Below are 144,179 nucleotides of genomic sequence, written 5' to 3' on the forward strand. Positions count from 1 at the left end.
CAAGCCCTTTAGCAAGTCAAATTCTTTAGGTTACAGCACAAAATCCTACAAATGATGGCGCTCTAAGATCCTAAAGCTGTGCAAAATGCGTAATTAAACTTACCCTCACAGGGATTGCAAGTAATTAATTAAAACGTAAAAAAAATGTGGGGGGGGGGGTGTGTCTGAAACTACAAATGAGTCAGGTTCAATWAAAAATACATGATTTAAAAGCTTCTGTTAGGGGTGTATAGCTGTGACCATCCATGTCTAGACCCCTACACACTAGTTACTGCATGTGACTTCAAGCTGCTATTTGTAACTTTTCAAAAGTGTGCAACTGCAGCTCACAAATAAGGGTGTTCCCACCTCGAGCATCCCATTGGTTCTTTCATGAATGCCCCCCCCCCCAGCACCCCAATGGTTCCTGCATGAATGCCCGACAGGCGGGGGCGAAGGACACTGACCGGAGTGTGCTAGCTAGCTTGTTAGTTAGCAAGCAAATAGTGTTGCTCCCGCCTCCCGTGTACCAGCACACAGTGTCGTTCGCACCCGCCTGCCAAACACCTGCCCTCGCCACCTGGAAAACAGTGCCAGAAACACAGGGGGCGAAGGACACGGTCTACGGCTAGCTAGCCGCAGTGAAACTGACAGCGTTTGAACTACTTTGCATATATACCTAGCCCAGTGGTCATATGAGGTGTCCCTGGGGTCATATGAGGTGTCCCTAACCAAGTGGTCAGAGGGCGACACAGACACAGGGGTGTTTGAGGCAGACAGGGAGGATGCCTTTGTTGATCTGGTGAAACTCCACCAGCTGCAGTARGTCAATGAAGAGGGTGAGGCCATCGTCCATGGTGTAGTACTTCCTACCGTCCTCCTCACACTGCACAGAGAAACAAAGGTTTCACAATCAAATAATAATCTATATGCTCATCTGTCAGGATCAAACAATTAGCGCAAAAACATATGAGTTAGATAACTAGCATACCTGTCTGTACAATTTTTTTTCTCTCAACTATCATATTTATTATTTTTATTCAACTAGGCAAATTCTTATTTACAAATGGTCAGCCTACCAAAAGGCCTCCTGCGGGGACGGGGACTGGGATTAAAAATACAGGACAAAAACACACATCACGACAAGAGACACCACATAAAGAGAGAACTAAAACAACATAGCAGAGCAGCAACACAAAATGACAACATGGTAGCAACACAACATGGCAGCAGCACAGCATAGTAGCAGCACAAAACAGGGTACAAACATTATTGGGCACAGACAACAGCACAAAGGGCAAGAAGGTAGAGACAATACATCATGCAAAGCAGCCACAACTGTCAGTAAGAGTGTCCATGTTCGAGTCTGAATGAAGAGATGGAGATAAAACTGTGCCGTTTTAAAATGTTTTTTGCAGCTCGTTCCAGTCGCTAGCGGCAGCGAACTGAAAAGAGGAGCGACAAAAGATGTGCACGCTTTGGGGACCTTTAACAGAATGTGACAGGCAGAATGGGTGTTGTAGGTGGAGGATAAGGGCTGCAGTAGGTATCTCAGATAGGGGGGAGTGAGGCCTAAGAGGGTTTTATAAATAGGCATCAACCTGTGGGTCTTGAGACGGGTATACAGAGATGACCAGTTTACAGAGGAGTCTAGAGACTATTATAAGACTATCATCTGCATACAAAATGGAGGAGAGTGCTTCCTACCTGAGCTATGTTGTTGATGTAAATTGAGCATAACATGGGGCTCAGGATCCAGCCTTGGGGTACTCCCGTGGTGACAGGCAGCGGCTGAGACAGCAGATGTTCTGACTTTATACACTGCACTCTTTGAGAGAGGTAGTTAGCAAACCGGGCCAAAGATCGCTTCGAGACACCAATACTCCTTAGCCGGCCCACAAGAATGGAAGGGTCTACCGTATCAAAAGCTTTGGCCAAGTCAATAAAAATAGCAGCACAAAATTGCTTAGAATCAAGTGCAATGGTGACATCATTTAGAACCTTTAAGGTCGCAGTGACACAGCCATAACCTGAGCAGAAACCAGATTGCATACCAGATTGCATACAATAGACATCAAGAAAGCCAGTCAGTTGATTATTGACATGTTTTTCCAACACTTTTGATAAAACAGGGCAAAATAGAAATTGGCCTATAACAGGATCAGCGTGATCTCCCCCTTTAAAAAAAGGATGCACCATGGCTGCCTTCCAAGCAATGGGAACCTCCCTAGAGGAGAAACAGGTTAAAAACAAGGTCAGAGATAGGCTTGTCGATGATAGGGGCAGTACCCTTAAAGAAGATAAGGTCTAAACCATCGGACCCAAATGTTTTTTGGGGGTCAAGTTTAAGGAGCGCCTTTAGCACCTCGAACTCAGTGACTGCCTGCAGGGGGAAACTTGGTAGCAGGGCAGGTGGAAAAAGAGGGAGACGCATCAGGGCTAGTCACATTAGATGAGGTGGGAGATGAGGAAATGTTGGACGGGCAACGAGGCATGGCTGAGTCAAATAGGAATCCTGACTTAATGAAGTGGTGATTAAAGAGCTCAGCCATGTGTTCCTCGTCAGTAACAACCACATCATCAACATTAAGGGATGTGAAAAAATAACCATTTGATGCAATTACAACATTATGCAACAGAATAAAGTGTTCTTATAACTCTTTTGTGTCTGTGTGAAAGTGGGCCTCTGGGAGATTTAACACTGACAGGAGATGTACGATGTCTTTGGGTGATACAGCATTCCAGAGCATGAGTTAATGTTTCTGTACTTGGGTACTGGGGTGAGATGGCTCCAGTATGGAGTTGGGGGGCCAGACCCTGGTGTCTACACAATGAGGACCTTTTTTTAAAGCAGATACAGTCTGCTGTGAATTATAAGTATATTTCATACAAATCTTAACCATGTGACCCATTCCATACATCTGTTGTAAAATAGACTGAAGGAGGATGGACTTTGGTATAAAAATTCTGTGGCTCAAACCAGGTCGTTGAGTTCTCAGTGATCACCTCCAGCAGTGGTTACCGACCAGCTCCGTTACTGCAGTAATTAAATAATAAAGTTTGATTTTTAGATTTCTTCAAAACAGTCTCTCCTTTTGATCACAATAATTCCACCAGAGGGAAATGGGCAGCTGTGAGGAGGAGGGTTCATTCTCCAGGTCTTTAACCGTTTTCCAGAACTTCTTGGGGTTAGACACAGAGAGAGAGAGAACTGCTCCTTAAAGTAACTAACGTTGGCCTTCCGGATAGTCTGAGTGCTATTATTTCTCATTTGCCTAAACGAGAGCCATTCAGCCCGAGTATGCGTTTGCCGAGCCTTTCGCTAAATTACATTCTTGAGGTGGAGTAACTCTGCCACATCACGGTCAAACCTGGGGCGGAACCCGTTTTTAATTCAAATTTTCTTGGTATGTTTGTTAACAATACCACTAAAAATATTTTTTAAAAGAAGGTTCAAGCATCTTCGACAGAGGGGATCAAGCTGATTCTATACCAATTTACAGAGGCCAGGTCATGAAGGAAGGTTTGCTCATTCAAGTTTTTTAGCAAGCATCTATGACAAATCAGAACATGTCGTTTCACTGAGCAGCCATTATGAACACAAGCTGTAAAACAGTGATGACTAAGGTCATAACAGAAAACACCAGACTGATACCTATCAGGATAACACCAAGGAGAGTAGCTTTACTGGGTGTTTGGAGTCATACCTTGTAGGATTGGTAATCATCTGAGAAAGATCTAGTGAGTCCCATTGCTTAAGGACTTGGTCAGGTGGTCTAAGCATGTCCCAGCTGAGGTCACCTAGCAGGACAAATTCAACTTGGTGTAAGGGGCCAGGAGAGAGCTTAGGGCAGGGAGGGTACAGGCCGGTGCTGATGGAGGACGATAACACCGAAGCAAAGAGGTATTTGAAAGTTTAATGCTTAAAACCAAATTTACTCTAACTTTTGATACTTAAGTATATTGCAGCAATTCCATTTACTTTTGATTTAAAACCAAATACTTTTAGACAATACTTTTAGACTACTTAAGTAGTATTTTACTGGGTGACTTTCGCTTAAGTAAATTTCTATTAAGGGATCTTTATTTCTACTCAAGTATGACAATTGGGTACTTTTTCCACAACTGGTTATAATAGGATAGGAGGCCAAGAGTCTGTGTAACCAATAGAGAGTCAGAGTCCAGAGTGTGGGAACAAACAGTCTGTCCCACGATCGGGTAAACACGTAAGTTCATAGTCAACAAAGCACGCAGGAGTTATAAGGCAAATAGCATACAGCACAAGAAAAACAATTACGACGTGGGGCTAGCATGTGTGCTAGAGGTGAGCGAAACCTCAGGAGAGGGGAGGGGGGGGGGTAGACAGGCCAGTGCAGACAGTGAACAGATCACCAGGTGGAATCCAAGCAGCAGTGGAGCAGGCAACGGGAGTAGGTGTCACACCCACTTGGGATACGTTTGTTTTTCATATCTACCTAGTATAATTATGACTAGACTGTCCTTATAGCCTTTCTATCTCATAATGAAAGGGCAAGGTTCACATGAATGGGGGAGAGGAAAGTCCACTCACAGGGATGACGAGGTAGTGTTTGGTCTTCAGCTTGTAACACAACGAGAGGACAAAACACTGGGCATGCTGCTGGCTCTCACGAATCAGGAACATCCTACACACACAGACACACACACAATGTGGTAGATGTCACCCAAGGTGAGCATGTTGTTTACAAACTAAGCTACATGCAAATGAGCTACATTCAAAGGAGCTACACGCAAAGATGTTCCCACAACAAGCACACACATACATACCCATCCACCAATCCTTGTTCCTCGATCAGCCTCTGGGCCTGCTTTCGCGACACACCACCGTGGAACCAGAGCTGGGTCCGGTGTATGGCTGTGTAATGCACACACACACACACTCATTTACCATTTAGATCAATGTAATGAACAAATATATTTTGTTTGGGAAAAACTGAATGTGAAACAATTTGACACAGTATTTGTTTGACTGGACTCACAAGAGGGCTGAGATCCCGGGGTAAGGTTGGGTAGGCTGCACCTCAAGGCTTCTCTCCTCTGAGAGACAAGAGAGGTCATAGTCACTAGTAACTCCAGACTGCTAACACACCTCCAATAACAACTTTGTTCTGTCTGGCTTGTTGTTATTCCTCCTGTTACCCTCTTAGCCCAATCCCTATTTTTCTTCTCCTCGTCACCTCACCTCTCTTTTTTCCATCTTGGAACATTGGAGAATGACTTAAAATTAGATATTTGTATTCTGATTGAGGATTTTAAATCCCGGATTGGAGGGCTGCTGACCACAGACTCCACATGTTTTTAAACATGTTACTTTATGCTCTCTTATGCACTTTGCACTGTTTTAACTTGCATTCATTGTTAAGTTTTATGTGGTGTTGATTTTCATGTGGAACTATATGTATGCTGCACTCTTGGCCAGGGCTCACTTGAAAAAGAGATGTAAATCTAAATGTGACTTATCTGGTTAATTAAATAAAAGGATAAAATTAATTTATACAACTAAAAATACGATAACACATCACCTATCTGCATCCTTGCCCAGTCGCATTCTCCACCCCACCATCCTATCCAGTTATCCTCACCCTCCATGCCTGTCCCTCCTCCCTCTCCGCGCTCTGGGCCTCCCAGGCATTCTGGATGACCCGGCCCCCCGCCTTCCCTGAAAAGTCCATGGCGACCAGGCTGGCCTCCGAGTCACACCGCTGAGACACAACCTCCTGTAGACGAGGTGCTGACTGGGACAGCTGGTAGTTACAATGCAGCTGCCTCCCATACTGCCTCGGCAGACACAGGAGGAAAAAGTAAAGGGTAAGCACGTGTATCTATCACATTTTTATTATTTATCCACCATCTTATCCAGTATGGGTATGCCACATTTTGTATGTTTTTATTTGTGTTTGTTTTGGCATGAATCTGCTTCCATAATAAAGTTCAGGTCATGATGTAATGATATCCGAGTATTGGTTTCTCCTCACCTTGAATAGTCGAAATGCAGAGGTCCAGCAGGTGCGCGTTTGTTCGTTCTCCGCACACAGCAACTTCAAGTCCTGCGCACGAATACGGTCTTTGCTGGGCTACACACAAAGAAACGTGGAAGCATCCCATTTCAGAACAACTTCGAAACATTGCTCTCTTGAATGAAGCCCTGGACGGTTGTAGTGGTTACCTTGACGCAGAAGGTGAAGTCCACAGGGGCACCGTAGAGCTTGCGGCTGTTGGTGATACTGTAGACGTTCAGGTCTTCCAGGTCAGCCACGTACTGGAGGTGACGGGGCTCCTAGGACACACAGACAGACAATCAGACCGTCACACCGACCAAGCTTTCCGTCGATGGGGCGTATCGAAACAATATACTACAAATATCTTCATACYTGTACAGTAACTATGGAAAGCGTAAAACTAAATTAAATGGCCGTTAAATTGTGGAGGTTAATAAAAATGGTGGATCCCATACACTTACCACAAAGGCCTCGTGTGCTAAGTTTGACGTATTGTACATTACTCTCCGTTACCCTTTTTTGGTGTCGTCATTAGCACAGTATACATGATCCCAAGTTTAGCTCCAAGACATCACCAATTTGAAAAAAAATAATTTAAAAAAATGTAGATTGTGATTATTTTTTTAACCATGTCACACACCGTAGTTTAGAAACTGTGCATAGTGCTAAAACAATGAAGTCATTTCTGAAATCCACCATCTTTATGTGCCTTTGCCATTTCTTGTAAATTACTTTCAGTTCTGGATGTTCTATTTCTGTCAAAATCTGGTGCTCCATGGCTGACCTTTGATGAGCCTTTGGTGGAGCAGTAGAGGCCTGAACGTCGGAGGAAGAAGTAGACCTTCTTCCAGGCTTTGCGGCTGGGCTCTCTGACGTGGAGGAAGCCCTGGATCTCAGGACATGTCCCCGACTGCAGCAGATTCTGGATAGAGGCAAGGAAACAACATCTGGGTCAAAAATACAGTGGCTAAACCGAAGAAAAGCATAGAAAAATCAACAAGGTTCAAAATGTAATCACTTCAACTACTGATCTAAAAACCATTCCAAAAGACTGTTTCTGTACGTCCTCTGACATGATTGAAATGTCATTCTCAATATCTGCCAATTCAATTTGTTTCCTGATACACTTTCCTGGCAACCTGATATAGGGCTTCACATCTAGTTTCTTCTCAGCAAGAGTGAAACCTAACATACACAACAAAGGAGAAGCTATACCAGAGCAGTAGGCCTTGCTCCATTTCCCTCCAACAGGCTGCTTACCTGGATGAGTTCCGCTGAGGTCATTCCCTTGGTGACATCAGCACTGTCTGAGATCATGTGCTTGGGGAAGAACAGCTGTAACAGGAAGCTACAGTTGTAAACCAAAGGGCTATTTCGATAACATACGGTCTCTCTAGAGCCTGTATGGAGGGTTATGAGCAATGGCTTGAGACTTGATAGCAGTGTTTCAAGGGGGTTAAGGCAAGACGTCACGCAAATCAAAGCAAATGTTTAAAACCTGACAAAAAAGGTTTATTCTGCCCACTGTCTGTTAAGACACGCACACCTGTGCGAATCAACCTGCCTACCATGCTTATAAGTAAGAAATATCTATATATTTTTTAATACTGTGTGTGCGCGTGCGTGGGTGTATGACGTCAGCCGTGTTAATGAACAGGATGAGCAACGTGAATGTGATAAGAACAAAATGTTAACACTGATTCTACCAGGACATCCAGATGACGGGGATTATTAACATACTAACCCGTTGCTCACACGTCTGACTAAAATCTGGCATAACACAAGATCCTATCAGAATCCTTGTACAGAATACATGTTAGAGCATCTTGCATGTTATACTATTAAATCACCATTTCCTTCCAGCCATCTAAGCTGATCTCTGTGTGACCATGCATTCAGAAGAGCCTTTGGCATTTGGCTTTGAAATAGCTTCTCTTCCTAGACAAAATGGTGGAGGATGCAGAAGAGCTCAGCAGGCCTACCACAGGTGTCCTGAAGAACTCATATTTGGCGTAGTTCTTGCGGAACAGAAGCTTGGTGTCGCTCTCGGAGGGCCAGGCAGCCTGCACCTCCACCACCACCTCGTGGTCCTCCAGAACTCGTTGTGGTGGGGGGGGGGGGAGAGAAATACTTCACACAGTGTAGGACAGGGGGTGACCAACCCTCCTGGAGAGCTACTTGGTATGCAGGCTCTCTCAAGTCAGAGTGAGTCTGAAACCAAACCAACTCTGAGCCTGTCCTAATATGGACACCGTTCTCCAGTTGTCTCATCTCGTCTAAACTTTTTGATGTAGACTCGCCTTTAGATAACCCACAAACATTCCAAAAACAATTGCAAATAATTGGAATGCCAATGGCATTTGCTGGGCAATGTTTGGACAGTGTGCAGTCCAGTCTTACCCAGGCCCAAGGCTGAATGCAGCTCGATCAGAGCCCAGTTCTCCTGGTCGCTACAATGGGCTGTCTGCACCAACAAATGGCACACGTCCCTGGCTGTGGCCCTGGGTATCACCCACAGGGACCGACTGTGACTGTCCTCACCGAACACCTTGATCAGCTAGACCAGAGAAGCAGACAGAGACACTACATTGAGAAAGAGTACATTGCGTAATATTCAACAAACACAAAAAAAAAAAAATCCAAAACCAAGGCAAAAATTACATAATGAAAAGAAATTAAAAGGATGAAAAAGAGATCATAGATGAACTATAGGAATGGACAGCAATAGGCCAATTCTGGAACTGTCACATTATAAAGCTTAACCAGGGTGAGAGACTGTGTTTCTGATGGCAAGAATCAGTCAACAGCTTTTATAGTGACAGCCAAAAATAATCCTTTATTTAACTCCCTTGACACTTCACCCTCCCCTTGAACTTGTCTTGTTCGATCTCTCCTGCTCCCGCTCTCTTATTTACAAGAACTCACACCTCCTCTGTCCCTCCTCCTATCTTGTTCCAGAACCGGTCTGATGGGATTGGCACACGGCCCAGCCCGAGCCCCCAAGGCCTGAGAGGAGAGCCAGGTACAGGTTAAATTGAGGACTTGTGACACCCCCGACGCAACCTCTAGCTCAGTCTCTCTCCTCAGCCAACTCCAAAACCAGTACAACTGGATTTAAACTTCACTTGTTATTTAGCGAAAGCAGACTCGTTCCCGCAAGAGACGACAACAGGCCAGACAATTAACAAATGCTTGGAGTCTCGTCGGCAGTGTTAAGTAACGCATTAGAGTACTCAGATTACTTTTTGGTGGTAACGAGTAACCTAAAGCAGTAATTTTTTTATTTAAGTAATCAGTTACTTTTACAATGTTTCCTTTCTTCTTTGTTGGCGCAATAAAAAAAAAAATGGAATCCCTCTACCTAGGCTATGTTCATCACACTCTTCCTGTTTCTGCACAAACGTTGAGGTGGGTTGCTGGCATGGTAGCCGGCAGATAGCTAGCGAGATGACAATAGCCGTCTCTGCAGTATTCAGATTACTTTAAATTGGAAAAGGACAGATGTGACCCCTCGAATCTTGACTGAAGCTACTTGCAGGATTCACACGCAAACACAGGATCATCGGGTTCAGGAGACTGCCCCATTTATTGCCTAGTAATAAAGCAAACAATGTAGCTAGATAATCAAGTTAGGCTCAGTTGATAAGAATTGAAATTTCTCCTGCTCCGTCTTCGCCATAAACAGAAAGGAAGGGGAACAACAATTACACAGTTCACAGCCCAGTTCATATCGGTGGGTAAAACAGAGTGGTAGCCAGTTGTTCTTGTATTTGAACTCTCATTCTACTTTGCCCAGTTGGTTTTATACAGTATATGTATTTACTGACGTATAAATAATTCAACAAAATAATTAATTAAAAGTATTGTAAAGGAAATATTGGGTCTGTCATTATTAGTCGAGTTGGTATAGTCCAGAGCTATAGATCAGGCTGTGGATGGTTTAGGCCAGGGGGGCAACTTTGGTTTTAGAAGTGGGGGGGGGCATAATTATTATATATAATTTTTTTCTGTCAGATAAACACTCCAAACAGCCTACCCGAGCACTCGAAGGCGGCCGCATGGTCCTAAAGCACACTGTTGCCTCGTTAGTATTATCATTGGAATGTGATACAATGGGGGACAAAAATGCAATTTCAGAATGTGGGGGGGGACATGTCCCCGTCCCCAGTGAAAGTTGCGCCCCTGGTTTAGGCTACGCAAGCCATTCCAAGGTAGTGTGCACCTTTTACTGGGGATAGGAATAAATGACTAAAAGCGTAAGGCATCTTCAGAGGGTTTTCTGTTTTTGGTAAGGCAAAAGTAATGTAACAAGTTACTTTTCATAGTCAGTAACATTGTAGCAGAAGTTATTTTTTTAAATGATGTTCTCCAACACTGCTCGTGGGGGATGTTTGCACATTCTTTCCGAGCAAGGTATCAATATCCGCTGAATTTATCCTTTCAGCAAAATAGCTTAGTTAAATGTTGAACATTTTTGCTCTGATGTTTGCAATAGCCATGGGGCCAAACAAAACCAATTTGTACCTAGTAGCTAGGTACATACAGTACATTAAACACAAGTATTTTAAACAAACATACTAATAAATCTATGTTAATCCAGACAATGATGGATGGCGTCACAACATGATGGAATGTGTCTGTGCAACTATACCACAAGTAAAGATACCGTGGCAGTAATTGGAGGAAAAAGGTGTGTTTTTGTTTGTCTTTATGTGTGTGTGTGTGTATTAGAATGTGCTTGTGGCACGCTTGTATGTGGTGAGTGTCATGCCCAGGAGCATCTATGGCTTTTGTGACAGTCTGTTGCCAAGCGTTAAATACGCACAAGCATACCCAGGGGCCTCAGCCAATCAAATTAACCCCTGCGAACAACTCAGTCAATAACATGAATCCATACTATCCCCTCTGGGGGGCCCCTCTGCCAGACCAGTCAAATTAACTTATACTGTATTCCAAAGAGCCAATGTTATCAATGTGACAGTTCTACCTACCCATTGCCAATCAAATTAATTCAGAACAATATCCCTGAAGATCGCATAGCCAATTACATTATAATAATAATAATAATAATAATAATAATAATAATAATAATAATGTAGGCTTGGCTGAATTGAGCCCTTGATCTTACATGGGTGTCACTTCTTGGCGGTGAGAGAGAGCCAATCAGGACTGGGGATTGAGAGGGGCTGCACAGCTCCGGAAAGGGATTGGGTATAGAAGGAACAGAGGACAGTCCCACGCTATTCATTCTGGAAAAATGTGGGGGAAAAAATACAAAACTTTTTAAATGGAATAAGTGAATCGCAAATACAATACAACTGGATACAACAATGTATAAAAAGGAAAATAACATTCACACAATATAACCAATACATTTCAATTAAAAAGGGCCGGTCTATTTTCAGGAGTCTTTTGTAACCTTCATGAACAACAGGACGTGACATATGACTCAATATCCGAACATGACTCATTGACTTCTGTGCCGGTAGCAAGTATAAGACATGTCAAATGCTACTGAGTCATTCACTGTCAACCAATGGAGTCATGGCCATTGTGTAAGTCAAGTCAGGTAGGCCTACCTGCTCTTGTGGATGACGAGGGGCTGGGAGCGGCGAACGGGAGGGGGAGGAGGGTTGGCCACCAGAGGAGCCAAGGTGACTGTGGAGCTACCCAGCAGCTCACCCTCCCCACCATAGTCCTCTTGTCTGTCAGAGCCCTCGAAGACCTCCGCCCATTGCCCTTGGACCTCCATTAAAAATGACCTGGCTCAGTAAGTGAGTGAGAAATTATCTTAGTTATCACATGCAGTATTTAAGAGTTAAGACAGAGTTTTGTGACCAATTTTTTTTTACATTTACAGCCAATGTGCCATGTGCCTAAAATAAACAAGGAAACCAGTATTTCCATAGTGCGTGACAGATTTCACAACATGTATTAATGTCTAACACCTTCTTGCTCGGTTTCAGTGTTATGACAACGTATTAGTCACAGAAGCAACAGTTGAGAATAAAAACGTCACACCTGCTCCCAACTCCATGGCATCCTCAACCACAACGCCGGCCCAACAAGACATCAAAGCCCTCTCCCTTGTTCAAATTGACAAGCTATATCCTTTGCTTAGTGTTGCTATGCAGAACATAGCACTTGTAATGATCAGAAGAATGCTGGCAGACAACAATTTTGAAAGAAACAAATTGCCTGAATCAGGCAGGCAGACTAGACTGGGTGAGGTGCAGTAATTGTTTCAGTGGATGGCAGAGTTATGAGGCTCCCGCTGAGTGTACAAAGGGCCATTGTATGGACAAGATGTACAATGCGTATCAGGTGAAGCCTGCTGCTTCTCTTGATTTGAGCGCCAATTATCAAATCAAATGTTATTGGTCACATACACGTTTAGGCGATGTTATTGCGGGTGTAGTGAAATGCTTGTGTTTCTAACTCCAACAGTGCAGTAATATCTAACAATTTCACAACAATACACACAAATCTAAGCAAAGGAATTAAGAATATATAAATATATGGACGAGCAATGTCAGAGCGGCATAGACTAAGATACAGTAGAATAGAATACCGTATATACAAATGAGATGAGTAATGCAAAATATGTAAACATTATTAAAGTGACTAGTGTTCYATTTATTAACGTGGCCAGTGATTTCAAGTCTATGTTTATAGGCAGCCTCTAATAAGCTAGTGATGGCTGTTTAACAGTCTGATGGCCTTGAGATAAGTTGTTTTTCAGTCTCTCGGTCCCAGCTTTGATGCATCTGTACTAACCTCGCCTGCTGGATGATAGCCGGGTAAACAGGCCGTGGCTCGGGTGGTTTTTGTCCTTAATGATCTTTATGGCCTTCCTGTGACATCGGGTACCATAGGTGTACTGGAGGGCAGGTAGTTTGCCCCCGGTGATGGGTTGGGCATACCGCACCACCCTCTGGAGAGCCCTGCGGTTGCGGGTGGTGCAGTTGCCGTTCCAGGCAGTGATACAGCCCAACAGGATGCTCTCAATTGTGCATCTGTAAAAGTTAGTGAGGGTTTTAGGTGACAAGCCAAATTTCTTCAGCCTCCTGGGGTTGAAGAGCCATTGTTACACCTTCTTCACCACATTGTCTGTGTGGGTGGACCATTTCAGTTTGTCAGTGATGTGTACACAGAGGAACTTGAAGCTTTCCACCGCCTCTCCACTACGGTCCCGTTGATGTGCATAGGGCGGTGATCCCTCTGCTGTTTCCTGAAGTCCACGATCATCTCCTTTGTTTTGTTGACGTTGAGTGAGAGGTTATTTTCCTGGCACCACACTCCCAGAGCCCTCACCTCCTGTAGGCTGTCTCGTCATCGTTGGTAATCAAGCCTACTACTGTTGTGTCGTCGGCAAACTTGATAATTGAGTTGGAGGCGTGAGTGGCCACGCAGTCATGGGTGAACAGGGAGTACAGGAGGGGGTTGAGCASGCACCCTTGTGGGGCCCCAGTGTTGAGGATCAGCGAAGTGGAGGTGCTGTTTCCTACCTTCACCACCTGGGGACAGGCCATCAGGAAGTACAGGACCCAGTTGCACAKGGCGTGCTTCAGACCCAGGGCCTCGAGCTTAATGATGAGACTGGAGGGTACTATGGGGTTGAATGCTTAACTATAGTCAATGAACAGTACTCTAACATTGGTATTCCTCTTGTCCAGATGGGATAGGGCAGTGTGCAGTGCGATGGTGTGTTTGAGTGTGTGTGTGTGTGTATGTTCTTAAATACATCAGCAAATAGTATTACATAATTAGGTCACAAGACTTAATAAAAATAATCCTTCAAAAAACATACTGTTACTCCTGATACTGACTCAAGGGTGGACAAATATTTGGAAACTGATTAGTTGGCCATCAATCAACAAAGAGATAAGCAAACAGTGATGAGGTCACCCACGCAAGAGAGCAATAGAGTGAGCTGCCACTTCACCCGTGCACCCTGCCAGAAAGGTTCAGTACATAGAGTCCAGACAGACAGAAACTCCAGACAATTGTCTGTGGCACTGGCATGTCCTGACTCTGTGTCAACAATACATACTGATAGTCAGACACCTGTTCTCATCCTGTCTAAAAAAAAAAGAAAGAGAAAGAAAGGAGAAATTGTTCTAGGCAAAATTGGTAGGCAGGTAGGCTAGCCCAGCAATTCCTTTTGAGATAGCGAATTCATCAGAGACAGCGTCAAAATCAGAACACAACTATGACTTTAGAGTGCGATAAAAATAGCATACAAGTTGTTTTACTATGACTGCTGCAGCGCATGGCTGGACTAATCACGTCTCGGGCCCAGGGTAATTCCACACATTTTGCCATGGGACAGAGAGAACTTTTTGCAGTTTAAATCTTAAATGACAGTTTAAAACTTATTGTTTTAGGGAATACAAGTATTGAGTTGAATACTGGATCATTGATGGAGTAATGTGGATCCCTGTGAGCCGCCCAGGCCCTGTCGTGCATCGAAGGGTAGCCTATTGTACTATTACGTTACATTTTATTGTACCCTCTAAATTTGTTTGACAGCCTACTCAATCACTTTTTATAGCTACTGTTTACAGGCCTCCTGGGCCATGGCAGTGGTGTAAAGTACTTAAGTAGTACTTTAAAGTATTTTTACTGAAGTCGGTTTTTGGGGTATCTGTACTTTACTATTTATATTTTTGCCAACTTTTACTTCATTACATTCCTAAAGAAAATAATGTACTTTTTACTCCATACATTTTCCCTGACAAAAGTACATTTGGACAGGAAAATGGTCCAATTCACACACTTATCAAGAGAACATCCCTGGTCAGCCCTACAACGTCTGATCTGGCAGACTCACTAAATACAAATAATTCATTTGTAAATTATGTCTGAGTTTTGGAGTGTGCCATTTGGCTATTCAGCAATAAAAATAATACAATTTAAAAAAACAGGAGAATTGTGCCATCTGGTTTGCGTAATAAGGAATTTGAAATGGTTTATACTTTTGCATTTGATACTTAAGTACATTTTCACAAATCCATTTACTTTTGATACTTAAGTATATTTAAAACCAAATACTTTTAGACTTTTACTCAAGTAGTATTTTACTGGGTGACTTTCACTTGAGTCATTTTCAATTAAGGTATCTTCACTTTAACTCAAGTATGACAATTGAGTACTTTTTCCACCACTACCCCTTGGCCAAATTCATTTAATATCCCACTGGGAACACCACGTCATTTCAACATGGAAATGTGGGTAATATTTGGTTGACGTGGAAATCTCATTGATCAACCTTTATTCACTCACTCAAAAAGTGTCAGAAGTTTGCTGAATTCCCAATGTAATATCACTATGCTTACAACCATCCACACTGAACAAAAATATAAACACACAACATATAAAAGTGTTGGTCCCATGTTTCATGAGCCGAATTAAAAACTCCCAGAAATGTTCCACACACACAAAAAGCTTATTTCTCTCAAATTTTGTGCACAAATTTGTTTACATCCCTGTTACTGAGCATTTCTCCTTTGCCAAGATAACCCAACCAACTGACAGGTGTGGCATATGAAGAATCTGATTAAACAGCATGGTCATTACACAGGTGCACCTTGTGCTGGGGACAATAAAATGCCACTAAAATGTGCAGTTTTGTCACACAACGCCACAGATGTCTAAAGTTGAGGGAGCATGCAATGACATACAATGACATGACATGCTGACTGCTGGAATGCACAACAGAGTTGTTTCCAGATAATTGAATGTTAAGTTCTCTACCATAAGGTGCCTCCAATGTTGTTTTAGAGAATTTGGCAGTAGTCCAACCGGCCTCAAAAACGCAGACCACGCATAAGCACGCCAGCCCAGGATTTCCACATCAGGCTCCTTCACCTGCGGGATTGTCTGAGGGGTAGTGGGGGGTGCTGAGGAGTTGTTCTGTCTGTAATACAGCCCTTTTGTGGAAATAGCTAATTCTGATTGTTTGGGCCTGGCCAGTTGGTCAGCCTATGCCCTCCCAGGGCTGCAGTCGTGTTAAATCCATAGATTAGGACCTAATGAATKTATTTCAATTGACTGACTTCCTTATATGAACCGTAACTCAGTAAAATCTTAGAAATTGTTGCGTTTATATGTTTGTTAAGTTTAAAAGTACAACCAAATTCTAATGGAAAAACAATGTCAGATTTTTGGTTTAGTTGTCATCACTGCGTGTTCAACCATTTAAAAGGAGAATGTTAGATGTTTTGTACATATGCAATAACTTCATGCGTTATCACTGTGCCTCATCTAATAGCACAAAACAAATGTCCTGGATTGCAGTTGAGTTCACTTCTAAAATTACACGTGATCAATGCTGTTCGAGATTCTGGCAGATTTTTATGGTAATTGTTCAGACCTGTGACTTCTGCATGCTATCTTGAACATTCCCGCTTTTTACGATTACATAAGACATGTATAATTGCATTAGGCTAACCTCGAAATGTAGACACCGATGTGTTACTCATTTTAAGGTTGACTAGATACTGCTACATTCGTTTGCAAGATAACTTTAGGCTAAGGCTATTTACTGTATGGCAAAAGTCATTTAAATTGTGTTTGGTTGACAACGCAACTAAATATCAACATTTAAAGCATATGTAGAATAGTTTATGCTCAACCTCAAATGAAGCTSTACTGGGATACATTTTCCTATCGTACTTGGAATTTCATTGCACGGTGGAGAAAAACAGGTAGTTGCCTTTCATTTTGAGAACACTACTGTCAAACTATATCTAATTTGCACCTCAGCCGTCAACAACAGGACTATGTGTTACCAGTGCAACTTTAGATCACGCATCGCTCGCACATTCTGTATATTCTAATATGAAGCGCTTCCTCGCTATATCTGGTCCAGATACTGCGCCATTTCAATCCAAGAAATTTACCTTATAATTGGGTTTGGCGAGATGTCAGCTGCCGGGCATATTGAACAACCACTACGAGAGAATTTCAGCTACCTCTTCCTTCGGACGTAGTAATGTTTTCAGCTTCTCCTCAACCGTAACTATACTTGTGCCCTTACCACACACACTTGGGAGGAGCGTGCCGTGCAAGGTGGTAGGTAAACTACACACACCCCTTTCTTCTAAGGTAAAGTAGGCTAAATGTCCTTCCTCACCTATTGGGAACAGTTCCAGAAAGTAGGACATATTGTTCAAATAATGACCGATTCACAGATAGGATTAGTCACATTGAATATTTTTTATCAAGGTGTGTAATGTAACCTTGTGTGTAACCCTTCACAATTATTTCAAATCAAATTTGATTGGTCACATACACGTGATTAGCAGATGTTATTGCGGTGTAGCGAAAGGCTTGTGCTTCTAACTCCAGCAGTGCAGTAATATCTAACAAGTAATATCTAACAAATTACACAACATATACCCAATACACACACATCTATGTAGGAATGAATTAAGACTATATACATATGGATGAGCGATGTCAAAGCAGAACGGACTAAGATACAGTAGAATAGTATAGAATGCAGTATATACATATGAGATGAGTAATGCCAGATATGTAAACATTAAGTGACTAAGATACCGTAGAATAGTATAGAAAACAGTATATACATATGAGATGAGTAATGCAAGATATGTAAACATTATTAAGTGAATAAGATACCGTAGAATAGTATAGAATACCGTATATAGATATGAGATGAGTAATGCAAGATATGTAAACATTATTAAGTGACTAAGATACCGTAGAATAGTATAGAATACCGTATATACATATGAGATGAGTAATGCCAGATATGTAAACATTATTAAAGTGACTAGTGTTCCATTCCTTAAAGTGGSCAGTGATATCTAGTCTATGCCTATAGGCAGCAGCCTCTAATGTGCTAGTGATAGTTGTTTAACAGTCTGATGGCCTTGAGATAGAAGCTGTTTTTCAGTCTCTCGGTCCCAGCTTTGATGCACCTGTACTGACCTCGCCTTCTGGATGACATCTGGGTGAACAGGCAATGCCTCGGGTGATGTCCTTGAAGATCTTTTTGGCCTTCCTGTYATATCGGGTGCTGTAGGTGTCCTGGAGAGCGGGTAGTTTGCCCCCGATAATGCCTTGCGGTTGCGGGCATTGCAGTTGCCGTACCAGGCGGTGATACAGCCCGACAGGATTCTTTCAATTGTGCATCTGTAAAAGTTTGTGAGGGTTTTAGGTGACAAGCCAAATTTCTTTAGCCTCCTGAGGTTGAAGAGGCTCTGTTGCGCCTTCTTCACCACACTGTCTGTGTGGGTGGTCCATTTCGGTTTGTCAGTGATGTGTACGCCAAGGAACTTGAATCTTTCCACCTTCTGTACTGCGGTCCCGTTTATGTAGATAGGGGGGTGATCCCTCTGCTGTTTTCTGAAGTCCACAATCATCTCCTTTGTTTTGTTGACGTTGAGTGAGAGGTTGTTTTCAGGCACCACAGTCCCAGAGCCCTCACTTCCTTCCTGTAGGCTGTGTCGTCATCGTTGGTAATCAAGCCTACTACTGTTGTGTCGTCGGAAAACTTGATGATTGATTTGGAGGCGTGCGTGGCCATGCCGTCATGGGTGAACAGGGAGAACAGGAGGCGGCTGAGCACGCACCCATGTGGGGCCCCAGTGTTGAGGATCAACGGAGTGGAGGTGATGTTTCCTACCTTCATCATCTGGTGGCGGCCCGTCAGGAAGTCCAGGACCCAGTTTCACAGGGCAGGGTTCAGACCCAGGGCCTTGAGCTTAATGATGAGCTTGGAGGGTACTATRRTGTTGAATGCTGAACTGTAGTCAATAAACAGCCTTCTTACATAGGTATTCCTCTTGTCCAGATGGGATAGGACAGTGTGCAGAGTGATGGCAATTGCATTGTCTGTGGATCTATTGGGGCTGTAAGCAAATTGAAGTGGGTCTAAGGTGGCAGGTAAGGTAGAGGTGATATGATCCTTGACTAGTCTGGCAGCAGGCAGCACACTGTTAGCCACCCTGCCAGCTTAGTGGAGTCTGCCACTAGCATAGTCAGTGTAGTCAGCTCAGCTATCCCCATTGGGACCGTGTCTGTGCCTCGATCTAGGTTGGGCAAATCTAAACATGTTCGCCTTAGCAATCTCACTGGAATAAAGATCTCCTCCATTCCTGTCATTATTGAAAGAGACTGTGATATCTCACATCTCAAAATAGGGCTACTTAATGTTAGATCCCTCACTTCCAAGGCAATTATAGTCAATGATCTAATCACTGATCATAATCTTGACATACGATGTGATTGGCCTGACTGAAACATAATGACTTAAGCCTGATGAATTTACTGTGTTAAATGAGGCCTCTCCTCCTGGTTACACTAGTGACCAATTCCCCTGTGCGTCCCGCAAAGGCGGAGGTGTTGCTAACATTTACGATAGCAAATTTAAATTTACACCCAAAAAATGACTGCGTTTTCATCTTTTGAGCTTCTAGTCATGAAATCTATGCAGCCTACTCAATCACTTTTTAGAGCTACTGTTTACAGGCCTCCTGGGCCATATACAGTGTTCTTCACTGAGTTTCCTGAATTCCTATCGGACCTTGTAGTCATGGCAGATAATATTCAAATTTTTGGTGACATTAATATTCACATGGAAAAGTCCACAGACCCACTCCAAAAGGCTTTTGGAGCCATCATCGACTCAGTGGGTTTTGTCCAACACGTCTCCGGACCTACTCACTGCCACAGTCATACTCTGGACCTAGTTTTGTCCTGTGGAATAAATATTGTGGATCTTAATGTTTTTCCTCATAATCCTGGACTATAGGACCACCATTTTATTATGTTTGCAATCGCAACAAATAATCTGCTCAGACCCCAACCAAGGATCATCAAAAGCCGTGCTATAAATTCTCGTACAACCCAAAGATTCCTAGATGCCTTCCAGACTCCCTCCACCTACCCAAGGATGTCAGAGTACAAAAATCGGTTAACCACCAACATGAGGAACTAAATGTAACCTTGCAGAATACCCTAGATGCTGTAGCACCCATAAAAACAAAAAACATTTGCCATAAGAAACTAGATCGCTGGTATAAAGATAATACCAGAGGCCTGAAGCAAGCTTACAGAAAATTGGAACGGAAATGGCGCTATACCAAACTGGAAGTCTTCCGACTAGCTTGGAAAGACACTACTGTGCAGTATCGAAGAGACTTCACTGCTGCTCGATCATCCTATTTTTCAAATTTAATTGAAGAGAAAAAGAACAATCCCATATTTATGTTTGATAATGTCGCAAAGCTAACTAAAAAGCAGCATTCCCCAAGAGAGGATGGCTTTCACTTCAGCAGTGATAAATTCATGACGAAAATATCATGATCATTAGAAAGCAAATKACGGACTCCTCTTTAAATCTGCGTATTTCTCCAAAGCTCAGTTGTCCTGAGTCTGCACAACACTGCCAGGACCTAGGATCAAGAGAGACACTCAAGTTTTTTAATACTATATCTCTTTACACATTGATGAAAATGCCTCTAAACCTTCAAGCTGCATACTGGACCCTATTCCAACTAAACTACTGAAAGAGCTGCTTCCTGTGCTTGGCCCTCCTATGTTGAATATAATAAACGGCTCCCTATCCACCGGATGTGTACCAAACTCCCTAAAAGTGGCAGCAATAAAGCCTCTCTTGAAAAAGCCAAACCTTGACCCAGAAAATATTTTAAAAACTATTGGCCTATATCGAATCTCCCATTCCTTTCAAAAGATTTTGGAAAAAGCTGTTGCACAGTCTTCCTTAAGACAAACAATGTATAAGAAAAGCTTCAGTCTGGTTTTAGATCCCATCATAGCACTGAGACTGCACTTGTGAAGGTAGTAAATTACATTTTAATGGCGTCAGACCGAGGCACTGCATCTGTCCTCCTGCTCCTAGACCTTAGTGCTGCTTTTGATACCATCGATCACCACATTCTTTTGGAGTTATTGGAAACCCAAATTGGTATACATGGACAAGTTCTGGCCTAGTTTAGATCTTATCTGTCGGAAAGATATCCGTTTGTCTCTGTGGATGGTTTGTCTTCTGACAAATCAACTGTAAATTTCGGTGTTCCTCAAGGTTCCGTTTTAGGACTACTATTGTTTTCACTATATATTTGACCTCTTGGTGATGTCATTTGGAAACATAATGTTAACTTTCACTTTTATGCGGACGATACACAGCTGTACATTTCAAATCAAATGTATTTATATAGCCCTTCKTACATCAGCTGATATMTCAAAGTGCTGTACAGAAACCCAGCCTAAAACCCCAAACAGCAAGCAATGCAGGTGTAGAARCACGGTGGCTAGGAAAAACTCCCTAGAAAGGCCAAAACCTAGGAAGAAACCTAGAGAGGAACCAGGCTATGAGGGGTGGCCAGTCCTCTTCTGGCTGTGCCGGGTGGAGATTATAACAGAACATGGCCAAGATGTTCAAAAGTTCATAAATGACCAGCATGGTCAAATAATAATAATCACAGTAGTTATCGAGGGTGCAGCAAGTCAGCACCTCAGGAGTAAATGTCAGTTGGCTTTTCATATGAAACATGATGAAGCCCCAAAATTGCCCTCCCTTGGAAGCCTGTGTTTCAGACATAAGGAAGTGGATGGCGGTAAATGTTTTACTTTTAAACTCGGACAAAACAGAGATGCTAGTTCTAGGTCCCAAGAAACAAAGAGATCTTCTGTTGGATCTGACAATGAATCTTGATGGTTGTGCAGTCATCTCAAATAAAACTGTGAAGGCCTCCCGGGTGGCGCAGTGGTCTAAGGCACTGCATCGCAGTGCTAGCTGTGCCACCAGAGACTCTGGGTTCGAGCCCAGGCTCTGTCGCAGCCGGCCGCAACCAGGAGGTCCATGGGGCGACGCACAATTGGCCTAGCGTCGTTCGGGTTAGGGAGGGTTTGGCTGGCAGGGATATCCTTGTCTCATCGCGCACTAACGACTCCTGTGGCGGGCCGGGCGCACTGCATGCTGACCAGGTCGCTAGGTGTACGGTGTTTCCTCCGACACATTGGTGTGGCTGGCTTCCAGGTTGGATGCGCGCTGTGTTAAAAAGCAGTGCGGCTTGGTTGGGTTGTGTTTCGGAGGACGCATACCTCTCTCGTACGGGAGTTGTAGCGATGAGACAAGACAGTAACTACTAACAAAGCGGGGTAAAAATATATATATTTTAATTWAAAAAATWAAACTGTGAAGGACCTCAGCGTTACTCTGGACCCCGATCTCTCTTTTGACAAGCATATCAAGAATATTTCAAGGACAGCTTTTTTCCATCTACGTAACATTGCAAAAATCAGAAACTCTCTGTCCAAAAATTATGCAGAAAAATGAATCCATGCTTTTGTCACTTCTGGATTAGACTACTGCAATGCTCTACTTTCCGGCTACCCATATAAAGCACTAAATAAACTTCAGTTAGTGCTAAATACGGCTGCTAGAATCCTGACTAGTACCAAAAAATGTGATCATATTACTCCAGTGCTAGCCTCTCGACACTGGCTTCCTGTTAAGGCTAGGGCTGATTTCAAGGTTTTACTGAAATGGTCTGCCTATCCATGTGAGAGACGCAGACTCGGTCTCGACCATTAAGTCTTTATTGAAGACTCATCTCTTCAGTAGGTCCTATGATTGAGTGTAGTCTGGCCCAGGGGTGTGAAGGTGAACGGAAAGGCACTGGAGCGACGAACTGCCTTTCCTGTCTCTGCCTGGCTGGCTCCCTTCTCTCCAATGGGATTCTCTGCCTCTAACCCTATTACGGGGGCTGAGTCTCTGGCTTACTGGTGCTCTTCCATGCCATCCCTAGGAGGKGTGCGTTACTTGAGTGGGTTGAGTCACTGACGTGATTTTCGGCCTTGTCTACCCTGATTTTCGGCCTTGTCTACCCTGTCTACCCTGAGACAAGGCCGTGAAGATCGGCCTTGTCTACCTGCGGCTATGGAACCCTGACCTGTTCACTGGACGTGCTACCTTGTCCCGGACCTGCTGTTTTGGACTCCCTCTCTACCGCACCGCACCTGTCTCTAACTCTGAATGATCGGCTGTGAAAAGCCAACTGACATTTACTCCTGAGGTGCTGACCTGTTGCACCCTCTACAACCACTGTGATTATTATTATCTGACCCTGCTGGTCATCTATGAACGTTTGAACATCTTGGTCATGTTCTGTTATAATCTCCGCCCGTCACAGCCATAAGAGGACTGGCCACCCCTCAGAGCCTGGTTCCTCTCTAGGTTTCTTCCTAGGCTCTGGTCTTTCTATGGAGTTTTTCCTAGCCACCGTGCTTCTACATCTGCATTGCTTGCTGTTTGGGGTTTTAGGCTGGGTTTCTGTACAGCACTTTGTGACATCGGCTGATGTAAAAAGGGCTTTATAAATACATTTGATTGATTGATTGCCTCAAAGCACTTCATGATGACAGAGGTGAGTGCTACGGGGCGATAGTCATTAAGTTCAGTTACCTTTGCCTTCTTGGGTACAGGAACAATGATGGCCATCTTGAAGCATGTGCGGACAGCAGACTGGGATAGGGAGAGATTGAATATGCCCGTAAACACACCAGCAGGCTGGTCTGCGCATGCTTTGAGGACGTGGCTAGGGATACCTTCTGGGCCGCCAGCCTTGCGAGAGTTAACACCTTTAAATATTTTACTCACGTCGGCCACGGAGAAGGAGAGCCCACAGTCCTTGGTAGCGGGTCGTGTCGGTGGCACTGTGTTATCCTCAAAGCGTGCGAAAAATGTGTTTAGCCTGTYCAGAAGCAAGACGTTGGTCTTGGCGACGTGGCTGGTTTTCCTTTTGTAGTCCGTGATTGTCTATAGTCCCTGCCACAAATGTCTCGTGTCTGAGCCATTGAAATGCGACTCCACTTTATCTCTATACTGATGTTTAGCTTGTTTCATTGCCTCGCGGAGTGAATAACTACACTGTTTATATTCTGCCATATTACCAGTCACCTTGCCATGGTTTAATGCGGTGGTTCGCACTTTCAGTTTGCGCGAATGCCGCCATCTATCCACGGTTTCTGGTTAGGGTAGGTTTTAATAGTCACAGTGGGTACTACATCTCCTATACACTTTCTTATAAACTCAGTCACCGTATCTGTGTATGCGTCTAGATAATTTTTTCGCAAGCTACCCARAACATATCCCAGTCCACGTTATCAAAACAATCCTGAAACGTGGATTCCGATTGGTCAGACCTGCATTAAATAGTACGAAGCATGGGCACTTCCTGTTTGAGTTTCTGCCTATAGGACAGGAGGAGCAAGATGGAGTCGTGGTCAGATTTGCTGAAAGGAGGGCGGGGGAGGGCCTTGTAAGCATTCCGGAAGTATAAATAGCATTGGTCGAGAGTCTTAGCAGCACGAGTAGTACAGTCGATATGTTGATATAACTTCGGCAGCTTAAATCCTCAGATTTGCTTTGTTAAAATCCCCAGCTACAATAAATGCAGCCTCAGGATATGTTGTTTTCAGTTTGCATAAAGTCCAGTGAAGTTCTTTGAGGGCAGTCAAGGTTTTGGCTTGAAGTGGGATGTAAACGGCCGTGGCGATGACGGAGGAGAATTCTCTTGGGAGATAATATAGTCGGTATTTAATTGTGAGATATTCTAGGTCGGGTGAACAAAATGACTTGAGTTCCTGAATGTTCCTAGAATTTCACAATGAGTCGTTAATCATGAAACACACCCCAGTAGCAGCCTACTTGTAAAGCCGTGAAATGTTTCATATCAAATCAAATTGTATTTGTCACATGCGCCGAATACAACAGGTGTAGACCTTACAGTGTAATGCTTACTTACAAGCCCTTAACCAACAATACAGTTTTAAGAAAAATAAGTGTTAAGAAAAAAAGATACGGAAAAAATGTAAATAACAAATAATTAAAGACAGCAGTAAAATAACAGTAGCGAGGCAATATACAGGGGGTACCAGTACAGAGTCAATGTGCGGGGGCACAGGTTAGTCGAGGTAATGTAGGTAATATGTACATGTAGGTAGAGTTAAAGTGACTATGCATAGATAATCACCAGAAAGTAGCAGAGCTTAAAATATGGTGGAGGGGAGGACAATGCAAATAGTCTGGGTAGCCATTTGATTAGCTGCTCAGGCGTCAATTTGTAGGGCCTTCCTCTGACACAGCCTGGTATAGAGGTCCTGGACGGCATGAAGCTTGGCCCCGCACTAGCCTCTGTAGTGCCTTGTGGCTGGAGGACGAGCAGTTGCCATACCAGGCAGTGATGCAACCCGTCAGGATATTCTCGAAGGTGCAGCTGTATAACTTTTTGAGGATCTGAGGACCCATGCCAAATATCTTCAGTCTCCAGAGAGGGAATAGGCTTTGTTGTGTCCTCTTCACGACTGTCTTGGTGTGTTTGGACCATGATAGTTTGTTGGTGATTTGGACTTGAAGCTCTCAACATGCTCCACTACAGCCCCGTTGATGAGAATGGGGGTGTGCTCGGTCCTCCTTTTCCTGTAGTCTACAATCATCTCCTTTGTGTTGATCACATTGAGGGAGAGGTTGTTATCCTGGCACCACACGGTCAGGTTTCTGACCTCCTCCCTATAGGCTGTCTCATCGTTGTCGGTGATCAGGCCCACCACCGTTGTGTCGTCGGCAAACTTAATGATGGTGTTGGAGTCGTGCCTGGCCATGCAGTCATGTGTGAACAGGGAGTACAGGAGGGGACTGAGCACGCACCCCTGAGGGGCCCCCGTGTTGAGGATCAGTGTGGCAGATGTGTTGTTACCTACCCTTACCACCTGGGGGCGGCCCATCAGGAAGTCCAGGATCCAGTTGCAGAGGGAGGTGTTTAGTCCCAGGGTCCTTAGCTTAGTGATGAGCTTTGAGGGCACTATGGTGTTGAACGCTGAGCTGTAATCAATGAATAGCATTCTCACGTAGGAGTTCCTTTTGACCAGGTGGGAAAGGGCAGTGTGGAGTGCAGTAGAGATTGCATCATCTGTGGATCTTTTGGGGCGTTATTTAAATTGGAGTGGGTCTAGGGTTTCTGGGATAATGTTGTTGATGTGAGCCATGACCAGCTTTTCAAAGCATTTCATAGCTACAGACGTGAGTCGGTACGGGTCGGTAGTCATTTAGGCAGGTTACCTTAGTGTTCTTGGGCACAGGGACTATAGTAGTATTACAGACTCAGTCAGGGACAGGTTGAAAATGTCAGTGAAGACACTTGCAAGTTGGTCAGCGCATGCTCGGAGTACACGTCCTGGTAATCCGTCTGGCCCTGCGACCTTGTGAAAGTTGACCTGTTTAAAGGTCTTACACACATCGGCTATGGAGAGTCTGATCACAAGGTCATCCGGGGCAGCTGATTCAGTGTTGCTTGCCTCGAAGCGAGCATAGAAGTAATTTAGCTCATCTGGTAGGCTCGTGTCTCTGGGCAGCCCTCGGCTGTGCTTACCTTTGTAGTCTGTAATAGTTTGCAAGCCCTGTCACTTCCGGCGAGTGTCAGAGCCGGTGTAGTACGATTCAATCTTAGTCCTGTATTGACACTTTGCCTGTTTGATGGTTCGTCTGAGGGCATAACGGGATTACTTATAAGCATCCGGAACAAGGTCCAGCCCCTTAAAGCGTCTGCTCTACCCTTTAGCACAGTGCGGATGTTGCTCGTAATCCATGGCTTCTGGTTGGGGTATGTACGTACGGTCCCTGTGGGGACGACGTCATCGATGCACTTATTGATGAAGCCAGTGACTGATGTKGTGTACTTCAATGCCATTGGAAGAATCCCAGAACATATTCCAGTCTGTGCAAGCAAAACAGTCCTGTAGCTTAGCATCTGCGTCATCTGACCACTTAAAGAATATATATATTTATTTTAAAGGATTTTCTTTTGCAATTTAGTACAAAACAAAAGCACAAAAAAACAAAAAAAGAACACAGCTGCCAGACATATGAAATGAAGTAGAGCAACAATGACAGTTACAACAACAGTAAGTGTTCCTAGTCAGTTTTCGCAGTCAGTCTCCGTCCAGATGGTCCAGAAACAGACCCCAAACCTTGAGAAATCTGCTGGAGGAGTTGGTCCTAAAAAACGAATATTTTCCAAGTTAATGGTGTTAATAATTTCTGCTAGCCATCTACTGAACAAAGGGGGTGGGTGACTTCCATTCTGTGAGGCAATTTTTTTTTGCAGCCACCATTCCAAATATCAGAGCCTGTTGTTCCTCATAGGTCTATCTTAGAACAGACTCTGAGCAGCCAAAGAGAGCGAATTCTGCATCAGGATCAATGGCCCTCTTATATACAGTTGAAGTCGGAAGTTTACATACACCTTAGCCAAATACATTTAAACTCAGTTTTTCACAATTCCTGACATTTAATCCAAGTAAAAATTCCCTGTCTTAGGTCAGTTTGGATCACCACTTTATTTAAGAATGTGAAATGTCAGAATAATAGTAGAGAAAATGATGTATTACTATTACTATTTGGTAGCATTGCCTTTAAATTGTTTCACTTGTGTCAAACGTTTTGGGAAGCCTGACAATAAGTTGGGTGAATTTTGTCCCATTCCTCCTGACAGAGCTGGTGTAACTGAGTCAGGTTTGTAGGCCTCCTTGCTCTCACACGCTTTTTCAGTTCTGCCCACAAATTTTCTATGGGATTGAGGTTAGGGCTTTGTGATGGCCACTCCAATATCTTGACTTTGTTGTCCTTAAGCCATTTTTACACAACTTTGGAAGTATGCTTGGGGTCATTGTCCATTTGGAAGGCCCATTCGCGACCAAGCTTTAACTTCCTGACTGATGTCTTGTGATGTTGCATCAATATATCCACATAATTTTCCTACCTCATGATGCCATCTATTTTGTGAAGTGCATCTGACCCTCCTGCAGCAAAGCACCCCCACAACATGATGCTGCCACCCCCGTGCTTCACGATTGGGATGGTGTTCTTCGGCTTGCAAGCCTCCCCCTTTTCCTCCAAACATAACGATGGTCATTATGGCCAAACAGTTCTATTTATATTTCATCCGACCAGAGGGACATTTCTCCAAAAGTACAATCTTTGTCCCCATGTGCAGTTTGCCAAACCGTAGTCTGGCTTTTGGAGCAGTGGCTTCTCCCTTGCTGAGCGGCCTTTCAGGTTATGTCGATATAGGACTCGTTTTACTGTGGATATAGATACTTTTGTACCTGTTTCCTCCAGATCTTCACAAGGTCCTTTGTTGTTGTTCTGGATTTTGCACTTTTCGCACCAAAGTACATCCATCTCTAGGAGACAGAATGTGTCCCTTCCTGAGCGGTATGACAGCTGCGTGGTCTCATGGTGTTTATACTTGCGTACTATTGTTTGTACAGATGAACGTGGTACCTTCAGCGTTTGGAAATTGCTCCCAAGGATGAACCAGTCTTATGGAGGTCTACAATTTATGGAGGTCTTGGCTGATTTCTTTTGATATTCCCATGATGTCAAGCAAAGAGGCACTGAGTTTGAAGGTAGGCCTTGAAATACATCCAACAGGCACACCTCCAATTGACTCAAATGATGTCAATTAGCCTATCAGAAGCTTCTAAAGCCATGACAATTTTCTGGAATTTTCCAAGCTGTTTAAAGGCACAGTTAACTTAGTGTATGTAAACTTCTGACCCACTGGAATTGTGATACAGTGTATTATAAGCGAAATAATCTGTCTGTAAACAATTGTTGGAAAAATTACTTGTGTCATGCACAAAGTAGATGTCCTAACCGACTTGCCAAAACTGTAGTTTGTTAACAAGAAATTTGTGGAGTGGTTGAAAAACAAGTTTTAATGACTCCAACCTAAGTGTATGTAAACTTCCGATTTCAACTGTATTATTGGTCCCATCTGTGACATACACTTATGTCAAAAGCTTTAAAACGGGCAGCGAAGATGGTCAAAGTATTCCAACTGACAGAATAAAACAACATTTCACTTCAACTACAATAACAACCTCAGTAACGATTAGATATTTTTCTTCTTGCTATGACTGTGATATGGGGTTGTTTATCCATCTTATTTGGATGCACTGACTAAGTCGCTCTAGATAAGAGCATTTGCTGAGTGACCAACATGTAAATGAAATAATAAACACTTGAGCTCCGCCCCTGAACACGTACAAATTCGGTCGGTTTCGGATCAGATCCAAATCTGAACTAATCATAGACGTCTAGGCTGTTTCACTAGTTGAACATCACATTATAAACTGGGTGGTTCGAGGCCTGAATGCTGATTGGTATGACAAAACATGTATTTTTGCTTAAATTACGTTGGTAACCAGTTTATAATAGCAATAAGGCACCTCTGGGGTTTGTGATATATGGCCAATATACCACAACTAAGGGCTGTGTCCAGGCACTCCGCGTTGCGTCGTGCAAAAGAACAGCCCTTAGCCGTGGTATATTGGCCATATACCACTCTGACTCGGGCCTTATTGTTTATTATAGGGCTGCAGTTTAGTACAGTAGAACACAGAGAACAGTACAGTAGAGCTTTATTCAGTAAAGTACAGTAGTTTAAGTCAGTAAAGTAGGGTACAATAGTTTCATTGTACTTTACTGTATTGTACTATACTCTTTACTGTACAGTATTGTACTGTCCAAACTTGTGAAACATAGATGTCTATGATTGGTTCAGATTTGGTCCGGTCCAGACCAAATTATAGACGTCTATGTATGGGCCAAAACTGTCTGTGGATGTTGAAATAAAGGCCGGTCCAAATCTGAACCAAACATAGACGTCTATGATTGGTTTGGATTTGATCCGGACCAAAAATCAACGTCCTTGTATGTTGAAATCAAGGCCAGTCCGGACTGCACCAAAAAAAGTTACGTTGCAGTTGGTAAATGCTTTGTGGGATCTATCAATTTTTTCTTTAAAAGCTAAATTCTACTCTTCCCAGAGTCACACAAATCATCTCATTGTCAACACAAGATGTTCGGATCAAATCATATMATTTAATGTGTTCAGGAAAACCCCACAGAAACAGTTGCAGGGGAAAACTTACAGATTTACAATCATTCTTAACAGAAGTGCCAGCATAACCTCCAGTCACACAATTTAAGAGGGCGGTTATCCCCCCGGCCCATGCCCTCTGTAGTCCTTCTTACAGCTCTTGGAATGGAGGTACTCGTACCAATACCTGTTGGTCTTAGTAACTCAAGTATGAAGCACAAAGTTGCTAAATGTAGCCAATGCTAGCACTCAGACCCTTGAGCTAGGCTTATTTTCTTCATTAGCCTAGCCCTAGTATATTTGGTGCTTTTCCTTCATCACAGCCACAAAATTAGCAAGAAGCTGGGTACAGCCAACCTCTGAGACAAGAATAATTCTCTCTTGAACATTTCCAGGTAGAACACAAAATGTAGAGCGTTTACACCCTTGAGGGTACACTACGTTTAATATACAAGATTTGCCATACTGCTCAATTGCATTTGGTTGAGCAGTTGAACAAACAGAAATGCTGGAACTAGAGACAACAGACATGGAACATTTCAAGGAATAAAGTTTGAAGCTTCTGAATGTCAACAGTCGACCAGCCCAATGCAGCCTATGAAAACAACCATGTATTGAAATGCTCCGTTGAATAAATAGGTGACAAATTGAAAATGCAGGAACAACTTTGCTTGAAATTCAGTCAATACATTGTGTCAAAATGTGTCAAGTTTTCACAATTCAAAAATGACCAAAAGGAAGTCATGTAACATTTACCGTTTTTAAATTCAAAGCGAATTTTAACCTTGGAGGGAGAATATTTCCCGAAGGTTGTTGGTTTGTGCTTCATGGTCTCTCCCTCTCTTGCAGGGGAAAAAGGTAGTGTTCGCTAGAGAACCATTGCTAAGAGATGTTGGTAATATAATAATAAAAAAAGAAAAGCATGGTTTTCAAATGACGCAAAGAACGACCAAGAGTGGAAGGAGATGGTTTTGATTAGTTTCAACCTGATACAGGTCACAATGTGGTTTTATCATAGGTGGGGCTAGGTAAGGTTTCAAAACAAACACGTTAACATGGCCTATTATTCAGTCTTAACACTGGCGGGACAAATAAAGTTAAATATCTACCAAGGAGAGAGAGGAGAACCGTTTGCACTCTTGCTCTTTCTTTGCCTTGTAAAAACCATGCTTGGCATGGGGAAGAGGGGAGAGGGGATCGTGCAAGACAGAGTTGGCCTGGGTGGGATGTGGTGGGGTGGCGCTTGAGGAGCCAGACCACCATTTCCACCGGAGGTGTGTTAAAGGCACGCCAGGGTTACTCCCAATCCCAGCTAACAGACACAGAGACGCCTTCACACCCTCGACTGCAAACACACAGTACATACACACACACACACACAAGCAGCACAGGCTAGAGCCCCAGGAGTAAGGGTTGATACAGAAAAAGAGATGGAGGATGAGGTTTTTGGAGAAAGACTGTGGAGAGAGGAGTTCCGAGGGGCCAGGGGCTTGGAACCGGTGCTGCCATCTTGTCAGACAGAAAGAAGGGGGAAAAAATGGTGGAATGGATCATTTCTGGTTCTTGAGCTGGTTGGAGAGCCAGTCGAGGCCCTCGTAGAGGCCGTCCCCACTAGTAGCACAGGTGGCTTGGATGTACCAGCTGCGTTGGCGGAGAGCGTGGAGCCCCAGCTTGTCTGTGATCTCCGCAGCATTCATTGCATTGGGAAGGTCCTGAGAAAGGGGGTTCAAATGATTTATCCTCTTCCACACTGTGCAATTATAATATCTTACTCAAGCTCAGTGATAGCGCAAGGGGTTGGCAATGCAAATAATGTTACGTGTGCATGATCAATGAGTACGGTCCACTCACATAATGTTTAGCAGGAGCAAAGAGCACTACAAGGAGGTAAGGCAGTCAGAATTCAGATATGAACACCCTCCTTTTCACAAAGTAAACAAGCTCACCTGTTTGTTTGCAAAAACGAGCAGCACGGCATCTCTCAGCTCGTCCTCTGCAAGCATTCTCTGCAACTCCTCCCTCGCCTCGTTCACTCGCTCCCTGTCGTTGCTGTCCACCACAAAGATAAGCCCTGCAAAGAGGTACACAGTTAGATATTGAGAATGTGACACTGCTTCTCCGACTAGCAAGCCTTGCTCTCGTAATGATGGAGCTATCTATGGACCACCGTTGCCAGCGCTCTTCAAAGCGCCATTGGATCTTACCTTGAGTGTTCTGGAAGTAGTGGCGCCATAACGGCCTGATTTTGTCTTGACCGCCAACGTCCCACACTGTGAAGCTGATGTTCTTGTATTCTACCGTTTCAACATTAAAACCTGGACAGAGGACACAATGTTATAGAGGCATTAGTGAGGCACATATTCCATACGCAGCCTAATCTGGCAGTGAAATTCCTTTTGGTGATAGGCAAATGCGTTCAAGGAAAATTGTCCTTACCAATTGTAGGAATGGTGGTGACAATCTCTCCTAGTTTGAGTTTGTACAGGATGGTTGTTTTTCCGGCAGCATCGAGTCCAACCATGAGAATCCTCATCTCCTTCTTGCCAAATARGCCCTTGAACAGGCTTCCAAACATATTCCCCATGGTAACTTATGTGAGGAGAAAGAGGAATGCAAGGTGAAAGGAGGTCATCAGTAATGGTACATGTTTACATTTCTAACGGAATGGTATGAGCTATGTAAATTCAAGGGGGCAGATAAGTCTGCAGAAATGAACTCCCAACCACCAACGTATTCCCCAAACCCAACAGCCTATGTTATGTAGCCTACAGGTTTAGTTAGCTGTATGACTGCGCATGCATTCAGTTCATTTAGCACGTCAGAGCTAATGCTGCGTTCACTGACTAGTCGGAACTAGGAGACGTAGACATTTCCGACTTGGAAACTCATTGCCGAAAGATGAGTTTCCCCACCAGAATCAACCAATAGGAAGCTCAACGTAAATAAGGTTCAGAGCACTCGGCGGTCCCGTTCTGTGAGCTTGTGTGGCCTACCACTTCGCGGCTGAGCAGTTGTTGCTCCTAGAGGTTTCCACTTCACAACAACAGCACTTACAGTTGACCGTGGCAGCTCTATAAGGGCAGACATTTGACAAACTGACTTGTTGGAAAGGTGGTATCCTATGATGGTGCCACGTTGAAAGTCACTGAGCTCTTCAGTAAGGTCATTCTACTGCCAATGTTTGTCTATGGAGATTGCATTGCGGTGTGCTCGATTTTATACATCCGTCAGCCACAGGTGTGGCTGAAATAGCCAAATCTATTAATTTTAAGGGGTGTCCACATACAGTACCAGTCAAAAGTTTGGACACACCTACTYATTAAAAGGGTTTTCCTTTATTTTACTATTTTCTACATTGTAGAATAAGAGTGAAGACATACAATAAAATATAACACATATGGAATCATGTAGTAACCAAAACAGTGTTAAACAAATCAAAATATATTATATATTTGAGATTCTTCAAAGTAGCCACCCTTTGCCTTGGTGACAGCTTTGCACATTCTTGGCATTCTCTTAACCAGCTTCATGAGGAAATGCTTTTCCAACAGTCTTGAAGGAGTTCCCACATATCCTGAGGACTTGTTGGCTGCGTTTCCTTCACTTTGCGGTCCGACTCAATCCAAACCATCTCAATTGGGTTGAGGTCGGGTGATTGTGGAGGCCAGGTCATCTGATGCAGCACGCCATCGCTCTCCTTCTTGTTCAAATAGCCCTTACACAGCCTGGAGGTGTGTTTTGGGTCATTGTCCTGTTCAAAAACAAATGATAGTCCCACTGAGCGCAAACCAGATGGGATGGCGTATCGCTGCAGAATACTGTGGTAGCCATGCTGGTTAAGTGTGCCTTGAATTCTAAATAAATCACTGCCAGTGTCACCAGCAAAGCACCCCCACACCTCTTCCTCCATGCTTCACGGTGGGAACCACACATGCGGAGATCATCCGTTTACCTACTCACAAAGACACGGCGGTTGGAACCAAAAATCTCAAATTTGGACAGATTTCCACCGGTCTAATGTCCATTGCTCGCATTTCTTGGCCCAAGTAAGTCTCTTCTTCTTATTGGTGTCATTTAGTAGTGGTTTCTTTGCAGCAATTCGACCATGAAGGCCTGATTCGCGCAGTCTCCTCTGAACAGTTCATGTTGAGATGAGGCTGTTACTTGAAGTCTGTGAAGAATTTATTTGGGCTGCAATTYCTGAGGTGCAGTTAACTCTAATGAACTTATCATCTCCAGCAGAGTTAACTCTGGGTCTTCCTTTCCTGTGGCGGTCCTCATTAGAGCCAGTTTCATCATAGTGCTTGATGGTTTTTGCGACTGCACTTGAATAAACTTTCAAAGTTCTAGAAATGTTCCAGATTGACTTTCATGTCTTAAAGTAATGATGGACTGTCATTTCTCTTTGCTTATTTGAGATGCTCTTGCCATAATATAGACTTGGTCTTTTACCAAATAGGGCTATCTTCTGTATGTCACCCCTACCTTGTCACAACACAACTGATTGGCTGAAATACATTAAGGAAAGAAATTCCACAAATTAACTTTTAACAAGGCACACCTTTTAATTGAAATGTATTCCAGGTGACTACCTCTATTATCTTTATTTAACTAGGCAAGTCAGTTAAGAACAAATTCTTATTTACAATGACAGCCTACCCTGGCCAAACCCGGACGACGCTGGTACAATTGTGCACCGCCCTATGGGACTCCCAATCACGGCTGGATGTGACACAGCCTGGATTCGAACCAGGGACTGTAGTGAAACAGTGCCTTAGACTGCTGCACCACTCGGGAGCCCAATGAAGCTGGTTGAGAGAATGCCAAGAGTGTGCAAAGCTGTCATCAAGGCAAAGGGTGGCTACTTTGAAGAATATAAAATATGTTTTGATTTGTTTAACACTTTGTTGGTTACTACATGATTCCACGTGTTTTATTTTAGGCTGGGTTTCTGTGCAGCACTTTGTGATATCAGCTGATGTAAGATGGGCTTTATAAAATACATTTTTGATTGATTTCATCGTTTTGATGTCTTCACTATTATTCTACAATGTAGAAAATMGTACAAATAAAGAAAAACCCTGGAATGACTACGTGTCCAAACTTTTGACTGGTATTGTACTTATGTATATATTTCAACAACAAAAAATTGGGGTTCGGGGGTAAAAAAAAAAACTCCAGGCCACTCCTGAACTTCTAAAACTAGACGAATTATGTAGAAATTATAATGAACCTATACATTTTCAAATAAATGCACTTTATCAGCCCCGCAAATTGCTTTTGACTAACAAATCAGTCCAGAATTWAAAAAAWAWAATAATAATTTTWAAAAAAACAATGTGAATTTTTTAAAACCAATGTGGCCCACAAAATTATTGCACACCCACGTTAAGTGCACATGGCATAAACTACTGCCTTGTTTAACACAATTCGGAACCTACGAGTTAAAATTTGCGTACGCTTTTTTTCGTGGAGCTTCCTATTGGTTGATTCTGATACTTTCCAAATGGAAAACTCGGACCTCTGTCTACAACGACTTTCCAAGTCGAAAATGTCCCGAGTTTCCTTCATCGCTGCATACAACCTGCAGTACAATTGATGTCACCTGACACGCCACTGCAAGCTGCTTTGTGCCTATCAGGGGTATGAGCTCAATAGCTGGAGTTCTGGGACAATAATCATCACCATAATGTAGTCATTATTWTGCCAAGTTTGTGATTGCTCCTCCGTCCTAGCTTCAATACTCTATGCAATTATGAATGCACCTACGTTAGCCATGCTATCCAAACAGAGCACGATTAGTACTGGCCGAGGAAGGCCTCCCGCTTAGTTAAGCCTGAATGCTTCCCATCAGATCTTGAAAGCAACATACAACTGTGATTAAAATATAAACATTTACTTCGCAACAGTCGTACCCGGTAGACAGTGAACTGTACGGCCGACAATATTATTATTCTAGCTAGCTAAAGCTAAACGAAGAAGCTTAGCTAGTTAGCCAGCATGGGCGGATGCTAGTTAACAGACAACCATAACACAACAAACTGAGGATCTCAGGTATTTCATACGTGTCGTTTTACACACATTTGGTACTAATCGTATGCCAAAACTATGGTCAGCAAATGGCCTGAAGGACGAGGCAATGTTAGTTAACTTAGCAATAGCATATGTAGCTAGCTAATGACGCGTCAGATGTAGAGGAAATGATGACGTCATTTGAGCAAGCGGAAACGGGACATTTTTGTCCGATTTTAGTTCACTCGAACATATACATTATTGTATGTTAACATAACGTCATGTACGCTGTTATGTAGGTATGATATATTCACCTTAGAACACGGCTTCTCGATCTTTCGTCTCTTTCAGTCACTCCAAAATGGCGTTTTGCGCAACTCATGAGACACCGGTGTGTGGGCAATTCCTACTATTAATCTTATCCAATCATATCACCCATTGTATTTAAAGACCCTCCTGTTATACCATGTTATCCAATCACGGGGCCGAAAGGATTTGTAGACAAGGAAGTGAAACTAGCTACACATTTTAGCCAACTACTTTTGATTCTCATTGTCAATGTAAGGTGTGCAGTGGCAGATAATAGATTCGGATCAATGCAGTAAGTAGTAGAATCTTCTGTCATTCAACTCATTGTCCACTGACTCTCCAGTGAGGTGATATATCAGGGTGTCTTCTTTCCCAAATCCACAGAGCTTGTTATAAACACAAACTTTTCTGAAGTATTCCAACTCAAAATAACAGATGTTAGTGGACTCGTGATGAATTATTCTCAACATGATGGATTGTCTTCAAAACTTGAATGGTATGCACCATGCCTACATCACACAGGTAAAAGGCAGAATTGTTGAGGGACACAGACATTTATTGTTATGAGTAGCTATAGACTTATTATAGGCAAAACATTGTCAGAGAAAAAAGTCTATGGATCTGTAACCAATGTGATCTTACTTCATTACACTTTTGCATTGTGTTTTTAAAGAAAGGAGGTAGATATGTATAGGGATAAGGTGACTAGGCATCAGTATATGATAAACAGAGTAGTAGCAGCGTATATGATTGTGTGTGTGTGTGTGTGTGTGGTGTGTGTGTGTGTGTGTGTGTGTATAGAGTCAGTATAAATGTATGTGCATATTATGTGTGTGTGAGCAAATTATGGAGTGAGTGTTTTTATGTGTGTTGGAGTGTCAGTGTATGTCAGTGTGTAAGATCCTGTGAGTGTGCATCGAGACAGTCCAAAAGTGTAGTTCGCTATTTAGCAGTCTTATGGCATGGGGATAGAAGCTGTTCAGGAGCCTGTTGGTGTCAGACTTGATGGAGCGGTACCGCTTGCCATGCGGAAGTAGAGAGAACAGTCTATGGCTTTGGTGGTTGGAGTCTTTAATGATTTTCCGGGCCTTCATTTCCCACCGTCTTATATAGAGGTCCTGGATAGCAGGAAGCTCGRTCCCAGTGATGTACAGTCGTGGCCAAAAGTTTTGAGAATGACACAAATATTAATTTCCACAAAGTTTGCAGCTTCAGTGTCTTTAGATATTTTTGTCAGAAGTTACTATGGAATTCTGAAGTATAATTACAAGCATTTCATAAGTGTCAAAGGCTTTTATTGACAATTATATGAAGTTGTTGCAAAGAGTCAATATTTGCAGTGTTGACCCTTCTTTTTCAAGACCTCTGCAATCCGCTCTGGCATGCTGTCAATTAACTTCTGGGCCACATCCTGACTGATGGCAGCTCATTCTTGCATAATCAATGCTTGGAGTTTGTCAGAATTTGTGTGTTTTTGTTTGTCCACCAGCCTCTTGAGGATTGACCACAAGTTCTCAATGGGATTAAGGTCTGGGGAGTTTCCTGGCCATGGACCCAAAATATCGATGTTTTGTTCCCCGAGCCACTTAGTTATCACTTTTGCCTTATGGCAAGGTGCTCCATCATGCTTGGCAAGGTGCTCCATCATGCTGGAAAAGGCATTGTTCGTCACCAAACTGTTCCAGGATGGTTGGAAGAAGTTGCTCTTGGAGGATATGTTGGTACCATTCTTCATTCATGGCTGTGTTCTTAGGCAAAATTGTGAGTGAGCCCACTCCCTTGGCTGAGAAGCAACCCCACACATTAATGGTCTCAGGATGCTTTACTGTTGGCATGACACAGGACTGATGCTAGCGCTCACCTTGTCTTCTCCGGGAAAGCTTTTTTCCGGATGCCCCAAACAATCAGAAAGGGGATTCATCAGAGGAAATAACTTTACCCCAGTCCTCAGCAGTCCAATCCCTGTACCTTTTGCAGAATATCAGTCTGTCCCTGATGTTTTTCCTGGAGAGAAGTGGCTTCTTTGCTGGCCTTCTTGACACCAGGCCATCCTCCAAAAGTCTTTGCCTCACTGTGCATGCAGATGCACTCACACCTGCCTGCTGCCATTCCTGAGCAAGCTCTGTACTGGTGGTGCCCCGATCCCGCAGCTGAATCAACTTTAGGAGACGGTYCTGGCGCTTGGGTGCCCTGAAGCCTTCTTCACAACAATTGAAACGCTCTCCTTGAAGTTCTTGATGATCCTATAAATGGTTGATTTAGGTGCAATCTTACCGGCAGCAATATCCTTGCCTGTGAAGCCCTTTTTGTGCAAAGCAATGATGACGGCACGTGTGTTTGCAGGTAACCATGGATGACAGAGGAAGAACAATAATTCCAAGCACCACCCTCCTTTTGAAGCTTCCAGTCTGTTATTCGAACTCAATCAGCATGACCGAGTGATCTCCAGCCTTGTCCTCGTCAACACTCACACCTGTGTTAACGAGAGAATCACTGACATGATGTCAGCTGGTCCTTTTGTGGCAGGGCTGAAATGCAGTGGAAATATTTTTTGAGGATTCAGTTCTTTTGCATGGCAAAGAGTGACTTTGCAATGAATTGCAATTCATCTGATCACTCTTCATAACATTCTGGAGTATATGCAAATTGCCATCATACAAACTGAGGCAGCAGACTTTGTGAAAATTAATATTTGTGTCATTCTCAAAACTTTTGGCCACGACTGTACTGGGCTGTCTGCTAAACCTTTTCAACCTCCTGATGGGGACTGTCGCGCCTTCAAAACTGTGCACAATTATATGGACAATTTTTTATAGAAGTTCTTACTGATTTGGAGACAGAGGAACTTGAAGCTCTCGACCCACTCAACTGTTGTCCACGATCAGCTCCTTGGTCTTACTGACGTTGAGGGAGAGGTTGTTGTTCCGGCTCCACACTGCCAGGTATCTGACCTCCTCCCAGTATGTTGATGGCTGTAGATTCATGATTTATCACTCGCATGTCAATATCAGATTGGGTATTTTGTAATCAAACATAACAATTACAAAAAGAGTACAAAATACAATAAATGTAATTACCTGATGATACACACAAGGAAGCAAATTAGATGTGCAGGACAACAGTATATTAAAGGCTGTAGATTCATGATTTGTCTGTTAGCATGGAAATAACTGTGAATTAGCAGGGAGCTAATGCGACCATTACAATTAAGCATGCTAGCTAACTCACTCTTACAGCAATAACATACAAAAGCATATCCTAGGAAGCCCCCAATATCTAACAGGTACCACACATATATATATACATACATACATACATACAGTACCAGTCAAAAGTTTGGACACCTATTCATTCAAGGGTTTTCATTTATTTTTGCTATTTTYCACATTGTAGAATAGTAGTAAAGACATCAAAAGTATGAAATAACACATGTAATCATGTAGAAACCCCACAAAAAATGTTAAACAAATCAAAATATATTTTATATTTGAGATTCTTCAAATAGCCACCCTTTGCCTTGATGACAGCTTTGCACACTCTTGGCATTCTCTCAACCAGATTCATGAGGTAGTCACCTGGAATGCATTTCAATTAACAGGTGTGCCTTGTTAAAAGTACATTTGTGAAATGTATTTTCTTCTTAATGCGTTTGAGCCAATCAGTTGTGTTGTGACAAGGTAGGGAGGGTATACAGAAGATAGCCCTATTTGGTAAAAGACCAAGTCCATATTATGGCAAGAACAGTTCAAATAAGCAAAGAGAAACGACAGTCCATCATTACTTGAAGACATGAAGGTCAGTCGACACGGAAAATTTCAAGAATTTTGAAAGTTTCTTCAAGTGCAGTCACAAAAACCATCAAGCGCTATGATGAAACTGGCTCTCATGAGGACTGCCACAGGAAAGGAAGACCCAGAGTTACCTCTGCTGCAGATGATAAGTTTATTAGAGTTACCAGCCTCAGAAATTGCAGCCCAAATAAATGCTTCACAGAGTTTAAGTAACAGACACATCTCAACATCAACTGTTCAGAGGAGACTGTGTGAAATAGGCCTTCATGGTCGAATTGCTGCAAAGAAACCACTACTAAAGGACACCAATAAGAAGAGACTTGCTTGGGCCAAGAAACACGAGCAATGGACATTAGACCAGTTGACATTTGTCCTTTGGTCTGGAGTCCAAATTGGAGATTTTTGGTTCCAACCGCCATGTCTTTGTTTGACGTGATGTGGGTGAACGGATGATCTCCGCATGTGTATTTCCCACCGTAAAGCATGGAGGAGGATGTGTTATGGTGTGGGGGTGCTTTGCTGGTGACACTGTCTGTGATTTATTTAGAATTCAAGGCACACTTAACCAGCATGGCTACCACAGTATTCTGCAGTGATACGCCATCCCATCTGGTATGCACATWGTGGGACTATCATTTGTTTTTCAACAGGACAATGACCCAACACACCTACAGGCTGTTTAAGGGCTATTTTACCAAGAATGAGAGCGATGGAGTGCTGCATCAGATGACCTGGCCTCCAGAATTCCCCGACCTCAACCCAATTGAGATGGTTTGGTATGAGTCGGACCGCAGAGTGAAGGAAAAGCTGCCAACAAGTGCTCAGCATGTGTGGGAACTCCTTCAAGACTGTTGGAGAAGCATTCCAGGTGAAGCTGGTCGAGAGAATGCCAAGAATGTGCAAAGCTGTCATCAAGAGTGGCTACTTTGAAGAATCTCAAATATAAAATATATTTTGATTTGTTTAACGCTTTGTTGGTTACTACATGATGTCATATGTGTTATTTCATAGTTTTGACCCGTGAAAGAAAATTCAGTAACACTTTACTTGACACCCAGTATCATAACACGTTATGACACGGTCATAGCATGTCATAACAGCTGACATAACTTGTCATAACCGTTTATAATATGGTCATAACACATATTTAGACCTGTTGTGACATATATTGTGTTATTTTATGGCTGGTTATGACACCTACATAAGAGTGTCAAAACCTACCACACACGGCAAAACATTCCATTACACCACAGCCTACATGTCAACAGTATGTTTATGCTATATACAGTTGAAGTCGGAAGTTTACATACACTTAGGTTGGAGTCATTAAAACTCATTTTTCAACCACACGTTTCATAGGYTTATGGGTTTCCAAATGTGTCTTAGTTCGTCTGTTTTGGGAAACAATAGACCTTATCCCAAAGTATAACTTGTAAAGTTCTCCATTTTCATATTTGTTCACTATTATGTGTGGTTCCAGTGCAAAGTTGTAGGAATTTCAGAAAGTAATCCTGATTCTTGTACATGCACCACTGTAAAGTTCCCATTCCGTGTAAAGTTAGGCATTCAGCTAAAACCCTCAACCTTCAAATCTAGAATCTTACTGTGTGAGAACCTTGACATCTAAGCCCTCTGTACACCTAAGGTAAAATAATGGCCCATCTACAATGTCTACTTCCTGTTATCTTCATTGTCGGCCAATACCAACACATCCTCCCTAGCCCTAATAGAAATTAAACCTTTAACTAGGGCTATACCTGTCATTAAATTTTGTCAGCCAGTGATTGTCAAGCAAATAACTGCCGGTCTCACAGTAATTGACAATTTAATTAACAAACACACCATTGCTTCGTTTTGTATCACATTCCAATGATAAAACTGGGGGGGGGGACATGTCCCCCCCGTCCCCAGTGAAAGTTGCGGCCCTGCTAATAACCATCAGCGGCATCAGAGTTTGGAGATGGCTGTTGCCAGTTTGTCTTGTCAAGCCTTCCAGCGTGTTTTTCCGTACTCCTGTTTAACTAGTCCTCCCAGTTCCAATCTGTTCTGCCTTCCCTGACCTCGAGCCTGCCTGCCGTCCTGTACCCATCTGACTCTGACCTGGTTTACAAACGTCTGCCTGTCCTCGACCTGCCTCTTGCCTGCCCCTATTAATAAATATCAGAGACTCGAACCATCTGCCTCCTGTGTCTGCATTTGGGTCTCGTCCTGTGTCGTTATAGGTTTTAATGACAATAAAACAAATAGGTAGTAATCCAACCTACCAGAAAGGCAAAACAGCTGCTCCTTTTCTGTGAGAAGTTCTCTTATTTTATTTTTGTATTTCTTTTTTTTWGTGGGTAATATTGCAGTTAGATTGTAGCTTCCATCAATGTAGTTGACTGTATCATTTCCAATCCACCATATTTCTTTGGGTAAAATTCTGTGAGAAGTTCTCTTTGTATTAGTAGAGACCGAGTACTTCGTCCAGTTGGACTTAGCTACTTGTGTCTGTTCTGTGAATGTGTGTGGGTTTCTGTGTATGTTTGTGTGTGCTGTGTTCCAAGTGTAACCAACCAGCTTTCTGCTGACAGGCCATATGTGAGAGTTATGAGATCTTCCACCCTCGGCCCTGAACCCCAGAAACACACTACTGTTACTGTACTCCTCTAGGCTCGGTACTGTCTTGAGTCTAGCAGTTTTACTGTTATAATATTATTTTCTTCAATGTGTCTTTTGACTAAGCAGGTAGTCTGTTTTAATTTGGGGTTAAATACACATAAACAAACGCATACATACACCTCCCTATATTAAACTGCCCTCCCGATCTCTGTCCTCATTTCATTCTGTTGTACAATCACCTTCAAAGGTATGTTGTATTTAGTCCACTAAGACATTTAAGCGGAGTAAGTGAAGATGGTCAAAGTTATGGTAGAGTGAAGTTAAACTTTTCATACAAATCGGGTAGTTGGCACTGGTTCATTAAAGCTTCCCATCCCATCCAACACCCATGTGCAGCCCTGCCCCAAATTCTGATCCTCAGAATTCCCATGGGAATTAGCAACATGCCAGAGGGGGTGTCATGAAAAAGCACAGACCACCCATGAGACATTTTCTCTGGCAACATCTAAAGGGAAACAAACCAATGAAGAGGCGCTCAGGACGAGCACACATAAACAGGTCAGAGTTCCATCCGTGTACTGTTCGAGTGCCCTGGGATCTGTCTATGTACTTGGGAAATGTCCGTTGTCAGAAGTCCATCTCCGTGGCAGTCAAATTGAATTATGTTTCTAGCCATTCAGGATAAGGTTGTACAGTTGTACTTCTCTCATTAAGGTGCAAAATGTATCAATCATATTCTTCACTTTAAAAATCATGAACTGAAATGACTGGAAACCTTACAGACTGTGGCTCTTTACAATGGTGCCATGTGGCAGAATACAACAGAGGGTTGTAAAAGCCAAAGGGCCCATGGGCCAGAGAATTACAGTGCTGACGTGCCTCATTGGAGTTAAAACCCCAAGAGTCGATGTCCGCGCCCTGTGGAAATGTAATTAGCATAATGCAAAAAGAGCAACTGCCTTTCAAAAGCAACGAATCCCTTTGAAAACGGCCTATGTGGGATCGATATGAGTCAGAAACAGTTATTCTAGTGTCAAAATGTACTACAAAGTGTAAAAAGGATGATTTTGGTCATAAAGTCAGTCTCGTCTGAAACGAAGTTTGGAACATCCGAGCGTCACAAAGGGTTGCGTTTTGATTTGAGGATGTACAGTGCCTTTGGAAAGTTTTCAGACCCCTTTACTTTTACCACATTGTTACATTACAGCTTTATTCTAAAACTGATKAAGTACTTAAAAATCCTTAGCAATCTACACACAATACCCCATAATCACAAAGTGAAAACAGGTTTTTAGGCATTTTTGCAAATGTTAAAAAAAATAAAAATAATTAAGTATTCAGACACTTTGATATGAGACTCTAAATTGAGCTCAGGTGCATCCTTAAGATGTTTCTACAACTTCATTGGAGTCCACCTGTGGTAAATTCAATTGATTGGACATGATTTGGAAAGGCACACACCTGTCTATATAAAGGTGAAGGAATTTGTTTCCTATATGTTCATTAACCAATTTAATTATACAAAGCATACACTCTGTCCGTTTCTAAGAATTTGTAAGATCCTTACTTACATAAAATAGACAGACCCGTGTCCAAATTAATAAATAGTGTTTATTCTCGAGAGTACTCTGACGTGCAAAAAACGTTCTTTTTATCCCTTCTTTTACTAACGCACATACCTACACACTAATCTGGATCATCTCCTGAAGCCTTTTACCAGTTTTATTACCACTTAGCTGACAGTTCCCCCGCCCCCCCCCCCCCCCCGGGCAAAGCTTCAGCTTCCAACAGGACAACGACCCTAAGCACACAGCCAAGACAATGCAGGAGAGGCTTCGGGACAAGTCTCTGAATATCCTTGAGTGGCCCAGCCATAGCCCAGACTTGAGCCCGATTGAACATCTCTGGCGAGACCTGAAATTAGCAGTGCAGCAACGCTCCCCATCAAACCTGACAGAGCTTGAGATGATCTGCAGAGAAGAATGGGAGAAACTCCCCAAATACATGTGTGCCAAGCTTGTAACGTCATACCCAAGAAGACTCGAGGCTGTAATTGCTGCCAGAGGTGCCACAACAAAGTACTGAGTATAGGGTGTGAATACTTATGTAAATAATTTATTAAAATAAATACATCAAAAATATCAAAACTGTTTTTGCTTTGTCATTATGGGGTATTGTCTGTATATTGATGAGGGAAATAAACATTTTACTCCATTTTAGAATAATAACCTAACAAAATGTGGAAAAAGTCACATTTTGTTAGGGGATATGAAGGCACTGTACATATCCCCACTAACATGGGGTGAACAGCTGCGGTGATTGCTCTCTATCCAATAGCATAGACTGAGACAGACCTGCCCAGCAGCCTGTTAACATAAGACAACACGTTGCACATTTTTCACTTGCGAAATACTGCACCAAACCTGAGATTTAAAAATGTTAATAGCAAAAAAAAACATGCCAATCGGCGGTTTCAGTGGCTCTTTAATGTTTTTTTTTGTTGCATGGGCTGCGTCTCAATCCACCGCATCCGCCGATTTCAGCCTTCCTCATTTGCGTTGAAGGATAGCAGAGCTAAAAGTGGTGTTTGGCAGACCAAAACATCGCAAAAATCGGTTTTGCTCTACAACTCCCACGGGACTCATCTGTCGGTACCACCGATCTGCCAACTAATGTCTGTAGTGTCCGAATGGTTTGGGATACACACTAATATTTTATTTAACTAGGCAAGTCAGTTAAGAACATTCTTATTTACAATGACGGCCTACCCCGGCCAAACCCTAACGAAGCTGGGCCAATTGTGCGCCGCCCTATGGGACTCCCAATCACGGCCGGTTGTGATACAGCCTGGAATCGAACTAGGGTCTGTAGTGACGCCTCTAGACCACTGCGCCACTCAGRAGCCCAGAGTATGACCCCTCTATGATAAGGTGAGACTCTCACAGACAAGTACATAACTTCTGAGGGGTGTAAGGGGGAGGGCAGAAGTGCATAGGAAGTTCAGCATCCTTTCCTTTTTTTATTTTTTTATTTTTATTTAACCTTTATTTAACCAGGTAGGCAAATTGAGAACACGTTCTCATTTACAATTGCGACCTGGCCAAGATAAAGCAAAGCAGTTCGACACATACAACAACACATAGTTACACATGGAGTAAAACAAACATATAGTCAATGATACAGTGAAAAAAAATAAGTCTATATACAATGTGAGCAAGTGAGGTGAGATAAGGGAGGTGAAGGCAAACAAATATATGTATAAATAAATAAAAATATAAAAAGGCCATGGTGGCGAAGTAAATACAACACAGCAAGTAAAATAAAAACTAAAAACACTGGAATGGTTGGTTTGCAGTGGAAGAAAGCGCAAAGTAGAGACAGAAATAATGGGGTGCAAAGGAGCAAAATAAATAAATAAATACAGTAGGTAAAGAGGTAGTTGTTTGGGCTAAATTATAGATGGGCTATGTACAGGTGCAGTAATCTATGAGCTGCTCTGACAGCTGGTGCTTAAAGCTAGTGAGAATAAGTGTTTCCAGTTTCAGAGATTTTTGTAGTTCGTTCCAGTCATTGGCAGCAGAGAACTGAAGGAGAGCGGCCAAAGGAAGAATTGGATTTGGGGTGACCAGAGAGATAAACCTGCTGGAGCGCGTGCTACAGGTAGGTGTTGCTATGGTGACCAGCGAGCTGAGATAAGGGGGACTTTACCTAGCAGGGTCTTGTAGATGACCTGGAACAGTGGGTTTGGCGACGAGTATGAAGCGAGGGCCAGCCAACGAGAGTGTACAGGTCGCAGTGGTGTGGTAGTATATGGGGCTTTGGTGACAAAACGGATGGCACTGTGATAGACTGCATCCATTTATTGAGTAGGTTTTGGAGGCTATTTTGTAAATGACATCACCGAAGTCGAGGATTGGTAGGATGGTCAGTTTTACAAGGGTATGTTTGGCAGCATGAGTGAAGGATGCTTTGTTGCGGAATAGGAAGCCAATTCTAGATTTAACTTTGGATTGGAGATGTTTGATGTGAGTCTGGAAGGAGAGTTTACAGTCTAACCAGACACCTAGGTATTTGTAGTTGTCCACATATTCTAAGTCAGAGCCGTCAGAGTAGTGATGTTGGACAGGCGGGCGGGCAGGCAGCGATCGGTTGAAGAGCATGCATTTAGTTTTACTTGTATTTAAGAGCAATTGGAGGCCACGGAAGGAGAGTTGTTAGGCATTGAAGCTCGCTGGAGGGTTGTTAACACAGTGTCAAAAGAAGGGCCAGAAGTATACAGAATAGTGTCGTCTGCGTAGAGGTGGATCAGAGAATCACCAGCAGCAAGAGCGACATCATTGATGTATACAGAGAAGAGAGTCGGTCCAAAAATTGAACCCTGTGGCACCCCATGGAGACTGCCAGAGGCCCGGACAACAGACCCTCCGATTTGACACACTGAACTCGATCAGAGAAGTAGTTGGTGAACCAGGCGAGGCAATCATTAGAGAAACCAAGGCTGTCGAGTCTGCCGATGAGGATGTGGTGATTGACAGAGTCAAAAGCCTTGGCCAGGTCAATGAATACGGCTGCACAGTATTGTTTCCTATCGATGCGGTTAAGATATCGTTTAGACCTTGAGCGTGGCTGAGGTGCACCCATGACCAGCTCTGAAACCAGATTGCATAGCGGAGAAGGTATGGTGGGATTCGAAATGGTCGGTAATCTGTTTGTTGACTTGGCTTTCGAAGACCTTAGAAAGGCAGGGTAGGATAGATATAGGTCTGTAGCTGTTAGGGTCAAGAGTGTCCCCCCCCTTTGAAGAGGGGGATAACCGCAGCTGCTTTCCAATCTTTGGGAATCTCAGACGACACGAAAGAGAGGTTGAAAAGGCTAGTAATAGGGTGGCAACAATTTCAGCAGATAGTTTTAGAAAGAAAGGGTCCAGATTATCTAGCCCGGCTGATTTGTAAGGGTCCAGATTTTGCAGCTCTTTTAGAACATCAGCTGACTGTATTTGGGAGAAGAGAAATGGGAAGGCTTGGGCGAGTAGCAGAGGGGGGCAGTGCTGTTGTCCGGGGTAGGGGAGCCAGGTGAAAGCATGGCCAGCCGTAGAAAAATGCTTATTGAAATTCTCAATTATAGTGGATTTGTCGGTGGTGACAGTGTTTCCTATCTTCAGAGCAGTTGGAAGCTGGAGGAGGTGTTCTTATTCTCCATGGACTTTACAGTCTCCAGAACTTTTTTGAATTTGTGTTGCAGGAAGCAAATTTCTGCTTGAAAAAGCTAGCCTTGGCTTTTCTAACTGCCTGTGTATACTGGTTTCTAGCTTCCCTGAAAAGTTGCATATCACGGGGGTGTTCGATGCTAATGCAGAACGCCATAGGATGTTTTTCTGTTGGTTAAGGGCAGTCAGGTCAGGAGAGAACCAAGGGCTATATCTGTTCCTGGTTCTAAATTTCTTGAATGGGGCATGCTTATTCAAGATGGTGAGGAAGGCATTTTAAAAAATGTCCAGGCATCCTCTACTGACGGGATGAGATCAATATCCTTCCAGGATACCTCGGCCAGGTCGATAGAAAGGCCTGCTCGCTGAAGTGTTTCAGGAGCGTTTGACAGTGATGAGTGGAGGTCGTTTGACCGCTGACCCATTACGGATGCAGGCAATGAGGCAGTGATCGCTGAGATCTTGGTTGAAAACAGCAGAGTGTATTTGGAGGGCAAGTTTGTTAGGATGATATCTATGAGGGTACCCGTGTTTACGGAATTGGGGTGGTATCTGGTAGGTTCATTGATAATTTGTGTGAGATTGAGGGCATCAAGCTTAGATTGTAGGGTGGCTGGGGTGTTAAGCATGTTAAAATTTAGGTCGCCTAGCAGCACGAGCTCTGAAGATAGATGGGGGCAATCAGTTCACATATAGTGTCCAGAGCACAGCTGGGGGCAGAGGGTGGTCTATAGCAGCGGCAACGGTGAGAGACTTGTTTTTAGAGAGGTGGATTTTTAAAAGTAGAAGTTCAAATTGTTTGGGAACAGACCTGGATAGTAAAACAGAACTCTGCAGGCAATCTTTGCAATAGATTGCAACACCGCCCCCTTTGGCCGTTCTATCTTGTCTGAAAATCTTGTAGTTGGGGATGAAAATGTCAGAATTTTTGGTGGTCTTTCTAAGCCAGGATTCAGACACGGCTAAAACATCCGGGTAGGCAGAGTGTGCTAAAGCAGTGAACAAAACAAACTTAGGGAGGAGGCTTCTAATGTTAACATGCATGAAGCCAAGGCTATTACGGTTACAGAAGTCATCAAAAGAGAGCGCCTGGGGAATAGGAGTGGAGCTAGGTACTGCAGGGCCTGGATTCACCTCTTACATCACCAGAGGAACAGAGGGAAGGAGTAGGATAAAGGGTACGGCTAAAAGCTATGAGAATTGGTCGTCTAGAACTTCTAGAGCAGAGAGTAAAAGGAAGTTTCTGGGGGCGATAAAATAGCTTAAAGGAATAATGTACAGACAAAGGTATGGTAGGATGTGAATACAGTGGAGGTAAACCTAGGTATTGAGTGATGATGAGAGAGATATTGTCTCTAGAAACATCATTGAAACCAGGTGATGTCATCGCATATGTGGGTGGTGGAACTGTGAGGTTGGATATGGTATAGTGAGCAGGGCTAGAGGCTCTACAGTGAAATAAGCCAATAAACACTAACCAGAACAGCAATGGACAAGGCATATTTACATTAAGGAGAGGCATGCTTAGGTTATATCCATAAACCATAGCCTCCCAGGTTCAGACAAAAACATGACTCATCCATTGTTTATTATTGTACTATAGTGCAGCTCAACACAAAATGGTTTCCCCTACCGATGAACGAAAACTGAAATATTTGAAACAATTTTATTTCACCTCAGTGGCATACTGACACAACTCACTTTCATAAGATAAAATATTTGATAAGGAAACTAATTAACCAAGAAAAATGTCCTTCATTTAACATGACATTCATGTAAAAAAACAAATCCAAAACAAAGCTATAGAGTACAGATACAAATTTGGGATGTTAGGAATGGGATGAGAGTTGTGCTAACTGGTATTGTTTGCATTGACTTTCAAAGTATTATTACTGGTTAGCATTACTACGGCTGGTAGAACAGAGTGCTTAGTATCAATTTTGATATCAACTAACATTGTACTAACCAATCATACGATTCCTATGTACTGGATTCACTTCCCCATCACCTGTTCAAGCACCACAAATTGCATGTAGAAACCATTTAACTGGGGTTTACCAATAATTCCTATACTGAAAATCAAAGTTTATCAACAATGGGTATTATGACATCAAGAAAAAAAATGGCTATGACTTAAGGGGTTTGAGTGACAGTATTTTTATTTTAATGACAGAAAACTGTCAGAGGCTAGACCATTTTGATGTTCACAGAAAGTGATGAACCCAGGCCAGAGGGCAAAACATACATAAAAATCGAGCAAAAAGTTAAATCAAAGTAACACTCAGTCGGCTGATCAATGGCTCTGTAGTACTTCCAGAAAGAACRATATACTAACTCACTTACTAATGCTAGGTTGTGCCTGCAGCAACGAAACATGAAAATCAGCTTTCTTATACTATGTAGCTGTGTTCTTGAAAGAGTTTGGAATAAAATACATTTTTGATACATCTTAAAGCAGGTTTATTCTGAAAAATGATCATTCTTGTTCCAAGAGACTATAATACATTCATATTTCTCATTTGCATAGAGAAAATGGCATATGGGGCAGTAGTAATTAAGCGTAAAGACATTGAGACAAACCTACAAGCTAGCTGCTTAAAAAAATTAAAAAAACTTTGGGATGGCCATTGGGTGGAGATGCTGAATTCTCTACTTCCAACCATTTCTATTTCCTGTTCTACCCCAATTGAACCAAATTAAATCACTTACAAAAAAAAACATTCAAAAAAAATCTCCTGTCCCTTGTCCAGTTTCCATAAGGTTGTTTGTTCCTCTTATGGAATGTGCTGCAGGTTACGTTGTGTGCTGGAGTGAGGAACATCAGATCAGTGCTGCATCCTGATTGGCTCAGAGTCCAAATCAGTGCTTCCCGATTTAGCTCAAAGTCAAAACGGAACAAAGTCTCTCTTTTTGTCGTGGCTGTAGAACATGTCCCAGGTCAACTCAGCCTGCTGGGAGCAGCCTCCCTGCTCCAGGTCACATGTGTATCCCATGGGGCAGCAGTGCCTGGTGTCCGCGCAGCATGTGGCCTGTGAAGAGAAAGCGAGTTTAAAGGATTAATTCAGGATTTTACAAATTGATGGGTCAGTAGAAAACAATCCATGGTTATGTTCTTTAAAACAGCCACCACAAACTTCAACTAACTTTAGCCACCCCAACCTAACAATCAATGAAAGTGATGGTGGCATTTGAATGAATATATATTTTAAAATATATATTTTTTACAGCATCACCAGACTCTGACGCCTCTTCCTGATGGCTAAACAACCTTCCGTGCATTTGCTACTTTATGCACAATTATTTTACGTAGCTGCTGCTCCCTCTGCTGCTGCTTCCCCCTCCCTTCCTGTTCTCACTCACCCCGCCGTGATGATTGGACGTCTTTGTCTTGTGTAAGCAACGACTGTATACATGAGTGGACAAAGCCATCGATCAAGTGACATCAGCCATTCCTATGTGAAGATTCAATAGCGCATTAAAGCCAAATGAAGTTGGTTAAGATTTCTCATGGAAACCTAACATGCGCAGTTTGAGCTACTCCAGGAAGAGAAGTTGCAGGCTAGCTCAGTCCTGCCCCCTCATTGAGTAACTCAAGTTGAAGGCAGACTAGGGTACTACAGGATGCCATGAGCAACTCAATTATCAGTATAACACCCTTGTATTCAAAGTCGGGGGAACTGCAGTGGGATCACCCAAAAAATACAACAAATTTTATTTTTTTAACCCAAAAACATATAGAGTACAGATTGTATGGGACAAATTTTGTTTGAAAAATAAGTTAGAGTAAATGTATTTATTAGTTTATTTTCATTTTGATAAGAGATGAATGTAATGAATTGAAGTATTTGATGATGTAACAATAGAAATGTAATTATTTTAAGATTGTCATATTTGGTGTGGGGTCATGAAAAACAAATTGGGTACCGAGCAATTCTGACGGGAAAGAAAGTATCCCTGCTGAAAAAGTGTGAATACCAAACGGTATAACCTTTTTCTGTGTGAGATTTWWAAAAAAATCAGTTYGTGCATCTGGTGTAGTAACTATAACCACACACACATCCAATTTACTGCCCACACACACACACATTGTACTCTGTGCGGCAGACTGATCACTTAAATTGACGGGGCATGTTGTCAAACTCTACCTACTTGCGCGGAAAAGTTCGCCCAAAGGCTAATCTGGTGAATTTCAAATGTGCTGACCATCGCAGTGTTGCGTGATCATTGAAAAGCATGACAAGTTAGCATGTTAGTTATGGTTGAAATGCAGATGGCTTTGCCTCAATAAAACATGTAGACAGGGTAGGCTAAACGTTACATCTAGACTACGTACGTTGTCATATAGGCAGGAGTGTAGTGCAGCCGGAGCGTACGGAACGGAACGGCGCCATGCCACTTCTCCGAATGTTACTGGTTTCAATAAGTCGGAGCAAAGTTGAATCAATGTTTCACAAGATCACTTAATGACTAATTCATACAAAATACCAATATAACAGCATAGCATAACGCTTATGTTAGACTAAAGACATCAGGCAATTCCTTATGAGATTTTAGGAGGAATGTGCTGATTTTCTCTCTCATGCAGCCAAAACTCTGTGCACACCACTGTGGTTTGATTGAAACAAAATACAGGTAGGCTAGCTTATTCACACCGTCTGCTCTAAAAGTCACTCACGAAATAGTACTTCTACATTATGAAGGGAGGGGGAGCAGCTGCTATGTTAAAACAAAGTGGGTAAAGTAACAAATGTACAGAACATTTTAAGGTTGTTGATATATGGGGAAGAGGTGTCCTGGGGGACAGGGCAGTTCGATCTGGACGCGCAGCCTCAGCATAATTTTTTTTGGAAAAGGCTACGCTTCCTTTATGTACCAAATATGGAGTTGATTTAAGAACCTCGCAACTTGTCAAATGTACACACATTTCCCATCTACATCAAAAGTCAAAGTTCCATATTTCAAGTTAGGATTTTCATTCGAAGTAGCCGTTTCACTACCTTTGGTGCAGGGCAGCAGGACCATTCCGTGGGTGAGGTCTTGCAGCAGGTTTCCAGTTTGGGACAGCTGTACTCGCCAGTGCTGTCACACTTCACATCAATACCCATCTCTGCTGCCCTCTGCTGGGACTCTGCTACCTTTGTCAGGGGCACCGTGCGGAGGAGTATAGCCTCTACCAGTTTCTCACAGGTCCCAGTCTGCATGTTGCAGCTGTAGCCCTGGGGGCAGCAGTGCTCATGGTCTGTACAGCAAACAGCCTGCGGATTGGGGGCGAGAAGGAGAGGGTCAACAAGATGTGTCTGTGGCGAAACGGGGAATTCGGGAAGTAGTCAGACCCCTTCCCTTTTTCCACATTTTGTTACATTACAGCCTTACTCCAAAATGGATTCAATTTTTCCTCATCAATCTACAGACAATACCTTATTTACGTTAAGTATTCCCTTTGCTATGAGACTCGAAATTGATCTCAGGTGCATCCGGTTTCCATTGAACATCCTTAAGATGTTTCTACAACTTCATTGGAGTCCACATGTGGTAAATTCAATTGATTGGACATGATTTGGAAAGGCACACACCTGTCTATATAAGGTCCACAGTTGACAGTACATGTCTGAGCAAAAACCAAGCCATGAGGTCGAAGGAATTGTCTGTAGAGCTCCGAGACAGGATTGTGTCGAGGCACAGATCTGGGGAAGGGTACCAAAACATTTCTGCAGCATTGACGTTCCCCAAGAACACAGTGGCCTCCATCATTCTTAAATGGAAGAAGTCTGGAACCACCAAGACTCTTCTTAGAGCTGGCCACCTGGCCCAACTGAGCAATTGGGAGAGAAGGCCTTGGTCAGGGAGGTGACCAAGAACCCGATGGTCACTGACAGAGCTCTAGAGTTCCTCTGTAGATATGGGAAAACCTTCCAAAAGGACAACCATCTCTGCAGCACTCCACCAATCAGGCCTTTATGGTAGAGTGGCCAGACGGAAGCCACTCCTCAGTAAAATGCACATGATAGCCCGCTTGGATTCTCAGACCATGAGAAACAAGATTCTCTGGTCTGATGAAACTAAGATTCAACTCTTTGGCCTGAATRCCAAGCTTCACGTCTGGAAAAAACCTGGCACCATCCCTACGGTGTAGCATGGTGGTGGTGGCAGCATCATGCTGTTGGGGATGTTTTTCAGCGGCAGGGACTGCGAGACTAGTCAGGATCGAGGCAAAGATGAACAGGGAGCAAAGTACAGAGAGATCCTTGATGAAAATCTGGTTCAGAGCGCTCAGGACCTCAGACTGGGGCGAAGTTTCACCGTCCAACAGGACAATGACCCTAAGCACACAGCCAAGACAACGCAGGAGTGGCTTCGGGACAAGTCTATGAATGTCCTTGAGTGGCCCAGCCAGAGCCTGGACTTGAACCCGATCTAACATCTCTGGAGAGATCTGAAGACAGCTGTGCAGCGATGCTCTCCATCCAACCTGACAGAGCTTGAAAGGATCTGCAGGGAAGAATGGGAGAAACTCCCCAAATACAGGTGTCCCAAGTTTGTAGCGTCACAACCAAAAAGACTCAAGGATTTAAATTGYTGCTTCAACAAAGTACTGAGTAAAGGGTCTGAATACTAATGTAAATGTGATATTACAATTTTTTATAAATTTGCTAAAAGTAAAAAATACAATAAAAAGTTATTAATATTGTCTGTAGATTGAGGGGGGGGGAAACAATTGAATCCATTTTAGAATAAGGCTGTAACGTAACAATGTGGAAAAACTCAACGGGTCTGAATACTGTACGAATGCACTGTATATATAAATCCAATCCATTATCACAGAAAGTTAATGGAGACGCACCTTGACCAGGGGACAGCAGCCCCATTCGCCGGTGGGCAGCTTGCAGCAGGTGGCCCCCGAGGCACAGCTGCTCTTGTCGTCACACTTTACGTCTTTCAACATGGCTCCCTCGGTCAGGGCCTTCTCTTTGCGGTACCAGGGAATGGTCAGGGGGCCCTTAGTGCAGGAGGTMTTGTGGACATCACAGCTGTAGCCGCTGGGGCAGCAGTGGTCTCCGTTGTCACAGCACACCGCCTGGGGTGGAGCAGACCATTTACAGAGAGGTCATACAGAGATGACTAGTGTATAATCACTACTTCACCATGTCATTTCAGCCAGCCTTATGCTCCACAAAGAGCAAAGAGGAGTAAGTAACAATTAACCATTTTTATAATTTCAGCTGCAAATCTTCGGTTACATTGCCATTGCTTTGTTCATCATCATAATAATAATAATAATATCTTGAAAAGTTGCCACGGCCAAAGTCCCCAGAATAGCCTCCTTACCTTTGGCAGGGGGCAGCATCCCCACTTGCCAGCCTTGTCCATGAAGCAGCAGGTGGTATATTTGGGACAGCTGGTGTGGGGGTCACACATGTTCTTGGCTAGGGGGAAGGAAGGGGCACTGGCCTGAGGAAGCACTCTGCGCAGGAGCAGGGCTGGCACCTTGGGGATCCAGGGCAAGCTGAGGGTCCCAGCTTTGTCACAGGTCTGCTCGGCCACGTTACACGTGTAGCCTTTAGGGCAGCAGTGCTCATGGTCGTCGCAGCACACCGCCTAAGGGGCAACAATAACATTATTTCAAATCCTAATTTAAGAGTTAAGAGCCCTTGTTTTGCAATCACCAAAAATCGAGGCTGGTATTCACAAAGAGGCGTGCTGAGCCCACAGGAGGTTTGTGGCACCTTAATTGGGGAGGACGGGCTTGTGGTAATGGCTGGAGCGGAATAGAATGGTATCAAATACATCTAACACGTGGAAACCATGCGTTTGATGGCATTCCATTCACTCCGGCCATTATTAGGAGCCGTCCTCCCCTCAGCAGCCTCCTGTGGCTGAGAAAATGTATGAATATGGGCCCTGATCTACAGTATATGGTGTCCTAAATTGCAAAAACATAAGATATGCTTTCTGTAACACACACCAAGAGCCAATCACAAGCCGTAAAACAAACGTTCCTTCAGAATTATACACAACACTTCAATTCATCTCAGTCTACGAATGGATTCATTAACCAGGTTTCCATCCAACCCTTTTTATGAGAGTAAAGCACATAAATGTCATGACAGGCCTGGTGGATAATGAAATGTTCAATAAACTTTCCAAATGTCGACGTAACAAAATACGCTAGACAAGGTGGGATCTTTGTGTCGGTAAAATGAATTATACGAGAAATAAAAAATCTGTGGAAACGCTTGTATGTGCAAATATTGATATAATAACCATCATATCGGAGTAAACTTGGAGTCAGGCGATGACGTGTGTGCTCCTCTCGCTACGACTCGTCGGGAAAGCATGCAGTTTTTTTAGGCTACAGATGAAGTTAGGATGAACTTCACAGGGTGGTGAAAGTGCACGGTGATGAGCTTGACGCTCCTTTCCAATACATATTGAGGGTCTTATTCTGGTGACATGATCATCGATGCTTGGCTGCCGTTTGACAAACAAAAATGATTGCGCTCTTTTGTCCATAATAAATCTCATGTGGGCTATACGTGTATCTGCGCGCTGTTGACTGTAACAGACGTGCCATTACCAGAGTGGGCACACTCGCTATATAAAAAACACTTTTTTTGTGAGAAAAACAAAATAGTTAAATGCAATGGAAACCCATTTAACATATACATACATATATATTTTTTTGGGGGGGGTAAATGGGAATTTAACCCCAAAAATGTATTTATGCGTACAACGTCACCACACACAGCCTTTTTTATCTGCAACAAGTCAATTTGATGGAAACATCTCTGGTGGGAAAATACTCATTGTTTTTAATGCGGATTTGAGAATATCCGCATGAAAATCTGTCGCCAATTGAATGGTAAGATCGTTATTGAAACCACCAGATGGGGGGAAAAAAGTTAACTCACATGAGGTAGAGGACAGCATGCCCACTGTCCTGAGTTCTGTCTGCAGCAGGTGGTGCCCCCGGGGCACATGGTCTGTTCGTCACACTTCTCAGTGGCCAGTTGTGCCTGGGTGGTGAGTGCWGGCACCTTGGTGACCCACGGCATGTTGAAGCCTGAGGGGTCATCGCAGCTACTGGCCTCCAGGTTACACACAGTGCCGTGGGGGCAGCAGTGGAGGTGGTCATCGCAACACACAGCCTGAGGGCCACAGAGAACGCATRGAGTTGTTATTACTGATACAACAGCTAGGCTACCTTTGGCTATAAACGTGATGCTTATTTGCCTCGGATTTAATTAAAATGACTTACCGAGATGATTGGAAACAAGGACTATTCATAAGTGTATAAAATTAGCACCACTTGGAGTGACTGTACAGGGACAGTAGTGTTTTCCCAATTAGTCAATTCAAATCCAGTTACTTTAGGAATAGAATTTAACATGGACATCATTTAATCAAATACAATCGGAGGTAAAATTACCTAAAGTGAACTAAAAGGTTAGACCCTTAACAAGGACTGGACTTGGCAAATAAGTCAGTGGGGGGGGGGGGTAAATGTGGAAATGTTCATACATTGGGCAGGGGGCAGCATGCCCAGTTTCCTGTGGAGGTCTTGCAGCACGTGGATTTGCCCGGGCACGACGTGGATTTGTCACATATGCTGTTGGGCAGCGGCTCCTCCTGCGACACATAGCTAAAGGCGGGCACCTTGTCCAGCATGGGTACCAGGGCAGAGCCCGAAGACGGGTCATCACACGTACTCTCGGCCAGGTTACAGATGGTCCCGTGGGGGCAGCAGTGRAGGTGGTCATCACAACACACAGCCTAGGGGGAAGTCAAAGGGAATTAGTGCGGGGGGCTCATTGGCTCAGGTGGAGTCGACGGTGCATACAGAGTTTCTGTTCTCACATCTGTAATGCTACAAGACAAATTTAACACCACTGACCGTAAAAAAAAAGAGCCGCACTCACTTTCAACATTAATAAATGGATTTTCGGAAGACTTAATAAATCAGGTCAGAGTCTCAAGGGCTGAGCACTACTGTCAAGTGTGACAGGAATTATGGCCGACACACACATACACAAGTTGTTTACCGTACCTTGGGTAGGGGGCAGCAGGCCCATTCTCCATTTAGTAATTTACAGCACGTGGTTCCATCAGCGCAGGCCACAGAGTCGTTGCAGGGCACAGCATTGACTGAAGGGCACAGAGCACGCACACATTCACATGTTAATGTATGGACATTACACTTCTGTCGCTATGCAACTTTTCATCTTGAATATTCCCACCGAGTCTGTTGCAAATCGATGTTCACATCACGCGCCAATGTTTGATGTGTAACTTTGTCTCTGACCTGTGCTCTGTAGGRATGTCGTGGTCAATGTGGCGGGGAATTTGACAGCCATGGGAGTTTGGCCGTGTTCAGACACACAGGTGCTCTGTTCCAGGTCACAGGTGGTTCCCTCAGGACAGCAGTGAAGGTGGTCCGGACAACACACAGCCTGAGGAGAGCAAGAGGGGACTTGATACAGCTGAATCCTACAGGAGCTGATATTTCCTGGCATCTGAATATGGATGTGTGGTGAGTTATTGGGTTGGGAGCAGATGCCTCACACTTGGCATAGGGCAGCAGCCATAGCTCTTATCCCCCAGCAGGCAGCAAGTGGTCTCATCAGGACACGATGACACCTTGTCTGGGCAATCCACTAAAAAGAGATGCACATTAAAGAAAAATATCAACAGAATTCTTATTCTTTTCTTAGAGGACTACAAGACTGCATAACCACCGATTCAGCTGGAAAATTACAGGTTTACACTACAAAATCAAGTAGTAACATTCAGTAGCCAGGGATTAGGGGGAGAAGCGGTTGCTGTTAAGTTCATGTTTTAATGCTAAATTGTAATTATTTCACCTCCGTGGCCTATTTATTGCCTTTACCTCCCTACATTTGCACACACTGTACATCGATTTTTATATTGTGTTATTGACTGTACGTTTGTTTATGTGTAACTCTGTGTTGTTGTCCCACTGCTTTGCTCTATCTTGGCCAAGTCACAGTTGTAAATGAGAACCTGTTCTCAACTGGCCTACCTGGTTAAATAAAGGTGAAATAAAAAATCATCCATATATTTATGTTATCACGGTGCTATCACTCTTAATAGTACGCCTGCGCAGTAGTCTCACTGTAGATGGACCTGGCCGGAGTGCAATGGCAACTATGTACGGTGGAAATACGGTGAAGTAACCCTCGTTAAACTGGAACCTTGTCGTTGTGTCATTTCGAGTTAACATTGGTAGCAGAGGATGGTTAATAACTACAATCTGACACCTCGCTTCGACAAGAAGAGGTCGTATGAAAGTTASAAAAAATGTCATTTGAATCTGGACACGGGTTACTAACCTGGACAACAAAAAGCAAGCACTTGCGGTGGTATTATCGCTCGAGGGAAGAGTGAGAGATACAGCACTGGAAATATCCCTGGAGGATTTGAACAAGGATGACGGTGTGTGAACTTTGATCCGAGCACTGGGTCTGTGTTTCTTAAAGAGAAAGACCGTGCCTACATAGAATATTCAAAACTGGCAGTGTTACTAGAGACATTTCAGTTGCAATGACGGACTACATAATTGCTTTCGAACAGAGGTACAATAGGATGCGCAAGTAAGACATGATTCTCCCGGATGCGGTGTTAGTTTTCAAGTTGCTAGATACTACCTGGATGGTAGGGAGAAAGAGTTGGCTTTGACTGCTTGTACTGTGCTGACATTTGCGTCAATGAAGTCGGCACTAAAGATACTTTTGGGTGAAAAGACGTCTGCCGCGCAAATAACAGATGGAATGCAAGTGAGTGACGCAGCATATTACACTGAGCAGCAGAGGGGAAAAAAAGGTGCCAAAGTCACGTTCAAGACAACCAGTCGAGGGCGCCATTGCCCGGCACAAATCCAATGGACAGGCATGGAAGGAGCTCAACATTTTCTATTTGTCAAAGCACTTACCATTGGGTTAAAGACTGTCCTCATAAAAATTTAAACTAACAGTTAAACTAACAGAGGAAAATGTAAACAGATAGAGCAGTGTAACATTACACTGTTTTCAAACAAATCTGCTTCTAATACAGAGCTCTTTATAGTTGAATCCTTAGGATCTGCTATGATTGATACWGCATGTACAAGCACAGTGTGTGGTGCAAAATGCATTGCTAGCTATGTCAGTGAACTAAATACGAAAGGAGTACAAAATATGATTGACACACCAAGCAACAAAGCGTTCAAATGTCAATATGGGAGAATCGTCCATTCTACCAACAGAGTCAAGATACCAGCAAAAATGGGTCAGACTAAGAGTCACATTGAAACATAGGTGGTCCCTGCAGATATCCCCTTACTATCCTGACTGGTTGCATCACTGCCCGGTACGGCMATTGCTCGGCCTCTGACCGCAAGGCACTACAGAGGGTAGTGCGTACGCCCCAGTACATCACTGGGGCTAAGCTGCCTGCCATCCAGGACCTCTACACCAGACGGTGTCAGAGGAAGGCCCTAAAAATTGTCAAAGACCCCAGCCACCCCAGTCATAGACTGTTCTCTCTACTACCACATGGCAAGCGGTACCGCATGGCAAGCGGTACAAAAATGCTACTCTCTGTTTATCATATATGCATAGTCACTTTAACCATATCTACATGTACATACTACGTCAAATCAGCCCGACTAACCGGTGCCTGTATATATCCTCGCTACTGTTATAGCCTCGCTACTGTATATAGCCTTGTTACTGTTATTTTTCACTGTCTTTTTTACCCTTGTTTTTATTTCTTTACTTACCTATTGTTCACATATACCCTTTTTTTGCACTGTTGGTTAGAGCCTGTAAGTAAGCATTTCACTGTAAGGTCTACACCGGTTGTATTCGGCGCACGTGACAAACTTTGAATTGATTTGATTTATTAAGCAAAGCTTCCCTCAAGAAGGCAGGGGCTGTACTAGACATAAAAAATGACAAGGAAGTGATGTTTAAACAACCAGTGACCCTCGAACTTACTACCTCAGGCTACTATTGTGTAAACATTTTAGACAAAGACATCACACAGAGTCCATGTAAAAATGAGATTATGACAGACACAGAGCACATGGAGATTGACAGTCCCAGAGAACATGAACACAGAGGAAAAACAAAGTATTAAAACTTCAAAGAGTTTTGACATGCTACAGTTGAGACTCCATGAAATTACTCAGCAGTTCTGGGAATAATGAAGAGTGTATTTACATTTACAACAGATAGTTAAGTTGTGAGACATGCCATAAATATACAGCAAACTTAAGCTGTTGGTTTGCCACTGGCTTCCAAGTACAATGAAACAGTGGCTGTAGATCTACATGAGCTCGGACCAAGTGTGTGGCACCTTCACATAGGTCGACCACTTCACACGCTTCAGCGTTGGAAGCATTGTGAATACAAAGAAACCCAGTGAAATCGTCAAGCACTTCATTCATTCTTGGATAAGTGTGCATGGCCCTTCCCATAAATTGTAAAGTGACAATGGAGGAGAATTCAATAATAAGGAACTAAGAGAAATTCAACATGGAAGTAAAGACAACTGCTGCATACAGTCCATGGAGCAATGGACTTCTGGAGAGACATAATCAAAACTCTCCCAGATATCATGTTGAAAGTGCATGGGTGGGACAGCACCTTTCAGCACTACATGCAGCGAGAAAAGCGTTCACTGAAGCAGAGTGTTCAGAGAGAATTCGCAGGGCTCTGTGTAAACAGCTTCGACCAACCGATGAGAAGTACGACACTGGAAACAAAGTGTACTACAAACAAGTTGACTGTCATGAGTGGAAATGACCAGGAGTAGTCATTGGCCAAGATGGTGTGGTGATATTTGTGAGTCACGGAGGCACCAATGTCAGAGTGCATCACTCAAGATTGCGGAAAGTAAATGATCAACAAGATGGAGGGGCTGTTGCTGAGAATCAGCCTCCTACTGAAAATGACAAAAAGGACACATTAAAAAGACACGAATCTACCTGATGTTGCATCCAAATGACATGGACACAAACTGACACAGGAAATGGAGCAGAGACCTTCAACCATGACAAAGGTAATACTGTTGAGGGTTCAACTTAGGAAAATGTTCAACAGCCACATGTGTTAAGACAACATGGTTGTTCCAATCTGAAAACTCAACAAACTTAAATACAGGGACAGAAAAAGTGGTATTCCACACACAGCAACCGTCATTGGACAAGCAGGGAAAGCCAAAAAAAATACCAGAACTGGTACAACTTGCAGTACTCTGAACCCCCCCCCCCCCCCTTAATAAAAGGGGATACCTAGTCAGTTGTACAACGATGCATTCAACTGAAATTAGTCTTCCGCATTTAAAACAACCCTTCTGAATCAGAGCGGTGTGGGGGGCTGCCATAACGTCGACATCGTCGGTGCCCGGGGTACAGTGAGTTAACTGCCTTTCTCAGGAGCAGAACGACAGATTGTTACCTTGTCAGCTCGGGGATTCAATCCAGCAACCTTTCCAGCTACACTTTCTGGGTCAACAGGGTCAGCTGACCTATCACTTGTAATCTCATTGAACCAATGGAAAATCGAGAAAAACAGAATGAGATTTACAATGATGATGTACTTAAAACAAAGGACTTGTCATTTGACTCAGTTAAACTACATAAACTCAGTAATTGGAGGGAAATGTTAGTGTTTGAGGAAGTCAAAGATGGCGGAAAGATGGCGCCGAAGAGGATGGCGGATGTTTTACATGCCCGTAACCAATTGTGCTATTTTTTTATTTATTTTTTGCATTGTTTGTAACTTATTTTGTACATAATGTTGCTGCTACCGTCACTTCTGGACATCAGAACTGGGATTACTCACCACGAACTAGAATAAGCTTTTTCCTTTAACGAGTCCGACGAGAAAGATATACTGCTATCCCGGGAACAGGCCCAGATCCACGTCATTTGGGTGAAGAAAAGACGGAGGAAAAGAGGACGCAGATCGGGCTGCCTTTTGAGAATCCGTAGGCGAGCGAGTAAACTCCCACTGCCATCAATTCTACTTGCTAACATGCAATCATTGAAGAAAAAAAATTTGACCTACGATTATTCTACCAACGGGACATTAAGAACCGTAATATCTTATGTTTCACCGAGTCATGGCTGAACGACGACACAGATAATGGAGCTGGAGGGATTTTCCATGCACCGGCAGAACAGAGAAGCTACGTCTGTTAAGACGAGGGGTGGGGATGTGTGTCTTTTTGCCAATAACAGATGGTGCCCGATGTCTAATATTAAAGAAGTCTCGAGGTATTGCTCGCCTGAGGTAGAGTACCTTATGATAAGCTGTAGACCACACTATCTACAAAGAGAGTTCTCATCTGTATTATTCATAGCCGTCTATTTACCACCACAGACTGATGCTGGCACTAAGACCGCACTCAACGAGCTGTATAAGGCCATAAGCAAAGAAGAAAATGCTCACCCAGAAGCAGCGCTTCTAGTGGCTGGGGACTTTAATGCAGAAAAACTTAAATCAGTTTACCAAATTTTTACCAGCAAGAGGGGGAAAAAATAATGACAATAAATAAATAGACAAGACCACCTTTACACCACCCACAGAGATGCATTCAAAGCTATCCCTCATCCCTCCATTTGGCAAAACTGACCATAATTCTATCCTCCGGATTCCTGCTTACAAGCAAAAACTAAAGCAGGAAGTACCAGTGACTCGCTCAATACGGAAGAGGTCAGATGACACAGATGATACACTACAGTACTGTTTTGCTAGCACAGACTGGAAAATGTCCCGGGATTCATCCAATGGCATTGGAGTATACCACCTTATTGATGAAGCCGATGACTAAGTGCATCGACGACATCGTCCCCACAGTGAGCGTACGTACATATCCCAACCAGAAGCCATGGATTACAGGCAACATCCGCATCGAGCTAAAGGCTAGAGCTGCCACTTTCAAAGAACGGGACACTAATCAGGACGCCTATAAAATAAAATCCTGCTATGCCCTCAGACGAACCATACAGGATTAAGATTGAATACTACTACACCGGCTCTGATGCTCGTCAGATGTGGCAAGAATTGAAAACTATTAYGGACTACAAAGGGAAACCCAGACGTGAGCTGCCCAGTGATGCAAGCCTACCAGACGAGCTAAATGCCTATTATGCTCTCTTCGAGGCAAACAAAACTGAAGCATGCATGAGAGCACCAGCTGTTCTGGATGACTGTGTGATAATGCTCTCGGTAGCAGATGTGAGCAAAACAGGTCAACATTCACAAAGCCGCGGGGCCAGATGGATTACCAGGACGTGTACTCAAAGCATGCACGGACCAACTGGCAAGTGTCTTCACTGACATTTTCAACCTCTACCTGACTGAGTCTGTAATACCAACATGTTTCAAGCAGACCACCATAGTCCTTGTGCCCAAGGAAGCGAAGGGAACCTGCCTAAATTATTACCGCCCCGCAGCACTCACATCGGTAGCCATGAAGTGCTTAGAAAGGCTGGTCATGGCTCACATCAACAGCATCCTCCCGGATTACCTAGACCCACTCCAATTCACATACCGCCCCAACAGATCCACAGATAACGCAATCGCACTCCACACTGCCCTTTCCCACCTGGACAAAAGGAACACCTATGTGAGAATGCTGTTCATTGACTACAGCTCAGCGTTCAACACCATAGTGCCCACAAAGCTCATCACTAAGCTAAGGACCCTGGGACTAAACACCTCGCTCTGCAACTGGATCCTGGACTTCCTGACGGGCCACCCCCAGGTGGTAAGGGTAGGCAACAACACGTCTGCCACGCTGATCCTCAACACTGGGGCCCCCCAGGGGTGTGTACTTAGTCCCCTCCTGTACTCCCTGTTCACCCACGACTGCGTGGCCAAACACGACTCCAACACCATCATTAAGTTTGCTGATGACACAACAGTGTTAGGCCTGATCACTGACAACGATGAGACAGCCTATAGGGAGGAGGTCAGAGAACTGGCAGTGTGGTGCCAGGACAACAACCTCTCCCTCAATGTGAGCAAGGCAAAGGAGCTGATCGTAGACTACAGGAAAGGTGGGCCGAACAGGCCCCCATTAACATCAACGGGGCTGTAGTGGAGCGGGTCGAGAGTTTCAAGTTCCTTGGTGTCCACATCACCAACATTCTATCATGGTCCAAACACACCAAGACAGTCGTGAAGAGGGCACTACAAAACCTTTTCCCCCTCAGGAGACTTAAAAGATGTGGCATGGGTCAACATATCTGTTAGAGCCGATTTGGACATATTTGTATAAAAGACTGAACATACTGAGCTCCATGTACATTTGTGTAAATATATTAAATATGAATGTATATGATGAAATATTAGGTACGTACCTTTATGATTTATATTTACCTGATTGAGATATATTCATTTGTTGTTAGTGTAACTCCGTTTTTGCCCCCCCCCCCTCTTGCCCATTCATTGTACTGTGGTAAGTGTGTTAGGATAAAGGCAGGAAGTTGGGCCTTCGGGGGAAGGAGTCCTTGCTAGACGTGGGAGCGGTATAGTTTTTTGACCATACAGACAGACAGGTCATATTATGTATTTTCCATATCAAGTAATCTATGCTTTAAGTTGATTGGAGAATCATTTTTTGTTAGATATAAGAAGAATAAACATTTTTGTTGCACCATATCCCTGGATGTCATTGAATGTTTGGCCGTTTGGAAACCTTGAGTGTGGACTGTATGCGTACGAAACAAACCCGCTTCAGGCTTGGGCAGTGGCTATGGTAAAGAGGAAAGGAAGCCACTACAATATCCTCAAAAAGTTCTACAGCTGCACCATCGAGAGCATCCTGACCTGTTGCATCACCGCCTGGTATGGCAACTGCTCGGCATCTGACCGTAACACGCTACAGAGGGTAGTGCGTACGGCCCAGTACATCACTAAGGCCAAGCTTCCTGCCATCCAGGACCTATATAATAGGAGGTGTCAGAGGAAAGCCCATAAAATTGTCAGACTCCAGTCTCCCAAGTCAGACTGTTTTCTCTGCTACCGCACGGCAAGCGGTACCGGAGCGCCAAGTCTAGGACCAAAAGGCTCCTTAACAGCTTCTACCCCTAAGCCATAAGACTGCTGAACAACTAAATMACATGGCCACTGGACTATTACATTGACCCCCCTCCATTTGTTTTGTACACTAATGCTACTCGCTGTTTATCATCTATGCATAGTCACTTCACCCCTACCTACATGTACAAATTACCCCTAACCTGTACCCCCTCACACGGACTCGGTACCGGTACCCCCTGTATAGAACCTCGTTATTGTGTTACTTTTTACTTGAGTTTATTTGGTAAATATTTTAAACTCTTTCTTGAACTGCACTGTTGGTTAAGGGCTTGTAAGTAAGCATTTCACGGTAAGATCTACACTTGTTGTATTCGGCGCATGTGACAAATAGTTTGGTGTCTCAACAAAGCGGGTGTGTACTCTTAAAGAATCCTTAACTGGAATAGTGCCAAAAGCACATCTAGTGGCTAGAGGTTGAGGAGCTGGCTGCTAAACAACTCCCAAAAGACTCACCGACATGTGCCTCAGAGTCACTCAGATTGCTGCTGACACCGATCTGCCAGAAGAAAATGGAAAATTGAGTTTTTGCAGGGAACAAAGCTGTCAAGGGATATTCAGATCCGACCTCCGCCTGAAGCTAAGAGCGAAGGAACAGTGAAAACTTTTTTAAAAAGTGTGTGTGTATGACCCGGCAGGTGCATCACTCTTCTGGTACAACAAAGTCAAGGCAACAATGCTGAATACAGGTGGAAAAATGTCACAAGTGGATCCTGCAGTCTTCTATTGGCTTGATCAAGACTTCAATATGACTGGAGTACCTTGCATGTCATGTTGATGACTTCATCTGGGGTGGCTCACAGACCTTTGCTACAACTGTGATTCCACACCTCAAAGTTGTTTTTCAGGTCGGCCGTGAGGAGCATGATAGTTTTTGTTATGTTGGCATAGAGTTTATTATAGTTGATGGGAAAATACTGATGCAACAAAGTATACCTGATTTTAAATGTTTGATGGCTTCAACTTGGCATCCAACACAAAACACGCCACTGTACAAATCATTCATGAGGCAAACAAAGCAGTTTGTAAACTGAAATCACAACAAGTGACTAAAGTTTCAGCATGTTCCAAAAGATGACTCTGAAATGAGTCGTCTTCAGTGATGCTTCCCTTGGGAACCTTACAGATGGAGGCACACAAGGTGGACATCTAATCGTGTTAATGGGTGAAGGAGGAAGATTCTCACCTTTCTGTTGGCAGTCAAAAAGGATCAGAAGGGTTGTCCGAAGCAAACTTGCCGGAGAAACCCTTGGTCTTGCRGATGTAATTGACAATGCCATCTTTCTGGCACCTCTGTTCTCAGAGCTTTACCACGGGTGACACAAAACAGCACATTCTACCTGTAGTTTGTGTCGCTGACAACTACTCCTTAGTTGATGCTGTGAAGCCAACCAAGTCTGTCACAGAGAAAAGACTTCGTCTCGAGATTAGTAGCATTCACAAACGTATTGAAGCAGAGAATCCAGCGGATTCTGTGGTCGGCCACAAAAGGAACAGCTTGCTGACTGTCTGACTAAAAAGGGAGCATCCGGCATTGTGCTCCTAAAGGCACTCCGTAATGGAACGCTGCAGCTTGAGTAATACAAAATGGTTAACCTTCTCACACAAATTTTGGTCACAATTGTCAGCCGGTGACTGTCAAGCCAATAACTGTGTCTCACGGTAATTGACCGTTAATTAACATCAACACATTTAGCATCTCCTGGCTTCCACACACAGCCTACAAGCCACTGATGCAGACCTTTGGAACATCTACATATTAAAAAGTACAATAAATCCATGTAATATAGCCTACACCTTCACAATAAATCCATTATTTATTTTAGACAGGTCTAAAGAAGCATGCTATGAAGAAAATGTAGTCTATTTCAGAAGAACAGAATAGCATACTCGGAGTTGTCCTTATGTTAGGTCCTGATCTGGCTATGCCAAATCGCTGTGAGCTACACTGGTTCATTTAGCAGACAAGATATGCTTAGAATTCCGTGGCATTATTTTATAGTATGAAGAATGCAATTGAATAAAATAGAAAGGATATTTTCGCCAAACGATTTGAAGGAGTGCGCACATACAGCTATTCTGTGTTGAGCGTTTAATTTAGAGTTATTCATGTAACTTTAGTTGTTCTACAAATGTTGGGCTATGTGTTTAGATTTTTAATACATACATTGTAAGGCTGCATGACGCAACTAACGATGATTTGAAAAAAGTAGCTTTAAAAAGGCATGGGCTCTGCTTAGTTTTTTTTTGCGCAGGCTGTACACACTACATCAGTCACAATTCACAGCGGCATCCCTTTTGTGTGGCTGTAATGCACCCGAAAAGAAGCCATGCCGCCAGTGSCCATTGTGCTGAGCGCTCCGAATCACATGGCTCTCCATCACGTGATCGGGTCTTTCTCGCGGGCTACAAATCAAGAGGCACGTCGGGGACACAACTGTGTGTGCGTCTTTATCCAACTCTGAGGTGCATACTGAAGATATTGGAAGAACTGGCCACATTTACATGTCGTCAGCCAAGAAAATGAGTAGGCCTAACGAACAACAAAAGCACTAACCTTGATCAATCTACTATCCCCCATAGTATTCAAGTTCACCTATTCTGTGCAAGAAATAAATATTCCAAACAGTCTGGGAAAGTTGTGCRATAGTTCCCAAATTAATACAACCACTAGCATCCCAAAAACTTTCCCGTAGAAAAGTTGGAGATTGTTATGTTCATGTTTTAAGTATCCCTATATTTCTGTTATTACGGTGCCATCACTCTTATTAGTACACATGCGCAGTAGTCTCACTGTAGATGAACCTGCCCTCAGTGCAATGGCAACTATCTACTGTGGAAATAGTGGCGTAAACATTGTTCAACTGGAACCTAGTCGCGTCATTTTGCCTTAACAGTTGGTGCCTCACCATCGTTGGGGATGGCAGGAGTCTTCTTAGCCAGTGGGGTCTGTGTGTTGGGGGAAGTGCACATCTCATGCTCCAGGTCACAGGTTGTATTGCCGGGGCAACAGTGGAGTTTGTCCGTACAGCACACAGCCTGTACAGAACACACGTTGATTAAACACGTAGTTCATCAGTTTTGAAATGCTCAACCTCTGCATGTCCCCATTAGCTACCCTTACCTCACGTTGAAACACTCTTAAGACTAAGAACTGTCCGTCACATGTATCTTACACAGACTGTGTGCAACACAGATCGTGCAATACACAGCTGAATAAAATGCTTGAGATTATGTGACCCAGGGTCCTCTGTACTGCCCCRGTTCCACTCACCTCCAGGTAGGGGCAGCAGCCATAGTCGCCAATGGTCAGCAGGCAACAGGTGGTTCCGTCTGGGCATCTGCTCGTACCACCTGGGCAGGTCACTGCTTATCCAACCACCAGGAACAAACAGATACATGGGGAAAATAAACRTTAATAAGAGGCACCAAACCGAAGGCAACAGACTGAAAAGGAATAAACTGTGGATTTTTCCAATATAATTTTTTTTCTCCATTTGTAGCATAAAAAAAAAAAAAAAACTTTTTTTTTTTTTTTTTCCCCTAATGGAGACAAGCCTGGAACATAATTCAACAACAACTTCACAATGATCTTGTTGTTTATTTCTGTCTGTTCCAGTACCCGTCTGCTTCTTCATTGCAGGCCCCTTTTCCCTCATGGCAAAAGTCTCCAGGGTGGGAGACACACATTTGTTGTGGGCTAGGTCACACGTGGTGCCCTCTGGACAGCAGTGYATCTTGTCCTCACAGCACACCGCCTTGAGAGAGAACAGAAAACAAACGTTTAGAATGCTTCAGAATAGGGTTATTAAATAGCAACTCCAACTCTGCCATTAGTTTATGTTGTGTATTATGCAGAGATGGCAAAGATACATTTGAATGCATCTCATTACAAAATAAAGTCTTCAGAGCTTTGTGGCCACCGATTACCCCCCCCCCCCCCCCTCAATTTATTTTTATTTGGGGGGGGGCAGAATTGGTTAGAAATTAGATCCTGTGTGCATTACCATGACGTAATCAGAGGTGCGATGGAGACGCAAAAGTGTGTGTGAAAGAAAGTTGAGGCACAGGACTCACTTCCCGAGTTCACTTCCCCCTTTTGGAACAAATTCACTGATATATCCTCGCTCTGRAAGCGCATCCTTGTGCTTCATTCAACTTTCTTTTCAAGGTCTTCCGCCCAACACCTCTCATGTCTTCACACAATAGTGCCATAGGACTTCTGATCAGGGGTGGAAGTATTCATTTATTCCCAGTACGGTACCCCCTGTGTGTGCACCCTCGTGTGCAACACTAAACATAGATTTASATATTGAATCCCTCTTCATTTAATAGGATCTCTGTGGGCATAACAGTAAAAATGTGTTGTTTATTACCTTTTAACCAGTTATAATGTTGTCATCTGATTGTCAAACAATCACTTCAGCAGGCTCCTCCTGTAAGCCTGGCTACCTGCGCACGTTCGCACACTCTAAAATAATTATTGAATCCATACAGTGCACCCGCCATTTGACGAATGAAAAGAGACGTCTGTAACAAGACACCAAGAAGTCTAATGGAATGGCCTTTGGTGATCGCCATTTATTTGGCCTACATTCGAAACCTGGATTGATGCGTCCCTAGTCCGCGCAGGCCTCCGTCACTCATCTCTGCCTTGTTATCGTCGAAACACACCGCATTATGGATCGTATTTCACACGTTTTCAAGTCCATTTGGAAACGTTTCTTGCGGGTGACATGCGGTAATGATAAATAGATTACAGTTCTTGGCATCTTTGTTTAATTGTCGTCATAGGCTCAACATAACGTTGATGATGTGGTTGTTACAAGGAGCACATGAATGAGCTCTTTAAAATCACCAGTCAGGATTCCTATTCGACTCAGCCATGCCTCATTGCCCGCCCAACATTTCCTAATCTCCCACACTTTCTAATGCGACTAGCCCCAATGCTCCTCCCTCTTTTTCCCCTGCCCTGCTACAAAGTTCCTCCCTGCAGGTAGTCACCGAGGTGCTAAAGGAGCTCCTTACACTTGACCCYCCAAAAAATCTGGGTCAGATGGTTTAGATCCTTTCTTCTTTAAGGTTGCTGACCCTATCCTCGCCAAGCCTATCTCTGACCTTTTTAACCTGTCTCTCCTCTCTGGGGAGGTTCCCATTGCTTGGAAGGCAGCCACGGTGTGTCCTTTATTTAAAGGGGGAGATCAAGCTGATCCTAACTGTTATAGGCCAATTTCTATTTTGCCCTGCTTATTAAAAGTGTTGGAAAAACTTGTCAGTAATCAACTGACTGGCTTTCTTGATGTCTATAGTATTCTACTTGGGAGTAAGGCTAGACGGTACTAGACGGTACTGTCCTTCTCTCAGCACATATCAAGGTTAAATCTAGACTTGGTTTCCTCTATAGTAATCGTTCCTCTTTCACCTCAGCTGCCAAACTAACCCTGATTCAGATGACCATCCTACCCATGCTAGATTACGGAAATGTAATTTATAGATCGGCAGGTGTTTTCGAGCGGCTAGATGTTCTTTACCATTCGGCCATCAGATTTGCCACCAATGCTCCTTATAGGACACATCACTGCACTTTATACTCCTCTGTAAACTGGTCATCTCTGTATACCTGTAGCAAGACCCACTGGTTGATGCTTATTTATAAAACCCTCTTAGGCCTCACTCCCCTCTATCTGAGATATCTATGGCAGCCCTCATCCTCCGCATACAACACCCATTCTACCAGTCACATTCTGTTAAAGGTCCCCAAAGCACACACGTCCCTGTGTCTCCTCTTTTGAGTTCGCTGCAGCTAGCGACTGGAACGAGCTGCAAAAAAACCTCAAACTGGACAGTTTTTTCTCAATCTCTTCATWCAAAGACTCAATCATGGACACTTACTCAGTTGTTGCTGCTCGCGTGAAGTATTGTTGGCTCTACTTTCTTGCCCTTTGTGCGCTTGTCTGTGCCCCATAATGTTTGTTCCATGTTTTGTGCTGCTGCCATGTTGTGTTGCTACCACGTCGTTGTCATGTGGTGTTGCTACCATGCTGTGTTGTCGTCTTAGGTCTCGCTTTATGTAGTGTGTGGTGTCTCTTGTCGTGATGCGTGTTTTGTCCTATATTAAATGTTTTAATCCCAGCCCCCATAGGAGGTATTTTGGTAGGCAGTCATTATAAATAAGAATTTGTTCTTAATGGGCTTGCCTAGTCAAATAAATAAAATAAACCGGTACGGCGTACCCCCACTATTACGTACCGGACAGTACCGGCTTACTTTCACCCCTCTTTCTGATTCCAATGCAGAAAATGTGGGTGATATGRGACCACAAAATTGTGAATTGCTATAAAACGTAGAGTACTTAAAAAATACAAAGTACCATTCTCTGAAGTATCGTGTTACAAATTACATGGTGACTTATTCCAACACCTTCAAATACAAATGTCCAAAAAATATATATACTCAAAAAGTAATTGAAATACATGACAGAAATAGGCCTACTGCCCATCTGTTGTTGAGGAATATTTACTCTATGCTTATGGTAAATCAGATATTTATGCTAATTCTCAATCTGAACCATAAATTAACTTTTGCTGAATAGTAAAATGCCTATGATCGGTAACTTGAGGGTAACCAGCTTTGCAGAACTATCAGAGGAACCAAGCGATAACATGATGTAGGGAGGGTAATTGGCAGAAGGCCCAGAATATTGTGTGTTTGACTGAGAGCAGGTGCTGTGGGAACASAAACAGTTTCTGCAAGAGACAGACACTCCCTATAACTGTAGTGTATGAACAAAGGTTTATGCAGTCCTACTTTAGATGTGTCTGGAGTGAGTCTCCCTTGCTGAAGCTTGTAATAAAAGTAAATGAACAGTTCTTTCTGATATTTGCCACAACACTGCATATGCATACCCAAACCAACTACATTTGCCACCTGGGACAGGGTAAGCAGTTTCAAATGATTAATACCGTAATAATACAGTAAGTAGCATTTTGCCCCCTTGAAGTGTTAAGCATTACAATCACATATTTACAATAACAATTCTGAGAGAGCGAGAATTTCACAGAGCGAGCCCACTTTTGCAAGTACTGTAGAAAAAGTCAAACGTGTTCTATATTAACTGAATGTAGCTAACTCATTAACCCCTTGATTCCACTTTAGTGAAAAACACCTCCGGCGGTCACGGTGACTCACGCCATTAACTATGTTTCATCTGTTGCCTAGTAGTCAGGTCAGGTCACTTTCTACGCAAATGTATGCTCTGTTAATAGGTGAAGCCAAGCATAAGGGGGCATTGAAACTTAACATGTTATTTATGACGCTCAAGAAGACTTAGAGGGACTTGAGAGGATGAATCAATCCTCTCAAAAGGGTCGCTGGGGTATTTCAGTGTGCATTGTCGACAGTTGCAGAATCATCTGAAAGATCTTTGCAGCCCATTACAGTGGTGGTTCCGGGTGAACGTTGTACAACCATAGGCAATGGACCCGAGGCAACAGTTAAACGCAAAGATCCTCATTTTGACAACGCTGAAATATGCAAACCTTTGACGGTCTTAAATTGCAGAGATGTCTGTAGGTGATGTGAATAATACAATTCACATCACCTATAAAACATCTCTGCAATTTAAGACTGTCAAAATTGCACTCAAGAGGACTTCCAGATAAGGAATAATGGACAAGTGTGTAACGTACCTTGGCCAGCGGACAGCAGCCCCAGGAGCCTTCTGGGAGTTGACAGCAGGTGGTGTCGTCTGGACACTCCGACTCACCGTCGGGACAAATGACTGCCCTCACTCCCTCCACCATCTAAATGGAGTGACAGGCAAATGCGTACCAACGAGGGTTGGGTTGACACATACATCCCATTCACGCAACTAGAGTTAAATAACATTGTTGAAAAGGCTTAAAAGAATCATTAAGACATATAATCTATATTAAACAAAACAGACACTATAGTTTATAATACACAGAGATACGGAGAATAATGTTGCATTCTCTTTACCAGAGGGCTGATGATGTGTTGTGCGGGGACTCTTCTGACCCACGGCAGAGAGACTGTTTTATTGAGGCACTTGGAGTGGACTAAGTCACACACTGTCCCCTCATAGCAGCAATGCAGGTGGTCGGAACAGCACTCAGCCTGGAGACGGGTTTTAAGACAGTATGATCTTTGAAAAAGTCATGAGTTGGCAGTAAAACAGTCCATTTTATAACTATGTTACAACGTTCGAGTGAACAGAACCCCCACAGAATTAGCAATACCATCAAAACACTGTGTTGCTGATGATGGTGTTGCTGGGCTATGGCCATAAAATTTGCTTTGTTCTTTCACACTATGGTGCTGAATAAGCATTTTCACACTACCAGTTCAAAGCAGGGTCAGCTGGACCGACACTCTGTCCTGCATACCTCATTTAACCAAGCAATCACTCAGATACAAATTTAGACGACCGGGGACTAATCACTTACATTTGGTAATGGACAGCAGCCATATCCACCGCTGGGGGTCTTGCAGCAGGTGTTGCCGTCGTCACACATCCCACCATCGGGACAAATCAGGGCTGAGGTTAGGCCTAGGAGGGCCAGACACACCACCCCTATCTGCACAGGTAGAGCCAGGTACAGTTTAACTCCAAAAATTTTGAATTTATTTGAATAAATAGAAAAATACAAATGACAGGTTAAAAATCAGGCTTTGACCTAAAAGGCTAAAACAGGGATAAGTTCAAAAAGTTAAGAGCATAAAATGTAGCAAACAAATGCTCTCCATCATTGCTGGCCGTATAACAAATAAACAAACACAATGAGGAATGTATGAGTCTTTAGGTGAGGATGTGCCATCATCCTCACACGGGTGTATATTTTACTTATTCTGCTACGTCAATAGGTGTTGGTGATGAATAACGCTGTGCACATGGTGAACTATTGTTTCAGCAGTAGGCCTAGATACAGTAGATGAGTTTGCCCAGTCTAGGAATGCAGAAATCTGTTCATAACTCCATACATTTGCTCTGTGGTTCACGTACTTTCAAAGCAAATATTTATACATACTGCATCGCACTGAAAATGTACTCTCCAATCTAGGTCTTTAAATCTACATGGCACAAAACATTCATATCTAGTTTGTTATCTGTGGATGTATTAACCTGAAATGGCCTACTTCACTCTGATTCAGAGTGTTTAATAGTCACATGTACAGTTGAAGTCGGAAGTTTACATACACCTTAGCCAAATACGTTTAAACTCAGTTTCACAATTCCTGACATTTAATCCATGTAAAAATTCCATGTCTTACGTCAGTTAGGATCACCACTTTATTTTAAGAATGTGAAATGTCAGAATAATAGTGGAGAGAATGATTTATTTCAGCTTTTATTTCTTTCATCACATTAACAGTGGGTCAGAAGTTTACATACACTCAATTAGTATTTGGGAGCATTGCCTTTAAATTGTTTAACTTGGGTCAAACGTTTTGGGTAGCCTTCCACATGCTTCCCACAATAAGTTGGGTGAATTTGGCCCATTCCTCCTGACAGAGCTGGTGTACCTGACTCAGGTTTGTAGGCCTCCTTGCTCGCACACACTTTTTCAGTTCTGCCCACAAATGTTCTATGGGATTGAGGTCAGGGCTTTGTGATGGCCACTCCAATACCTTCACTTTGTTGTCCTTAAGCCATTTTGCCACAACTTTGGAAGTATGCTTGGGGTCATTGTCCATTTGGAAGACCCATTTGTGATCAAGTTTTAATCTTCCTGACTGATGTCTTGAGATGTTGCTTCAATATATCCACATCATTTTCCTTCCTCATAAAGCCATCTATTTTGTGAAGTGCACCAGTCCCTCCTGCAGCAAACCACCCCAACAACATGATGCTGCCACCCCTGTGCTTCACGGTTGGGATGGTGTTCTTCAGCTTGCAAGCATCCCACTTTTTCCTCCAAACATAACGATGATCATTATGGCCAAACAGTTCTATTTTTGATTCATCAGACCAGAGGACATTTCTCCAAAATGACGATCTTTGTCCCCATGTGCAGTTGCAAACGGTAGACGGGCATTTTTAATGGCGATTTTGGAGCAGTGGCTTCTTCCTTGCTGAGCGGCCTTTCAGGTTATGTCGATATAGGACTCGTTTTACTGTGGATATAGATACTTTTGTACCTGTTTCCTCCAGCATCTTCACAAGGTCCTTTGTTGTTGTTCTGGGATTGATTTGCACTTTTCGCACCACAGTACATTTATCTCTAGGAGACAGAACCCATCTCCTTCCTGAGCAGTATGACAGCTGCGTGGTCTCATGGTGTTTATACTTGCGTACTATTGTTTGTACAGATGAATGTGGTACCTTCAGGCGTTTGGAAATTGCTCCCAAGGATGAACCAGACTTGTTGAGGTCTCCAATTTTTTTTCTGGGGTCTTGGCTGATTTCTTTTGATTTTCCCATGATGTCAAGCAAAGAGGCACTGAGTTTGAAGGTAGGCCTTGAAATATATCCACAGGTACACGTCCAATTGATTCAAATGATGTCAATTAGCCTATCAGAAGCTTCTAAAGCCATGACATCATTTTCTGGAATTTTCCAAGCTGTTTAAAGGCACAGTCAACTTAGTGTATGTAAACTTCTGTCCCACTGGAATTGTGATACAGTGACTTATAAGTGAAATAATCTGTCTGTAAACAGTTGTTGGAAATATGACTAGGCTTCGAGCTCCAACATGACTAAGGGACTAAGGGAAACACAATGACAATAAAACTATATAAATAACACTATATACATAACTGTGGCAATGGAGAATAAATAAATGGCTATTGGGGTGGAGGCAGAGTAAAGACTTGACGGGATGGGGGGAATGACCATAGGGGACCATTGAAGGGGTGTGGGGACCTACTATCACATACCAGAAAAATTATATAGCTTGAATATTATCAGTGGATTTTCAGCACATTCATCTCATTTCAAAGTAATGTAGCTAATTTAGTTAACTAGTAAACAAGTAAGCTAGTTACAATTATTTTAATTTCGTCTAAACCAAACTTTAAAATCTATTGATCCAAAGAATCTCGTACCATTGTGTTCAGAGAATCTGGGAAGAGCAAGAGGGGTAGATGAGGGAATATCGTCAGATGTGTTATTCAAGTTGGGAACTGCAATGCATAGTCTTCATATAGTCTAAAGATAGAGGCAAGAAAACAAGTCCATCGTTATTAGTTGATCAAAACAATGAATGACAGAGCTGACAGTTGTCGCTAGCTAATTTAGCTAGCTAGCATAGCAAGTTAATAAGCATAAAATAAAATGGGTTAGGCGTAACGCCAGACAAAATTAATTACATGTGTTATTTACCTTCGTTAGTGTGCGATGTAAAAGCTCAAACTGGTTAAATGATCTTTCATTCGAAGCGACGCTGGATTTTGCAATCTGGAGGTATTTCAGATTTTGTTTTCCCAACAACGGTTATCACATGATATTCGCACCTTATGACAAAGGGTCTGTTCCAGGGACGTCTTTACATCAGGCGCGCTGCACATAATGATCAGCTCTCTCAACAATGGAGAACTGACTTCTCAGGAACATCAATAAAATAAATGATTGCTAAATATCTTTGTCAATAGTTCAGGATTGCCCAAACTCGGTCCTGGGCCACTCCCTGAGTGCAACCTTTGGTTTTTGCCCTAACAATGCACAGCTGATTCCACCCTGGACACGCCAGAGAGGTTGGTTGACGTTTTACATGCTCCTAACCGATTAGGTTTTTATGTTCGTAACTTATTTTTTTACTTATTTTGTACATAATGTTGCTGCTACCGTCTCTTATGACAAAGAAGAACTTCTGGACATCAAAACAGCGATTACTCACCATGAACTGGCAGAAGCTTTTTTTTTCCTTTAACGAGTCCGACGTGAACGACATACTGCTTTCCCGGGGACAGGCCCAAATATCCTTCATTTGCGTGAAGAGATGACGGAGGAAAAAGAGGACAGAGGTCGCTGCCTTCTGAGAATTTGTAGGAGATCGAATAAACTCCCACTGCCTTCAATTCTTCTAGCTAACGTGCAATCATTGGAAAATAAAATTTACGACCTACAAGGAAGATTAAACTACCAACGGGACATTAAAACTGTAATATCTTATGCTTTATGGAGTCATGGCTGAACGAAGACATTATCAACATACAGCTGGCTGGTTATACGCTGTATTGCTGTATCTGGTAAGACAAGGGGTGGCAGACTATGCATATATGTAAACAACAGCTGGTGCACGATATCTAAGGAAGTCGAGGTTTTTCTCACCCTAGGTAGAGTATCTCATGATAAGCTGTAGATCACACTATCTACCTAGAGTTTTCATCTGTATTTTTCGTAGTTGTGTACATACCACCACAGACCGATACTGGCACTAAGACTGCACTCAATGAGCTTTATTTCGCAATAAGCAAACAGGAAAATGCTCATCCAGAGGCGGTGCTCCTACGGACCGGGGGACTGCAGGGAAACATATCTGTTTTACCAAATGTCTATCAGCATGTTAAATGTGCAACCAGAGGGGAAAACAACTCAAGACCACCTTTACTCCACACACAGAGACATGTACATAGCTCTCCCTCGCCCTCCATTTGGCAAATCTGACCATAATTCTATCCTCCTGATTTTTGCTTACAAGCAAAAATTAAAGCAGGAAGCACCAATGACTCGGTCAATAAAAAAGTGGTCAGATGAAGCAGATGCCAAGATACAGGACTGTTTTGCTAGCACAGACTGGAATATGTTCCGGGATTCTTCCTATGGCATTGAGGAGTACACCATTGGCTTCATCAATAAGTGCATCGAGGACGTCGTCCCCACAGTGATCGTACGTACACACCCCAACCAGAAGCCATGGGTTACAGGCAACGTCCGCACTGAGCTAAAGGCTAGCGCTGCCACTTTCAAGGAGCGGGACTCTAACCCGAATGCTTATAAGAAATCCCGCTATGCACTCCGACCAACCATCAAACAGGAAAAATGTCAATACAGGACTAAGATCGGATCGCAATACACCGGCTCCAACGCTCGTCGGATGTGGCAGGGCTTGTAAACCATTACAGACTACAAAGGGAAACACAGCCGAGAGCTGCCCAGTGACACGAGCCTACCATACGAGCTAAACTACTTCTATGCTCGCTTCGAGGCAAAAAACACTGAAACATGCATGAGAGCACCAGCTGTTCCAGACGACTGTGTGATCACGCTCTCCGCAGCCGATGTGAGACCTTTAAACAGGTCAGAATTCACAAGGCCGCAGGGCCAGACAGATTACCAGGAAGTGTACTGCGAGTATACACTGACCAATTGGCAAGTGTCTTCACTGACATTTTCAACCTCTCCCTGTCCGAGTCTATAATACCAACATGTTTTAAGCAGGCCACCATAGTCCCTGTGCCCAAGAATACAAAGGTAACCTGCCTAAATGACTACCGATCCGTAGCACTCACTTCTGTAGCCATGATGTGCTTTGAAAGGCTGGTCATGGCTCACATCAACACCGTTATCCCAGAAACCCTAGACTCACTTCAATCTGCATACCGCCCTAACAGATCCACAGATGATGCAATCTCTATTGCACTCCACACTGCCCTTTCCCACCTGGACAAAAGGAACACCTATGTGAGAATGCTGTTCATTGACTACAGCTCAGCATTCAACACCACAGTGCCCTCAAAGCTCATCAATAAGCTAAGGACCCTGGGACTAAACACCTCCCTCTGCAACTGGATCCTGTACCTCCTGACAGGCTGCCCCCAGGTGGTAAGGGTAGGTAACAACACATCTGCACGCTAATCCTCAACACAGTGGCCCCTCAGAGGTGCGTGCTCAGTCTCTTCCTGTACTCCCTGTTCACTCATGACTGCATGGCCAGGCACGACTCCAACACCATCATTAAGTTTGCTGATGACACAACAGTTGTTGGCCTGATCACCGACAATGACGAGACAGCCTATAGGGAGGAGGTCAGAGACTTGCCGCCGTGTGGTGCCAGGACAACATCTCCCTCAACGTTATCAAGACAAAGAAGATGATCGTGGACTACAGAAAAAGGAGGACCAGGCATTCTCATCGATGGGGCTGTAGTGGAGCAGGTTGAGAGCTTCAATTTCCTTGGTGTCCACATCACCAACAAACTAACATAGTCCAAGCACACCAAGACAGTCGTGAAGAGGGCACGACAAAACCTATTCCCCCTCAGGAGACTGAAAATATTTGGCATGGGTCCTCAGATCCTCAAAAGGTTCAACATCTGCACCATCGAGAGCATCCTGACTGGTTGCATCACTGCTTCGTATGGCAACTGTTCAGCCTCCAACCGCATGGCACTACAGAGGGTAGTGCGTACAGCCCAATACATCACCGGGGCCAAGCTTCCTTGCCATCCAGGACCTCTATACCAGGCGGTCTCAGAGGAAGGCCCTAAAAATTGTCAGACTCCAGTCACCCAGTCATAGACTGTTCTCTCTGCTACACCACGACAAGCATTACCGGAGCGCCATGTCTAGGTCCAAGAGGCTTCTAAACAGCTTCTACCCCCAAGCCATAAGACTCCTGAACATCTAAGGAAATGGCTACCCAGACTATTTGCATTGCCCCCCCCTCTTTTACACCGCTGCTACTCTCTTTTATTATCTATGCATAGTCACTTTAATATTTCTACCTACATGTACATATTACCTCAATTACCTCAACCAACCGGTGCCCCTGCACATTGACTCTGTACCGGTACCCCCTGTATATAGTCTCGCTATTGTTATTTTACTGTTGCTCTTTAACTACTTGTTACTTTTATTTCTTTTTTTTTCTTTTTTAAACTGCATTGTTGGTTAGTGGCTTGTAACTAAGATTTTCACTGTAAGGTCTACCTGTTGTATTCGGCGCATGTGATTAATACAATTTGATTTGATTCAAATAATCAAAGCTTGATGATGAGTTGGTTAATTGAAACAGCTGTGTAGTGCTAGGGTAAAAATTAAAACGTGTGAGGTGTGGGGGGGTGGTGGTTAAAATGAAGATAACCTGGAACGTGCCCAGTCTTTACCTACAGCTGATTTCTGACCAATCACTGCGCTAGGTGTATGGCTCTGTAACTTCCGTTTACGCCCAGCTACTCGTTCCCAATGCCTCCCCCCCAACTGTAATGTTTTCCCTCTCACCGGCCTGAAAGAGAAGAGAACCGAAAACACCTGTAATTTCAATGAACTAAATCACTGCGCGCGTACTGTAACGTGTGAGTGTGTTGTGGCGGGTGAAGTTTTGCAAGAATTTGAACGAATTCTGGTGGTGAGTGAGTGAACGCACACATAGCCACCTGACCTGTATAGTAAGTAACGTTAGCTAGCTAGCGAACGGTAGCTGCTTATGCTGGAACAGCCATGTAGTGGTGCCGGAGCCTCTGCTGCCCGAGCATGATACATATCAGTCTGTCTTGGGCTACTCAGTGACAAGTTGTTGACAATGACAGTTTTGAGTGGGTGATATGTTTTGTTTGAACTATCATATGTCATTCTTGAGAAGAGACCGACATGAGTTGCTCTGCCTTTTTCCCCCAATAAGGGGCACATAATAAGTGATCCTGCAAGGGGCAGGGATAGTTTCATCACCAACATAAAAAAGCATACGAAAGGGAGGAGTTTCTGTGATTTAGACTGGCTTCAGCTTTCCTATTGGTTGAGGGCAGGCCTTGTTTATACTGTATGGAATGTGGTATAGAAAGGTTGGAGAGTAGTCCTTTTTTTAAACGAGATGGGCTTGATAGATGTGGCTGCATAACAGACAAACAGGACTTGGAGGATAAACAAGTATTAGTGTGAGTTTTTCTGTTCTTTATCCAAATGCAAAAATACTGACCTTATGCCATTCTATATATATATATAGATATAACCTTTTATTTAATTATGCAACTCAGTTAAGAACAAATTCTTATTTACAATGATGGCCTACAATAAAATGTCATAATTTTGTGACTTTTTTAAATGTTGAGCTGTGATTTGAATTCTTCAAGTTTAAGAAATGAAAAAAGAGAACTTGGAACATTGAAGATTTGATAGTGATGAAATGATTCTCTCTCCTCTCTAGCTGTTGGAAGTGCGGGTCAGTTGACCATGCTGCTACAGAGGCTGTCTCTGTGTGCTGGGCTCCCCTTGGGCCCCAGGACTCAAAGCACCATCATCTGCCCTCGTCTTGCTAAACCACTGACACAAGGCAAGTGGGACTGGCAAACATGCATACATTCACATACCCACACACATAGTACAGGCCTACATGCATACATACAGTAGGCTACATCAGTCATTGAGGAGCGGTATAGATATCTATGTAGGATACGTTTAGAAAATAGTAGGCTATTATTCCAGTGATTTTCAATAGTTTCTGTAGCTTGAGATTTTAGTAATGTCATGATAACTGCATAGCATATGTAAGTCTTAATATGGGACCACAAGCCAGTGATGTATTTGTTTGGTTTCTTCCCTCAAGCAAGAAGGATAGCCTAGTTCCCTAAATTGATCAAGTCCTAATCGTTTAATGCTATCATCTTGCATACCTGTGCATACTTGTTTATCCTCCTGGTGCAGGATAAACAAGATTGATTGCATCAAGATAATGGAGGCCTATCCCTTTCTGGCCATCCTCTCTCTTTGTTTCTGTTACCCCAGACTTTGACTCTCACACTCACTCACGCGGTTGACTGCACTTTAGTGGAGAGATGTGTGCAGTCAGCGGTGGCTTTGCCGGTTGCTGTGCTGATGTGGCCGTTTGCACCCTGCGTTTTTCATCTCCGTGGATACCAGGGAATTTAGGAGGGGGTTGAGGGGGACCCGGCTGCTCTGTTTGTCTAACGCTTTATATAATCAATGATGGAACAAAACCGAACCCGGCACACACACACTTACCACACGATCTTACTGGTAGGAGATGTACTGATGTGTGTGTGCGCAAATGCTGGTTAGGCACAGTGTTTATGAACATTGCCTCAAGTTAACCAAGGGAGGCAATAAGGATACATTTTATTAAGCGCTCGACCAGTGCTTCAGATTGGCACCACCATAAGGCAGGGTAGTAACTTGTATTCTTTCAGTGTCCCTGGCGCGTGCCAACGGAAACTCCTTTGCTCATCGTGGGGAGCTCCGCCAGGCCAAGAGGATTGTGGTCAAACTGGGAAGCGCCGTGGTAACCCGGGGTGACGAGTGCGGCCTGGCGCTGGGCAGGCTGGCCTCCGTTGTGGAGCAGGTGAGGAAGGTTAAAGGTAAAAAGGCTGACGGGAGAACAGGATCTTCACTCAAGACATGGTTTAAAGCTTGTATTTTAACAGCTGTCTGCTTACTGTAGTTTATTCGTTGTTGCAAGGCTACTTGAGAGGCTTTAAATGCGGGTCACTGAGATAGTTTGTGTTGTGCTGCAGGTGGCCATGCTACAGAACCAGGGCAGAGAGATGATGATCGTCACCAGCGGGGCGGTGGCCTTTGGCAAGCAGAGACTGAGGCACGAGATCCTGCTGTCCCAGAGTGTCAGACAGGCCCTGCACTCTGGACAGAACCAGCTCAAAGACATGGTGAGACCAGGGCCCATTATCCACAAAGCCTCTGAATAGGAGTGCTGATCTAGGATCAGTTTTTGCCTTTTCGATCATAATGAATAAGCTTATATGGAAGGATTAGCACTCCTTTCTGAGACTCTTTTGATACGGGCCCACGTCTTATACAAACTGCTCCAAAATATGGTGAAATCAACTTTATTATAAAAAAAATCTATTAATATTATTCCTCTCTCTCAATCTATCTGTCGGTTTCAGTCAGTACCAGTTCTGGAGGCTCGGGCCTGTGCGGCAGCCGGACAGAGTGGCCTGATGGCCCTGTATGAGGCCATGTTCACGCAGTACAGCACATGCACTGCACAGGTGTGCACACTTTCTCTATGTATTTGAATTCACACTGTTACCCTGCACAATTACCTCTCAATAAAGTTGTATGGAATCGAAACAGGATTTGTTCTGATTTAATCCCAGGTCCTGGTCACCAACTTGGACTTCCACGACGACCAGAAGCGGCAGAACCTAAACAGCACATTGCAGGAGCTGCTCCGCATGAACATTGTGCCAATCATCAACACCAACGATGCCGTGGTGCCCCCGCCCGAGCCCAACAGCGACCTCCAGGGGGTAAACGTGGGTACAGAGCACAGGGGGGTCCGGAGAGGGCAGGACAGGGGCGAGGGGTGTGTATAGCGGTGTAGTGTTAGCAGCTAGCAACCTACCATACGGCTGGTACTCACCGGCTCGCTCTACCCACCCGCTACTCCTCCTTTCCCCCCCAAAGGATGTGCGTGCTGGGGAGATGGGAGAAGGTAATTCCCTTCTATATGTTAGCTGACTGGACCTAAAAGCGTGGCTGTCTGGTCTCACTCCTGGAGGTAGACGCATGCTTCTTTTCTCCTTCCGCAAGCTTAGGCGGAACGAGCAAGTTCTTCCGGTGTAGAAAAACACACTAGTACTAAACAACTAAAGATTGTAGTGCCAGTAGCTTTGCTAACCCACACAGTAGGAAAGCCAATATCAACGATAGCCAATCTAGCGGTGCTTCACTTTATAATAAAATGCTTGGATTTCAATGACATTCTCTTTTACGCTGACCTCAATTTCGACTGACAACACTATTACTTTACCCCGTCAATTTCAATGTCTTTCTGCGAGACTAAGTCGCTGTGTTTTCCTCCACGTTAGGTCATCAGTATAAAGGACAATGACAGTCTGGCTGCACGCCTGGCTGTGGAGATGAAGGCAGACCTGCTCATCGCTCTCTCTGACGTAGAAGGTAGATTGCTCACACAGCAACACATTAACACCCATTAGGTAACGCGCCATCTGCCTGCACTCTGGCTCAAAACAATACACGGTAATTTAGGAGCATTACTGTAAGAGGGGGAACTACAGAGGGGTATACTGCAAAGTAGGATCAAGGAGTTAGCCAGCTCACTTGCCTAAATATTATGTTGTTTTTTTTAGAAAGATACAGTAAGCTTGAAATGGGCATGGTCTTATTGACTCAACTGAAAACACGTATTCAAGTTTAGCTTTCTTAATGAACCAGAAATCAGTAGTTATTTCTGGTTGTTTATCCTACTTCGTGGGTATACCCCTCAGGTCTTTTTGGTTGTGTTCATTAGGCCCTGAATGGAAGAAAACAGACTTAAACTGGCCGTGACTACCTGGACTTGTACAATAGGAAACACTCATTTTTGTTTTCTGTCAGAACTTTTTAAAAATGTCTTCCCGTTACGTACCCTAATAAACACGACCCTGGTTGTATTTGGAAATCACTGATGGATTGGACAGGGAGGTAATCTTTGTCCATGTTAGGCTAGCACCAAAGGAAACAATCATGTAACCATAGTTACCTCCTATCTCTTGTAGGACTGTACGACAGCCCTCCTGGATCGGATGACGCCAAACTCATTGACATCTTCTACCCTGGAGACCAGCAGTCGATCACCTATGGGGCAAAATCCAGGGTGGGTTTAGGAGGCATGGAGGCAAAGGTAATTACAAAGACACGCGTAGGTTAGAATAGAAAATTGTGTCGTTCAATACATGTAAGAGTTGAGGACTACATGTAAGAGTTGAGGACTACATGTAAGAGTTGAGTACTACATGTAAGAGTTGAGGACTACATGTAAGAGTTGAGGACTACATGTAAGAGTTGAGGACTACACATCTGTAATCAGGTTTTAAGAAAGTCTTTGTAATTAGTTACAGACTTTGGAACTCTGTGTCAGAGATATTTGGCATCAACAATGGCATCCGTCTTTCCATTGGGGGCCAAATCCTTACTGGAGAAACAAGTGGGGAATTCAAATAGCCTACGTGTATTCCCACCTCTACTACCCCCAGGTAAAGGCTGCCCTGTGGGCCTTACAGGGGGGCACGTCAGTAGTCATCGCCAACGGCACCCACCCCAAGGTGACGGGCCACGTGATCACTGACATCGTGGAGGGCAAGAAAGTGGGCACCTTCTTCTCCGAGGTCAAACCTGCCGGTGAGTTCTACTGGGATCATCTCTTTGGGACGGACACCGACGATGAAGGTTATTAGAATGAGGATGATTATGACAACAATGAGCATAATGGTGAGGATCATGGTGATTGTAGTTCTTCTAATGAAGACGATTTAGGATTATGATCACGCGTGCTGATGTCCAATGCTCCCTTTTGCTGTTTTGTATCTGTTGTCTGTGCTCATCCGCCGTAACGTGTCCATCTCCAGGCCCCACCGTGGAGCAGCAGACTGAGATGGCCCGGAACTCCGGCAGAACCCTGGCAGCCCTGCACCCGGACCAGGTCAGACACTCATACACAGTTATATAGTATACGTGATCCCAGGTGTGTCTGCAGTTAGTTGAATCTTTAGTGAATCGTTCCCACCCCAGAGAGGCGCGATCATCTGTCACCTGGCAGACCTGCTGGTTGAGAAGAAGGAGGAGATCCTTGCTGCCAACAAGACGGACATGGACCTAGCAGCCAATGCGGGTGACTATTCCCGTCACGTCCGTCTTATCTCTCTGATTGAATCGATGGTGTTTGTCAAAACAGGTCCTACTCGCAGGGACGTTTTACTAACCAAAATCCTGTTGTGTGACTGTGATAGGATGTTGATCATTTGAGGGTGCTGTTGCATTTGAAGGTGTATAAGAGCAGCGCTTGAGTAGTTGAAGGGATAGTCAGGGGTTTTCAACGACATCTCATTTCTTTGTGTTCTCCATCCCCCTATCAGGCCAGTTGTCGTCAGCCCTGCTCAATCGTCTGAGCCTGTCCCCGGCCAAGCTGAATAGCCTGGCTATAGGGCTGAGACAGATAGCCGTAGCCTCTCAGGACAGCGTGGGCAGAGTGCTGCGTAGGACCAGAGTAGCCCACAACTTAGAGCTGGAGCAGATCACTGTGCCCATAGGAGTACTGCTGGTCATCTTCGAGGCCCGCCCGGACTGCTTACCGCAGGTAATGTGTTTGTGTGTGCGTTTGGGCTCGTCTATGTGTGTGAGAGTTGTGCTTGTGCATCGTGGACCATCTTTTGGTAAGATGGGGTGGTGTTCGTGCTGGTGGTTATGCAATTCTGTGGATAAAAGGCTATTGTTCTCATTTGTGTGTAGGTATCAGCTCTAGCCATAGCCAGCGGTAATGCTCTGCTGGCGAAGGGGGGTAAGGAAGCAGCCAACACCAACCGCGTCTTACATGAGCTGACCCAGGAAGCACTGGACATCCACGGGGTCAAAGAGGCTGTACAGCTGGTAATCATAGCTGGAAAAAAACATTCCATTTAAGAAAAACGGCATGGAAGATATTTAAATACCATATTTTATACTGAAATCCTAGTATTCGAAATCGTAGAACACTAGGTATGGGCGAATTCTGTGTTACTCTGCCAGTAGTAAATATAGTCAGACACCATCCAAAAGAATCCTTTCATTCCTCCTTTCCTAAGGTGAGTGCTGTCCTGTACGTACAGGACAGCACTTACTGCACTCACGTCAGCGGAGAAATGAATACAACGTAGCACAGTGTATTCCCCCTATAGAAAAAATAAATCCCAGAATGCAGTAGGGTTTATTTTGCGTGTTCCAGGTGAGTACCCGTGAGGAGGTGGAGGACCTGTGTAGACTAGATAAGATGATAGACCTGATCATCCCGCGAGGCTCGTCTCAGCTGGTCAGGAACATCCAGAGAGCAGCCAAGAGCATCCCAGTGCTGGGCCACAGTGAGGGCATCTGCCACGTCTACGTCGACTCGGAGGCCGCCATCGACAAGGTCATCAAGATCGGTCAGTGGGACAATACAAGCAGACACACCTGTCACACACACATTTTCATTTACTACCAATGAAGGAGAAGGAGTGATTGATTGACGTTTTCTCTCTCCAGTCAGAGACTCTAAATGTGACTACCCTGCGGCCTGCAATGCTATGGAAACGCTGTTGATGCACAGGGATATCCTCAGGACCACTCTGTTTGACCAGATCATAGACATGCTCCGCACCGAACGGGTAAGACCACACACACACACACACACACACACACTCAAATACGCAGGTACAGACACATTGACATAAACAAGTGATATTATCCTCCTCTTCATCTCCTCTTAAATACAGGTTCAAATCACTTGGCTAAATAAGATACAGTAAGGACCGACTGGCTGCTTGTTTGGTGGAATGGTTGGTTACATTTGACTACAACTTCAAATCAAATATTTATTTTCTTTCACTGAGGTTGGGTTGAGGTGGATGATTAACCGCGTTTTTCATGTCTCATTGTTGACGGTTTATGCTTCTAAAACCAAATTCACAAAAATGAACATTAACAATTTACAATCCAATTGATGATAATCATAACAAAAAGACTTCCAAGTATCACTAAAACTTTTGTTGTGATTCGCTATGACAGGTCTATCTATGGAAACTTTGGTAATTTATACTCTTAACTTAAGAAAAATCTATTCATATAAAATATTCATTTTGTTCTTGATCTGTGTAACTGTGTTCATATTGCCTAAGAGTCTCTAGCAGATAGATCATATGGTTAAAGAGAAAATAGCCTGATTAATGAAAAAATAATCATCAACAATGACATAATTTGCAATTATTTCTGCAACTCTTCCAACTACTGACTTTTCACAACTGCCAACGGTTTGGCGTCTAAACATTTACAGCAGACATATTGCCATCGTAAAATAAATAAAAGCATGTTAAAATATAAAGGATATTCCATGCTGAAACCCTCATATTAAACCCCAATGGTATTCACGAAGTTGATGGGTTATATTTAGGATCATGTTTTACAGCTTTGTCATTCTATTTATTTGTTGTTGATTTAAAGTCATCTTATTTTATTATCTTTGTCATGTTGTGAAAATTCTGTCTAGTTTACTGGTAAACTTAAGTTACCGGTAATATACCCTCCCTTTGCAACCCTAGATCCAAGCAAACTCCCCGATTTGATTGATTGATTAATTGACCGATCGCCGTATGTAATGATGACCCTCTTCCCAATGTGACCCCTTTAGGTGAAGATCCACGCTGGCCCCAGGTTCGCCTCCTACCTGACCTTTAGCCCATCGGAGGTCAAGTCTCTGAGGACAGAATACGGGGATCTGGAGTGCTGCATCGAGGTGGTGGACAGCATGCAGGAGGCTATAGACCATATCCACAGATATGGCAGCTCCCACACCGACGTCATTGTTACTGAAAACGGTAGCTATGACTGTCTGGCTATGTAATAGTTGTGAGAAGTTTCTCTCTTTCTCTTTTGTCTTCAACTTGATTCACCCAAGTTAGTCTGGGTGAGAGAGACCAAGTCTCGCTGTCAAGAGAGACCTGTCCGTCTCTCTTTTCCCCCCTTGTCCCTTTCTTCCTCTCTTTCTCTAATAAGTAATGACAGCATTTTTTGGCTTAGTGTAAAACCTCCCCATGAGACTACTTTGAAGAGGACAGAACTGATTTGAATGTAAAATAGGTTTTGCTAAGGGATCTTTGTTATTAATTTATATGTAGTGATATGATTGATATTCTTCTTGAATGTTATTTTCCCCTCAAGTTTTATAATACATTTTGATGGAGTACTTTACTGACAATATCTAAGATCGGTTGAATTATAGATGGATTTTTAGTTGGTTCCGTGCAGAGGACAGAGCATTTTCTCTCTTTGTTCTACCATCTAGTGGCCACAGATTGTATAATATGTCGATCTCAGTGGAATGATCCATTGTGTGTAATAGAGGAAATATAGCTGATGACCGTGACAATGACGGTAGCTGTGATGATGATTCTTACAGAGGACACAGCGGAGCAGTTCCTGCAGCAGCTGGACAGTGCTTGTGTGTTTTGGAACGCCAGTTCACGATTCGCAGATGGATACCGCTTCGGTTTGGGTATGCATAGTTTTTGAAATTTCTATCACTGACTTCCTGTTCAACTATCTCACTCACTCCCTGTCTCACTCCCTCTAGGTGCTGAGGTGGGCATCAGTACAGCTCGTATCCATGCCCGGGGCCCCGTGGGCCTTGAGGGTCTCCTCACCACCAAGTGGGTTCTGAGAGGAGACGGTCACACCGCAGCAGACTTTTCTGAACACGGCACCTTGAAGTACCTCCACGAGAACCTACCAGTCACACAGCCACAGCCCAGACAGATGGCTGCTCAGCGTGAGGACTGACAGAGGACCTCCAAATAAGAGACACGCTCAACCACTTCCTCAAGAGCAAAGCTATCCCCTGGTACCAAAAAAACACTCCCATTGTCTTATTAATTCACTCTGGATCAGAGTTTACATCGATTTGTAATTCTACCTCGGCTCTCAAAAGTTTAATTGCGGTGTTTACCTCACTCAGTATTCCAGTCGCTGCTTGTTCATGGGCCCTGCCTGTGACCAAGCAGTGAATACACTCATTATTGGTAACATTGACCCTGTTGGACTGTAGAAGGTCTCACATCCTTGGTTCAGGCTTTAATTGGTCTAGAAGATATTATACGCAATAGGGATGAGTTAGGTGCGTATACGCTCTCCAGGATGCACACCTAATGGGAATTGTTGCTCAAGATAGTTTACATCAGCGTTATTATCACTATCAAGAGGTTTCCCCCTTGGTTTTAGTTCCTTTTGATTGGTCTGTTGTGCTGTACACTTATGAATGGCTGCTCAATCAGGTCTGACCCTTACCCTGAAAGTATTGATTTGGTCTCACACAAGAGACTAACGTTTACATTTACTCTAATTAGAAGTGATACAAGTGCACAACCAAACCAGTTTTTACGCTAGGTTTACGGCTAAACCTAATTTGGGGAGGGTACTGATGTGTCATTTTATATAGTGCTTGAAGTATAGGTCTTCATGGCCAAAAATTTTATGAATTGCTGTTAACACTACTACTGCAATCTTTATTTATATGCGGTTAAATGACTAGTGATGAACCACTGGATAAACAATATTTAAGTCTTAAATGTCTTTTGTCATAACAATATGAGATTGATGAATAAGAAATTGACCCGATCTGATTCGTAAGCCTTCAAGTTAGATTTTATATATAAGACTTTATGTTCTTCTTTTGAATGCAAATGATTTACTCTCCTGCTTTTGCTTTTTTTCATGCTGTCTATTAATGTGGAATTTACAGTGCCCAGAGCCTCTGTCAAACACAAGAGCAGTAATTGACAAGCTGCTTCCCATCTCATCCAAGGGACTACTGCCTTAAGATACAGTGCCGCTGTAACATTCCAGCCTATGAGCTTTATATCTGATGTCAAGTAACGCACTCTACAGATCAGTTCAGGTTTTTTGTAATTCATAGACCGTATTGTAGAATAAAAGTTTTTGTTGAATATGAATTGGATTTATTTTGTATGGGATTTTACATGCAAACCACCACTCTTTCTACTTCCACAAATAACAAATTAGCACCAAAGAAGTCATACTGATCTGAAAACAAACGTCTAAAAAGACTTTTTAATGGTTCTCATCTGGGAATAGGACTTTGCTGTAAGTGGGGCATGGAAGATTGAAGACAATACTATAGAGGTTTAATTATCCAGCTATCAGGAAAGAAAGCGGGAAAGAACTGAGACTAATAATGGAATCACAGAGTATATTCTTCTGTGGTTTTTCTACTCGCAGATAAAGAATTCATCCTCCAAAATGCACTACTTACCCTTCAATCAGCCTCCCATCACAAATACAAAGGGTTCATAGATGAAGAATAGACGGGGTCTACTCAGATCTCACTGTTTTTGTACGCTTTCTTTGGAAGGAGCTTGATATTTGTAATGTGAAGAATGGCTTGCAGAGGTAGAGAGTCTGATACGTGGCTGTTGAGGAATATTTTGCTGGTCTAGAATCGCCAATTGAGCGATCATGCAGCTTTAGGCCTATTAGATGAGATCATGTATCTTTTGGCCTAGTAGGTTCCTATACGTGTTTATTTCATTACCATAAAGAGGTAAACATACTGGAACACATACAGTACATAATGTACATGGCTGATACTAGATTGAGATCACTGCATCATCATGACCTCCGGGCATGAACTTCCATTTACGACAGACGTCAAGCACCCTGTGAATCTCCTGTCATCTTTTCTCTGACGTTTCTCCGTTTAGGCAGAGCCAAATCCCATGTTGCACCCTGTTGACACACTGACGAGCGTGGGGATTGGAGTCCACATGTATCAGAGGACGCGGGGCAAATGACTGGACTTTTACAGCAAAGTCGACAGTCCTTTAATTGAACATTACTCAAGGCCAAAACTCATATTTCTTATTTTGCTTGATCTTAAGAGACTCTCAAAAGTGTTCCCTGCTGAGCTTCACATTTTTTTGAATCAATAATTAACGGTCAGTTATTTATTCATGTGCATCTTTGCCAATTATGGGCGTCTAATTAACAATTTCAATAATTGATATTTATTTCTGAAAGGGTTTCGTATCTCTGGCTGATGAAAAATGCATGAGCAGGGATGCAAACGTGGTTTTGTTTTTTTGGTTCTGAGAGGGCTTGATGCTCGGGGCTAGTACCAGGACACTTTGACTCTTCCTCTTTGAGTTGGCGCTATCCCTGTGATGTGGGTCTAATACGGGCTTCTTTCATGGACCCCAAGCGCCTGCTCGGCACCATGTGATCTCATAAAAACTCCTACAAGCCTATCCTCATATAGCCTTTTTTTTGTTCTTTAATAACCGGCTTCAAAGAATAATATCAGTTTCCATGATCATTTTGCTTTGTGTATGGGGGGGAAGATCTCATATCAGTCTGCAGAAACTGGTCGAGTTGGACCTTGGTGCATTTCCCTCTGTGGCTATCCAACTCGATGGCTAATGTTTGAAACTCCAAAGAATTACCGTTAACAAAAGTATGCATACAAGTGTGTTCCTGTAACCTCTTGACTAACTGCCTGTAGCTCAGGACCTGAAGCAATGATATGCATATTATTGATACCATTTGAAGGAAACACTTTGAAGTTTGTGGAAATGTGAAATTAATGTAGGAGAATAACACATTAGATCTGGTAAAAGATAATACAAACAAAAAATGTGTTTTCTATATATTTGTTCTGCCATCTTTGAAATGCAAGAGAAAGGCCATACATTGAGATAGGATCCTAGGTGTAATTTAGATGTTGTCCGTGTGTGCAAAGTTTCAGTGAATAATTACGTCGCTACACAATATCTGCCAGGAGTTTGCCCAAATGTGCCAAATTGGGTGTGGAGCCAGAGACAGCGGTGGGGTCAAACTGTAGAACCCAGTTCCTACATTTGAATATAAAAATATATTTTTTTCAAACAAAACTACACTACATTTTATCTCTGGGACCTTCAGAGGGGAATCTATCAAACCATTTGCATGATAAAAGTGTTTTGTTGTTGTGCACTATCCTCAAACAATAGCATGATATTCTTTTGGGCTGTAATAGCTACTGTAAATTGGACACTGCAGTTAGATTAACAAGAATTTAAGCTTTCTGCCCATATAAGACATGTCTATGTCCCGGAAAGTTGGCTGTTGTTTACAACGTTTTCTAGTCACATTATCGCATATTGAGCAACAACTGTCCCGGTTTAGGGACACCAATGTCGTAGAGGTTAAAAACACAAAAAAAAGTCCCTTTGGTTGACTTTGATCAAGTTTTCATTTATTTTGCTTCTAATAGAACAGGAGGTTGAGGGCTGGCAAAGCACATCATTCTGCTCTGTAACAACAAAAGCCAGAGAGTCCATCACTGTTACCATACTAGCATCGCCTGAGCCCTGAGGTCTACTTTCCCAGTCTAAGCAAAGCAGCAAAGACCCAACACCAACTGGTCCAAAACCCCCAATCACGTTAATGTGATTTCAGGGTCAGAAGACCACAGTAGATACACAACAGTCAAACAGTGCTAGCAATAAAGGGTAGGGGTACAGTACAGGATTTATAATAGGGTTGCATTAGGGGAGGATGAGGGTCTCAGTTGACCTTCAGGGGGTCTCAGTGACGCGTCTCAGGGAGCCGATGGTGGGGTTGGAGCTTCCCCACTCGCTGTGCCTCCTGTACTCGCCAGGACGAAGGAAGTACTGACGACCCCTGTAGTGGGGGTGCTCGTGGAGGATCCAGTAACCCTCCATGACGTTGGCGGAGGAGATGTCTCGGCTGTGGAAGCGCTCGTGAAGGTCGGGGCAGTCCTCCATCACCTCCATGTTCTGACCCCCAAAGTCAGAGCGCTCGTAGATCTTCATCCTGTAGTTTCCATGATACTGGGAAAGACAGACGAAATGGAGAATGGATATAGTAAATGTTGACTGTACTTGTTGACAAGTCAACAAGTACTGTTGACTTGACAAACAGTATATAGATGGTAATGTAAATGTTCCATTATGAGAATGAAACATAACTTCAACCATGAAGTTTGTGAAGAAGAAATGCACCATGTGTTTTAAAACAAGGTGTTCAAAATAGGGTGGCATTTGTGAATGTATTTGTCATAGCCTCAGCCAAATGTCAGTAAGATTCTCGACCCAAGCAATGACAGTAAATGCTAAGATAGAAAAAATCTGTAGACACTGCGGCCCTCAACTCAAGGGACTGAAAACTATGTGGGACTGAGGACACCTGATGTAGTACACTCACAGGGGGCACCATACGGCAGGAGCGGATGCAGTCGTTGAAGCCCGCCCATCGCTGGTAGTCGGGGTACTCGCCCTTGTTCAGCATGTATTGGTAGCCAGTGTAGTTGGGCTTCTCGTAGGCCACCCAACAGCCACTTTCCACCTTTATGGAGTTACAGCGGCTGAAGTGGTTGTGCATCTCAGCACAGTCGCTGCTGCACTCATAGTGCCGGCCCTGGAAGTTCTTGTCCTCGTAGAAGATTATCTAGAAGAGAGAGATGGAAACTTAAAATCAAAATGATACACTCATGATAACACATATCGAGGAAATGTTTTACAACATATCACAGAATAAAAACAGAATTCCATTTTCATTCAAAATGATTTTTATCATTAACTGCATTCCAATATACACAATTTATGATGTATAATTGAAATAAACCAAGCTTATCATCATAATATATATTTTTAGTGCATGTGACTCCACTTCTCATTTTCATATCCCAAAAACCACACATCCTTGAGGCACCAAGCCCTGCCCACAGGTGATACTTCATTGTTGCACGCACTTCACCTGTCACAGGTGATGCTGCTCCACCACGTAACCCATTTGATGTTCATTGTTTTGAAAGGCTAGAAAGTATGCCAGCAATTTAGTAAAATATTTTTAAAACGTCAACAGAAAGCAAGCAAAACAACTCGACAAGAGGAGCAAATGACTTCCATCTTCTGGTTTCGTTATATATCTGGAAAATGTTATTGCTGATAAGCAATACATTTTGGGACTATGTCAACAATGGACTAATGAAACAAACACAGTTTTCCTTTAAGTTTAACTGTAAGACTGAACAAGTGAAAAACTTCGTAAAATGTAAAAAGATACGCTACTTACACAAGTAGGCGCCTAGCATTTATTGAAGTCCACATAGGTCTAAATGTGAATAAAATTAATCTGTTAATTTACAAAATGTTAACATGCCAAAAGTGTTAATTTTAAAATACAAGAATAATATACATAATGTGTTGCAAAATGTATTGTCGGGCCACAGTTAACCCATTCATAGATGCTAACTGCTTAAGCGCCTATTGAATATAGTATCTTCTGGTTGGGGGAGTTTTGTTAAGTTCCCCGACGCTCATTCTGAACGTTAAAACGCGTCACTTGTGGTAAGGTTTTGGAAACATAAGGAATATATCATATCAGCGAGAAATAATGATACAAAAAATATTTAATTACTACACACCTTTAAAGGGCCATTAGGGTTAGTGTTCCCACACGGCCATATCTCCAGGTTACATAACTTGTTTACGGAAGAGAGACGGAAGACTAATTAGCTATCTAGCGTGCTCCGAACACCTGTGTGTAAGCGTAAGGGACACGCTCTTTTCACGCCACTTTGATACAAAGTAATTTTCCTAACCTTAACCTCAGTCTCCTAACCTGTTATGAAAAAGTCACTTTAGTATCGAAAAATATATATTTCACGTAAGTGTAACTTGGGAGGAATTGTAGTTTGTCAACTGGAGGCACACACAGTTTGTGGATCTGTGCTAAACTTTTACAGTGAGTGTATCTTTATTATTGGAAAATAATTTCTCGCAGATATGAAAGATAAGGGGCATATATATTTCGAAAAAGGTTTGAAAGCGATGATTATTGACGTTTCTAAACGCTAAACAACGTCGGAATTGAAGTTGACATGGTGCCAACGGTGGGCGAATGTAACCGCTGAAAACCCTACTGACGAAGAAGAAGGGTTTTCGAGAGCTAGGCCACAGTGTCCAATTAGCAGTAACAGAAATCAGGTGTGCCAACTCTCACCCCAGTAACGTTATGATTCAACTGAGTAACCAACAGCAGCAAACAAACACTATTTTGCCCATATAGTTGATTATTATTAATAATAATAATTAGGTATTTTGTCCTGGCAAAAAATGCATTATGTGGGGGATAGGGTGCCATTTGACATTGCTGCCTTTGAGGCATTTGTGCGGCCCTCTGTCCAGTCCACTCATACTTGCACATGAGCTTTGAGCCTTTGACACATTCTATTCAACATCTCCTAAAATCCCCATCCATTATCGTTAATGGCCATTAATTTCTACATTAATTGCAAGCTAATTAGTTATTTATAATAGTATCCGGCAAATCTAAATATGAAACATGTATTCTGATGACGTGTTTATCATAGAAAATAGTTAAATGAGCCTCATTCCTGTATTTCCCTGTGAAACGCATAGTGTGTTCATGCTTACCTTTCCCATTGTGACTGTTTAGTTCGGACCGGACTGGGTAGTGAGCGTTACTGGACCTCTTTATAGACCCTGCAGCGATCAGGGCTTTGAAAATGTGGCACAAAGCTTTGTCGCGTCAGCACAATGTGCTCTACAGACTACAGAAAACTATAGGACTGGCCCACAGCAGCAGCTCTTTGTCTCTGTCAAAAGCGCTCTCTCTCTCTGTCTATGGAAAATACTATAACTGCACTTTCCCGAAGTCCCACAATAAGAGTTGCCACATCTGCCTTTATTGGCATGGAGGCTAGCAATGTATAGACAGACAGCCAGAGGGAGAAAATGGCCTCCTAAACAGCTTTTGAATAGATTTGAACGTGTTGCAATGAGTTTCTGATTTGCAGCTAATTCAGTCAATCAGTTAGTTAATCACTAATATACTTAACAGTATATTTTGTATGTTGATTTGGTTGTGCTTATGACATGCTTGTTCACAACTGATTTGTGCAGAAAACCTTTAATGAGGGTGCAGCCAACTTTTAGGGCATCTAATTTCCCTGTCTAATAACCCTACAGTTCATCCAACACTTGCCAATTGCTGAAACTTAATTATTAACACACAAGGTAACTTTGCTATTGTTTTTTCCAATGATTTGAGATAGAAAGAAAATCACACAGAGAAGCCATGTTTAAAAACCAGCACGTTTAATCACTTTGTTACAGTCCACAGGTGAGAAGCTTACAGGCCACTCCTCATTCTCCTGAAGGAGCCCACCATGGGGTTGTGGCAGCCCCAATCGCTGCAGGCCCTGTACTCCCCGGGGCGGAGGAAGTACTGACGACCCCTGTAGTTGGGGTGCTCATAGAACACCCAGTGGCCTTCCATGACATTGGAGGAGAAGATGTCACGGTGGCGGAAACGCTCGTACACGTTGGGGCAGTCGTCCATGAACTCCATCATGTGACCAGACATCTCGGGCCTGTTGTAGATCCTCATCCTGTAGGCTCCTCTGTACTGTTGGCGGAAGAGACAGAACGGAGGGGATAGAGAGGACAAGAAGGGATTTGGGGTAAAATGATCACAGCGGGTCACAGTAGAGTTTTGTACACTGGGTGAACTAAGCAGAGGTAAACATACATACATTTCTACACATCGAATAATACCAGAGACTTGCTTCCCTTAGAAACAGATTTTCAGTCAAACTGTTCAAAACAGCAGCATAATATATTTTTTCTAACTGCCTAAAACACTGAGCGATGATGAATAGAAGGAAAATGAATAAAAGTCTTTGGGGGGGGGTTTGTAGCCCATTCCTTTAAAAAATGACTGGATCTCCTTGTGGACTTCGCCACGGAGACTTTGACTCCTCTCCTTATCTATCAATGACATCAAGAGGCTGGTGATTGATGCTGATTTCTAAAGCACTGTTTGATGTGTGGCAGGGTTAACCCTATCAGTTTGATTGACTTACGGGGGGGAACATCTGGCAGGAACGGATGCAGTTGTTGAAGCCCATCCAGTGGTGGTAGTCTGGGTACTCGCCCTGGTTCAGGATGTACTGGTAGCCATTGAAGTTGGGCTTCTCGTAGGCCACCCAGTGACCGCCGGTCACCCTGATAGAGTTACAGGAGTTGAAGTGCCTGAAGGTGTCGGCACAATCGCTGTTGCACTCATAGTGGCGGCCCTGGAAGTTGTGGCCTTCGTAAAAGATAATCTATGAAGAACAGAAATGTATAGAATTGTTTATATATAGAGTTATTTAGACTGAGTCAAGGATGATGATAGTAAAAGGCGAATGGCTTAACTGAAAGCAGTACTCATGGATGTGGTGTTGATCGGCCAATAGAGGACACATTTCACTGCTCCTTTTATATATGCTGTAAACTATGTAAGCTACTGTAAACTATGTTTTGAGAAAGTTAATGCAAGGCACAACAGTTAAGTTTAAATTAGAAACCAACATTACTATACTAGTACTAGTATGGTCTCCATAGGTTAGTGCCCCAAATCAGAGATTTGAGAGCAGTTTTTTCCCCATTAATATTTTAAAGATGCACTCTCAAACTTTTGTATAATTTCAGCCAGTAGTTTTGAAAGTGGTGCTCTTGAGCCAAAAAAGGTAGGGTCCCTGTTTTTTTGTGTACTACGTCATACAATTGTGTACTACGTCATTCATTTTGTGTAATATGTTACGAATGCTTCGTATGATATCATACGAATTTTACAATTCCTGTGATATGTTACAAATCCAATTTGTGCAATATGTTACGAATTTGTTGTGCTCCTGGAGTGCATCTAAGGATCTACGGGATCGGTTTCCCTATACCGGGACGGTTGTTTCTAACGTGCGCTAATGTGACAAGAATGACGTTGTAAGTAACAGCAAACTTTCCAGGACATAGACATGTCTTATATGGGCAGAAAGCTTACATTCTTGTTAATCTAACTGCACTGTCCAATTTACAGTAGCTATTACAGTGACAAAATTGCCATGCTATCGTTTGAGGAGAGTGCACAACAACCAAAACATTTTATCACGGCAACTGGTTTGATACATTCACCTTTGACGGTAAATAATGTACTTACATTCAATAATCTTGCTCTGATTTGTCATCCTGAGTGTCCCAGAGATAAAAGGTAGCATAGTTTTGTTTGATAAAATCAATTTTTATATCCAAATATAGGAACTGGGATCTACAGTTTGAACCCCTGCTGTCTCTGGCCCCACACCCACCTCGCCCGGCCATCTAGATGTGTGAAGGTTAGTGTTTTTTTCTGTAGGGAAGCTAATTATCCATCATGTATGACATTCCTGGGAGTGTGTAAACTTAAACTTTGTATTACCATATCATTTTTGTATGTTCTCTATACTTGAAAATGTATCAATTGACCAATTCAGCACATTTGGGCAGACTTGATAGAACATATTGTGCAGTACTGCAATGCTTCACTGGACCAGTCTGAAACGTTGCAAACACACTGCTGCCATCTAGTGGCCAAAATCGAAATTGCACCTAAACCCCTAACACGGAACCCAAACCGGCTGCGCGCGTGCGGCATCGTGCACACGTTTATTTTGTCCCCCCACACCAAATGCGATCACGACACGCAGGTTAAAATATCAAAACAAACTCTGAACCAATTACATTAATTTGGGGACAGGTCGAAAAGCATTAAACCTTTATGGCAATTTAGCTAGCTAGCTTGCACTTGCTAGCTAATTTGTCCTATTTAGCTAGCTTGCTGTTGATAGCTAATTTGTTCTGGGATATAAACATTGAGTTGTTATTTTACCTGAAATGCACAAGGTCCTCTACTCCGACAATTAATCCACACATAAAACGGTCAACCGAATCGTTTCTAGTTATCTCTCCTCCTAGGCTTTTTCTTCTCTTGACTTTATATTGCAATTGGCAACTTTCATAAATTAGGTGCATTTACCGTCACCGACCTCGTTCGTCTTTCAGTCACCCACGTGGGTATAACCAATGAGGAGATGGCACGTGGGTACCTGCTTCTATAAACCAATGAGGAGATGGGAGAGGCAGGCCTTGCAGCGCGATCTGCGTCAGAAATAGAACTGCTTCTATTTTAGCCCTTGGCAACGCAGACGCTCGTTGGCGTGCACGAGCAGTGTGGGTGCAATAATTGAATAATATATATTTCTAAATGTATTTTGCAACGAGAGCTGTGTAGTCAGCATGTAAGGGATATTATGGCCTTTCTCTTGCATTTCAAAGATGACAGAACAATTCTTTTTCTGAAAACGCATGTTTTTTTGTTTGTATTATCTTTTACTAGATCTAATGTGTTATTCTCCTACATTAATTTCATATTTCCACAAACGTCGAAGTGTTTCCTTTCAAATGGTATCAATAATATGCATATCTTTGCTTCAGGTCCTGAGCTACAGGCAGTTAGATTTGGGTATGTCATTTTAGGCGAAAATTGAAAAAAAGGGTCCGACCCTTCTTAACTACCCTCATTATCAAAAGAGGTTACCTGTTCCCTTTTTCCCAATCCTTAAGGTTAATTGACCTTTTCTTTGGGTTCCTGGTTTATCCTATGGAGTATAGATGGGATTTTTTAAATATATAATCCAAGTAAAACAATTTTGGGGGAAAAAGTTGAAAAAAGTCCCTCGCATCAAGTCCTTTCATGTACTGGTATTAGTTCCACAACTGAAATCTTTGACAGCTTCATAAACTGTATGCATAGCTTACTTGCCAAATCGCTTAACTATACGTCTTAATAGCATTTGGTGCTCTACATAATTTTATCAACAGTCTTCAAACAAGTAACCGAAATGTGTGTTAGCTCATACCTTTCCCATGGTTGGAGGGCTTGATGGTGGCACCGTAGCCTTCAACAGGGTCATAGGGCCTTTTATACTCTTCTACTGACAGGAGTGCTCTGTTGCGTCGTAGTGACTAGATGTTGCCTTTTTAAACATCACTGACCATTCCCATTGTCTCTCAAACCATAGGCTAATCTTTTCCCCGCAAGTGCTAGTTTACCTATACAATATATAACATCCACCCCATATGGCTGCCTCATTCTATGTTTTCTGTACAGAGACCCTTGTTCAGCCATGGCCTAGTGATGCACCCATTGAAATATCACACAAAAGGCCTTTAGGTATGTAGTGTGAACAACAGAACTTTTAACGTTTACAGGAGGTGAGACGGTTCATGCACTCTCTAGTAAACAAAACAAAGCCATATCTTCTACAAATATTTGGGGTTGATATGAAAAAGATTATTGAACGTTGATAATAGAACGTTATGAAAATGCAAATGGTTTATCAGAGTTTATTTCAGTGTGGGTTCATGTTTTCCCTCTCCCTGATCGCAGGTCACGAAGTCTTGGTTGTGTTCTGTTCATAGACCTGTGTGTGTGTAAGTGATTCTGATGTTATTGATTGAATCAAGCCCTTGTGTTGATGTAATCTAGAGTGATATGTTCTCTTTTTGCTTCCATAGCCTGCAGACCTACTCTGATGCCATGTACAGATAACAGTGTTCTGTTGTGTGTGTGTTGTGTGTTGTGTGTGTGTGTGTGTGTGTGTGTGTGTGTGTGTGTGTGTGTGTGTGTGTGTGTGGTGTGTGTGTGTGTTGTGTGTGTGTGTGTGTGTGTGGTGTGTCAAAAGGAGGGCATAGTTGTGTGTCTGAGTCTATGTGAAAAGCAATAGTGCTTTGGACTTCTGTCTTTGGCTTGTAAAACATACCCCAGAGCGGAAGGGAAAAAGCCAGAAAGAGTTGCCCTTGTGTGTTCTGTTCCCAAAGCCCAGCTGATGCTAGAAAGGTCAGTCTCATCCTTTAACCTTTCATGAGGATAAAGAGCCCATGTCCTCTCTCTAAAATTGTATGCTTCTTTCTGCTTCAACTCTGCAGAAAGACAATGCTTTCTGAAACACAATACCCATTCTGTTCCCGGACAAAAACCTGCTACTCTGGTAGTTTCTCTAACCAAATGTGACTCATGTTGATAAGCTTTCATTTTTTTTATCAATCATTGCCTTGAAATTCCCATAGGCTTCAATAGATTTAATGTTTCAAGCAGCTCTCTTTTTCCACAACTTAAGTAGCTCATTGATATCCTTTTATCACATTGTGCAGTGTAATTGTATCTGATTTATCAGATGGTTTGGCTTCTTTGCATTTTTTAAAGTTTTTGGAGTAGAAAATGTGTCCAAATTGAGGTCTTGGGTGTATAATAGGACTGTCTTAAACTGACTCTTCATCATTCTCGTTACAATCATTTTCGTTTGTTTGATAAAGCTTTTGGACTGCATCTTCATCATTACCACCACTATCATCATCCAGTACTTTCCTGAAACCTAATAGGTCTGAATATTTATTATCATACCCATCATCAAAGCAAGTCGAGAGAGAGAGAGCTGAGGTGTGAAAGCTGAGGTGTGACAGAGAGCAAGCCAGTAGAACAGACCCGGACCACAGGACACATCAGACACGCCCCCCTGACAACCCCCCAACACCCAATGAAGACACACAAAAGACAGAGATTGTGCTTAGACTCTAATGGGAAATACATTGATGAATTGAAAATCTTTCCCAAACACAAAGTGGATAAACTCTGGTGCCCAAATAGTCGACACCCCAACAAACAAACCCTGGCCACACCCTATATAGCCCCCATCCCCCTCGTTAATGTTTTTATTGTGTTACTATTTCCTTTTTAGTTAGCAAATATTTTATTCTGCATTGTTGGGAATGGGCTCGTATTCAGTGCTCATACTCGGTGCACCAATAAAATATGATTTGATTTAAGAGGCATCAAATCAAATGTTATTTGTCACATGCATCGACTACAACAGGTGTAGACCTTACAGTGAAATGTTTACCAACAATGCAGTTTTAAGAAAATACCTAAAAAAAAGTAAGAGATAAGAATAATAAATAATTAAAGAGCAGCATTAAATAACAATAGCGGGGCTATATAAAGGGGGTACCGGTACAGAGTCAATGTGCGGGGGCCCCGGTGTCGAGGTAATTAATGTACATGTAGGTAGAGTTATTAAAGTGGCTATGCATAGATAATAACAGAGAGTAGCAGCAGCAGTGTGGCGGCAATGCAAATAGTCTGAGTAGCCATTTGATTAGCTGTTCAGGAGTCTTATGGCTTGGGGGTAGAAGCTGTTTAGAAGCCTCTTGGACCTAGACTTGGCGCTCCAGTACCGCTTGCCGTGCGGTAGCAGAGTGAACAGGGAGTACAGGAAGAGACTGAACAGGAAGACGCTGATCCTCAACACTGAGTCCCCTGAGGGGCCCCAGTGTTGAGGATCAGCGTGGCGAATGTGTTGTTACCTACTAGAGGTCGACCGATTAATCGGAATGGCCGATTAATTAGGGCCGATTTCAAGTTTTCATAACAAACGGAAATCGGTATTTTTGGACACCGTTTTGGCCGATTAAAAAAAATATATATTTTCATTTTTTTACACCTTTATTTAACTAGGCAAGTCATTCTTATTTTTAATGACGGCCTAGGAACGGTGGGTTAACTGCCTTGTTCAGGGGCACAACGACAGATTTTTACCTTGTCAGCTCGAGGATTCAATCTTGCAACCTTACAGTTAACTAATCCAACGCTCTAACCACCTGCTTTACATTGCACTCCACGAGGACCCTGCCTGTTACGCGAATGCAGTAAGAAGCCAAGGTAAGTTGCTAGCTAGCATTAAACTTATCTTATAAAAAACAATCAATCAATCATAATCACTAGTTAACTACACATAGTTGATGATATTACTAGTTTATCTAGCGTGTCCTCCGTTGCATATAATCGATGCGGTGCGCATTCGCGAAACAGGACTGCCGTTGCTCCAACGTGTACCTAACCATAAACATCAATGCCTTTCTTAAAATCAATACACAAGTATATATTTTTTAAACCTGCATATTTAGTTAATATTGCCTGCTAACATGAATTTCTTTTAACTAGGAAAATTGTGTCACTTCTCTTGCAACAGAGTCAGGGTATATGCAACAGTTTGGGCCACCTGGCTCGTTGCGAACTGTGTGAAGACTATTTCTTCTTAACAAAGACAGCCAACTTCGCCAAACATGGGATGATTTAACAAAAGCGCATTTGCGAAAAAAGGACAATCGTTGCACGACTGTACCTAACCATAAACATCAATGCCTTTCTTAAAATCAATACACAGGGGCCTCCCGGGTGGCGCAGTGGTCTAGGGCACTGCATCGCAGCGCTAACTGTGCCACCAGAGACTCTAGGTTCGCGCCCAGGCTCTGTCGCAGCCGACCGCGACCGGGAGGTCCGTGGGGCGACGCACAATTGGCCTAGCGTCGTCCGGGTTAGGTAGGGTTTGGCCGGTAGCGATATCCTTGTCTCATCGCGCACCAGCGACTCCTGTGGCGGGCTGGGCGCAGTGCGTGCTAACCAAGGTAGCCAGGTGCACAGTGTTTCCTCCGACACATTGGTGTGGCTGGCTTCCGGGTTGGAGGCGCGCTGTGTTAAGAAGCAGTGCGGCTTGGTTGGGTTGTGTTTCGGAGGACGTATGGCTTTCGACCTTCGTCTCTCCCGAGCCCGTACGGGAGTTGTAGCGATGAGACAAGATAGTAATTACTAACAATTGGATACCACGAAATTGGGGAGAAAAAAATAAAATCAATACACAGAAGTATATATTTTTAAATATTTAGCTAGAAGAAATCCAGGTTAGCAGGCAATATTAACCAGGTGAAATAGTCCTATAATTCCTATAATAACTACAACCTAAAACATCTTACCTGGGAATATTGAAGACTCATGTTAAAAGGAACCACCAGCTTTGATCTGTTCTCATGTTCTGAGCAAGGAACTTAAACGTTAGCTTTCTTACATGGCACATATTGCACTTTTACTTTCTTCCCCAACACTTTGTTTTTACATTATTTAAACCAAATTGAACATGTTTCATTATTTATTTGAGGCTAAATTGATTTTATTTATGTATTATATTAAGTTAAAATAAGTGTTCATTCAGTATTGTTGTAATTGTCATTATTACAAAAAAACTTGAAAAATCGGCCGATTAATCGGTATTGTGTTTTTTTGGGGTCCTCCAATAATCGGTATCGGTATCGGCGTTGAGAAATCATAATCGGCCAACCTCTGTTACCTACCCTTACCACCTGGGGGCAGCCCGTCAGGAAGTCCAGGATCCAGTTGCAGAGGGTGTTTAGTCCCAGGGTCCTTAGCTTAGTGATGAGCTTTGAGGGCACTATGGTGTTGAATGCTGAGCTGTAGTGGCTATGAATGAATAGCATTCTCACATAGGTGTCCCTTTTGTCCAGGTGGGAAAGGGCAGTGTAGAGTGCAATAGAGATTGCATCATCTGTGGATCTGTTGGGGCGGTATGCAAATTGGAGTGGGTCTAAGGTTTCTGGGATAATGGTGTTCATGTGAGCCATGACCAGCCTTTCAAAGCATTTCGTGGCTACAGACGTGAGTGCTAAGGGTCGGTAGTCATTCAGGCAGGTTACCTTAGTGTTCTTGGCCACAGGGACTATGGTGGTCTGCTTGAAACATGTTGGTATTACAGACTCAGACAGGGAGAGATTGAAAATGTCAGTGAAGACACTTGCCAGATGATCAGTGCATGCTCGGAGGACATGTCCTGGTAATTCGTTGACCTGTTGAAAGGTCTTACTCACATTGGCTGCGGAGAGCGTGATCATACAGTCGTCCGGAACAGCTGGTGCTCTCATGCATGTTTCAGTGTTACTTGCCTCAAAGCGAGCATATAAGTTATTTAGCTCGTCTGGTAGGCTCGTGTCAGTGGGCAGCTCTCAGCTGTGCTTCCCTTTGTAGTCTTTAATAGTGTGCAAGCCCTGCCACATCCGACGAGCGTCAGAGCCGGTGTAGTACGATTCGATCTTAGTCCTGTATTGACGCTTTGCCTGTTTGATGGTTCTTCGGAGGGCATAGCGGGATTTCTTATAAGCTTCCGGGTTAGAGTCCCGCTCCTTGAAAGYGGCAGCTCTACCCTTTAGCTCAGTGCGAATGTTGCCTGTAATCCATGGCTTCTGGTTGGGGTATGTATGTACAGTCACTGTGGTGATGACGGCCTCGATGCACTTATTGATAAAGCCAATGACTGATGTGGTGTACTCCTCAATGCCATCGGAAGAATCACGGAAAATATTCCAGTCTGTGCTAGCAAAACAGTCCTGTAGTTTAGCATCTGCTTCATCTGACCACTTCTTTATAGACCGAGTCACTGGTGCTTCCTGCTTAATTTTTTTATTGTAAGCAGGAATCAGGAGGACAGAGTTATGGTCAGATTTGCCAAATGGAGGGCGAGGGAGAGCTATGTACGCGTCTCTGTGTGTGGAGTAAAGGTGGTCTCAAATTTTTTCCCCTCTGGTTGCACATTTAACATGCTGATAGAAATGAGGTAAAACTGATTTAAGTTTCCCTGCACTAAAGTCCCCGGTCAATAGGAGTGCCACCTCTGGATGAGCGTTTTCCTGTTTGCTTATGGCGGAATACAGCTCATTGAGTGCAGTTTTAATGCCAGCATCGGTCTATGGTGGTATGCAGACAGCTAAGAAAAATACAGATAAACTCTCTTGGTAGATAGTGTGGTCTACAGCTTATCATGAAATACTTTACCTCAGGTGAGCAAAACCTTGAGACTCCCTTAGATATCGTGCACCAGCTATTGTTTACAAATATGCATAGGCCCCCGCCCCGTGTTCTGTCCTGCCGAAAGAGGCATGTATCAGATGCTCAGCATGCTCTGTTCAAACCTAATCGTCCGACCCTAAACCACAGAAATAGCAACACTGGACACTATGGAACGCAAAGCTTTTACTATGCTGGAATATACAAGGTCTGAGGTCATCTGCCTTTGGCCTAAAGAGCAGGAGCCCAGACTTCACCAAAGAAATCAGAAATACAGACATTGTCATCCTACAAGAAACATGGAAAAGAAGAAATGGACCCACTGGTTGTCCTCTAGGTTACAGAGAGCTGCATCCACCAAACTAGCAGATGTGAAATCAAGGAAAAGACTCTGGGATATGTTAACTTGATATAGTGCAGATCTAACTTACTCTATTAAATTAATCAAAATAGGAGCATTTTTTATCTGGTCAGAAATAATGGGGGTGATTACGTGACCCTTGAACGAGATGCATAAATTGAGAGTTCCACACAAGTCATTTCCAAATCTTAATCTTACATCCACTTAGAAGTTAAAACCCACTAGCTTTATTCAAAAAAGTAATGGCAGCTACGAAAGGCGACATTACGTGACATTTTTACCCGGGCTCGAGCAATAGCCGTAGAAAATGACGGCGCCTTTAGCCAAGAGCAGGAGGACTCACCATTTCCCGTGGCGAACCACGTCAAATAAATTATTTCCGAGCTGAGATCCCACCATACAGAACTCCACGACAAACTAGATGGCATTAACTCTCAGCTCAGTGAGATAGGGGGAAAAGTGACAATCCTGCAAAATGCCCTGGCTGCGTGCCATCAACAACAAGATAGCCCTCAACGCGGTTCGCCTGGTTGAGGTAGAGAGGAGAATCCTATCCTTGGAAACGGACTAATAAAGACTCAATAATCCATGCTTTCTGACAATCCTATGAAGTCCGGAATTTGTGGACGGAGCTAGAGAGTTGGCTGTCAGAAGTATTACAATGTCAACTTACTTTTAATCCATCTGTCTGCATTCAAAGCATGGCATATGGGGGTGTAGTGAGATAGGATGATTCTCATCACTCATCTTGAAAAAAACGTATAATAGAAATGTGGAAATCAATCAATCTGCCATCATTATCACAATGGAAAACTTGAATGATTTATTATAGAAATATTGAAACAGCATGGGCGACCGAGAAAAACAATTGATCAAATGTAAGGCCAAGTGGCTAACAATAATGCAGGCACTAGGGATGGGGGTGTGAGCATGCCGGTCTGGGCAGATGAGATGTATAAGTTTGTATATGGAGTAAAAAAAATATATATATATATGTATATATACAGTGGGGCAAAAAAGTATTTAGTCAGCCACCAATTGTGCAAGTTCTCCCACTTAAAAAGATGAGAGAGGCCTGTAATTTTCATCATAGGTACACTTCAACTATGACAGACAAAATGAGAAAAGAAAATCCAGAAAAATCACATTGTAGGATTTTTTATGAATTTATTTGCAAATTATGGCGGAAAATAAGTATTTGGTCAATAACAAAAGTTTATTCTCAAATAACTTTGTTTATATACCCTTTGTGGCAATGACAGAGGTCAAACGTTTTCTGTAAGTCTTCACAAGGTTTTCACACACTGTTGCTGGTATTTTGGCCCATTCCTCCATGCGATCTCCTCTAGAGCAGTGATGTTTTTGGGGCTGTTGCTGGGCAACACGGATTTTCAACTCCCTCCAAACATTTTTCTATGGGGTTGAGATCTGGAGACTGGCTAGGCCACTCCAGGACCTTGAAATGCTTCTTATGAAGCCACTCCTTCGTTGCCCAGGCGGTGTGTTGGGATCATTGTCATGCTGAAAGACCCAGCCACGTTTACTCTTCAATGCCCTTGCTGATGGAAGGAGGTTTTCACTCAAAAATACACGATACATGGCCCATTCATTCTTTCCTTTACACGGATCAGTCGTCCTGGTCCCTTTGCAGAAAAACAGCCCCAAAGCATGATGTTCCCACCCCATGCTTCACAGTAGGTATGGTGTTTTTGGATGCAATCAGCATTCTTTGTCCTCCAAACACGACGAGTTGAGTTTTTACCAAAAAGTTCTATTTTGGTTTCATCTGACCATATGACATTCTCCCAATCTTCTTCTGGATCATCCAAATGCTCTCTAGCAAACTTCAGACGGGCCTGGACATGTACTGGCTTAAGCAGGGGGACACGTCTGGCACTGCAGGATTTGAGTCCCTGGCGGCGTAGTGTGTTACTGATGGTAGGCTTTGTTACTTTGGTCCCAGCTTCTCTGCAGGTCATTCACTAGGTCCCCCCGTGTGGTTCTGGGATTTTTGCTCACCGTTCTTGTGATCATTTTGACACCACGGGGTGAGATCTTGCGTGGAGCCCCAGATCGAGGAGATTATCAGTGGTCTTGTATGTCTTCCATTTCCTAATAATTGCTCCCACAGTTGATTTCTTCAAACCAAGCTGCTTACCTATTGCAGATTCAGTCTTCCCAGCCTGGTGCAGGTCTACAATTTTGTTTCTGGTGTCCTTTGACAGCCCTTTGGTCTTGGCCATAGTGGAGTTTGGAGTGTGACTGTTTGAGGTTGTGGACAGGTGTTTTATACAAGTTCAAACAGGTGCCATTAATACAGGTAACGAGTGGAGGACAGAGGAGCCTCTTAAAGAAGAAGTTACAGGTCTGTGAGAGCCAGAAATCTTGCTTGTGTGTAGGTGACCAAATACTTATTTTCCACCATAATTTGCAAATAAATTCATTTAAAATCCTACAATGTGATTTTCTGGATTTTTTTTCTTCTCATTTTGTCTGTCATAGTCGAAGTGTACCTATGATGAAATTACAGGCCTCTCTCATCTTTTAAGTGGGAGAACTTGCACAATTGGTGGCTGACTAAATACTTTTTTGCCCCACTGTATATATACAGTACCAGTCAAAAGTTTGGACATGCCTACTCATTCAAGGGTTATATTTATTTCTACTAATTTCTACATTGTAGAACAATAGTAAAGACATCAAAAGTATGAAATAACACCTATGGAATCATGTAGTAACCAAAAAAGTTAAAACAATCAAAAATGTATTTTAGATTTTAGATTCTTCAAAGTAGCCACACTTTGCCTAGATGACAGCTTTGCACACTCTTGGCATTCTCTCAACCAGCTTCATGAGGAATGCTTTTCCAACAGTCTTTATATTCTGAGCACTTGTTGGCTGCTTTTCCTTCACTCTGCGGTCCGATTCATCCCAAACCTTCTCAATTGGGTTGAGGTCGGGTGATTGTTGAGGCCAGGTCATCTGATGCAGCACTCGATCACTCTCCTTCTTGGTCAAATAGCCCTTACACAGCCTGGAGGTGTGTTTGGTCATTGTCCTGTTCAAAAACAAATGATAGTATCACTAAGTGCAAACACGCAGAGCAAAATTGGGAGGATACCCGCTATCCAGAAAAGAGCCGTTAAATTCTACAACCAGTGATTACCAAACCTTCCATAAAGCCATAACCTATAGAGAGATATACAGTGGGGAGAACAAGTATTTGATACACTGCCGATTTTGCAGGTTTTCCTACTTACAAAGCATGTAGAGGTCTGTCATTTTTATCATAGGTACACTTCAACTGTGAGAGACGGAATCTAACAAAAATCCAGAAAATCACATTGTATGATTTTTAAGGAAATTATTTGCATTTTATTGCATGACATAAGTATTTGATCACCTACCAACCAGTAAGAATTCCGGCTCTCACAGACCTGTTAGTTTTTCTTAAAGAAGCCCTCCTGTTCTCCACTCATTACCTGTATTAACTGCACCTGTTTGAACTCGTTACCTGTAAAAGACACCTGTCCACACACTCAATCAAACAGACTCCAACCTCTCCACAATGGCCAAGACCAGAGAGCTGTGTAAGAACATCAGGGATAAAATTGTAGACCTGCACAAGGCTGGGATGGGCTCAGGACAATAGGCAAGCAGCTTGGTGAGAAGGCAACAACTGTTGGCGCAATTATTAGAAAATGGAAGAAGTTGAAGTTGACGGTCAATCACCCTCGGTCTGGGGCTCCATGCAAGATCTCACCTCGTGGGCATCAATGATCATGAGGAGGTGAGGGATCAGCCCAGAACTACACGGCAGGACCTGGTCAATGACCTGAAGAGAGCTGGGACCACAGTCTCAAAGAAAACCATTAGTAACACACTACGCCGTCATGGATTAAAATCCTGCAGCGCACGCAAGGTCCCCTGCTCAAGCCAGCGCATGTCCAGGCCCGTCTGAAGTTTCCAATGACCATCGTGGATGATCCAGAGGAGGAATGGAGAAGGTCATGTGTCTGATGAGACAAAAATAGAGCTTTTTGGTCTAAACTCCACTCGCCGTGTTTGGAGGAGAAGAAGGATGAGTACAACTCTAAGAACACCATCCCAACCGTGAAGCATGGAGGTGGAAACATCATTCTTGGGGATGCTTTTCTGCAAAGGGGACAGGACGACTGCACCGTATTGAGGGGAGGATGGATGGGGCCATGTATCGCAGATCTTGGCCAACAACCTCCTTCCCTCAGTAAGAGCATTGAAGATGGGTCGTGGCTGGGTCTTCCAGCAAGACAACGACCCGAAACACACAGCCAGGGCAACTAAGGAGTGGCTCTGTAAGAAGCATCTCAAGGTCTTGGAGTGGCCTAGCCAGTCTCCAGACCTGAACCAATAGAATATCTTTGGAGGGAGCTGAAAGTCCGTATTGCCCAGCGACAGCCCCGAAACCTGAAGGATCTGGAAAGTCGTGTATGGAGGAGTGGGCCAAAATCCCTGCTGCAGTGTGTGCAAACCTGGTCAAGAACTACAGGAACGTATGATCTCTGTAATTGCAAACAAAGGTTCTGTACCAAATATTAAGTTCTGCTTTTCTGATGTATCAAATACTTATGTCATGCAATAAAATGCAAATTAATTACTTAAAAATCATACAATGTGATTTTCTGGATTTTTGTTTAGTTCGTCTCTCACAGTTGAAGTGTACCTATGATAAAAATTACAGACCTCTACATGCTTTGTAAGTAGGAAAACCTGCAAAATCATCAGTGTATCAAATACTTGTTCTCCCCACTGTACCTAGAGAAGGGTCCTCTCAGCAAGATGGTTCTAGGACTCTGTTCACAAACAGAACCCACAGAGCCCCAGGACAGCAACACAATTAGACCCAACCAAATCATGAGAAAGCAAAAAGCGAATTACCTCACACGTGAAAGAATTAATAAAAACGGTACAAACTGGAATGCTATTTGGCCCTAAACACAGAGACACAGTGTCAAAATACCTGACCACTGTGACTGACCCAAAATGAAGGAAAGCTTTGACTATTTACAGACTCATGAGCATAGCCTTGTTATTGAGAGAGGCCGCCGTAGGCAGACTTGTCTCTCGAGAGAAACAGATTATGTGCCCAATGCCCGCAAAATGAGGTGCAAAAATGAGCTGCACTTCCTAACCTCCTGACAAATATTTGACCATATTAGACACACGTTTCCCTCCGATTACACAGTAACACAAAGAATTAAAAAACAAATCAAATGTTGATAAATTCCCGTATCTATTAGGTTAAAGACATCCTACAGGGAGTAGGTGAGGGCCCTGGAAGCGTGGTGCCAGGAAAATAAACTCTCACTCAACGTCAACAAAACAAAGGAGCTGATTGTGGACTTCAGGAAACAGCAGAGGTAGCACCCCCCTATCCACATTGACAGGACCGCAGTGGAGAAGGTGGAAAGCTTCAAGTTCCTCGGCGTACACAACACTGACAAACTGAAATGGTTCACCCACACAGACAGTGCGGTGAAGAAGGTGCGACAGCACCTCTTCATCCTCAGGAGGCTGAAGAAATGTGGTTTGGCTCCTAAAACCCTCACAAACTTTTACCGATGCACAATTGAGAGCATCCTGCCGGGCTGTATGACCACCATGTACTGCAACTGCACCGTCCGCAACCGCAGGGCTCTCCAGAAGGTGGTACGGTCTGCCCAACGCATCACCGGGGGTAAACTACCTACACTCCAGGACACCAACATGCACCCAATGTCACTGGCAGGCCAAAAAGATCATCAAGGACAACAACCACCCGAACCAATGCCTGTTCACCCTGCTGTCATCCCGAAGGCGAGGTCAGTGCATCAAAGCTGGGACTGAGAGACTGAAAAACAGCTTCTATCTCAAGGCCATCAGACTGTTAAATAGCCATCACTAGCACATTAGAGACTGCTGCCCTATATACATAGACTTGAAATCACTGGCCACTTTAATAATGGAACACTAGTCACTTTAATAATGTTTACATATTTTGCATTACTCATGTCATATGTACAGTATATACTGTATTCTAAACTATTCTACTGTATCTTAGTCTGCTGCTCATCCAAATATTAATTCCATTAATTTACTTAGATTTGGGTGTATTTTGTGTATTGTTGTGAAATGTTTTGATATTCTTGTTAGATATTACTGTACTGTTGGAGCTAGAAACACAAGCATTTCGCTACACCCACAATAACATCTGCTAAACACGTGTATGTTATCAATAAAATGTTATTTCATTTTATTTGAAATACCACAGTGTGCCATCACAGCAGCAATATGTGTTACCTGTTGCCACAAGAAAAGGGCAACCAGTAAAGCACAAACACCATTGCATATACAATCTTTATCTGTTTATTTATTTTCCCTTTTGTAGTTAAACTATTTGCACATTGTTACAACATAGCCAATAATATAACATTTCAAGGTTTTCCATTGAGGAAAGGGGGCTAAGGGTTGATCTGCATCTCTATCTTATCCAAGGATCACATATATATTTATTATTGAACCGTTATTTAACTAGGCAAGTCAGTTAAGAACAAATTCTTATTTACAATGACGACCTACCTCGGCCAAACCCTCCCCTAACCCGAACGATGCTGGGCCAATTGTGCGCCGCCCTATGGGACTCCCAATCACGTCCGGTTGTGATACAGCCGTCTGTAGACCGCTGCGCCACTCGGGAGGCCCATACATATAGTGCAATATGTTTAATCACATAGGAGATGACAGCACTATTAGCCCACTGRCAGTCAGAAAGGGGCCTTGGAGATTGATTTGCACCCTGCAGTTCTGAGAAATCAAAATGTTGACAGACATCAGCCTAATGCTGGTTAACTCTTAATTTTTTTGTATCTTACAGGCTTGGGAAAGAAAGAGCCATACCACATAGTTGATACCTAATTAAAGTGAGCCTATAACATCCTGCAAAACAGATTAGTAAAAACAAAGAGACATTGAATTGCACACAAAAAAAATGAATTTGGCTTCAAATTACAAATCATGATGTATTTAACTCCCTGTCAAAAATCATCACAATAGCCTATCCACAAAATATTGCAGGCAGAGATAGGACCACTTAAGTAGGCCTCCAATGTGGCCCTTTCTAAGCAGTAATTTAAAAAAACGCTACCGTGCTGACTCTGCTGAGGTGTAAACAAGGGGTCTGTGTGAATTTGATGGAGTCTTCTCTTCAGAATTCGCTAATCTGGTGTTGAAAACGCAGCGTGATCAGACAGTGCTAGCCAAAGCCGCCCACGTCGGAAAGAGAGCGAAGACCTGTTTTGCTGAGAGATCATCCTCCCCATTCTTCCGTTAAAAAATCTCCAGGCGGCCTCTCTCTCTGTCACTGCCAGCGCGCGCTCTCTATCGGAATTGCCAGACGCGGACGCAGGAACTGCTATGAGCTCGTGCCAGAGCCGGGATTTACCGATGCGTCTGATGTGCTCCATCTTTTTGCTTGGGGATAATTAAAAGAGGAAATGGTACTGGAAGAACAGAACAGAGGAGGAGATGGAGAGGGGGCTGAGCAAATGTATGCAGCTGTCATTTATTTTAAGTAGTTCACATGTTGTTTTTCCCTCAGTGTGACTTTGCTTAAAACTTTTCTCACCTGAGGATTTTGTCCAAAACAACATATACGTGGACATTTTAGCTAATGTGTTTTTTGTTTGTTTGKKGGGGGGGGGGGGGGRGGGTTATTATAGGCTTACAAAGCAATTTTCCTGAAATAAACATGTAATTAGACTACTTGGAAAGGCCTAGTCTACAATCCAAACACATAGCCTGAACCTTGTACCATGAACTAGGCTAACTGAATAGTAAACCCACTTTTTCCTATCCAAACATTCACATCAGTTTCACCTGTAGGATTAGATCCTAAATGGATCATAGTCTCTGGAAGTATTTCCCCATCTCTAAACTCTATAGTTTTGATGTGACATGTCTCCCATGCCCCAAAGCTGACAGTAGCCTATAAAGAACAACGTTTCTCCGTTTGATCCATGGACCGTTTTTTTAGGCCTAGCCTAAGACATGACCAAAAAGTTCAAATTATCTTTATCTCTCCTCTTACAATACACCTCACACATCTCTAACGTTCACCAATCCCTAAATGTATAATCACGTGTGATGCCATTTCTTTCTTCCCCAAAAGTTGTCTTCAAAGCAAATGTGTTCTGACAACAGTTAGTGACAAGTGCGTCAACGGAGAGGCGGGAAATCAGCCGTTGCGCTTGCTATCAATTATTGATCGCGTCGCCCCTGACCAGCCAGCAGACTTCTTGTGATAATGAAATACATGAATAAAAAAAATACAAAATTGACAAAGGTCAGCCCCATTGTTGTGTGAAGGCTTATGAGTTTGATTGACTGCCTGCACATTTTCCTAATTCGATAGTGCGGCAGAACAAAGGAGGGCCCTTCTTATTGCCCAAGGCCACTTGCAATTTATTTAGAGGGGCTGTGCCGCTGTCCCAGCAGGTAACAATACTGAACCAAGCCACTCAGAATAATCATAGCTTTGAGGTGTCTCTCCCCCCCGCCCCCCACCCCCATAGGCCACACAAACACACACACATGCACGATTAAGGGGAACATCCATATTAGGCTGATTAGATTCAATTGGTACACAAGGGTGTATTTTGCACTCACATTCTGAATAGCCTCAAAGGAATACCCACCTTACCTAGGACAAGTTTTTATTTTATATAATTTATTTAAGAGTTCATTTCGGACCCATGTTCTGATTTCCAATAGGCCCATTCTGCTGAAAATACCACATGTCAATTCTACCCCCTAATTAAATAAAAATTATAATTCGTTGTTTACTTTGAATACAGTAGCCCTGGCCTGATAAATTATAGGCTGCCCGATACTAAGCAGTTGAATAGCATAACCTGCAGTTAGAAAAGAGGGACAAAACGTTGTGTCACAAGAAAAAAAGATTATTGGATATTAGAAATGAAAGGAAAATGCTTTCTATTGAAAAAAAAAGTTATTCACAACGGAATTCTTGGAATAGGTTACATAATTTAATGGGGGTAAACATATTTGAGCAGGTGCGAGACATATCTGGGCGTGGAAAACAAGTTCTATTTTCGCAGGAGCATAGTGTTTTCTTTGTAGTAGGCTACATCTGCATGGCACCTTGATACGTTATTTTAGAAAGTGTGTTTGAAAACCCGTCCTTGTGTACCGCATTAATAATACACGACAGATAGCATATTAAAGGTGCTCATTCTGCATCCGGATGCACTCCGGTGCTTACGAGCATGTGCCAAACACAATAGGGGTCTCAGATCTCTTCCCCATAGGAACCCGTCAAAAAACTAAAGGATGAAATACCACACCAGTTTTACTCGCCTGACGTATCTTTTATCTCTCAATTTTCAAATTACAGTTAGGCAATTATTTCAGAACTGTTTTTAATAACCAGAACCCAAGAGAGACAAATATTTTAACATTTTTGCAAGCACTGCTTTGAGTTCAGGTAGCATGGATACACTATTGTATTGCATTTTGTTGTATTGTGTTATATGTAATATTAGTATTGTAAATGTAGTCTGCCTACATTATAAGCATAGCCTAATTGGCTGCGTTTAAAAAGATCATAATTGAGCTGCCTGTTTAAACGCAGCCAATTATGATCTTTTTTTCCACTAATCGGTATTTTCACCAATCGCATCAGATCTTTTCAAACCAGATCTTTTTCAGAGCTCATCTGATAGGTCAAAAGACCAATTAGTGGGAAAAAAGATCAGAATTGGGCTGCCTGTCTAAGCCATAGTGGTCAAAATTATAGGTCTAGGCTTACTAAGTGTCATGTTTTGAGAAGAGGTACAAACTTAACAACATTGTTAACAGTCTTCCTTTTTGCTTGCATGGTAAATCCTCTGTTTTTTAGGCTAATTTACTATAATTTATTGGGTAATATGTTTCATAGGACATTTCAAAATAGGAGATTTAGGATTCAGTAATGTAGCCTAATATTGACTGAATGCACAGGTTTTGACACAGGTTTTGCTATTAAATAGGTATATTTGGATCAAGACATTTCTTCTTAAAGTGGCGTAAAAATATAGAATGTTTTTTTGTCTCATGTTAAGAGGAAGATGGAATATGTAGGCTAGGCTACAATCAATTTATTTTAAATAGAGGTGAATTTCAGAGTCATGGTTATCTTACCTTGCTGCTGTCCTCCCATAACTGTGAGCGATTCAATCTCTTTGTTTTAGAGATTGAATAGTTTCTGATTAATTCATTCAAAGTCTATGTGATGTGGCATCACTTTCCTCTCACTGTTTTTTTTTTTTTTGTCCTCTCATTTGTCGAGCAGAAACACTTGATTTGGAGGGGTGAATAATATAATAATATTGCTTTTAGGGGTTTATCTTTTTGGTGAAAATGACAGATGAGCCAGACCATGTGTTTCACTCAGTACTCAGCGCTCAGTAAAACACTACCAACTGCATCTGTATGGAACCTCCTCTTTTATGAGATGAATTTTTTTTTTTAAGTACATTGGTCAACGTTTTATTGCTCATTGTAGAATTCAATGACATAATCCATTTGGGATCTATGTGTCATTAAGACTCCAATGCTGTGTTGCAAGTTCATGGTTCCAACTTGTTAGAACGAGCATTCTTTACCATTAGAGGGCACTAGAACCCAAAACATAGGCCTTTCTCAGATAATCTGTCTCCTGCCTTTATACCTGAGGCAGTTTATGGAGAGAGAGTGAGACTTTGGGCACTCAGTCACAGATGTATATTTGCTGAGCTAGACATGGAGTACATATATATGTGTCCTCCAGGGTAGATGTAGGGACCACACAGCACAGATCTGTGTTTACTTGCTCTGTGGTCCTTCTCTTTGCACAAAATCCTATCAATGTGTGCAGACACGGTTTTGCTCAGTGGAGGTGGCACCAGATCGTTTTAACCAGCCACTGAGAGAGAGGTGACCTGTCACCCAGAATATAACAAGCAAACTTTTGCTGTCACACTGGCTGCCACAAGACTGTTTATATATGGTACAGTATATGCTCACCAGACCTGGGTTCAAATGCTATTTCAATTACTTTAAATACATTTGGAAGTAAGTATTTAGATATTTTTTATTAAAAAATTGTTGGATATTGGAATGTATCTGGAAATATACCTGGAAAGTATTTTGAAAATACTGAAATACCCTATCTCAAATACACTCCTATACATTTCCCCTAGGTAAAAGTATTTGAAAATACTTTCAAAATATTAGGCTATATATCGGAAATTATTAGAAAATACTTCCAATAGAGCCATATTATTTGAAAATTCTAAAATACCCAGAAAACAAGTATTTACATTTAATAACAAATACTGAAATACACATGTATTTGAAACCAGGTCTGACGCTCACATGATGTCACCTCAAATTATTGGCACCCTTGATAAAGATTAGCAAAAAAGACAGTATAAAATAAATAATACAAATACAAAATGTAATCTGCATTAAGTTAAAATTCTACTTTATTTCAGTTTAAGGAACTGTATTGAGGCCTTCCATTGCTTCTTGTTTCACTGGGGTATACAAATTAGGTAACACGTGTAAAATCTATTTGTCATCCATCAACATGGGGAAAGGCAAAGAACTCACAAACGAAAATAGACAAATGGTGGCATTGACAATGGGTTTAAAAAATAGCTAAAGCCTAAAAAATAAATATACCACGTACCACTATTAGGGAAAAAATTAAGAAGTTGAAAACCACTGTGGTAAACTTGGCTGTTAGAGGAAGAAAGTGTATCTTGTCCCCATGTTCAATGAGGAAGATCGTTCTGGAGGCAAAGAAAAATCCAGGGGCCACAGTTGGTCGCATCTTGGTCGCATCTTGGGGTCACCAAGTCTCTAAATCTACAATTAGACGCCACCTCCACGTCAATAGGCTCTTAAGGAAGGTTTGCCAGAAAAAAATGCCTTTAGTGAGAGCAACCAACAAATGTAAACGCCTGGAGTTTGCTAAACTGCATTGGCCCTTTGATTGAACCCGAGCTCTATGGTCAGATGAGACGAAAATAGAGGTCTTTGTCCCACGCAAACTAGCGGTGGATTTGGCGTTGAAAGGATGCATATGCAGAGAATAATACCATACCTACTGTGACATATGGTGGTGGATCTTTAATGTTGTGGGGCTGTTTTGCATGTTAAAGGTCCGATGCAGTGGTTTTTATCTCAATATTAAATCATTTCTGGGTAACAATTAAGCACCATAAGGTGATTGAAATGATGAGAATGGTAAAAAAAAAGAAAATGAAACAAAAATAGCTTCTTGGCAAAGAGGAATTTCTCAAGCAAGAATTTTGCCTAGGACTGTCTGGGAGTGGTCTGAGTAGGGAGGGGAAAACTAGCTGTTATTGGCATCAGTCTAGTAACTAATTTAACGCCTGGTGATGTCGTCCCACTTAAACAGGCTGACAATTCAGGGGGCCTTTTCAAACAGCTCTTACAATAAAAGGGCATTATCATGATTTTCACAATTTCACAGTATTATTCCAACCTCAACGTATGGATATATACAGTTGAAGTCAGAAGTTTACATACACCTTAGCCAAATACATTTAAACTCAGTTTTTCACAATTCCTGACATTTAATCCTCGTAAAATCCCTGTATTATAGGTCAGTTAGAATTACAACTTTATTTTAAGAATGTGAAACGTCAGAATAATAGTAGAGAGAATGATTTATTTCAGCTTTAATTTCTTTCATCACATTCTCAGTGGATCAGAAGATTACATACACTCAATTAGTATTTGGTAGCATTGCCTTTAAATTGTTTAACTTGGGTCAAACGTTTCGGGTAGCCTTTCACAAGCTTCCCACAATAAGTTGGGTGAATTTTGGCCCATTCCTCCTGACAGAGCTGGTGTAACTGAGTCAGGTTTGTAGGCCTCCTTGCTTGCACACGCTTTTTCAGTTCTGCCCACAAATTTTCAATGGGATTGAGGTCAGGGCTTTGTGATGGACACTCCAATACCTTGACTTTGTTGTATGCTTGTATGGAAGTATGCTTGGGGTCATTGTCCCTTTGGAAGACCCATTTGCGACCAAGCTTTAACTTCCTGACTGATGTCTGGAGGTGTTGCTTCAATATATCCACATAATTTTCCTACCTCATAATGCCATCTATTTTGTGAAGTGCACTAGTCCCTCTTGCAGCAAAGCACCCCCACAACATGATTCTGCCACCCCGGTTGGGATGGTGTTCTTCAGCTTGCAAGCCTCCCCCTTTTTCCTCCAAACATAACGATGGTCATTATGGCCAAACAGTTCTATTTTTGTTTCATCAGGCCAGAGAACATTTCTCCAAAAAGTACGATCTTTGTCCCCATGTGCAGTTGCAAACCGTAGTCTGGCATTTTTTATGGCAGTTTTGGAGCAGTGGCTTCTTCCTTGCTGAGCGGCCTTTCAGGTTATGTCGATATAGGACTCGTTTTACTGTGGATATAGATACTTTTGTACCTGTTTCCTCCAGCATCTTCTCAAGGTCCTTTGCTGTTCTGGGATTGATTTGCACTTATCGCACCAAAGTACGTTCATCTCTAGGAGACAGAACGCGTCTCCTTCCTGAGCGGTATGACGGCTGCGTGGTCCCATGGTGTTTATACTTGCGTACTATTGTTTGTACAAATGAACGTGGTACCTTCCGGCGTTTGGAAATTGCTCCCAAGGATGACCAGACTTGTGGAGGTCTACAATTTTTGGGGGGGCTGATTTCTTTTGATTTTCCCATGATGTCAAGCAAAGAGGCACTGAGTTTGAAGGTAGGCCTTGAAATACATCCACAGGTACACCTCCAATTGACTCAAATTATGTCAATTAGCCCATCAGAAGATTCTAAAGCCATGGCATCATTTTCTGCAATGTTCCAAGCTGTTTAAAGGCACAGTCAACTTAGTGTATGTAAACTTCTCACCCACTGGAATTGTGATACAGTGAGTTACAAGTGAAATAATCTGTCTGTAAACAATTGTTGGAAAAATTACTTGTGGCATGCACAAAGTAGATGTCCTAACCGACTTGCCAAAACTATAGTTTGTTAACAAGAAATGTGTGGAGTGGTTAAAAAGCGAGTTTTAATGACTCCAATCTAAGTGTATGTAAACTTCCGACCTCAACTGTATATAAAACACAGGAAACCACGTTTTTGACTGCACTGGGCCTTTAAGGTCAACAGCATCATTAACCTTTATTGTTTGTTGAGTCACAAGCTTGATTTTGGTGCAAATTGATAAAAAATAAAACATTTACATAAGTATTCAGTCCCTTTACTCAGTACTTTGTTGAAGCACGTTTGGCAACGATTACAGCCTTGAGTCTTCTTAGGTATGATGCTACAAGCTTGGCACATCTGCATTTGGGGACTTTCTTCCATTCTTCTCTGCAGATCCTTTCAAGCTCTGTCAAGTTGGATGGGGACTGTCGCTGCACAGCTATTTTCAGGTCTCTCCAGAGATGTTTGATCAGGTTCAAGTCCGGGCTCTGGCTAGGCCACTCAAGGACATTCAGAGACTTGTCCCGAAGCCACTCCTGCGTTGCCTTGGCTGTGTGCTTAGGGTCGTTGTCCTGTTGGAAGGTAAACCTTTGTCCCATTCTGAGGTCCTAAGCACTCTGGAGCAGGTTTTCATTAAGGATCTCTCTGTATTTTGCATCGTTCATCTTTCTCTCGATCCTGACTAGTCTCCCAGTCCCTGTCGCTGAAAAACATCCCCCCAGCATGATGCTGCCACCACCATGCTTCACCGTAGGGATGGTATTGGCCAGGTGATGAGCGGTGCCTGGTTTCCTCCAGACATGACGCTTGGCATTTAGACCAAAGAGTTAAATATTGGTTTCATCAGACCAGATAACTTTGTTTCTCATGGTCTGAGAGTCCTTTAGGTGCTTTTTGGCAAACTCCAGTGGGCTGTCATGTGCCTTTTACTGAGGAGGGTCTTCTGTCTGGCCACTCTACCATAAAGGTATGATTGGTGGAGTGCTGCAGAGATGGTTGTCCTTCTGGAAGGTTCTCTCATCTCCATAGAGGAACTCCGGAGCTCTGTCTTAGTCACCTCCCTGACCAAGGCCCTTCTCCCCCGATTGCTCAGTTTGGCCGGGCGGCCAGCTCTAGGAATAGTCTTGGTGGCTCCAAACTTCTTCCATTTTAAGAGGCCGCTGTGTTCTTGGGGACCTTCAATGCTACACAACTTTTTTGGTACCCTTCCTCAGATCTGTGCCTCGACACAATCCTATCTCTGAGCTCTACGGACCATTCGCTCAACCTCCTGGCACTGTCAACTGTGGGACCTTATATAGACAGGTGTGTGCCTTTCCAAATCATGTCCAATCAATTGAATTTACCACAGGTGGACTCCAATCAAGTTGTATAAACATCTCAAGGATGGTCAATGGAAACAGGATGCACCTGAGCTCAATTTAGAGTCTCATAGCAAAGGATCTGAATACTTATGTAAATAAGGTATTTCTGTTTTGTTTTTTTGATATATAAATTTGCTAGCATTTAAAAAAAAAAAAAATTACTTTACTTTGTCATTATGGGGTATTGTGTGTAGATTGATGAATAAAAACATGTATTTAATCCATTTTAGAATAAGGCTGTAATGTAACAAAAAAGGGAAGGGGTCTGAATACTTTTCCAATGCACTGTATAAGTGAATTTGTCCCAATACTTTTGGTCTCCTAAAATGAAGGAACTATGTACAAAAAGTGATGTAATTTCTAAACGGTTCACCAAATATGGATAAAAAATACCATCAAACTAAAGCTGAAATCCAAAGTGATGGAGTAGAGAGATAAAACAATGAAACATTTGTCACTGTCCCAATACTTTTGGAGCTCACCATAGCTCAGTATTTGTGTCATTTATTTTATACAGTGTTTTGTTTCTCGTCTTTATTAAGGGTGCCAATAAATTTGGAGGTGACACACACAAACACACAAACACACAAACACACAGTCAACCCTACAACAATGGGTGGTTGGCTTTGTACCAGTATGCAGCTCAGTGTGTTTTTGAACTGTGAATGTGGATGCTGATTGAGAGATCTGTGGAAAACCTGCAGGACTGCAGAGATGGCAGTTCTCCCATGGAGAGGGGCTCTGTCCAGGCCTTTGTGCTGTTGACCATTTACTCCATTCATTTAGCTTCGTTTTCTCACATGTGCAAAAGCACCAGTGTGGCCAATTCATCATTCAAAAGTATGTCCTCAAGCCAGTTTATCTGTGCTCATAGCACGCCATATGTACTGTGTGCCATATGCATTCAGTCAAAATTCAGGATATGGAATAGCTGGCTAGCAAGAATACTCTTGTCGTACATCATTGAGGACCACATGATGTATCTGAATGAAGTCATCCATGTTCCCTCAGGATGCTCCCTGCATTGTTGGAAAAGGACCCATAAGTAAGCGTTTGACTGTTTACACCTGTTGTCTACGAAGCATGTGGCAAATAAAAATTTGATTTGATTCATTGAAAACTCACATACTCTCTTGTACAGTCTTTTCTGTAACAAAAAGGCACATTTAAATTGGTTGTTGTATGTGTTTGCCGGTGGGAATCAATTGTCGGCTCGTGCCTTAAGATGGTAAGATGGGGTAAAGCAGTTGTCATTAACATTAGTATGTGCAGTTGTTTTGTGTCTGTGGATATGGTAATGAGATGCACAGGATGCCTGACTACATGCGAGAGAGAGGTCTCAGAGGAGTGAAGAGCAGCACTCCCCATCCCTGGACTAAAGCTGATAGAGGTCCTCAACACAATCCCTGGAAAACCCACTGCTTCACTCACTCACAAGGGACTTTCAAACAAATTAAAAAAGCAATGGGACGACGAGGGAAAATCCAATGCCTATTCCCACCATCAAGACCCACATTCCTCTTCTTGTGCTTTTAACTTTTGTTTTCTCTCACTATCTCTCTCTCTCTCTCTCTCTCTCTCTCCCTTTATCTCTTTTTCCCTCCGCCGTGTTGTTTTCTTAGTTTGCTTTCCACTCGTACTCCTCTGGCAGTCGCAGAGCGCTGCAGCCACTTTCAAAGGCTCGGCTGTCACGCACCGGCTTTGAGTCGCGTTTGAATTTTTAACGTACATGTTGTCAGGGTGCCGTCAGGAGTGATTGACAGGTTCGTCCCAGAGCAGCACCGGGCTTGGCAGGCTGGCTGTCTTTTGTCAGAAGCAGCTGAGGAAAAGCAACAAAGGAAGGAGCAGAGGAGGGAAAACACACATAGGCCTGAATAAAACACTGCTCTTACCCATTTCTCAATAAAGACCAAATTAGATTAAACTTAACGCAGGCAGTCGTCGGGCAGACTTGAGATTTTCCGCCCTTTGTTCTTCTAGTATTGTTTTGATGGTAGGCCTACTGCTCAATAGCTCTCTCAACAGGACACAACCGGAGCTCAGAAAGAGTTGCTTATCGGAATGGATGACATTTACGCTGTTCGCTATAAGGAAGGTGCTATATTGATTTACTTGACTGATTTCAGTTCAGCCTACACTCACCTCGTTTTTTAAGATATGAGCTATAGCCTCAGAATGGCCTTGTGCTGAATAAGAGACTGCTTAATACTTTGAGGGCTGTGGATATAAAGGGCTGTGGATATAAAGCTGTTACTAGAAAACGGAAATATAAGACTAGTTCCTAGGAACATGATGGCACCCGCTTTACCCGTAGGCCTACTAAGAAATCATCAATGGTCAGAGTTTATTGAATCGAGGGCCACAACAGCAAGCATAACATGATTGCTCAATAGCCTATATGTCACGTTCTGACCATAGTTCTTTTGTATTTTCTTTGTTTTAGTGTGGTCAGGGCGTGAGTTGGGTGGGTAATCTATGTTTTCTATTTCTGTGTTGGTTTTCTGTGTTTGGCCTGATATGGTTCTCAATCAGAGGCAGCTGTCAATCGTTGTCCCTGATTGGGAACCATATTTAGGTAGCCTGTTTTCTGTTGGGTTTTGTGGGTGGTTGTTTTCAGTCTTTGTGTGTCTGCACCAGATAGAACTGTTTCGGTTTTCACTTTGTTATTTTGTATTTTGAAGTGTTTTCTTTCATTAAATAAAATGAACAATTACCGCGCTGCATATTGGTCCTCCGATCCTTCAAATTTCTCCTCCGACGAGGAGGAAGACGACAGCCGTTACACTATATACTTGGCATCAATAAGATGGAGAAAGTCATCCAAAGACAGCCAGCCATGCATTGTAATGTTATGGACTGAACTGGCAGCTTCATTAAATAGTACCCGCAAAACACCAGTCTCAACGACAACAGTGAAGAGGCGACTCCAGGATGCTGGCCTTCTAGGCAGAGTTGCAAAGAAAAAGTCATATCTCAGACCGGCCAATAAATTGAAAAGGTTAAGATGGGCAAAATAACACAGACACTGGACAGAGGAACTCTGCCTAGAAGGCCAGCAACCAGGAGTCGCCTCTTCACTGTTGTCGTTGAGACTGGTACTATTTAATGAAGGTGCCAGTTCAGGACTTGAGAACACAACATGCCATTGGAACACAGGAGTGATGGTTGTTGATAATGGGCCTCTGTACAACTATGTAGATCTGCCGTTTCCAGCCACAATAGTCATTTACAACATCAACACTATATTTCTGATCAATTTGATGTTATTTTAATGGACAAAAAAATTGTTTTTTTTTTCAAAAACAAGGACATTTCTAAGTGACCCCAAACTTTTGAACGGTAGTGTATATTTTATACTTGAGATTCTTCAAAGTGGCCACCCTTTGCCTTGACATTCTCTCAACCAGCTTCATGAGGTAGTTACCTGGAATGCATTTCATTTAACAGTTGTGCCTTGTTAAAAGTTAATTTGTGGAATTTATTGCAAGATAAATAATAAGCAAAAAGAAACAGTCCATCATTACTTTAAGACATGAAGGTCAGTGTAAGGACCAATACCGGACAGGAGAAGCAGGTACGGGGAGTCAGACATTTATTCAGGAACAGACATTAGAACACGACAGGAATAGCGTCAGCACACGGGAAAACAAGGACATATGACAAACAATCCCGAAGTAGGGAACAGAGCTAGGAAACAGACAGATATATGGAAGGAAATTACACAAGTGAGCGTTGATGCGCGTGACGGGGAAAGGCAGGTGTGCGTACTGAAGGTGGCTTGAGTGCGTAATGTAGGGGAATCTGGCACCCTCGAGCGCCAGAGGGAGGAAGAGCGGGAGCAGGCGTGACAGTACCCCCCCCCCCCCTCTAGGGGCGCCACCCGACATCCCACCTGGGCAAGCCGGCCGAGACATGGGCGCCGGGCAAGCCGGCTGGGGTAAACTCCCGATAAACCGGAAGGGTCGTGAGAGCCTGGCGAGCTGGCTGAGCCATGGAAGCCTGACGATCCGGCTGAGGCATGAACACCTGTCGATCACGTGGAAGCCCGATGATCCGACGGAGACGTGACAGTCTTACGAGCCGGTTGGGTGAACAAGACCTGACGATCCGGCTGAGGCCCGATGTGGGATGGGTACCTTCCGAGCCAACCGGGGCAAGGAAACCTCTCGAGGCAGCTAGGGCGTGGAAGCCCGACGAAATGGCTAGGCACCCCCGGTTCCATCGGCAGCAACCCAGGACCAACGTCACCACCAACCGGAACGCCAGTACTCCCCGATGCTTCGTGTGATGGCTTCGGGATTCTGTAAGGACCGACGCGGGACAGGAGAAGCAGGTACGGGGAGTCAAACATTTATTCAGGAACAAACATAGAACACGACAGGAACAGCGTCAGCACACGGGAAAACAAGGACATATGACAAACAATCCCGAAGCAGAGAACAGAACTAGGAAACAGACAGATATAGGGAAGGAAATTACACAAGTAATTGAGTCCACGTGAGTTCAATGAGCGGTGACGGGGAAAGGCAGGTGTGCGTACTGAAGGTGGCTTGAGTGCGTAATGTAGGGGAATCTGGTGCACTCGAGCGCCAGAGGGAGGAAGAGCGGGAGCAGGCGTGACAGTCAGTCAATCCGGAAAATGTCTACCTTCAAATGTCCCAGTTTCTTCAAGTGCAATCGTAAAAACCACCAATCACTATGATGAAACTGGTTCTCATGAGGGCTGCCACAGGAAAGGAAAATCCAGAATTACCTCTGCTGAAGTATGGAGGAGGAGCTGTGATGGTGTGGGGGTGCCTTGCTGGTGACACTGTCAGTGATTGATTTAGAATTCACACTTAACCAGCATGGCTACCACAGCATTCTGCAGCATTACGCCATCCCATCTGGTTTGCGCTTAGTTGGACAATCACTTGTTTTTCAACAGAACAATGACATAAAACACAACTCCAGGCTATGTAAGGGATATTTGACCAAGAAGGAGAGTAATGGAGTGCTGCATCAGATGACCTGGACTCCACAATCACCTGACATCAGCATATGTGGGAACTCCTTCAAGACTGTTGGAAAATCATTCCAGGTGTAGCTGGTTGAGAGAATGCCAAGAGTGTACAAAGCTGTCATCAAGGAAAAGGGTGGCTACTTTGAAGAATCTACAATATAAAATATATTTTGATTTGTTTAACACTTTTTTTGGTTACTACTTGATTCCAAATGTGTTATTTCATAGTTTTGATGTCTTCACTATTATTCTACAATGTAGAAAATAGTAAAAATTGGTTGGTGAGTCCTAACTTTTGACTGATACATTATTCATACATTTTACATACACAGACTGCTGTTGTAGCATTAAGAAAAGTCTGAGAACTTTCTGAGAACATACTCTGTAAGAACTTACTCTTACTTGGCAATTTTAAGTAAAATGTCTGTTGTTGTATCCCTTCTATTGCAAAATGCATGTGTTTCTTTTTTTTGTGGTGAAATTCATGATTTACTCCCCAAACAGTCTTTTTTTTGTGGCCATGCAGTGAATCCAACCAGTCAAGTGTCTTTATAGTTTGGAAGCATTCCAATGGTCTGGATTTTTGTCCAAATGGATTTAATCATCTCAGCTGAATCATCTCAACAGTCTACGTCAACAGCCGTAGATTTCAATTAGCGGTGAAAGTGTACGCCTGGTAAAAAGGATTTTTTTTTTCTTATCTATTCTAGAGGGCCGCACATGATGGAGGAAGAGTGACTTCCACTCCCCCACTGAAAGGTTACGCTTTTCGTTCTCCCGGCATCTTTCTAAAAGAACACATTTCTGCCCGTTTGATAACTCCTTGACATTTGACAGTCTTTTCAGACCAATCAGTCAGCACTGACAGTTTTTTTTAATGCTACCCGTCTCGAGGAGTAGCACTTGGGGAAAAACCGTCCTGCCACTTTTCTCAAGCCTATCAAAGGCAGCCCTTCGCCACGACGATCAACATCTGATACCACCACCACTGCCATCAATGTTTTTGGACTTCTTTCATTTTTATTTATTTCATTTTTTTCTCTTAACCCAGTCTTCTGAGGCTTCATCACGAACATCAGAGCTGAACCCTGACGGAATGAAGTGCCCCACTTTCCAGTGTCAAATGGTGGCAGATTATTCTCGCCGCCCTAACCTTCTCCCAATGTTGCCAGAACATTACAGTGACGTAGTGTTCACCAGAGGCCTAACGACTCAACTAAACTCTTCCATATTGGCGCTTACTGCTTTTATTCTCAGAGGATCATTTCCCCCATATATTCTCTATATAGTCATACAATTAGACCTACTGTGCATTATCTACTGTATAGCCTATTATCCCGGAGGAGAGCGAGGGCTATGGGAGCGCAACAAAGCTGTCAGTCTCTATGGTTACATAATTCATATCAGCCATATTCAAACATAATTTAACATTGTCATTCATCTAGGCAGGCGTGTGTGTGTGAAAGCACAGATAACTCCAAAGTAATAAATTAATAACGCTCTACCATGGGAGCGTGTGAATGAGCATGTTTAGTCATTCTGTTTGACAACAAAAGGAAACGGCCTATTCCGGGGAGTGGAAATCAAATTCACACTGATATTGTTGCCTCGTCCAAATGAGTCTGAGCCTGTACTGGCAGTAAAATGGCTCAAGTGAACTGTATGGGAGCAGTTTTTGTTTGCCCAGAAAGAGAGGAGGATATTCAAGGAAAACAGTATGCAGTCAGCGCGTCCTTGTTCTTAGAAAGCATTGTTTGTTGAAGGAAACATGAGTTTATGATCGCTTATAAACTTGATAAAGGATTGGGAACCTTGAATCTGGAGGTAGCGGGAAGTGCTTGTTTATTTGTTGTTGCCTAGCATTGTAAACAACCAGCGCAATTATTTGAGAAAGGTTGCTCTGATACACTCAGGTGCAACCTCAGTACGAGCAATTTTCGGTGGTAGAAATACAGTTGAAGTCGGAGGTTTACATACACCTTAGCCAAATACATTTAAACTCAGTTTTTCACAATTCCTGACAATATATCCCAGTAAAAAGTCCCTGTCTTAGGTCAGTTGGGATCACCACTTCATTTTAAGAATGTGAAATGTCAGAATAATAGTAGAGAGAATGATTTATTTCAGCTTTTATTTCTTTCATCACATTCCCAGTGGGTCAGAAATTTACATACACTTAATTAGTATTTGGTAGCATTGCCTTTAAATTGTTTAACTTGGGTCAAATGTTTTGGGTAGGGGCCCAATTTTGGCCCATTCCTCCTGACAGAGCTGGTGTAACTGAGTCAGGTTTGTATGCCTCCTTGCTTGCACACGCTTTTTCAGTTCTGCCCACAAATTATCTATGGGATTGAGGTCAGGGCTTTATGATGGCCACTGCAATACCTTGACTTTGTTGTTCTTAAGCCATTTTGCCACAACTTTGGAAGTATGCTTGAGGTCATTGTCCATTTGGAAGACCCATTTGCGACCAAGCTTTAATCTTCCTGACTGATGTCTTGAGATGTTGCTTCAATATATCCACATAATTTTCATACCTCATGATGCCATCTATTTTGTGAAGTGCACCAGTCCCTCTTGCAGCAAAGCACCCCCACAACATGACACTGCCACCCCCGTGCTTCACGGTTGGGATGGTGTTCTTCAGCTTGCAAGCCTCCCCCTTTTTCCTCCAAACATAACGATGGTCATTATGGCCAAACAGTTCTATTTTTGTTTCATCAGACCAAAGGACATTTGTCCAAAAAATACGATCTTTGTCCCCATATGCAGTTGCAAACGGTAGTCTGGCATTTTTATGGCGGTTTTGGAGCAGTGGCTTCTTCCTTGCTGAGCGGCTATTCAGGTTATGTCGATATAGGACTCGTTTTACTATGGATATAGATACTTTTGTACCTGTTTCCTCCAGCATCTTCACAGGGTCCTTTGCTGTTGTTCTGGGATTGATTTGCACTTTTCGCACCTAGTACGTTCATCTCTAGGAGACTGAACGTGTCTCCTTCCTGAGCGGTATGACGGCTGCATGGTACAATGGTGTTTATACTTGCGTACTATAGGATGAACCAGACTTGTGGAGGTCTACAATTTTTTGATTTCTTTTGATTTTCCCATGATGTCAAGCAAAGAGGCACTGAGTTTGAAGGTAGACCTTGAAATACATCCACAGGTACACCTCCAATTGACTAAAATTATGTCAATTAGCCTATCAGAAGCTTCTAAAGCCATGACATCATTTTTTGTAATTTTCCAAGCTGTTAAAGGCACAGTCAACTTAGTGTATGTAAACTTCTGAACCACTGGAATTGTGATACAGTGAATTATAAGTGAAAAAATCTGTCTGTAAACAATTGTTGGAAAAATTACTTGTGTCATGCAGAAAGTAGATATCCTAACTGACTTGCCAAAACTATTGTTTGTTAACAAGAAATTTGTGGAGTGGTTGAAAAACAAGTTTTAATGACTCCAACCTAAGTGTATGTAAACTTCCGACTTCAACTGTATGTACTTACTGTTTTTTAAAGCCACATTTGTATCTAACCTAATTGAAGTGAACTGAATCAACTGTTTATTGGCACGGTAAATTCTCACGGAAACCACTTGACGTCACACATTTTTTTCCGAAACTTTCCCTGGCTGACACTACCATTGCTCAACTAAAAATGTTATCTGTCTCATCTAAATTGTTTAGGTCACTAACAAAACGATTCTGAGGTATGTTGATATAACATTTCTTCATTTTGAACAAGTTATATAGATCTAATCTAATTAAGTCAGATCTATTAACTTTTAATATATCTACTATTAGGGGAGCCTAAAGATCCATAGATCCATAATCCACTTGTTAAGAGATATGCATTGTAAGCAGTAAAATTTAAGTTGAGTGTGTTGGGGGTAACTGGCCCCCCCTCGGTACTTGGGAAAAACACCCCTTTTCTAAAAACAACATTTAATTAAATAACTTAAATAACTTAAATAACTTAAAAAAAGTGTCTGTTTGCCACTTATTTCCCTACATAGTTTGTTCACCTAAACATGACCATCATCTACATACCAATTTTTACTGAACTTTGCTTTTTTTGTGTCAGTAAATGGACATTGTTCTTCGGGTGGTTACTCCACCCTATGCAAAAACGTTTACTCTATATACACACACACACACACACACACACACACACACCACACACACACACACACACACACACACCACACACACACACCACAACACACACACACACAACACACCACACACACACACAACACATCACACACACACACACACACACACACACACACACACACACACACACACACACACACACACACACACAAAGTTTGGTTGACTATTTGGTTTCTACAAATAACCATTCAAATACTCAAATAAAAGTACTTGTTTTTGGCTGTGTATATTCAAATATACAGAAAAAAGTATTTAAATAACAAATACTCAAATAGTCAGGCACAGATACAAATACAGGCACAGATACAGATACAGACACAGACACAGACACAGACACAGACACAGCCACAGCCACCGACACAGACACAGACACAGACACTAACACTGACACAGACAGAATTTGAATTTGTCTGAATGCTGGTTTGCACATCATGTGAGGTGCGACTGAAGATTTGATTCAAAAGACCGCGAGAGAGACATACCGACTTCCACTTATCACAGACCCTGAAGTCAGCCGGGTGGCACGTGTTTCTGAGAAGTCATATGAAATGCTTGTGCGAGACAGAGTGAGAGGGAGTGGAAAAGGGAGACTGAGTGAGTGAAAGACTCTTATCCCTCCCAGATAGAACAGTTATGAGTAAGAACAATGCGCTACAGATAAACAAACCTTGCCATCTCAAACGGGAAGTCTCAAATGTGTACTGGACATTTGATATTTTATCATCAGCAGTGTTTTTGCTCTTATCGGCATGAAAGGCATCTTTCAGTGCTTCCTTTACTATAGACAGCCTACCACCACATGTTCTTACATACTTCATGTGCTCTTGTTTGGATGAGTGCACTGGATAATGGAGAGATTGCCTCTTTCTAAACGGAAGAAACTCTTCCTCTCCTTTTCTTTCTTTCCCTTTTGTCTGAGGCTGCTCTGACCCGTCTTGCACCAGGTGTAGATTTCCTTGATCCCTCTCTTACCTCCCCTGATCCCCAGCCCACCACCCGCAATGAATGATTCACTTGGAAGACCGCCCCCCCCCCCCATCACAACCAACCATACACTACAGCCAAGCTTCTGCCTCTCTGATCTCATTGTGTTGTGTAACACTTGAAAAACCTTTGCGTTCCTCATACTCTCTCTCTCTCTCTCGCGCGCTCTCACTCTCACTCCGAGTTACATTCAGTATTGACTGTTTATGCTTTTTAATGTTGTGGAGAGGGCCCCGGGCCTGCGGATGGGGGGGAAAGCGTTCTTCTTGACACACTTACGCCCCCGTACTGAACTCTAGCTGCCAGCGCTCTCGCAAGTACAGAGACCCTCTCTCTCTCTCCCCCTCTCCCCCCCCCCCCTCTCTCTCTCTCCCCCTCCCCCCCCCCCCCCTCTCTCTCTCTCTCTCTCCCTTTCTCTCTCTCTCTCTTTCTCTCTTTCTCCAACTGGGAGTTCTTCTCAACATCGGCACCCGGTGTTCCTCCTCTCCAAAGATCACCCAACGGAAGATTAAGACGCACAAACACTAGCGCAACATATTTACACAATAACCCCTTTTTGCTTCAAAGCGGAGGCAGTTGGGCTTTGCTGAGTTTTCTCAGGGGGGCTTGTAAGGCTTGTAGTGTAGAGTCACCCAAGAAAAGGCCAGGCCTCGGTCAAACCTGACTGGGAACAACAAACGTGGTCCTTCTTCTTCTTCCTCTGCTATCCGTCTGTCCGTCCATCTTTGTATCAGTCTTTGAGGTATTTCCTCTTACTCTCCATACTTCATCTTATCGATCCACTGTGGTATCTTTGGACCAAGTCTCGTGAGAAATGCATCAGACCTAGGATTAGACATTTTAACCCACACATTCTTGAAATGTGTATTGGGCTATTTGCAAACACAATTTCATTTTTTGGTCCGTCAACATGCATTATGCTGCATTAGAGAAAGCATCAACTTGCGTGGGTTTTCTAAGAAAATCTGAGCGTGGCGAAATGAAATGTGTAAAGATAACTTCGTTAACTTCCAGTAAAGTATGACCGAGCCATACATACAGCACTGTGGGCTGCTTGACTCTGGTTCTCTGGTTCTCGAGACTACACATTTATAATAGCAAATTCATCCTAATTTGACCCCCAACTGTTATCATATTCCTCAGTGTAATACGCACAGACAGATGGGTAACTCGCTTAACGCACAGTGTTTGCTCTTGGTGTAGAATCAGTCCACCATGGCCAACATGAAAGGCAGTCTGAATACACAGCCCATGGTGTTGTATCGTTGGGTTGTCTTGTACTGTACCCGGGCGCTTTGATATCCAGTGATTGGCTCCTAACTGGCATTCCAGAAAGAAAACACTTTTCAAGCCCCGCACATATGCATAAATAAAAGGATTTGATAGTAAGAAACGGTGTGCGTCCTCTACGGTAGAACAGAGAACAGCCTCTTATGGAGTCAGTTTGAAGGCTATTTGGTGCGGGTTTTAATGAACGCTGGTACACAGTCAGATCCATCAGTGTGGCACTTTGCGGTGACAAGGAGATGCTGTAATGTCACTGTTTAGAGATTATGCTACAAATTAAACAAGCGCTTCTGTCCTGTCATGCCCACAAGGGAATATATGTTGCAGCCCCCCCCAAAAAAATAAATCTCCATCTATTATAGGACCAGATAGATTCAGTATGTTCTAACTAAACGGGATTCTAACGTGAAAATAGCCAGGGTCTGTTTTGCTCCTTCATCATCGAGTGTGATGACAGACGAAAGACGATGCTTTCACAGACAGACAAAGGAAAGAGGGGTCCTGTTCTGTGGTGGCCAGTGGGGGGCCACCAATGCTTCCCCACGGCCACCCCCTCTTAAATCAAAGGAAGACATCATTATGAGTCAATGACACGAGTCAGTTAATGCCCCTCCCTGCCTCCACCCCCAGGACTCCTTGCCCTCCCAGCCCTTGTTACTGCTTGCCACCGGCCTTCTAAGCCCAGGCCTAGACTGGGACTCAAAGGGATGGCCACTCACGCGTTATCGATCTGCCGCTCGATAAAAAGGTCACGGGAGCCCTCCTCTGCTGTGGGGTCCAGCTCTGGGAGTAAGCCCTCTCTCCCTCTCTCTATACGCTCCTACACACACACACGCACGCACGCACACACACACACACACACACCATTGTCTCTGCCTCAGCCACCTGGGGGATAAGCAAACAAGCTAATCATCTTTCTCTCCACACAAACACACACACCTCATGACTGGCTGACAAATGTCAGGGTGACTTGTATGGGATTTTAATGAAAATGATTTATTAATTGAACTGGTTAATTAGGTCCCTGAGGCCTGCACGCTAATTGCGAGCCACAGAGTGGGCAAGCCAAGAAAGCCCAAACAAAAGAGGATGGCTCAAACAGACAAGCGCTCAAGAGTTAACAGACACACACACATATATGCATAAACACATTCATCCACACATAAATTAGCACACAAATAAACACACACAACTTTTCATTTTCTACTCTTCTAGGGCTTCCCCTTCTCCTCGCATAATACTGTGACCTGCCAAATGTTCTCGCCTTCTTGATGTGCCGAGGAAGGAGAGAGACACGCAGCCACTGAAATCTGCCACATTGCACAAAGCATCTGTCGCCACACAACACCCTGCATTTATTAAGTTTGTACCAATTAGCGGCAATAACTTTGCACAAACATCAATTTGTGCTTCCCACTTTGAAAACCCTCCTAAAGTGAGAGTGTCCCTCAATGTTTCCCTTATGTCACCCAACTTTATCTTCCACAAAGTCACTTTTTAGCTCATAATTAGAGGAGAAATCTATTTCTTCTCCCATCTTCTCGCTGGCTCTGTCTTTGTCCTTTTTTATGTAGAGCACAGGAGTGCACCTTGAGAAGCAGCGAGCTTTTTCAAAAAATCACACCAAGGTTGTCTGAAAGACTTGTGAGGAGGAGACAGAGGCGGAGGTTGATTTTTAGGGACCAGAACGCAGACCTGTTTCAACAATTATCGCACACTCTGATAAGGAGCTGAACTCCTTGGATCAGTGTTTGGTTGAGTTAAAAGAAAAGTTTGAGTCTTTTTGCCAAAGTCTTCTTGTGTTTTCTCAACTTTCACGCCTCAGTATTACAACAGTAAATCAAATCAAATCAAATGTTATTCGTCACATACACATGATTAGCAGATGTTAATGTGAGTGTAGTGAAATGCTTGTGCTTCTAGTTCCGACAATGCAGTAATAACCAACGAGTAACCTAACCTAACAATTTCTGAAGGGGTGAAGGGGTGTTGATATTGTCGGAAAAGGGGCTCCCGAGTGGCGCAGTTGTCTAAGACACTGCATCTCAGTGCTAGAGGCTTCACTACAGACCCTGGTTCAATCCTGGGCTGTATCACACTCGGCCGTGATCGGGAGTTCCATAGGGCGGTGCACAATTGGCCCAGCGTCGTCCAGGTTTGGCCGGGGTAGGCCGTCTTTGTAAATAAGAATTTGTACTTAACTGACTTGCCTAGTTAAATAAAGGTTCAATAAATAACTCCTTTGTTTGTTATCCTTTCAGCCAGTTGGTAAGGAATATATAGAGCTATTGACCACATTGGTCATAGAGTAGACAAGAAGTGGAATAGTGTAAACTCACTCAGTGAACTGCAGTTACAGTTCTATGTCTCCCTTCCTGATTATGAGCCACACCTTCCCCAGTATCTGTGCTTTAGAGACGTCGACGATGAGTATGACGTGTCTCCTCTCTAACGCCCAGGAAGCTCAGATTCAAACTCCCATTAGACAGCTCTGTAAGCGTTATAATGTCATTAAGTTAATTACTCACCAAATACGAAGTTTCACTGAGCAACTATCGTCATTTAATCCCGTTACGGCTGGGACGTACTTCCAAAAAACGTTTTTAATAAAAATGTACAAGCAACTGAAAAAAGGCCTCTTCGGCACCTCTAATGTGTTGAGCTGGGGCAGCAGGTAGACTAGTGGTTAGAGCACTGGGCCAGTAACCGAAAGGTGGCTGGATTGAATCCCTGAGCTGACAAGGTAAAAATCTGTTGTTCTGCCCCTGAACAAGGCAGTGAATCATACTGTTCCCCGGTAGGCCGTCATTGTAAATAAGAATGTGTTCTTAACTGACTTGCCTAGTTAAATATAACAATTAAAAGCTGTTGAAGACACCACTGCGTGGCAGTAAGGTTAGTGCTATCTGGGATCCTTGGGACGTGAGTGATTGGAGGTGCCGAATAGGCATTTTTTCGGTATCTTGTACATTTTTATTTAGACCTTTCTTGGAAGTACATACCGGCTGTAACGGGAGTATATGTACACTGTATGTATGGTGATTTAGTTTTCTTGTTCAAAAGTAAGTGACTATGTAGAGTAACTACATTGGTAGAACACTGGTTAACACTGGTTAATGAACATTGGTAGAACACTGGTTAACACTGGTTAAAAATGTCAAGCAGCACTCAATGCAGATAATGTTAATTTCCTGAATATGATCCAGTACCACAAGGTCAATGTTTGATTTCAGGGGTAATTTTGGAGCCCTTTGTAACAACCCTCCTTAACATTCATAAGCATGCATGATCCCAGAAACAAGCGCTATCACAGTGTGGTAGCCTGGTGAACACTTCTGCGTTGTTCAAGTCTCCCCCCAGCGTTTCCACGGTGCCCTCTGCAAACGCTGTCTCTGACCCACAATCCTTTACTCTTGAGGGAGCGGCCATGCTCTATTTCTGCAAGAAGAGAAGGCTGATGGAGCAAGGGTCAGGTGCCAGAGAGCCGGAGAAAGAATTTTCAAATAAACGGATGAATAAATAAATAGAAAAATTAACAGCTAAACAGAAGTCATCAGGGAAAACCAGAGATTGCATTGTAGTAAAGGAAAAGGGAATAAATTACACATTTAAATGTGATGTGTAAAATGCCTCTTCCGGTGTTTTCATGGAATTTTGAGATACTTTGATTCTCGTAGTAACATGCCCCAGGCACAAGAAACACACGTTTTTTAAAGTTGAGGATGAGAAAGCACAGAGAGAACCTGCGCTTAATTTCTTCTCAGCGTCTGTTTCTGTTCATCCCTCTTGGGGAAGGGCCTAGCTCGAAGTTTTCTCGGAACATAATGACACATAATCTTGAAGCAATAAAAAGCTAAAAGAAACTGCCGATGGTATGTGATTGACATTTCAGTGGCGTGGTCCATCTGCAAAGCCCAGTTAATGATGTGATTTGGCTTTGAATGCGTGGCGCCTCAGAATCTTCATACAAAAAAATAAATAAATACACAAGTCCTGCTGTTCCAATCCCCCTCAGACTAGCGCATATCGATCAGGTTGTTATTGACATGACACCTGCCGAGCCAGGCTTTAGCTATTGATAATCAATGCTATTTCTGCTGCAGATCAAAAACGGCATGGCGGCTTTCATGTTTGTAAACAGTATTGACTTGCATAATGACCTCAAAAATTAGTAGCCCAGATTAGGCAAGGACAAACATGTTTCAGCGTTTGTTATGATGTATGCTGCACAGACTTAATTTTAAAAAACGAGCAGAGAACAAGACTGTGATTGGCATGACAAGTCAGAGCATCGCAGTCGACACCTTTTGGAATGCCACTGTTAATAAAACCCATTTTCCAAATTAAATAATAAAGTGACAACGTAAAACAAAAACACCCCCAGATCTTGGAAGGCAAAGCGCTGATGCTTCACTTTTTACACAGATGTAAATTATCGCTGTGTGTCACAATCATTTATTCATGAGAGGGCTGCCTTCCTCTTGGTGGGTTCACCTGTATGCACGGCATTGCTTTCTCTTTCTCTCCATCACGCTGCCGTGAAAGAGATGTCAGCCTCCAGAAGTGATGAAGAGACAGAGTTACTAAAGAAACGGCACAGCGCCTTTCTCCGTTCACGAGACTGGTCCAGTTAAAACCACTGAATTATGCATCCTCTGCCTGTCAGAGTCACAATATTACACGTATCACTGCATATCTCCATTTTCTGTCCTAATAAACACATGACCTCGTTGGGCTCCTGTCACGGCATAGTATAAAGTAGGCAGCTTGGGTATTGTGTCTGTGCCTCACAGTAGACGCCACTGTGTATGTTCAGCAGGATCACTTTATTTTAAGGAATATCAACCGGGGTCTACTATATGTTAGTTTCCTTTTGGCATGAATTAAACGTGGATGAATTAAGACAATTACTCTAGTCACCTGTGATTGGAGGAAAATCCTCTGGTTAATTTCAGTTTATTGTAATGCCTTTTGGACTCCATCTAGGCACCGCTAAAAAAAAAGCATCACATAAAAGATGCTTCAACAAGGGTGAGATGAAGGCATATTCCGCACCAAGTCCCAGTTGTGGACCATTATTTTATTATACACCTCCACATTTCAGCGTGAAGAATTCCCCAGTGCAAGATACTAAATAAAAACCCTGGGTTTATGGAAAAATAGAGGGCTTGTGGTGTCTGACAAGCTCTTAAATCTAGGACAGCCATCCCAAAGAGGGGTGCACTATACTCATTGCAGAAACATAAAAGCCCTTTTTTGTATGATAGTGCATCATCTCCCTCTCTATCAGTGGTCTGTGGTTCTTAACCACCAAAAGCCTTCTTGTGCTCCCTGACACTTGTAAAGTGTAGCTCAGATGGATATTGTTGACTTTATAGGCAAGTGAACCATACAAGTTTATTCATTGTTAACATGTCATGTGACAGAAAATAATTTGGAGGGATGGGGCTGCGTTTCACCTCTGGGTAAATTCAGATAAATTGTCTGATAGTATATATGGGAGAGTGGGGTAAGTTGATCCAAAGGGTTAGTCGCCTCTTCTAGGAAACGATACACAAAATGAATCATGTGACCAAATATTTAGGAAGAGGTCATCATTTCATGGAGGCTGTGAAGGAAGAATCCACTTGGAAAAAGTGGGAAGCAAGTTATTTTCACAAAGTTAAATGAATTCTATTGTGTTATAGTATTAATGATACTTGTATCTAAACCAAAGCAGATCATTTTAAGATTGTTTTATACATCAGTTGGGGTCTCTATACATTACAATATGAGATCCTAAACCTAACATGAAAGTGCATCCTTGTAGCTGCGTGGGCTAATATAGTCATAATGTTTGCTTTGGGGTAAATTGAGCCAATGGCCACCATATCCCATACAAAGTATTATTACATTTTGTTGGTTTTATGCATAATATGCATAGTCTTTTTGCAATGTCTCATGCATATGAACTCAATATTTTGTATTATTACATTATCATACCCTGTGTATATGAACATAAAACAAGCAGGGGTCTAGGTTCTTGAGAGAGCAGCCTAAGAAGTCCATTCCAACAGCGGCGAGGGTTAAAAAAATAGACTGAATGACACTGAAGGGGTACATTTGACAAACCTGTGCGAAAGAGAGGCTATGATAGAGTAGCAGAGGCACACAAGGTTTTATCTGATGACATGGAGCCTGAGCTTGCTAAACAAGAATGTCAAGAACCACTTTCATGGGCTTAGTAGCCTCAAATGCAGAGAACTTGCCTCCGAATTGGCAGATCGAAGCAACATCCCCTTTCCCAGACAACGGGTCAAGGAATGGTAGGGTAAGTGATATTGAACAGAGAGATCTGTATCTGAATGTAGGCATACATTTAAGATACTGTATACAATATAACATACCCCCAGTCCATGAATTAAACGTTGAACGACCGGCACCATCATCCACTGTCACAGGACACCCACTTACCCTAAAGGCTGCTCAACGTACCCCATACCCGGGAGACCACTTTTTTTGGGGGGGGCAAGCTTTGTTTTCAAAACTTTTTCTGTTTACCACTCATTCGGATTATTCCCAGGGATACGCAACGTCATGAAATATATGTAGATATCTTTGTTAGACGGAATACACTATTTCCCTTGACGTAGTGATGCTGAATGTAAAAAATGTCTCAACTTACCCCTCTCTCCCCCTATGTCAAACCGTACGAGTATCTAATCAGGTCATGTTATTGTTTTGAATGACCCCATCAGGTTTGTCTTCACCATAATGCTAGCAGTGTTGTAGCCAAGGGTAGCCATTTAGCAATGGTTAAACACTGTGTCTGGAAGTATGCCCCCCCCCCCCCCAAAAAAAAAATGTGAAGGAAAATAATGTGGAGAAAAGGGGTACGATACTGAGGGCCAGACACAGGGACAGATGCTTGAAGGAGGGCAGGGGCCTGGAATTGGGAAGCCTGAAGAATTGATATAAAGACATGAGGGAGACAAGAGGAGATGGGGACACTGGAGGGAGAGACAGCAAGTGATTAAGGCCGGGGAGTGGGAGGAAAGAGTTGGCGAGGTTAGAGAGGGAGGCAGAAAAAGGGAGACAGAGTGTCGTAACGTCACTCAAAAAGACCATGTGTCGATACAGCAGATTGCCACAGCGAAATGGCTCTCCCAGACCTGCCTTGAGAAAACAATACCATATGTGCCTGCTTATTTACGAAGTGCTGACACGAGGGCCTGAAAGAATTAGTATTCTGTTAGGTAAATGTTTTCCTCTGGGCTCCCCTCTCTGCAACAGCTTACAGATGTTTCAGCCATGCAGAGAGCATGAGCCTTTTCCCACTACGCTATGAATGAAAAAGCATGTAGAAAGTTCTCCCCTGGCCAAATTCTGACTGTGATCTATGACTTATAGCTGCATACACTTCTCTGTACTACCCCCAGCATCAGAGTTTTGTCTGTCAGATACAATATTTAGTGCTGCTTCTACAGACCCCATTGCATATTTTTTTTATGCCACAAAGTTTTCAAGTATTATGTTTAGCTGGCAACTGTCCAACAGCAGATGTGTTGGCAGCGATGCAGCAGAGGGAGAGAAAGCTTACACCCCACGGCCCTGTAAACAGAATCATGCTAGCGCAGGTGACAATGGCGTCTTGAGCTATGCAACCACCGTCCTGCAGGCTTAGATGGATCTGAAGACGTCAGTAACTGGCAACATGGCTGCTAAACTCTGGTGAGGGCCAAGGGGAATTATGGAGACATCAATCACTTTTACTATTTTTGTGTTTTACACCACAAGGAATTTAGCTGATTGAGAATATTTGTCTTTTTTTGTCTGTGACATTGGAGATGGAAGGTACTTTGTAAGTAACAGACACAGGCGCACGCACGCACGCACACACGCATGCACGCACGCACGCACGCACAGAGAGGAAACGTAAAAGCCAACAACCCAATCTTGTTTATGAGAGTAGCGTCGGTCTTGCCAGACTGCCGGTGAAGAGGCTCGACTCCCATTATTGATAATAACTGACGGAGTCAGGCAGGGAAAACATTCTTATCAGCAGGCCAGATAAAACCCCTCCAGAGGTACCAGGCATAGAGAGCAGGTCTGCCGCTGGCCAAATAGAACGATCATATCTCTTTGCACTGAGCCAGTCGGCCAATCAGACCAGCAACACAACTCTACCAGGGAGATATATAGAGAGAGAGGCAAAGCCAGCTGACCTAGTCTGGTTTGGAATGGTTTTGGAGGGAAAGTGGATCTTGTCTGGCTTTTTGGAGACAGTCGAGAGGGGCTAGACCAGGTCTGGTTTTTAGACGATATGGAGAGCACATAGACCCGGACCTTGTTTTGAGAAGGTTCTAGAGGTGATAGTACTGTAGACCAAGTCTGGCTAAAGAGGTCTTCAAAGAGCATAATGTGGATTGAAAAGTGTTAGCAGGTGGAAGGTATTGATTTAAGGGGGATATACATAGTAAACAGATGTGGATAGAGCAGCTAGAAGCCACCGGGCTATAGCCTATATGGATTGGCTGTAGCCGTTTAGTGAGGAGCCACCACAGAGCAAAATCATAAGCATATTGAAATGAGAATAGGCTGTTCGGCCTACAGCATGTAATATAGGGTACACTCTTAGAAAAAAATGGTTCCAGAAGGGTTCTTCAGCTGTCCCCATAGGATAACTCTTTTTGGTTCCAGATAGAACCCTTTTAGGTTTCAGGTAGAACCCCTTTGGAAAGGGTTTCACATGGAACCCAAAAGGGTTTTTACCTGGAACCAAAATGGTTCTACCTGGAACCAAAAAGGGTTCTCCTACGGAGACAGCACGAAGAACCCTTGTCTTATAGGATAAGATGTGGCTTTCAATTTAAGCACCAACACACCCAATCCAGTCCATGTTTTTGGGTAGCTTGCTTGCACCATAAGTCTCTCAGTATTCTGCTGCTCCAGTAGTACTTTTCAAGGAGGACTTTTCGATTCTTGGTTTTTGATAGGATTTGTAAATTAGGCTTGAATTTTACAACCGTCAAATTTGTGATGTTATCCCTCTGTCCTCTCTCTCTCTCTGTAATTGTAATTTCCATATTTCTTTTGGTTGAAGGAATATTTTTACGATTTATTTTTCATTTCCGGGAAACTACTTTTTCGGATGTCCGAGTAGTCCCAGATTTGTTTTATTGATCCTGTCTTTTTCACGGTCCATGCTGTGATTCGGCACCAGTGCTTGACGAAGTGTGATGACTCAAATGCACACCGTATGGGATGGAGATATAAAAATTAAAAATACATTTTCCAATCTCTCCTCCTCCTCCCAGGGTTCCTGTTGTGTTGTCTAAGTGTATCGCTCTCTGTGCTATTCCTCTTTCTACTTTCCCTCTCCAGGTTATTGTGGTTTGCTTATTTCCACTGCGCTCTACCTGTCTTTGAGGGTTTGCCAGAGATGAGGGAGGCAAGATGTTCTCTCTCTCCTCATGAAACAATGGGCTTAGTCCTCAGGGTATACCAAGGGAGAGTCAACTGAACAACAGAAAATACCATTCCACTGCACAGATATCTATGTGTCTGCCTATGTCTCCAACATGCACCGCACAGCGTGATTCATGGTGGTGGTGAGGGGCCAAAAGCCCTCTGACAGACAGGATGCAGGTTTATACGCTGATTTGAGCGATGTGGGGTGAAGAGGCTACACCTGTCATCACTAATCACAATGGCCTGGATTAAAGAGCAGGATGAGAATGAGGAGGCTGAGCAGTACACATGATAAAAACACACATACACATGAACACACGCGAGTACAACGCGAATACGTATACACACGCAAATAACGCACACAGACGCGCGCGCACACAGAGCATTGCCTGTGACAGATGTCAGGAAGAAAGCACTTTCATTTCTTTCAATTCTTTTATTTTGACATGTCTACAGCCGTACACACTGTGGCCATGTCCCTGTA

General features: G+C 43.0%; 6 protein-coding genes and 1 non-coding gene across 13 annotated transcripts in view; 2 read left to right on the forward strand and 5 right to left on the reverse strand.

Moving 5' to 3' along the window:
• grb7 (growth factor receptor bound protein 7) overlaps positions 1-15,702 on the reverse strand; it is a 16,667-nt gene extending 965 nt beyond the window's left edge. The window contains exons 1-15 of the mRNA XM_070444847.1: positions 12,795-15,702; positions 11,597-11,779; positions 11,146-11,266; positions 8,418-8,574; positions 8,268-8,273; positions 8,000-8,115; positions 7,278-7,352; positions 6,802-6,939; positions 6,185-6,295; positions 5,994-6,092; positions 5,601-5,792; positions 4,998-5,055; positions 4,786-4,873; positions 4,550-4,643; positions 1-865 (exon numbers count right to left, since the gene is read on the reverse strand). The exon at positions 1-865 is cut by the window's left edge and continues 965 nt beyond it. Of these exons, the coding sequence (XP_070300948.1) occupies positions 719-865; positions 4,550-4,643; positions 4,786-4,873; positions 4,998-5,055; positions 5,601-5,792; positions 5,994-6,092; positions 6,185-6,295; positions 6,802-6,939; positions 7,278-7,352; positions 8,000-8,115; positions 8,268-8,273; positions 8,418-8,574; positions 11,146-11,266; positions 11,597-11,769 (1,575 nt within the window). The 5' untranslated portion in view covers positions 11,770-11,779; positions 12,795-15,702 and the 3' untranslated portion in view covers positions 1-718. The remainder of the gene's footprint in view (positions 866-4,549; positions 4,644-4,785; positions 4,874-4,997; positions 5,056-5,600; positions 5,793-5,993; positions 6,093-6,184; positions 6,296-6,801; positions 6,940-7,277; positions 7,353-7,999; positions 8,116-8,267; positions 8,274-8,417; positions 8,575-11,145; positions 11,267-11,596; positions 11,780-12,794) is intronic.
• Positions 15,703-31,151: 15,449 nt separating this feature from the next.
• Positions 31,152-36,375, reverse strand: arf2b (ADP-ribosylation factor 2b). The gene is made up of 5 exons (XM_023992932.2): positions 36,286-36,375; positions 32,396-32,548; positions 32,164-32,274; positions 31,906-32,030; positions 31,152-31,671 (listed from the first exon to the last, which is right to left on the reverse strand). Exons 2-5 carry the CDS (start codon positions 32,541-32,543, stop codon positions 31,510-31,512), a joined length of 546 nt encoding a protein of 181 aa, XP_023848700.1. The 5' UTR covers positions 32,544-32,548; positions 36,286-36,375; the 3' UTR covers positions 31,152-31,509.
• A 13,155-nt stretch (positions 36,376-49,530) lies between these two features.
• grnb (granulin b) lies at positions 49,531-77,506 on the reverse strand. The gene is made up of 17 exons (XM_023992934.2): positions 77,327-77,506; positions 77,050-77,152; positions 74,451-74,582; positions 73,984-74,121; positions 73,674-73,787; positions 69,608-69,743; positions 69,260-69,351; positions 68,895-69,024; positions 58,439-58,530; positions 58,179-58,326; positions 57,924-58,021; positions 57,398-57,649; positions 56,788-57,024; positions 55,205-55,474; positions 54,720-54,953; positions 52,876-53,133; positions 49,531-50,907 (listed from the first exon to the last, which is right to left on the reverse strand). Exons 2-17 carry the CDS (start codon positions 77,050-77,052, stop codon positions 50,764-50,766), a joined length of 2,478 nt encoding a protein of 825 aa, XP_023848702.1. The 5' UTR covers positions 77,053-77,152; positions 77,327-77,506; the 3' UTR covers positions 49,531-50,763.
• Positions 77,507-79,422: 1,916 nt separating this feature from the next.
• Positions 79,423-91,373, forward strand: LOC111967694 (delta-1-pyrroline-5-carboxylate synthase). Of its 6 annotated transcripts, none has more exons than XR_011480333.1 (18): positions 79,423-81,292; positions 82,088-82,213; positions 83,088-83,239; positions 83,412-83,561; positions 83,802-83,906; positions 84,015-84,173; positions 84,729-84,819; positions 85,419-85,543; positions 85,896-86,040; positions 86,268-86,341; positions 86,431-86,530; positions 86,775-86,995; positions 87,148-87,285; positions 87,620-87,815; positions 87,916-88,037; positions 88,146-88,174; positions 89,057-89,243; positions 89,825-89,920. XR_011480333.1 is itself a non-coding variant. In XM_023992938.2 (18 exons), exons 2-18 carry the CDS (start codon positions 82,114-82,116, stop codon positions 90,202-90,204), a joined length of 2,361 nt encoding a protein of 786 aa, XP_023848706.1. In that variant the 5' UTR covers positions 79,639-81,292; positions 82,088-82,113; the 3' UTR covers positions 90,205-91,373. The 6 variants fall into 6 exon arrangements, 5 of the variants coding, with proteins under 5 accessions (XP_023848708.1, XP_023848706.1, XP_023848705.1 ...); XM_023992938.2 differs by lacking the exon at positions 88,146-88,174 and adding an exon at positions 89,999-91,373 and having other exon boundaries at positions 79,639-81,292; positions 84,015-84,167; XM_023992937.2 differs by lacking the exon at positions 88,146-88,174 and adding an exon at positions 89,999-91,373 and having other exon boundaries at positions 79,640-81,818.
• Positions 87,394-87,548, forward strand: LOC111968298 (small nucleolar RNA SNORA15). The gene has a single exon (XR_002877860.1). It is a non-coding gene; the product is annotated as a small nucleolar RNA SNORA15 (small nucleolar RNA).
• A 2,270-nt stretch (positions 91,374-93,643) lies between the features above and the next one.
• On the reverse strand, positions 93,644-96,983 carry LOC111967697 (gamma-crystallin M2-like). 2 transcript variants are annotated; one of them, XM_023992943.2, is made up of 3 exons: positions 96,876-96,983; positions 94,642-94,884; positions 93,644-94,268 (listed from the first exon to the last, which is right to left on the reverse strand). In XM_023992943.2, the coding sequence occupies exons 1-3, from the start codon at positions 96,882-96,884 to the stop codon at positions 93,993-93,995; spliced, it is 528 nt and encodes a 175-aa protein (XP_023848711.1). In that variant the 5' UTR covers positions 96,885-96,983; the 3' UTR covers positions 93,644-93,992. The 2 variants fall into 2 exon arrangements, with proteins under 2 accessions (XP_023848711.1, XP_070300969.1); XM_070444868.1 differs by lacking the exon at positions 96,876-96,983 and adding an exon at positions 95,512-95,549.
• Positions 96,984-97,542: 559 nt separating this feature from the next.
• crygmxl2 (crystallin, gamma MX, like 2) lies at positions 97,543-101,286 on the reverse strand. Its single transcript, XM_023992942.2, has 3 exons — positions 101,180-101,286; positions 98,327-98,569; positions 97,543-97,869 (listed from the first exon to the last, which is right to left on the reverse strand). The coding sequence occupies exons 1-3, from the start codon at positions 101,231-101,233 to the stop codon at positions 97,594-97,596; spliced, it is 573 nt and encodes a 190-aa protein (XP_023848710.1). The 5' UTR covers positions 101,234-101,286; the 3' UTR covers positions 97,543-97,593.
• Positions 101,287-144,179: the final 42,893 nt, after the last annotated feature.

Source organism: Salvelinus sp. IW2-2015, linkage group LG8, assembly GCF_002910315.2.
Source record: "Salvelinus sp. IW2-2015 linkage group LG8, ASM291031v2, whole genome shotgun sequence".
Lineage (NCBI taxonomy): Eukaryota > Metazoa > Chordata > Actinopteri > Salmoniformes > Salmonidae > Salvelinus > Salvelinus sp. IW2-2015.

Coding starts and splice junctions, on each gene's coding strand:
- LOC111967697 (XM_023992943.2), bottom strand. Junction 94,269..94,641: donor CCTGCCGTATGGTGCCCCCT/GTGAGTGTACTA, acceptor TGTCTTTCCCAG/TATCATGGAAACTACAGGAT.
- LOC111967694 (XM_023992937.2), top strand. CDS start 82,114: ATGCTGCTACAGAGGCTGTCTCTGTGTGCTGGGCTCCCCTTGGGCCCC. Junction 85,544..85,895: donor TAGGAGGCATGGAGGCAAAG/GTAATTACAAAG, acceptor TACTACCCCCAG/GTAAAGGCTGCCCTGTGGGC. Junction 87,816..87,915: donor CGACAAGGTCATCAAGATCG/GTCAGTGGGACA, acceptor TTCTCTCTCCAG/TCAGAGACTCTAAATGTGAC.
- crygmxl2 (XM_023992942.2), bottom strand. CDS start 101,233: ATGACCCTGTTGAAGGCTACGGTGCCACCATCAAGCCCTCCAACCATG. Junction 98,570..101,179: donor GCCCTCCAACCATGGGAAAG/GTATGAGCTAAC, acceptor TGTTCTTCATAG/ATTATCTTTTACGAAGGCCA. Junction 97,870..98,326: donor CCTGCCAGATGTTCCCCCCC/GTAAGTCAATCA, acceptor TTCCGCCAACAG/TACAGAGGAGCCTACAGGAT.